The 140,665-nt window shown below is 36.1% G+C and overlaps 12 protein-coding genes and 4 pseudogenes across 19 annotated transcripts in view; 12 read left to right on the top strand and 4 right to left on the bottom strand.

The window, feature by feature from the left end:
* Positions 1 to 5,684, top strand: part of LOC132183064 (F-box/RNI-like superfamily protein) — an 11,391-nt gene extending 5,707 nt beyond the window's left edge. For both annotated transcript variants that reach the window (XM_059596469.2, XM_059596464.2), the window contains 4 exons: positions 2,538 to 2,730; positions 4,251 to 4,327; positions 4,515 to 4,665; positions 5,089 to 5,684. In XM_059596469.2, coding sequence (XP_059452452.1) covers positions 2,538 to 2,730; positions 4,251 to 4,327; positions 4,515 to 4,665; positions 5,089 to 5,385 — 718 coding nt within the window. In that variant the 3' untranslated portion in view covers positions 5,386 to 5,684. The remainder of the gene's footprint in view (positions 1 to 2,537; positions 2,731 to 4,250; positions 4,328 to 4,514; positions 4,666 to 5,088) is intronic.
* Positions 5,685 to 6,612: 928 nt separating this feature from the next.
* LOC132190147 (clathrin adaptor complexes medium subunit family protein) lies at positions 6,613 to 14,187 on the top strand. Its single transcript, XM_059605052.2, has 8 exons — positions 6,613 to 6,801; positions 7,281 to 7,427; positions 7,843 to 8,154; positions 9,547 to 9,839; positions 9,959 to 10,854; positions 12,230 to 12,286; positions 12,684 to 12,731; positions 13,663 to 14,187. Exons 1-8 carry the CDS (start codon positions 6,734 to 6,736, stop codon positions 13,732 to 13,734), a joined length of 1,893 nt encoding a protein of 630 aa, XP_059461035.1. The 5' UTR covers positions 6,613 to 6,733; the 3' UTR covers positions 13,735 to 14,187.
* Positions 14,188 to 23,037: 8,850 nt separating this feature from the next.
* BUD2 (Adenosylmethionine decarboxylase family protein) lies at positions 23,038 to 24,220 on the top strand. Its single transcript, XM_059577956.2, has one exon. It carries the CDS (start codon positions 23,186 to 23,188, stop codon positions 24,200 to 24,202), a length of 1,017 nt encoding a protein of 338 aa, XP_059433939.2. The 5' UTR covers positions 23,038 to 23,185; the 3' UTR covers positions 24,203 to 24,220.
* A 4,898-nt stretch (positions 24,221 to 29,118) lies between these two features.
* LOC132167389 (putative protein phosphatase 2C 35 pseudogene) lies at positions 29,119 to 30,407 on the top strand (annotated as a pseudogene).
* Positions 30,408 to 31,870: 1,463 nt separating this feature from the next.
* On the top strand, positions 31,871 to 37,175 carry LOC132162622 (putative protein phosphatase 2C 35). 2 transcript variants are annotated; one of them, XR_009438237.2, is made up of 5 exons: positions 31,871 to 33,419; positions 35,669 to 35,800; positions 36,243 to 36,425; positions 36,544 to 36,603; positions 36,794 to 37,175. XR_009438237.2 is itself a non-coding variant. In XM_059572903.2 (4 exons), exons 1-4 carry the CDS (start codon positions 32,502 to 32,504, stop codon positions 36,800 to 36,802), a joined length of 1,242 nt encoding a protein of 413 aa, XP_059428886.2. In that variant the 5' UTR covers positions 31,871 to 32,501; the 3' UTR covers positions 36,803 to 37,175. The 2 variants fall into 2 exon arrangements, 1 of the variants encoding a protein (XP_059428886.2); XM_059572903.2 differs by lacking the exon at positions 36,544 to 36,603.
* Positions 37,176 to 37,570: 395 nt separating this feature from the next.
* Positions 37,571 to 60,015, bottom strand: SAC3B (SAC3/GANP/Nin1/mts3/eIF-3 p25 family). Its single transcript, XM_059590221.2, has 16 exons — positions 59,753 to 60,015; positions 59,281 to 59,382; positions 53,271 to 53,504; positions 52,142 to 52,387; positions 51,339 to 51,440; positions 46,997 to 47,227; positions 46,660 to 46,895; positions 45,603 to 45,703; positions 45,241 to 45,456; positions 44,495 to 44,722; positions 44,331 to 44,422; positions 44,158 to 44,251; positions 43,261 to 43,353; positions 40,431 to 41,152; positions 40,231 to 40,345; positions 37,571 to 39,628 (listed from the first exon to the last, which is right to left on the bottom strand). The coding sequence occupies exons 1-16, from the start codon at positions 59,893 to 59,895 to the stop codon at positions 37,886 to 37,888; spliced, it is 4,698 nt and encodes a 1,565-aa protein (XP_059446204.2). The 5' UTR covers positions 59,896 to 60,015; the 3' UTR covers positions 37,571 to 37,885.
* Positions 60,016 to 65,230: 5,215 nt separating this feature from the next.
* Positions 65,231 to 66,873, bottom strand: LOC132180551 (uncharacterized). Its single transcript, XM_088512780.1, has 4 exons — positions 66,606 to 66,873; positions 66,196 to 66,485; positions 65,874 to 66,057; positions 65,231 to 65,721 (listed from the first exon to the last, which is right to left on the bottom strand). The coding sequence occupies exons 1-4, from the start codon at positions 66,871 to 66,873 to the stop codon at positions 65,231 to 65,233; spliced, it is 1,233 nt and encodes a 410-aa protein (XP_088368906.1).
* Positions 66,874 to 70,594: 3,721 nt separating this feature from the next.
* Positions 70,595 to 76,027, top strand: LOC132187594 (peptide methionine sulfoxide reductase B5). The gene is made up of 3 exons (XM_059601955.2): positions 70,595 to 70,950; positions 75,401 to 75,557; positions 75,646 to 76,027. The coding sequence occupies exons 1-3, from the start codon at positions 70,856 to 70,858 to the stop codon at positions 75,808 to 75,810; spliced, it is 417 nt and encodes a 138-aa protein (XP_059457938.2). The 5' UTR covers positions 70,595 to 70,855; the 3' UTR covers positions 75,811 to 76,027.
* Positions 76,028 to 77,529: 1,502 nt separating this feature from the next.
* LOC132167534 (Cox19-like CHCH family protein) lies at positions 77,530 to 78,794 on the bottom strand. Its single transcript, XM_059578540.2, has 3 exons — positions 78,571 to 78,794; positions 78,333 to 78,378; positions 77,530 to 78,047 (listed from the first exon to the last, which is right to left on the bottom strand). The coding sequence occupies exons 1-3, from the start codon at positions 78,730 to 78,732 to the stop codon at positions 77,989 to 77,991; spliced, it is 267 nt and encodes an 88-aa protein (XP_059434523.1). The 5' UTR covers positions 78,733 to 78,794; the 3' UTR covers positions 77,530 to 77,988.
* A 1,376-nt stretch (positions 78,795 to 80,170) lies between these two features.
* Positions 80,171 to 84,786, top strand: LOC132167090 (putative E3 ubiquitin-protein ligase RF298). Of its 2 annotated transcripts, none has more exons than XM_059577986.2 (3): positions 80,171 to 80,292; positions 80,877 to 83,036; positions 84,124 to 84,786. In XM_059577986.2, the coding sequence occupies exons 2-3, from the start codon at positions 80,880 to 80,882 to the stop codon at positions 84,661 to 84,663; spliced, it is 2,697 nt and encodes an 898-aa protein (XP_059433969.2). In that variant the 5' UTR covers positions 80,171 to 80,292; positions 80,877 to 80,879; the 3' UTR covers positions 84,664 to 84,786. The 2 variants fall into 2 exon arrangements, with proteins under 2 accessions (XP_059433969.2, XP_059433968.2); XM_059577985.2 differs by having other exon boundaries at positions 80,874 to 83,036.
* Positions 84,787 to 86,932: 2,146 nt separating this feature from the next.
* PPDK (pyruvate orthophosphate dikinase) lies at positions 86,933 to 97,838 on the top strand. Of its 3 annotated transcripts, XM_088513165.1 has the most exons (21): positions 86,933 to 87,257; positions 88,970 to 89,026; positions 89,745 to 89,978; positions 90,120 to 90,257; positions 90,528 to 90,690; positions 90,859 to 91,094; positions 91,219 to 91,347; positions 91,573 to 91,752; positions 92,083 to 92,220; positions 92,698 to 92,862; positions 92,990 to 93,151; positions 93,248 to 93,337; positions 93,758 to 93,896; positions 94,104 to 94,281; positions 95,490 to 95,619; positions 95,961 to 96,089; positions 96,259 to 96,396; positions 96,538 to 96,615; positions 97,097 to 97,188; positions 97,280 to 97,326; positions 97,747 to 97,838. In XM_088513165.1, the coding sequence occupies exons 1-20, from the start codon at positions 86,991 to 86,993 to the stop codon at positions 97,320 to 97,322; spliced, it is 2,886 nt and encodes a 961-aa protein (XP_088369291.1). In that variant the 5' UTR covers positions 86,933 to 86,990; the 3' UTR covers positions 97,323 to 97,326; positions 97,747 to 97,838. The 3 variants fall into 3 exon arrangements, with proteins under 3 accessions (XP_088369291.1, XP_088369290.1, XP_059448028.2); XM_088513164.1 differs by lacking the exon at positions 97,747 to 97,838 and having other exon boundaries at positions 97,280 to 97,642; XM_059592045.2 differs by lacking the exons at positions 86,933 to 87,257; positions 97,747 to 97,838 and adding an exon at positions 88,233 to 88,478 and having other exon boundaries at positions 97,280 to 97,642.
* Positions 97,839 to 99,081: 1,243 nt separating this feature from the next.
* LOC132161795 (tRNA/rRNA methyltransferase (SpoU) family protein) lies at positions 99,082 to 101,783 on the top strand. The gene is made up of 4 exons (XM_059571991.2): positions 99,082 to 99,431; positions 99,709 to 99,810; positions 100,461 to 100,587; positions 101,180 to 101,783. The coding sequence occupies exons 1-4, from the start codon at positions 99,225 to 99,227 to the stop codon at positions 101,410 to 101,412; spliced, it is 669 nt and encodes a 222-aa protein (XP_059427974.2). The 5' UTR covers positions 99,082 to 99,224; the 3' UTR covers positions 101,413 to 101,783.
* A 794-nt stretch (positions 101,784 to 102,577) lies between these two features.
* Positions 102,578 to 106,152, top strand: LOC132167272 (DNAse I-like superfamily protein). 3 transcript variants are annotated; one of them, XM_059578185.2, is made up of 4 exons: positions 102,578 to 103,481; positions 104,137 to 104,344; positions 104,448 to 104,577; positions 105,751 to 106,152. In XM_059578185.2, exons 1-4 carry the CDS (start codon positions 102,613 to 102,615, stop codon positions 106,011 to 106,013), a joined length of 1,470 nt encoding a protein of 489 aa, XP_059434168.2. In that variant the 5' UTR covers positions 102,578 to 102,612; the 3' UTR covers positions 106,014 to 106,152. The 3 variants fall into 3 exon arrangements, with proteins under 3 accessions (XP_059434168.2, XP_059434169.2, XP_059434170.2); XM_059578186.2 differs by having other exon boundaries at positions 105,746 to 105,940; XM_059578187.2 differs by having other exon boundaries at positions 105,717 to 105,800.
* A 2,716-nt stretch (positions 106,153 to 108,868) lies between these two features.
* LOC132180790 (protein DMP2 pseudogene) lies at positions 108,869 to 110,498 on the top strand (annotated as a pseudogene).
* A 13,797-nt stretch (positions 110,499 to 124,295) lies between these two features.
* LOC148587722 (peptidyl-prolyl cis-trans isomerase 2-like) lies at positions 124,296 to 124,664 on the bottom strand (annotated as a pseudogene).
* A 1,742-nt stretch (positions 124,665 to 126,406) lies between these two features.
* On the top strand, positions 126,407 to 127,054 carry LOC132181045 (protein DMP2 pseudogene; annotated as a pseudogene).
* The last annotated feature ends 13,611 nt before the right edge of the window (positions 127,055 to 140,665 follow it).

Here is a 140,665-nt window from a genome sequence, read left to right as displayed (position 1 = left end):
GGCTTTATTTTTTTAAGGCTGGTAGGTTGACGTTGATTAAAATCACTCTTTCCAATCTACCTACTTATTATTTGTCCCTTTTTCTCATCATCATATGTGCTGCTAACTGGATTGAGAAAATTTTGTGGGATTTTTCGTAGGGTGGAGTTGGTGACGAGTTCAAGTTTCATTTAGTCGGTCGAAAATTTGTTCTTCGATGTGCTATGGTGGTTTGAGAGTTAGAAATATAATTTGGTTTAACTGAGCTCTCTTAGGAAAATAGTTATGGTGTTCTACTATTGGAGAGGGAGGCTTTGTGGAGATAGGTGGTGGATACCAAATATGATAGCATGAGGGGAAGTTGGTGTTACAAGGACGTAGTGGGGCCCTTTGGGGTGGGCTGGATTGAGAAACTTCATATAGTTGTAGGTGTTGCTAACCGGATTGAGAAACTTCAGAGAGATTTTTTGTGAAGTGGAGTTTGTGACGAGTTAAAGTTCCATTTAGTCAGTTGGTCGAAGATTGGTTCTCCGATGTGCTTTGGTGGTATGGGGGCTGGAAATCTAATTTAGTTTAACCCAGTTCTCTTGGGAAATGGTTATAGTGTATGCTACGGAAAGAGAGGCTTTGTGAAGATCGTTGGTGGAAGCCAAATCTGATAGCATGAGGAGAGGTTAGTGGAAGTGGAGCCCTTTGAGTGGGAGTGTGGAAATTCATTAAGGGGGGTGGGGAGTTTTCTCTAGATTTGTTAGATTTGAGGTGGGAGAGGGGTCTAAGATCAAGTTCTGGCAATGATTTGTGGTGTGGGGACCATCCCTTGAAGGTATCTTTTCCAGAATTGTTCAATATTGCTCGTTGTAAGGAGGTTTGGGTGGCTGATTGTGTGCAGTTTTCTAATGAGATTCTTCAGTAGAATATATCATTTACGAGACTTGTGCATGATTGGGAGGTGGACTTGGCCGCTTCATTCTTTGATCTTTTGTATTCTCTTAGGTTGGGACAAGGCAACGAGGAAAAATTTGTCGGATCTCCTCCAATAGGCGGATGCTTGAAGTAAGATCGTTTTATCATGTGCTTTGTACTCTCGCTGGCTCTCCATTTCCTAGAAGAGCATTTGGAAATATAAGGCTTCTTTGAAAGTGGCGTTCTTTGTGTGGATGACAATGCTAGAGAAGATCCTAACTTTGGACAATTTGAGGAAGAGGACGTAATAATGGTGGATTGGTGCTTTATGTGCAAGAGGAGTAGGAAGTGCTTAGATCATCTTCTTCTACAATGTGAAGTAGAGAATTATCAGTCTCGATCTTTAGTCTTTTTGGTGTAGAGTGGGTCATACCTAGAAGGATGTGGGAGTTGTTGGCTAGCTGGAGAGGTCCGCTGGGAAGCCATAACATTTTAAACGTTTGGAGGATGGCCCTTTTAAGCTAAATGTGGTGCATCTGGAAATAGCAAAACATAAGGAGCTTTGAAGATTGCAAGGTTTCGGTGGTTATGTTCAAAATCACTTTATGCTTGGATGATGGCATACAATAGTCCTCCTTTAGTTTTATTGAATTTTTGGACTTGTGTTTGTTTTTTTTTCTCCCTAATTGAAGGTATCTCTTGTATATTTCGTGTGTACTGGGTTTGCGCCCTTTTGTGCTTTCTAATGACATTGATTTTCTTATAAATGAAAGTTATAATACAATATGCATAAAAGTATAATCCTTTCTTCTTAGTTTAGGAGTTGGATGGATTCAGTCACATCTTTCCTTGTGTTGGAGCATTTTCATGTCCAAGAATTTGCTACCCAGCAATTTTCTTGATGGTCAAGCTGTGAAATGACTCCTTGTACAGTAATAAGGTTCTTACAAAACAAAAACAAGGTCAGAGGTTCTTCGGTTGAGGTTGAAGATTCTCTGATGCTTAAGTTAACATCTTTATTTTTGGATAAGAAAGATAATAAAAATTTGTCCCTACAGTGTGTGTTAAGTGAGGTATGCGAGATATGAAAGGGAGCGAGGGTAGAGAGAGAGAGAGAGAGAGAGATGTGTGAGAGAGTGAGAGATGTGCAAGAGAGAGAGAGAGAGAGAGAGAGAGAGAGATGAGGGATGTAAGGCTGGAAGACTCAAGAGGGAGAGAGACATCTCTAGGTCTCTGCCAGAGAGATCTTGTTTGGAGGAATGAGAGAGAAATCCTCGGGGGAGAGAGGAGGCGTGAGAGAGAGAGAGACCTCAAGGAGGAGAAAAAAAGATCCCCTTCTTCTCCTTATTTCTCTTATTTAAAAGTGTGAATAGTGATGTGTACATGTGTCATTAGGTGAGTGGATGATGACATGTTTGTAAATAAGTGTAAAATAAAATGGGCCCACCAGGAGATATTTTCTCCCCGGCGCCTTGCATTTTGTAGTTAATTTCTGCTCACAAGCTGCTTAATAGAGTGTATTTCTTGCATTTTACATGGATCATAGAAAATCACTTTATTATGGCTTGTGGCTAAATATGTTAAGACATTTTTTCCGATACTGCCTGTTGATACATTTGTGATGAGTGTTAAAGTTAGCTCTTGAATATGTGCAGACAACTCACTGAGTTAGCGCTGTTGTTCTGCCAAAAGATAGGCAACAATGCCCTTCTTGAAGTTGGAATGGGCTGTAAGTTCTTGCAAGCTCTTCACTTGGTAGATTGCTCTAGTATAGGAGATGAAGGTATTTGTGGTATAGCTAGGGGCTGCCAAAAGTTGAAGAAACTTCACATTCGCCGGTGTTATGAGGTTCTCTCTCTCTCTCTCTCTCTCTCTCTCGTGCATGCACACACACAAGAACACACATTTAGTTCTTCTTTTACCAAACAAATTTATGGTTAATTTGCCAAATTTTCACTATTATGCAAATTGTTCCTTGCATTCATTTTACTTTCCAATATTTTCCTTCTGTTCATGATTCATTGGATAGTTGTTCTCACAGAAAATGGCTGTATTAAATGCTTCATGAAGGTATGAACTATGAGTTTTAGTCAGCCAATCTGGTGTGTAGGACAGTTCTGGACTACCAAAATATCTGTGACAAATGTCCTCTTTATTATCTAGGAAACTTATATCTACTGGTAGGGGCAAAATAATAATGTGTGCTTTGCTGGTTTTATATTTGGTGTGAACTTTGTGTCAACCTGTTTTTACACCATCTCTTGATTGAGTGTTTAGGATCACTTGTTTTGGCTTTCCACAAGTAAGAAATGTTATAAAGTAGGGAATAAGAGAATTATAACTATGAAGGTCAGATACTCCCAAACCCTTGGAGTATCATCACCCAACACGTATTGGACATGGATGTGGCTCGAACATGGTTGGATGCATGTTGTACATGTCCAGTCCAATAATTAAATAAATATTTTGAATTTAGGATGGTGGGGGGACACGAAAGGGACACATGGGGAAGCTTAAATTGAAAAAAAAAAAGAATACAAATCTCGAGTCAGGCTTAAATTTCTCTGTGAATATTAGGTGCTGAAACCCCCATAGAAGCCAATTGGAGTTTGACAACAGTGCCAACACTCCTTTCCCGCTCTCTCTGTCTCATCTGCTATCAATTGCTTCACTACTTTGCTTCATTGAGGCCCTAACTCACTGTATAGAAAACCTGTCTCTGTCACTGCAAATCCTCCTCTCTCTCATTGGAAATTTATGGATTTTCAAGTACAGCCCAGCTCTATCAAGAAACAACATCGTTTGAGTTAACAACATTAATGTGAGCTCAATTCGGTAAGCATAGCTTTGGTGACTTTTGAGGAATAATTGAACGTACATCTTTTGTTGGCTGTTGGGAAGAGAGTGATATCATTGGGAGATTTGTCATTCTGGGATGGGGAGGATCAGCCGGTGGGCAATGTCTTGGGTGTGGGAGGATAGGCATATCTGAGTTTTGATAGGAGTCTTTGGGTTTTGGGTTGATTGGTTGTGTTGAATAGAGATCTGGGAATATCCAATTGGCCGACAAGGGGACGAAACATGGAGATGATGCGGGAAGCCCATGACACATGGGTTTGTGAATTTATGTTTGTGACACCGAAAAAAAGAAAAAGAAAATGTTTTGCTTTGTCCTTCTTGTAGGAACCTATCCTTTTTTTTACTGAAAAATAAAAATTTCCTCAAATAAACTGTTTTAACTGATGCAATAGTTACATTTTTGTTGTTAATATCTGCATCTTTGCCAATTGCCAGTCACTCACATTTTTTGACGGTAATTACATCTTACCGCGTAGACTCATATATTTTTTGGTTTTTGACATTAATAGATTGGAAACAAGGGAATTTGTGCTATTGGTGAGCATTGTAAATCTCTCACAGATCTTAGCCTTCGGTTTTGTGATAGGTAAAGTACTCTCCACAGCTTTTTCTGTTCATCTTTATTTGTTAGCATTGCGAATTAGATGCTTTTTCCCTCTATAATAGACGTTTTGCATGTTGAAAGTGTCATATAGATTATGATCGTTATGTGGAACACAATAAATTCTACAAGACTTCTAATTGATTTCTTTTTTTCTTTTTTTAATCACTAGGGTTGGAGATGAGGCCCTTGTTGCCATTGGCCAGGGTTGCTCACTGTATCATCTAAATGTCAGCGGCTGCCACCAAATTGGAGATGCTGGAATAACAGCAATTGCAAGAGGTTGCCCTAAACTCATTTCCCTAGATGTTAGTGTACTTCAGGTGCTCTCTCTCTCTCTCTCTCTTGTTGGTTTATGTTTCTCCGTATGCATAAATTTGCATTAAACTCAGACTTATTACTCTAAATAGAAAATATAACTCTTGCTTTCTATGAGAATATCTGAAATTGAACTAATAGTATACTGTTATATTGATGTGCACAGTATCTAGTTGAAAGATGGGTTGTAAACTTTGAATGATAGGTTGAAAACGTACTGTAATAAGATTGCATACACGGGAAATCACAAAATTACTTGATTTTTGAATAGGTCATTGCCCATAGTGCATTAAATAGGAAGACTAAATTTTCATCTACATATTGATGTACATGTAATAGAGGCCATTGCTTGGTGCAATGAAAAACTGCACCCTTCTTGATACAATTTTTCTCATCTTGCAATTTCTTCGTCAATCCGACATCGGCAGAATTTGGGGGATATGGCGATGGTGGAGTTAGGAGAAGGCTGTCCATTACTGAAAGAAGTACTGCTGTCACACTGCCATCATATAACCGACGTTGGCATAACCCATCTTGTGAAAAACTGCGCCCTGCTTGAATCCTGCCACATGGTTTACTGCCCTGGTATAACTGCAGCTGGAGTTGCTACGGTGGTTTCCAGTTGCCCCAACATAAAGAAGGTTCTCGTTGAGAAGTGGAAGGTCAGCCAGCGAACCAAACGGAGAGCAGGCTCAGTCATCTCTTACCTCTGTATGGACCTGTAGATCCAACACCATTCTATATGTACATACCTGAGGGCTGAGCTTGTATATTTCCAATGCACGAACCGAAGGGCAAGACCAGATCTTGGCAGTTGGCTCTTTCAGAAATGTAAGCAATTTCCTTGGTGGTTGTGGTTCACTTTCGGTTTATCAGTTTTGTTGTTCCTTTTTTTTTTTTTTTTAATAATAATAAATGTTTAATTAGAGTTTAGGAAATTTATTCAGTTTTTACGATTAAATTATGTGCTCACTGTAGTTTTCACGTATAAAAAACTATTGCTGGGATGAAAAATGAAGTTTTTGCTTTCCAAAGATCCAAGCCTAATCCCATTTTCCTTCTCCCAAATTGTATGCGTTCCGACTTATATTATTTTTGGAGAAAACTTCACTTTAAACTCTTGAACTATTGTATGTTTTGAGAAGGCTTTTATAAAATTCAAAAACTTTCAATTTATACTCATGAACTTTTAATTTCAATTAATTTATCTCGTTCGGTTAGATTTAGCCTTTAACATCTAACAAAAATACCTAAAAAGACCAAAAAGATATCTATAAAAATAATAATAATAATTAAATAATAAAAAAAAAACTTAAAAAGGCTAAATTATTTTTCAATTTTTTTTTTTTTTTAATTTTTAATTTGAAATTAAGGATAAATAAAAAATTTTATAAAAAAGTTCGGAGTATAAATATTATTTTTAACGTTTAAAAGTGTCAATTAAAAAAAAAAAAGTGTCAGAACTAAAAACATTTTTTTTTTTAAAAAAAAAGGTAAATACAAAAAGGGTCCATTTTAAAACGGGAAAATGGGGGTCGTTTTCGATGTCCTATCAAATCGTGCCGTCACGAACAAATATTAAACAATATAAAATAAATACTCACTAAAAAAAGAAAGGATAAAATATAAATAACCACAGAAACGTGCCGCCACATGCATATGATATGACAAAAATAAATATAAAATAAAAAAGATTCGACAGAAAGAAGATGAAATAGAATTATAGAAGCGGGTAATTTATCTTCTTTATGATCAGGAGAAATTACAAACTACCTTACAGTTTTTTCGATTCTTTAATGGGATCCCGAGTTGATTATTTCTTGAATTTAAAAATGGATAGTTTTATTTCTGCTGCTGCGATCAATTAAACACATGCTTAGTGATTATTTGGAAAAAAATAATAATAATAAAAACTGGGTGTATTTTGTAATTACCCGACGAGAGCCAATTTTTGTCATGTGCCGAGGAAAAGAAACGGAAACACCAGGACGTTGTCGTTTACGTTGAAAATAAAAATCCAGCTTCTTCATCTCACTCGCCCTCTCCATTGTAGCCCAAATCGCAGAGGTAGCGATGCCCGGCGGTTGCAGCATTAGAGCCATCTGGGTCCTTAACAGCCTCGACGCCGTCGTTTTCTCCAGGTATACCTTAAATCCACCATCTGAATGCGCATATGCATACATACCAGCTAACTCCCAACCCTTTTTGTCTCGAGCTGTTTTGCCTCAGATTTTTCATCGAATTTAAAATTTGCATTCTGAAATTCGTCCTTCTCTTCCAGTAATCTTTCTCACCTACTTGATACGGCGTCGTATATGCAATTATCGAGAGAAGGCTCTTCTTCTTGCCTCGTCGATTTCTCATTTCCGTGCACATTAGGGTTTTCTTTTTTGCTTATTTCAAACCGATGTTTGCATCTGCAAAATCTGCTCTGTAATTTGTTTAAGAAATCAGAGTTTTTGCACCTTAAAAGCCCTTTCTTGGTAATCAAACGGGCTAGAAGAAATGAAAGCAAAATTTTGTATTCAAGTCCCAAAATTGGAAATTTTCTAAGGCATTCAAACGGGGCTCTAAGAAATTCATATATGTATATTAATTTGGTTGTTCTTTGTGATATTAGGAGGTTTCCGGTCGTAGAGAAGCGGTGGCGGGAAGCTTATAAGAGCGAGGATGAGAATGCTAGCGAGGATAGCTTTAGTTATACTGTATATTCAGTACTCCCTGCGGACTCAGAATTGGCGACTGCTTTTGTGGAGAGAAAGCAAAGGTTAGTTTAAAACAATTAGATTTTGTTTTCAGTTTTAGGGTGCACAATTGATATCAAGAATAGTAACTCAATAATTTACTAGTTTTAGACAGCTTGGTATTTAAGTTGTAGATTGCTTGTCAATCTTATGATGATGCTTTTCAACTTTTATTGCCTGAAGTAGATGTTTAAACAATAATGCTTGAACTTTTATTGCCTTAACTAGTTGTTTGAAAAATAATGAACTCAGGCAGTTTTATTGATTTGACAAAACTATGGGTTGAGAACATAAATAGTTGTTGTAATCGTTCATTGTCTTTCACAGCTGTCTTTCTGCATTTATGATTCTTCTGGGGTTTATTAACCTTATTGTAGTTCTTTCGTAATACCTTTTTGTCTTCTACTCATTCCTACTAAGTTTTCTGTTTCTGTGTAGGGAGGGATCTGCACGTGGGTTTGGCATACGTGTTAGCCAGTCATCTGAAGGATCAGATTCCTGGGTTGATGATCCAATTACACGTCACATTATAGGTGTTTACATAAACAAAGAAGAGGAAGGAGATAACAATCTGCTGTGGCCTTTAATATTGCACATAAAGGGTAATTATTGCATTCTTGTGTTGCCTTTAGTTGAGCCAAGGCATTTGAAGGCATATGCAAGGTTATGTAAAAGATCTGATTGTGGAAATGCCGTTGGAGGGGATGACAGTTTATCTTCCCTCTTGCTCGATCTTCCGTCCATCACAGGGTATGGTAAGTTACTTGCAATGTTGTTCAGGAAGTATATTATACCATAAGAAAATATCTGGCAACTTTTTCGGTCTTCCCCCTACCCCCCTTTTGGAGTTCATCATACATGTTTGCTAATTCTCCTCAGCTTCAAAGTTCTTCTGAATTTACTTTGAAAGTCTTACCCGTTACTGTTTTCTGTGAGTTTAACTTATGAAGCAGCATTGGAATGTACGATGAAATGAGTGCTTGCGAGAGGTCATTTAGCTTCTAGTTTTATTATTTCTAGTTACCTTGTTTATACTCTGGTATTTGATGACAGTCATGATCTATATAGCTCTGGCTCACTCTATGAGTATTAGTGCTGTTTTGGATAATTCTCTCTGAAATTAATCTGCAAGATGTCATGAAGGGCATAAATGATCTCTGCCCTACCTAGGTCAACTAGGCATCATTGAAATCTTAAATATATGAAGGCAATATCATGTGCTAATTCCCCGAATATAATAAAGATTCTGTTTGAAATGGAGTTGAAAGCACTGTCTATTGGTAAAGCAAGCACCCAGCACCATCTTACATGTTTTAATGGTCAAAGGAGATGGGGTCAATATCATTTATTGGGTTTAAGATGGTTGGGAAAGCCCTTGAACTTTTTGGCTTATTATGGAAGTAGTGGATATATCTAGAATGGTTGGATGTTTCTTTTGCATGGATTACTAAATCTGCACAAGCAGAGCTTTTCTGTTAGAAAACAATTTTGGCACCATTTTGCTCTATGCTTGGGTTTTGTCTTGCACAGTTTCTGTTGATTTTGCCCGTAGCTCCTCTCTTTGAGGAATTCTCTTCTGGTTTTAATATTGATGTAATCCCTTCTTTCAAAATAAATTTCATTTTGTAAAGAATGTTTTTGAGTTTAAAGGGTTGTTTTGTAGTGTACTTCTGCCAGTATGTTCATTGGTTACTTTTCCTGCAAAAGATGTTGTAAAATCTGTCTTAAGATTGATGCCTTTCTTATCCTTTAGAGCTATGACAGATTTATAATGGTCTGTAAAAACTCAAGGTCTTGGGGTAAATGGGACTAGGAAAGAGTTCCTTGATCATAGCTTTGTACTAGTGATCTATATTTTGTCATTCAAGTTGCCTACATATTAAATGCTCGCTTGATGTTTCTTGGCAGTAATATGGGCCTGACTTCTTTTTTTATTTGTTGTAATTCTTAAAATCTCTTTGAATGCATGCATTACTTTCCTTGGACTGTTCAACTGCATTTCTGGGTTCGCTGTTACTGCCTTTTACTAAAGATGATCTTTGTAGAAGAGCAAAAAGGCAGCTAACCTTACATGTTGATGTTACTTGATTCTCTCCACATCAAATGGTATATGTAAGCAGTTTCTTGTTACCAATTTTACAGGGCATTCATGGCCGCACATGCTATTGGTGACATAGTTGCTGCCGATGTAGTAGAACCTGAGGTGGTCGTAGGTGCGTCTCCCTCTGTAGGTGGCTTGTTGGATTCACTAACTGGCAGTATAGGTATATCAGGCATCTCCTCAAGGGCAAAACCCATAGCTGCACCAGTTGCATCTTCTGTCCCTTCAAGCACTGCTGTAACAGGACCTGTTGCAGCAGACGCTCCAAAGATTGGTTCAAGGCCTTTAGATAAAGATGCACTTCGAACTTTCATTAGTAGTTCAATGCCCTTTGGTTGGTACTCTTTATTATGGTATTTCTCATCTCAGATTTCTTAATTATAACTTTTGGTGTGTCAACTTGTGTTTACCTAATTCTGGTTAATTTTCATGGCCTTGTTTATCTCTTAATAGGTACACCTTTGGACCTTAGCTATTCCAATATATTTGCTGTAAAGGTTAATGGCTTTTCTTTATCGGATCTGCCTCCTGCTGATCTCAAGCAACCAGTGTGGAAGCCGTACCTTTACAAAGGAAAGCAGAGAATGCTGTTCACAATTCAAGAGACTGTTCATGCTGCTATGTATGATCGAGATGAGATTCCAGATATTTTATCAGTTTCTGGTCAAATAAACTGTCGAGCAGAATTAGAAGGATTGCCTGACGTCTCATTCCCCTTAACAGGGTTGAACACAGCTCATGTTGAGGTCTTATCATTTCATCCTTGTGCTCAAGTTCCCGAACAATGTTTTGATAAGCAGGCTGTGATGTTTTCACCACCATTAGGTAATTTTGTTTTAATGCGTTATCAGGCTAGTTGTAGCCTTGGACCTCCCATTAAGGGATTTTACCAATTGTCAATGGTCTCTGAGGATAAAGGTGCATTTTTATTCAAGTTGCGCCTGATGGAAGGTTATAAGGCTCCTCTGACGATGGAGTTCTGTACTGTGACTATGCCCTTCCCTAGGAGAAGGGTTGTATCCTTTGATGGGACTCCTTCAATTGGAACAGTTACAACTACAGAGCACTCTGTGGAATGGAAAATTATAACAGGTGGACGTGGCCTTTCTGGAAAAAGTATCGAGGCAACTTTCCCTGGAACAGTTAAGTTTGCACCATGGCAAACACAAAGATTGCCTTCCTCTAGGTCAGTTTATGGAACCATAGCTGATGAAGATAGTGATGTTGAGACAGAGCATTCTAATAATATGGTAAACATAGAGGAATTCCTAATGGAGAAAATGAGCAACGATCTTCCTCCAGTTGATCTAGAGGAGCCATTTTGCTGGCAGGCATACAGTTATGCTAAAGTATGTACTTCCTATTTTATTTTTCCTTTCTTTATTATCTATTCCAGATTTTTGTTGGAGATCTTGCTAATGTATTCTAAATCTTTTATGAACTTATAGACCATTTGCTTTTCCTCGGTTCATGTGAGGTCACCTTTATGCCTAAGCAGTTCCATTGTCATTCTTTAATGAGTTTAAGCAAATCACATATATTCATTCGCCCCATATGTTAAATATAGGGTTAAATTCACTTTACCCCCCAAAGTTTCAGGGGTTTTTCAATTCGAACTCCAATGTTTAAAAATTGGCAATGTACCCTCCCAATGTTTCAAAAATTTTCAATTCAGACCTTTCGTTACTAATTTCCGTATAATTGGATGGAAATCATTCCACGTACGTCTCACGTGGGATTTTGATGTCCTCTATTCTAATTTTGCCCTCATTAAAACCTATGAAAAAACTCCTGAAACTTCAAGGGGTAAAGTGAATTTTCCCCTTAAATATATTGATGTTACCATCATTTTCAACTCTCCCATATATAGCTGGGAACTCAAAAAACCTGCCCTTTCCAGAAGAATATTTTCCTGTTTGTTACTTCTTATTATTTTTTTTAAGAGAAAAAATATTTTCTCAGGTTGTCATGGCCTCATTTTATACACTTTTGGTATGTTACAGTCTTTGTCTCTTTTTCATACTTTCCTAAACACATTTAAAGAAGAAAAACATGTAGAAGTTCAGAATAACCAGATAAAAACTTGAGATTTGATTTTGCGATCCTTTTGGGTTCTCTGGTGCCATATGCATTAGTATATGCTGTCTAAGCATTTGGAAAATTTGGTGCATGTTCTAATTGTCCAGAAGTGGGAGTTGTTGGGCTCTTCCATTTTGTTGTCGTGTTCATAATGACTTTTTTTTTTTCTTTTTTTTTTTCGTTAAAAAAAATAAAATTGATCCTCTGAACTGGTGTGATAAATGATCTTTTTACCCTGTCAAAAATCGTTGCTTGGAAACTTAATTTTTTTAATGCTTTTAACAGTGTGATACATCATCAGTGATGTCACGTTCGCTAATGAGGTGTAATATCGTGCCCCTAAACAGGAACATATTGAATGAGAGTAGCTCTCATTAAGCTGCTGCTTTAGCAGGATCTGTCAAAAAAATGCAATTGAATCTGTGCTTTGCATGGCTATTATTTTTGTTTGTTATCCTATTGTAGTATGTTGCTTTTGTCTAGTTCATCATTTGCATCAGGAAAAATAATGTCTGCTAAAATTGGTGAAGCATGTAATTAGATTGATGGTATAGATCCATACTTTGCAGTGAGTTTAGTGCATTCTATGATATACTGAAGATTTGGCTTAATCCAGAACAGGCATTTACTAATGCATTGTAACAGGTATCTTTCAAGATTGTTGGGGCATCATTATCTGGGATGTCAATCGATCCTAAATCAGTAAGCTTGTGGCTCCTCTTTTTCTCCTCTCCTGGTCATGTGTACATTTTTTTTTTTCTGGCATTATGTGTTCTTCAATTTTATCTCTTTTTTTTAAAAAAAAAAAAAAAAAAAATGGGAAAGCTGTTTGCTATATCATATACTCAGAGTTATGCCTGTGATTTTACCATAAAAACGAAAACATCCTGGATTTTGAGATTGAATTCTGTTTTTCAAATGCACTTTGCTATATCATATTATCATTTATCACACACCTTTCATGTGCTAATTCAGTAGAAATCAAAATATCCTGGATTTTCATATTATCAGGCACCCTTACGTTTTGTTATTGCTCATTGAAACTACATAGAATTGGTTTTTCTGTGTGCTTTCTTGTAATTGTTTGTGCTGTATGCAGGTAAGCATCTATCCAGCTGTTAAAGCTCCCGTTGAATTTTCAACTCAGGTGGGTTTTTGTTCAGACTCCCCTCTTAAACCTTGATAGGAATTTTTTTCTTTTTTGGTTTAGGTAAGCGCTTGTTGGATATTTTCATATGGTTACAGCTGTCAAATTTAATCATAAAGATGCCCTCAATTTGGATAGAAGATCTAGCAGCTTCTAGTGTCGGTGGAACTGAATTAACTTGGATTTGTGGCCAAAAGTGGCAGATCTTACTTTCCATGATTTTCACCAAGGTTGGCTTGAGATAATGAGCTATGGGGCTCAAAGTCTGAAGAGAAATAAAAGAAAGAAATATCCAAAATCATACAATTTGTTTTTCAATAAAATTAAAATCTCCTTGAAACAATTGGTAAAACACATGCCTACAAATATGAATAATATATTCAGAAGACTTGATCTCCAATCTACTTGGTATATAGGTTGAAGAAATCTAATCCATGACTTAAATGGATCGATGGACCTACTCCTGACGGGAATGTAATATAATCCATGAATTAATACAGACAGCTGACCCTCTTCTATTTCTAGAAAGTTCCTGAGACCTAAATGAACCAGATCCAAACTATTTTTGCTTTTGCATCTAGAAGTCGCTTGTGAACTTTGGTTGCACCAATAGCTGTTAGCATAAATATTTATCAATAGGTGATGTTATTGGTTCATTGTGATTTGTCATGAATGGTGTCCTTGCTCATATGGTTGTGGATAGCAGCTTAGTTTCCTCTCTTCCCCCTTTCATCTATTGTTTTTGTTCAACTTGTACATAATACAGTATATTGCTTCAGTGTAAAAAAGAGATATCTGAGGCATTGGAATGATTTTTTTTCCCATGCGTCTTGTTGCTTATGCCAATTGCAAAGACATAGTTTAATTCTGCAATTCATTGTATACTTGTAGATCTTCTGTCTTTTTCTCTCATTTATTTGGTTGTAAATAGGTTACTTCTGGGGATTATATTTTGTGGAACACATTGGGGAAGTGCCCATTTGCTGCTGCAGAGAAAGTATAATTGACAGATGGCAACTCAGAGATGTATATCCTGTGATTTTGGTTGCAAGGATGCTTTCTTTTGCCTAATTAACTAAACCCTAATCTTGTGATTTGAAGTTCTATGCAAGCTGAGCAAGAGAGTACTTTGCATGTTCAGTCCTCAGATGGCTACGTTCTGAGCATAATGAGCCTTAATCATTGTGTTTTTTTTTTCTAACGGATTGAGATGAAGAGTTGGAATTGATGGGCAGTCAAGATTTTGGTGTGATATGTAATGACATGGATGGCTTCCTGACATTTTTGTATCTTATGACCTTTGTTTTAACGTTGGGATCGAGGCATAATTGATTCTAGTAGCTGAGAAAATATGGGGCAATATACTATGGACAAGCTGACAGGTGCTCCCATTTGTGTAACTCCCTCTCATGTTTGTTTGTTTATTGTATTGATATGATAGATTTTGTTTGTTGTATCCCATTCTTTTAAACGCTTGATATAACTTGTTGGAGCATGCTTTGTGAGTTGCCTGCATAATATGCGTTAAATAGGGTATTGTTTTGAGTGAAGAGGTAGGTTTTACAACATAAATCATCTTGCAAAGACGTACAAAGCGGAGATGCGAAGGTTTTTTTTTTTTTTTTTCCTATTCAAAGTTTGAATATCATATGTTAATTGCCCGAGTTGTAACCTATATAAGCAATCAAACTTCCCCATTGCAAAGCTAATTTTGTGCCAAGAGTAAGAACACCATGCCCCAACTCTTATTTCGTGCTAATCTATGTTTTTGAGTGTGTACTTTATATATTCCGTTCCCGTATTTTACATGGCGCTACTACTTTTACTTTGATTCATGCATATAGTAAAAGTAGTAGTGCCATGTAAAATAAACAGTACTCACTTCGATCTTTCTTTTTGTTTGAAACTACAAACTCACTTTTAAAATTAAACAGTACTCTAGAGCTCTAAACTAAATAAACATAACTTTTATATATAAACAATGCATTACATATTTCTATACTAACATTGTTTTATACAAATTCAAAAGATGCCATAGATGATGAGGGTTGCTACACTTACAAACACGTGTCAAGCAAGAAGACAAAATAAATATAATTGTTTTTTTTTGGGTGTTTTTTGTCCTTTTCCTTGCCACATGTGTTTGTAAGGATTTGTTTGTAAAAATCCTTTGTAAGTCTAGTATTTCTCTTAATGAAAATCGTAACTACGATTGATTTCAAAAGTCAGCTCACCTCAAAAGCTAAGGTTTTGGTCGGGCTGTAGGATCTAAGGTACCATTATTGCAGTCTGGCGAACGTTTGGGCTCAAGGTCGAATGTTTGGTCTTGCAAACCTCAAGGATAGTAATCTAAGCTCAAATATGGATTTTCTTCGCATTTTGCGAAAACTCAGCAAGTAAAGCTAACTGACTATTCTTTGTGTGTGACGTGAGTCCTTATTTAAAATTTCTCTCTCAATTTTATAAATGATAGTTCTCAAAATCAAAATGTTTTAAAAATATATAGTTTTTAATAAAACTTGCGTGTCAAAGTGCCTTAGCAGAAATGATAATGTAAAATCATTTAACTTAGGGAAAGACTTTTCATAATAAGATCCAAACTACAAATTTACTAAGCATTTTTCTTTCCAGAATTCAATACTGATAAATTCAATTGCTAACATATATAATAACGGAAAACAGTAGTTAAACCATAACAATAACATGCTAAAGTATATATCATACTCACAAGCAGATATATTTAACATAAGCATTTCTCCATATTATTCATTGATTTGTTAAGTGTATTGCCCCTGCTTAATTACTAGATTGTTAAGCATATCATCACCGCTTAACCAAGTTTGCTAGTTGTATTGCTCCCTCCTAGCACGGGGTTGTTAATCGTATTGCTCCCATTTAACCGCTAGATTTGTTAAGTGTATTGCTTCCACTTAACTACCGACTCCTAAGTTTATTAATCTTATTCCTCCACTTGACCATTGTGTTTGTTAAACGTATTGCCTCCACTAAAAAAATAAAAAAATTAACACCCTCCAATCACATGTTGACACGCATCAAAAAGTTGTAAAAGAATTGTAAACTGGTTGTACGTCTAGCAATACTCAAAATATTAACATGACAATCCAAAAAAAGTTGGCTTGCTTTGTTCATTTATTTAATGTTTCATTAGGAGAATTTATTTGGAGCTTTAAGACCCTGCCAATATACATGTATTATTCATGTCATGCTTACACACATAATTTACTCATAACACATCAACATTACAATCATTATGCTGCATGATGTAGTAGGATGCTCTCCTTTTTCTAATCTCATTTCCAATTCACAAAGAGAAGGTTTGAATAAATCTGTAATGGTAAAGAGTAATAGATTGTTCAAGCCTAGTTCAAGATTAGTAGATAAGTTGTTAAAGGACTGTTTGGTAGACTGGAATTATTATCTTTTAATGACAAATTAAAAACACATCGATCATGTCTCCACTTCTGTGCTTGAAAAAGTGGAGCCACATAATTTAGAACAAATTGATCAAATTTCACTAGTCTACAAAAGTTACTCTTTAAAAGTTTCCGATGTGGTATGCTTTAACCCACATCCTTATTTAAGCTTTTAAAATGGAAGGTAATCATAGGAGGAGTACAATTAGAATCTAATTCGTTGCTTTATGAAGATGTCGGCAATCCTATCTTATGGTCCACATTTACCAAAAAGCCTAATGACACTCATTGGAATAGGTGAAAAATAGTAAGGGCATTAAGCTTTCCAACATGTTATAGAGATTGTGTTGATGAAAATGGAAGATCGGTTTTTTAGTCAGTGATATATGTAGAAAGTTGGGTTCATAGATTAATTACTACAACTTTTTGGAGAGGACAGAGAGTTTGGAGCAGAGGGAACATAATGGCCTCCATGCTTACATATCCATGCCTGACATTATCAATGGCTTCAAAAAGAGCTACGAATCTCTTGAAACTCTCCCACACCTCTCTCTCTCTCTGGCATTTGGGGAATTTTTCAGAGTCCTAGTTGGCCTAACCTGAACTATATTGTGAATGACAGCATGTCTATGTCAGCAGCACTATTTCAGAAAACTGGTGAATTTTGAGTAAAGATTTTACCATTACTCAGTGGATTCACTCATCCTCAGCTCAGCTGGTGTCAGTCATTCATTGGTGTTGAGAGGATCAGATTGGATCCACCGCAATTATCCGTCCAAATAGTTAGTAATTTAAACAGGTAATGTGAGAGATGTCATATGAAATTTATTTGTCTGGATATGTAGTTTGACAGTTCAAAATTTATTTAGGCAAGTAAGTCTCATATGAAGTCTTTCACATTACCTGCTTAAATTGCTAGCAATTCAAACAAATAATTGCTTATTTGAGAAGATTTCCTACTAAGATGTTGGAAATTCATTACAAACTTTGAAAGAAACAAAAAAAGGGGGAAGAGGAAACTCTAAGTGGTGAATAAGGAGTAATAGTTCAATAAAATCTTCCATCATTTTGCTAAAGGACTAAGGTTAAACTTTTACTTGATCAAAGTTTGAGATTTATGAATAAAGGAAGGTGAATTAGCCCAATTTCAAGGAATGAATGGGGGGAAAAAGAAATATAACAATGTACAATGGTTTGGCTTCTAGTATGTCAATCTACTATAATTGAGGCAGCTCCCTACACCCTGAACCAATCCATCAAATGCTTAGTTTCATGATTTTGCTATGTTTTCCACCTCCACACTATTTAATTATGAAGACCTTATTTATATATATATATATATAATAGTTCACATGACATCAATATTGACACATCTTCCATCAAATGCTTAGCTTCATGATTTCGCTATGTTTTCCACCTCCACACTACTTAATTATGAAGACCTTATATCTATCTATATTTGCCCTAGCTAAGCCCAAACCCACTTTTAAATATATATATATATATATATATATATATATATAACAATTCACATTATATATGTCAATTGACACGTCTTTCAAAAAATTAAAATAATGTAACATTATGTACATCGTTAAATGTACCAATTTTCTCTCATTGAGGAAATTCTTGTCTACGAGAGAAATGTTGCTAAAATGGTATATATATTCCCATAAATAAGTATGCTATTGCCATGCCAAAGGCTCCACCGAAAATTTCCTCTGCTTTTCACCATCTATCAAAGGGTTGAGCCCTGGATAAGTCATTTAAGTGCAAAAAAACAAAGATCCCACATGATAGAATTGAAATTAAAAAAAAAAAAAAAATGGAAAAGGGTGAGAAAGATTTTGAAAAAGAGTAAAAACAAGAAAAAGAAAATGGAATATATTTCCATCCCAACAGTGTAGGTTGGAATAGGGCATGATTGGGTGGGATTCCCTGGACAGCAACTCGAAATATACGGCAAAAGGAAGTGAATAAGACAGTGAAGCACTGTTGAAGGGCCTTGAAGCAAAGTCACCCACGAAAATGATGCTTTGCGTGGTGCAATTGAGAGAGATTCGGATTTGAGAAGACAAAAAATAAATTAAACAAAGAGAAAATATTGGCTTGAAAGCACGAGAGAAATGATGTGGCGTGTATGGAGGGCTCTCTTTCTCTCTATCTCTCTCTCTCTCTCTCTCTCTCTCTCCTATATCTATCCATTTTGTTCGAGATAGATTTTGGGCTGGGCAGGGGAGGGCTCGAGGTGTGACATAAAGAATATCACCAGTATTATTTGGTCACCTGCACGGCCTGATAAGTTTGTTTGTGCCTCTGTGGGGACGTCTTCTTTGCCCACTTTATAACTCCCATAACATGTCTTGTTCGCTTCAAAAATCTAGTATGTGTTCATCATTCTTGTGGGAGCCATCTAAGTAGATTAGCAAATTAACCCTTATATATATATATTTTCTTTGAGGCCCCCTAGACCCTTTCACTCACATTATCACTATAAACTCTTCTTTCCCAAGTTGATGTTTCTTAATTAACCATGAAAATCATGTAAAAAAACAGGGTTGCTCTTGACCATACTATTTTTTTAACTATTTATATGGTTTCTTCAAGATTTGTCTCAGCATGCCTGCCTTTTCTCAAAGCACCTTATGTTTAAGTTTGTGTGACTGTAATCATCATCAAGATTCTTCTTACTTAATATTACATGCATAGATGGGGGAATTACATTACTGTCTCTCTCTTTTTCATTTTTATGTGTAGCAAGCACATGTATACGCATTCATTTGGATCTAGAGAAACACAAACATGAAGAAAAAAAAAACCCCCACTTACCCAAATAAGTTTTCGGCCGAGACTGTGACAAGTGAGTCTCATATGGAATCTTTGACATTATTTGTCCAAATCGGACAGGCACTTAATGCAGACTGTTGAGTCAAAGGGGGAGGAATGAGACAACTCAAGCATGACCTCAAAACACCCAAAAACCAAAAGGATTGAGAGTGATATGCTATCCCATGAAAATGAAACCAAAACCGACTTATAACAGTGGCTCTCATCCAAAACAAAATAGTGGTGGGGGCTCCAAGGGTTTTAGGGCAATTTTGTGCGCATGGTACAGTAGCACTCAGGAATGCTCATTAGTGCTCAAAAAAATTAAAAAAAAAATATATATGGCGACATTTTTGGTACATGTGTGGAAATGCGCGCGTGCAAGGATGTATGGCGGCTAAAGACGGGGATGTTCCTGCTCAACAAATGCAGTTGTCGCACAACCGAGGGGGCAGTGGGGACGACATGTCGCAGGAGTTCATTGGAGGCCTTGAACAAGGATGGACCTGATGTGCCAATGAGTGGGGACACATGGGTAAGATGATGTGTACCTGAGTGGGCCCGGCCACGGTGGCTGTCGGGGGGCGCATAGGGGGCTCATGAGTGGGACCAATCATGGGGTTAGCATGATTTGGGTGGTGGGGAGGAGAGAAGGAGAAAGACTGAGACATATATGGCCTATTAGAGGGCTTAAAAAAGTCACTTAAAAGTGGGACACCACTCTATTACATTAGGGGTTTCAAAATCAAAATCCTTTCCTTTGTCCCTTCAAATTACCCAAAAACAATTAATCTAAGACGGGGGGATGGGGCTCCAAACTTTTCATGTAAAAGGTGTATGTATACATGTAACTAAGATTTGGTTGACCATGTTTTTAGTGAAAGAGATGTTGTGTGTATGTGTTTTTTTTTTTCTTCTTTTCTTTCAAGTTTGGTATTGCGCGTGCAGCACAAAGAGATGGGATTTGGGTCATAATGGGGGCTGCCAGCCACACCCATAAGATCATTCATGACGCATACACTATGCATCATTCCCCTGCCCTTAAAACTTCAAAAAATTTTGATTCTAAACTCACAATTTTGCATCATTGCCTTCCCCTACTCCTGTATGTATATCTAGCTTAGCTATCCTCCACTGTCTTCCTACCTATACCTTTTTATATATATATTTATATATATGCCTTTGTCTAATACCTTTTATAGGAAGTTTCCATAGAGCTGATCATTTTGAATTATTGGTATAATCTTAGGCCTAACTCATAAGTCTTATATTAAAAGCCAAGAAGAGGGAAAATGTGATGGGGAAGGTAGTTTAGGCAGGTTGTGTAGCTTCCTACACAAGCCCACCCACCACTAATTGCTTCCTTTTCCTTCAATTTTACTGTACCTCTTCTTATGCGACATAGAGAAATGCTATTCCAACATCTCCCCGGCATTCTCGCATTCGTGTCCATTCATATTTTTCACATATAGATTTAATGGTGAATTTGAAAAAGAGATAGATGAGAAAATGTTGGGATAAAACCTAGATTTTGGCTCAAAACTTGAGAAAATTAAACTAACATGAGGAAAACAAAGAGGATTCATGGTGTAAAATGAAAATGAGAAATTGAGCCCGTAGGCATTCGATCTCTAGGGTATTGGACATTGAATGTTCATTTTTAATTAATTAAAATTGTTCTATGTAACTTTGATCGATCGAACTTGGTGTTAGATTGATAGGAACTTAACCTACACGTGGTTGAATCACACGCATTGATAGGTGAGAAATGACTAGTGTTAAACAGGTCAAACATCAAACAATTGAATATAGATTTGATTGATCAAACGGGGAAATTAGTGATTCACCACACTTAGGCCACACCTTAAAACTCACAAGTGGGTGGCCTGGCTGGGGAGGTAGCTCTTGCCACCCCTAAAAACGTCTTTAGGGGTGGCCGGATCCCCAGTACCCCCAAGCGGCGGGAAGGGAAGGCTCTCCACCATCTCACAAAGTTTAGAAGAAAAAAAATGCAATTCACCTTCAGAGCATTTTAAGGTAATTGGGAACGAAAATATCACGTGAAGTTAGTTTCGTCTAACAAGACAGAAAAAGAAAAACCAACGGAAGGTGCTAAGTATTACAGTTAGGTAGTTTTGTGGGATCCAAGTGTCACTATTTAAACTTTGAAGTAAAAGTACCAAAGTGATATACTTCAGGGGTAAAGTGTATTTGCCAATATTTTTTTCCCGCTTTTCATTTTTCGTTTGCAAACTAATTACTATTTTAAGCCAAAATATTGATTATATTTTGGGCAGGTCTAGCTTTTGTTGATGAACACCTACTCTCCCAAGTAGGAACAAATCGACAATGTTTTCATGTAGACAGTTCTTCATTAAAGTTGATCGCACGACAAATTCTTAATTGAGAGCTCTTGTTAAGCTCAAAGTGTCCTGTCGGGAGTTCAATAGAAATTTCAATACTGTAATTTTAACCTTCCCAATTTTTAATATTTTTTAATATCCATTAATATTACCATCATCAAATAATGGTGCTCATGTCACATCCTTGAGTTATAGAATTGAATTATGCTTTGTTGTCTTGATTCATTTATTTATTTTGGCAGTTGTGTTTGTCTTGTCTGGTTTTTAGCTACTTGAGAACACCTATTATCGGCAAATAAAGCTCAAGAACACTAATTCTAATAATTGTTGTCATGCATAGGAACAATATAGTTTGATCTAGTCTATAATTATGTTTATGTTTCATAGTAGCTAGAAGTCACGCAAATGAGTTTGAATATATACTAAGATTTTTGACCCCCTGTGATATCTCCTATTAATACGTTTTCCATTTTTTTCAAATGAGCAATTTTTATGAAAGCTGTAGCTAGATTGAAATTTGTTGGGTAATGGCGGAGCAAAGGGTATGATTTTGTCCCACCCAGCACATTAATGGTTGCACCTTTCCACCACCAGTTTAAACCTATTCCATTGACCATAATGATCCTTATGATCAAAAGTTTTTATCACTAATTAACGTTCTTCAGCTTATATATATATGTATGCAATGTATGTATGTAATGGATCCATAAAAATTAAGGTAAAGTAACTTTTTATATGGTAATTTTATCATATTGCACTATCTTTAATTTCTTTCATTTTTTTACAACAATTTTTTGTCTAGTAATTTGGATAGGTGATGTAAGTGAAAGAGACTGTATAAAATCTACCTATCCAAATAAATTTTAGGCGGTCCGATATGATCGATCACTTATTTAGATATGTTAAATTATCAGTTATCTCAAAAGTTTAAACTGATAGAAAGAGATAAATTTAATTATTTAAGCTGATAATAAAAAGTAAATTTAATTACTTAATCAATACTTTAACAGAATATATATATATAGTTAACAGTATTTTCTAAATCCTTATCCTTCTTTGAGACATGATTATTTATTTAATGCACTTTTTTTTTCCTGTATCTTTCTACAGGAACCTATCTATCTATCCACGTGTTCCATTAATCGTATTGGATTTCTCTGGGAAGACCTATATATATATATATATATATATATATATATATAATGAATAATGACAATGAGAATGACAATTAATTACGTTATATTATATCTGTTTGCAGATGCAAAAAGAAAAAATTGAACAGCATTTTCATGGATGAATGGTTGTGCAGCAGTAGTGCAGCAGCATCATATTATGGATTCCCAGAAGAAATATTTGATAGAAATTGAATTGAGAAGCTGGATGGATCCTGATGAATTAGGGTGACTGAGAAAGAAGAAAGATTGCGCGTGGGCATAAATTCCGTTCTCTCTGTTCCTGTCTGCTGAAAGATTTGGCACATAAAAATTTGGAGCACATATCATCATCTTATATACTTTATAATGCCTGCTGCAATTATTACTCTTGGTTGCATAGCTAGCCCGCATGCCCAACCCAAGCCAAACCCTTCACTTCTCTCCCTTCTTCTTCCCCCCCCCACTCTCTCTCTCTCTCTCTATCTCTCTCTCTCTCTCTCCATTTCTCACCCACCTATAAATTCCATCCAACCCCCTCTTCTCTCTCTCACCTGTAGTTCCACAATCCACAACTATATTCCCCATCTCTTTCTCCATCTCTTTCTCTTCCTCCACCACTACTATTCAGCTATAAAAGAAAAGAAAAGAAAAGAAAAAAATTCTTATATAAATTAATAATGGCTGTATCTGGTTTTGAAGGCTTTGAGAAGCGGCTGGAGCTCCACTTCTTTGGAGATGATCCGGCCGTGACGGAAATGGGTCTTCGGCAGCTGGACTTCGGGTCACTAGAACAAGTCCTGGATGCGGTGCAATGCACCGTGGTCTCGGCCGTAGGCAATTCCTATTTCGATGCCTACGTGTTGTCGGAGTCCAGCCTCTTCGTCTACCCCACAAAGATCATCATCAAGACGTGTGGGACCACCCAGCTACTCAAATCCATCCGTCCGTTGCTCCACTACGCACGCCACCTCGGCCTCACTCTATGCTCCTGCCGCTACACTAGGGGTAGCTTTATCTTCCCCAAGGCTCAGCCATTTCCGCACACCACCTTCAAAGAAGAAGTTATCTGCTTGGAAGAAAGCCTCCCTACCAATCTCTGCTGTAGAAAAGCCTCCGTTATGCCCTCCAAAACCCCCTCTCATTCTTGGCATGTTTTCACTGCTAGCGATGATGCGCATGTTCCCGGCGTGTTATACACGCTCGAAATCTGTATGACCGAGCTCGACCGCGTCCTCGCTCGCAAGTTCTTTAAGCGTCCCGGCGACGAGAAGACAGGCGACTCCGCCGGAAAAGAGATGACCCAGCTGACCGGTATCGGAGACATCAACCCCGGCGCTCTTATTTGCGACTTTGCGTTCGATCCCTGCGGGTACTCCATGAATGGGATTATCGACGGCGACCGCTACTCCACCATCCACGTAACCCCCGAGGACGGTTACAGCTACGCAAGCTTCGAGTGCGTGGGGTCCATCTACGACGACCATGACGACGTCGTCCAGATTTTGCAGAAGGCAGTGCAAGTTTTCCGGCCGGCGACGATGTCCGTATCGACTACATGCACTAGCCACGAGGTGTGGACGAGGGTGGCGGGTGCGCTCGAGCCGCTTGGATTGAAATGCCGGAGTTGCGCAATGGATGACTTCCCCGCCGCCGGGAGCGTCGTGTTTCAAACGTTTACTACTCGCCGGAAGTAATTAAGCCAAAAAAAAAAAAAAAAAAAAAAAAAACCCAGACAGCGGTGGTTGTGGTGGCGGTAGATATGGAAGGAGCGGAAGAGAGTTAGAGACGTAGATGAATTAGTTGAAAATTGTAGGGCGGGTGATGCGTGATGATAATGACGTGGAAGAAGGTGATTGGGTGATGAGGGTGATGAATGTGGGGTTGACTTGTGTAGAAAGATTAAAAAAAAAAAAAAAAAAAAAAGGATTAGAGATGAGGAGGGTGATGTGGTAAGTAGCTGAAAAGGTTGGTGGGATACTGGAATCATCATGATAAGGCACCCCACTTAGGCTTGCACGCCTAAGATTTTGAGGATGGTAGTGGGGAGAGTAAAAGTGCTCATGTTTGAGGTCATATTGAACTTTCTCAATCTCTATGTTCTATTCTTTTTCTTTTTCTTTTTTTATTTCCTTCAAAGAAATTATATCTTTTGTTTGTTTCTAGAGAAAATCAAGCTTCTTAATAATCCATCCCTTTTATTTATTTATTTTTTTGGCAAAGTTCATGGATCGAACCTCAAATATTGTGCATGCATCTTGCTTAATTTGCATGGCTAGCTGCACTTCCTAAAGTCATGATGCAACCCAACAAGCTCGTTTACAAAAATGATGAATTGAAGAATTTCATAAAAACCGTAAGCGTGCCTATATATATTCACACATCTTTATCCATTTGGTATTAATTATAAAATGTGGGCAAAAAAGTAATCATATATAAAAAAAAAATGTTGGCAAAAAGTGTATTGCCTCGTACTTAATTCACTTTCTTGTCGATGATGTGTTAATTCCGTGACACAAATGCTGGCCCATTTCAAGGGATTTGTTCCAAGTGCAAAAGCTAAAAGGTACCACCACCCAAATGGCATATATATATATATAGACATGTAAACGTCTCGTAGAAGATCCATGGACTTACTCATATTATATTACATTATATTATATGATATATGAATGAATGAACGCATTAAAAAAAAAAAATGAGATCATTCTGTTTTTCTGACAAGGCTACATTTTTGTCAATAAATTGTCTTGTTTTTTTGTCATTGCCATTAATTGGGGTTGGACACGACTGGCATGTAGCTTTCAGGCATGCAGCCCAAGTTGTTTTTGGAGTATTGGGATCTGGGTTGGGTTCAGAAGGGTATGATATTTTGGATTAGGCTCAACCCAAATGACTAATGGCCTACGACCCAATTCTTAATTGGTCGAAATATAACACCACATAGCCGAGATTGTGTGGCCCGACGGTTAATGCAGAGAACATATGAGGGAACGGGAGGCCCTCTAAATTACATTTTTGGAAAGACTGATTAATTAGGGCTTACACTGCGCCATGCGGGCGGATAATAGCGGTTTTTCAGTTGAGGGAGGATTTGATCTTAACCATCCACCTACCTAGGACGTACGGGTGGATTTCGCTCGTAACCACCCACTTGCAGGCTTTTTTTTTTTTATTATTATTATTATTTTTTTTTTGTTTTTTACTAACTACCAATAACATTTGCTAAGGTGGTACCGCCCCTACTGCCACCCATGCGGGGCTAGAGAATAGCTGTATAGGCCTAATTGTAATACAAAAGTAAATTACAATGGACACTCAGCAAAAGGGACATGTCTCTTGGACAGCTATTACACATCTATTATGGGGTGTCACCCTCGTTCTCGTTACAAATTATTGGCTAAAACCGCTAATCAGAATCGGACTACCTGGTTATTAAAATTTAGAAAATTGGAACTGGTTACCCGATTATGTAATAACCGCCCGATTACTAGTTGGTACTTGGTTATCTGGACCGGTAACTAGGTTTTTAAAATTTTGGGCCTATTTTAGGTATTGGGCTTACTTTTTGGGCTTAATTTAGCTATTTTTAGCCTTTTAAAAAAGGGGGGTGGGGGGGAGGGGGCTTTTTTGGCCTAATAAGCTAGGCTTTGTTGTGGTTGTTCAAAATCTTTCATAATACATTTTAAAAGTTCCCTAAAAATTCATATATATATATATATATATATATATATATAGGGTTCTCGTTCTTAATTATGAAATTAAACACTAGATATTTACTACTACAAACCCAAAGAAAACAATAAAAATGTATATATAAAATACATGTAAACGCTAAAGTAAAATACATTTAAGAGCGTTTACAACCTAAAGTAAAAATGTAAACACTCATTTTTAAAAATAATATATTACAAACTCACAGTATCACTTATCAGTTAATAGTTAATTATCATTAGATAATAGATATGATATATCAGATATCACTTACGTGTGTATATATATATATATATAACCGGTTATAACCGTGTGTGCGTGTGTGTATATATATATATATATATATACACACGGTTATAACCAGTAATCGGCTGGTGACCAGCCGGGTTGACACCGCTAACATCTGTGTCAATTACGAGATGAAAAATCAGAAAACACTACCCTCCAAAATCTCAAAAAATTAAGAATGACCATCGACGAGTACACCTCCAAATTTCTCTATGAAGGTTAAAAAAAAAAACTCAAATAAAGGGATGGTATGAAAAATCTCTAAAACTCTATTAAGGTTATTTCAGAAAAATTATCTGCCTTTATCATCAAAAGCTCCCTTATCGACTCCCACACCAGCATCACTCCAATAGTCTTTTTTTATTTTAGCATGTGCTCATCATTTAGTTCGACTGTGCAAAAATTGGTATCAAATTGATTAAAATCTTAAATGGAGTATGATGAAATTCATGTTGCATATAGGGAAGTTTTAAGAGAAAAAAATGCCACCCAAAAAAAAAAAAAAAATTTGTAGCGTGGACTTTAAGCTTGGAAATGTTTTACTAAAAGCTGACTCAAGTTTTTGTTACCAAAATCTGTTACTAAGGCACATGTTCAATTGTTGGGGCATCAAAGGTCGCCACAATAAGTCTCTATAGAATTCTTCAAAAAGATTCCATTTGAAGTGATTTTCTAATTAACATTCTTTTTTTAAATTTATAAGCTAGTAAAAGAAAAAAAATGATCAGCATAAGAAATTGCATAAAATGACTTATTTAGGAAATTTGATTTTTTTTTTTTTTTTTTTAGAGAAATGATGTGTCACCATCAAAAGAGATTTTAGGAAAATTCAAAACAGTTTAAAAAGATTATGAAAAATGGTAAAACCATATGCAGCAAGGGATTAGGGAACATTGTTTTATTATAATATATATGACTATTAATTTTTGAAAGAATATCATACGGTTAGAACATTAAGGGTCTGTTTGGCTTTACGATTTTAAGAAGTATGATTTAAAAATAAAAATTTTAAAATGTGCGATTTAAAAATGTAATTTTTTAAAACGCAGTTAAGGGTTTGAAAAAAAATCGTTATTTAACCTTTAAAATTACAGTTTAGCCTTTATAATTATGCGTTTTAAAAAAAACACATTTTTACTTGCGATTTAGCGCAGATTTACTGCATTTTGAAATCACAATTTTTTTAAAAATGCAATCTCAAACAATACCTTCTTTTTTCTTTTTCTTTTTTGCGATTTGATTTAAAATTGTACTTTTTATTTACAAAATCGCAATCTCAAATGCAACCTAAATTGTGATGAAAGAAATAAACACAGCTTTAACAATAGTAGTCTCTATTAATAAAATGTTATTATTGCCATAAAATATAAATTCAAGCTTCAAACAAAAAAAATATTGCATTAGTGGTCGCTTACTTAGACCAATTAACTTTTTGTGCGTTATTGTTAAAAGGTGAAGAGAAGAAGCAAGAAACACATCAAATTGAGCTAAAAATGAGAGAATCTTGGTGGGATTGTTTTCTTGATCAAGAATGTTATTCAATCCAAAGCTTTAACTTAAAGCATTTTTAGAAGAGGAATGCTAGGCTTACAAACATATTTTACAAAAAAAACTTTTACAAACTAATGTGGCACAAGATGATTGGATATGAAATAAATTCAAGTTTTGAGAAACCCAATCATGTTGTGCCACATCAGTTTGTAAAAGTTTTTTTTGTAAAATGTGTTTATAAGCCTAACATTTTCCTTTTTGGAATTTTGCTCAAGAGATACGTTGCTTCCATGATCTCACCATGTTACCACTTGAAGGTGACAATTTCTTCATGCTCTAAAGGAGAAACTTCCAAAAACAAATTAGTGGGCATGCTATAAGATATAAGAAAGGTACCTAATATATACTTGGAATAACCTCAAAGAAATTGAGGGAATAAAAACAGGAAGCTTATCAATTTGTTTCTTAAATAAATTATCAAAGTTACTAAATTATATTCATCAATATTTTGTATACTAATGATAAGATTATGTAGAACTAAAATATGACCATTTGCATTTAATGGGCTTCATCTCTTCTCTCATTTACTGATCAAGTATATAACATGAATATATTGCATCATAAAATAGTCCAAAATTGTATTGAAAAAGATTGAAGGAGTACAATTTTAACCATATGTATATAAGCATTTGGAAACTTTCTCCTTACGAACCAGTTTTTAATAATGAGTTTAACGCAAGGTCTGTATTATTCGGTATTAGTCTATCAGAGCTAACCACCACATCAAGTATATCGAGCGCAACTTATCAAGTATGGGAACGAAGGGGTTGTGGCTTTGTTGTTGAGTCATGAGTATAGGATCCAAGGTGTTTTAGTTTTGTGGTCAAGTCACATAGGATCAACTTATAGGCTAGATTAAAATGTCTTGGTACTACGTATGTGCATAGGTTTAAGCAATTGAATACTGATAAGTGAGTGAAACTGCTAAAAGAGAAAATGCTAACATCGGATCACTTTTGATAGAGTTAGACACCGTAGACGTTGGGTGCAAAGAGTAGTAGTATGACAATCTTAAGTATCCCACATAGATTGTATACGCTCTTGGATATTCTCTCTTTACAAGCCAATATTCAATGACGAGTTCTACCCAAACTTTGTATCAAATTCGTTTCTTCTTGATACACTTCTCCTTTCTTTGAGAGAAATAATTGTCGCTGATTACACATAATGTTTTGGTTGATTTGCTACTAGGTTTTATTCCTTGTTCCTCAAATTCCTCTTCTCAAGATGGGTTTTGCCCAATATTCCTGCATAAAGACCTACATTATAAATTGTTTGGATACCAATCTCACTATTTCCACCAAGAATCACACATTTGCAACCCTTTGGTACCAATTATTCTGTGTTTCTTTTAGGACTTTCCTCAAACACCTTGGCTGCACTTGAATTTCTTGGTTTTGGTCCTTAAAACTTCCCTCTTGAGCCATGGGCTGTGTCAACAGTAAGTACTGTAGCTGGAATCCATGGTCACTGAACGACGATTCCCAACAGTACCCAAAAGTGGATCCATGCAGTTTTCAAGGCAAACACATACTCACCAAGAGATCCCTGGAGTCTGTACCTGTTCCTTCACACAATTTCCATTTGGAGTACTCGGTTCTCACGCAGCGTGGTTACTACCCGGACTCGCCGGATAAAGAAAACCAAGACAGTTTCTGCATTAGGACGCAGATTCAAGGTAACCCAAGTATCCATTTCTTTGGTGTATTTGATGGGCATGGTGAATTTGGCACAGAGTGTTCGAATTTCGTTAAGGATAGGTTGGTAGATATACTAGCAAATGACCCTGCACTGTTGGATGACCCTGTTAAGGCTTTTAACTCTGCGTTTTTGGCGACAAATGATGAATTACGTAATAGCGAGGTTGATGATTCAGGTAGTGGTACTACGGCCATTACAGTACTCATTGTTGGGGATACCCTTTTCGTGGCGAATGTGGGTGATTCCAGGGCAGTGATTGCAGTGAAGGATGGGAATCAAATTGTTGCTGAGGACTTATCGTATGATCAAACGCCATTTAGGAGAGATGAGTGTGAGAGAGTGAAGCTTTGTGGGGCGAGGGTTTTGAGCGTTGATCAAGTAGAAGGGCTTAAGGATCCAAATATTCAGACGTGGGGCAATGAAGAGTCTGAAGGCGGCGATCCTCCGAGGTTGTGGGTTCAGGATGGGATGTATCCAGGGACTGCGTTTACGAGGAGCGTGGGAGATGATGATGCTGCGCAGATCGGCGTAATTGCTGATCCGGAGGTGTCAATTCTTCAACTTACGCCTCATCATCTTTTCTTTGCTGTCGCAAGCGATGGGGTCTTCGATTCCCTCTCAAGCCAAGATGTTGTTGATATGGTATGACACGTCACCAAATTCCATAATGCCTCTAATTACTTAGGGTCTGTTTTTGATTGTGTTTGATAGTTTAAAAACACTTTTAACATTTAAAAGATCCGTTTGAAAAATAAAAATAAAAATGCTTAAAAGTGTTTTTTTAGTGTTTAAAAAGCTTAAAAATGACCAAAATACATTTTTTGACTTAAAAGCTTTATTCCTCAAATGTAATATCAATCTGACCCTTCAGAGTGTGCGTTTGAAGGGTTTAAAAGTGCGTTTAATACTCAAAAAGTTTTTTTTTAAAAAAAAATACTCGTTTAGTAAAAAAGAAATTGAAAGCACTTTTAAAGATCTAAAAAAATTTAAAATGGTCAAAACACGCTTTTGACAATAATTCATTTTAATTTAAAAACTCTATTTGTCAAGTGGTCTGACTACCTTATGATAAATCACTTTGACTAAGCATGCATGTGAATTTCAAATGTTGGTTATTTTATATTTGGATTTGTTGACTTTACTTTCTTTTTGAATAATATGTAGACTCATCCTTGCTGGCTGTCGTTTCGTTAGTATGCTTGAATATCATGGCTGTCGTTTCGTTCAAAGAGTAATATCACTACTAGAGGTCCTTTTTTTTTTCTTTTTTTTTTTTGGTCAACCGGCCAAGTCGCCAGACTCGCCACCATAGGCCACGCTTTGACTTAAAAGCTTCAAATTCAAAGTCATGACATTATTAAAAAACAAAACCCATTTCCCACGGATCCGGATTCTCTATTTATTTATTTATTTATTCATGTTATAGTTCAGATTAAAATTTTGAATTTAAAATAATATTATGTTATTTTAAATTTAAAATATTAGGCAAAATTCACTTTAACTCATTCAAACTGTCACCTTCAATGATAATTTATCTCTCAAACTATCAATTACGACAATTTACCATCCAAACTACCAAAATAATAACAATGTACCCCTCAATGCTAGCAAAATAATAAAATTATCCCTATAAAAAATTTAATAAAACAAAAATACCCTTAAATTTTTTTTTTAAAAAAATTAAATTTTAGTTTTTAATTTTTATTTTAGTAAGAGTAATTTTGTCATTTTTTTAAAATTGGAGGTACATTGTCAATATTTTGATAGTTTGGAGAAAAATTATCACAATTAATAATTTAAAGAATAATTTATTATTAAAGTAATAGTTTAAAAAGGTTAAGTGGACTTTACCTTAAAATAATATATCATTATTGTTCCACTTAAAACGGAATCGGAGTGTTTGCATTTTACGTTAACTGAAGAAGAAAAAGTCTCCAAGTCTCCAACCCCAAATTCACAAGCACGCAGATTTTTGTTCTTTCTCTCTCTAATTCTTTGCAATACGAACATGCCACCTGTCGTGTTGTCAGGATTTCTTTTTTCTTTTTTTTTTTCTTTTTAAAAATATATATTGTTGTAGCCTTTCCCACTCACTGTGTTGTGGGTGTGTGTCTTCTTGGAAGATGGGCTTTTTGCAGACAAATCCACACATGCACACAAAATTTATCTTCTCTCTCTCTCTTGAAAGTTGAAAGAAACCCCATTTTGTTACGCCATCAGAGGCTTCCTACTGGAATTTTGAACTGTTCATAATCTATCTTCTTTTTGATGCTCTGTCTTGAGCCCTGATCTTGTGCCCAAGAAAAAAGTTTAGTATTTTTTTCCTGGGAAAACCCCCACTGCACGTTATCTCACGGCCAAAATGTCTCAACCTTTTCTTGCTTCTTGGTCGGGTTTTCTTGAGATGGGTTTCTCGGAATTCGTTTCTTCTTGACGCGGTCCTCCTTTCGGTGAGAGAAATAATTGTCGCTGATTACACGTAGCGTTTTGGTTGATTTGCTACTAGGTTTTGGTCCTTGTTACCGGAATTCCTTTTCTCAAGCATGGGTTTTGCCCAATATTACTGCGTCAAGACCCACAGTTTCAAATGTCTGGGGTACCCATTTCACCATTTCCACCAAGAATTACGCATCTGTAACCCTTTGGTACCAATCATTCTCTGTTTCTTTTAGGATTTTTCTCAAGCACCTTGGCTGCACTTGAATTTCTTGGTTTTGGTCCTTAAAGCTTGCCTCTTTAGCCATGGGCTGTGTCAACAGTAGGTGCTGTAGCCGGTACCCACTGTCATCGGACGGCGATTCCCGACAGTACCGCGAAGTGGGTCCGTACAGTCTGCAAGGCAAACACATACTCACCCAGAGATCCCTGGAGTCTGTACCCGTTCCTTCACACAATTTCCATTTGGAGTACTCGGTTCTCACGCAGCGTGGTTACTACCCGGATTCGCCGGATAAAGAAAACCAAGACAGTTTCTGCATTAGGACGCAGATTCAAGGTAACCCAAATATCCATTTCTTTGGTGTATTTGATGGGCATGGTCAATTTGGCACACAGTGTTCGAATTTCGTCAAGGATAGGTTAGTAGATATACTAGCTAATGACACTACACTGTTGGATGACCCTGTTAAAGCTTTTAACTCTGCGTTTTCGGCGACAAATTATGAGTTACGTAATAGTGAGATTGATGATTCAATGAGTGGTACTACGGCCATTACAGTACTCGTTGTTGGGGATACCCTTTTCGTGGCGAATGTGGGTGATTCCAGGGCAGTGATTGCAGTGAAGGATGGGAATCAAATTGTTGCTGAGGACTTATCGTATGATCAGACGCCATTTAGGAGAGATGAGTGTGAGAGAGTGAAGCTTTGTGGGGCGAGGGTTTTGAGTGTTGATCAAGTAGAAGGGCTTAAGGATCCGAATATTCAGACGTGGGGCAACGAAGAGTCTCAAGGCGGCGATCCTCCGAGGTTGTGGGTTCAGAATGGGATGTATCCAGGGACTGCGTTTACGAGGAGCGTGGGAGATAGTACAGCTGAGAAGATTGGTGTAATTGCTGTACCGGAGGTGTCGATGGTTCAGCTTACAGCTAATCATCTTTTCTTTGTTGTTGCAAGCGATGGGGTCTTCGAATTCCTCTCAAGCCAAGCAGTTGTTAATATGGTATGACACATGACCAAATTCTAGAATGGCTCAAATGACTACCCTTAAGTTTTCCACCCTTCGTTGCTGATATTCAGTCCATTGTTGATCATTGATATAGCACTTTGACTAAGTATGTGAATTTCAAATGTTGGTTATGTTTGTGTTTGACAATAGCATACAATTGGATTAGTAGACTAGACTTTCTTACTGCGTAATATGTATGGTTCATTGCATTAGTTCATGTTTGTGGAGCTACATGACATTATTAAGATTTCTTATTTCCCAAACTTCTGCATATATAAAGGCATACGTATACAATAAGCTACCTACATGTCAGGATATTTGATTTTACTACCATGGCCCATGTATGGTTGGCCCAGTGACATACTTCAAATTGTGAGCATTAGTATTTTTGAGTGAGATGCCATCTAGCAAGCAATGACAGTGTTCTATGAATCTTTTTATGATTTATCCTGCATTAAGTTTTTTAGATGGTTCACATAAGGGGGCATTGGATGCCCATGGTCCATGGAGATGACAGCCATTCCCGTTAAGGGGGCATTGGATGCTCATTTCTCATTATTACAATGAGAAATGCTATGGCTACAAAGAGAATTACAAAGGGAGCCTTACACACTGACGTGGTAGTCACGTGGCATTGCCATATCAGTTTTTTTAAAAAATCATCCATCTTGAGCGTGTGTCTACAACAAGAAATCGTCTGCAGACAAAAAAAGCATCCATCATTCCAGGATGTCTGGTGTTTCTTGTTGATGAATCCAGAAATCAAAAGGCAAAACTGAGGGACGATTTCAATGAGCAAAGAGAAGAACTTGAAGAAAACCGAGTCAAAGAGAGAAACAAAGCTCCAGTGATTGACGAACATAACTTAGCCAAAGAGAGGCCCACGGTGAGGGATGGAGAAAAGTGAGCTGGTTTTTGACGAAATGATGATTGAGTGCCGATCCCTCCTAATTCATCTCATCCTATTGAAAGACACACGAAGGGAAGGCAGTCTTTGACCAACGAAATACTGCACCGCACTCTGTAGTCTTATTTCTCTCTCCTTCTTTCTTCCATCTTCTTTGTTTACATTTACAATTTCCTCTCATTCATTTATGCCCTAGCATACTTCCACGGGATGATTGAGTCCTTGTGATTACTGACTTTAATTCCTCTACTTCCCCTGCATTTCAACTAAAGAACAAAGAATGCTTCTTCTTCTTCTTCTTCATTCAGATGTACGCACAAGATGAGATGATTTCTTGTTGCACACAATTTGTCTGCAAACAAATCAAGAAGCGTCACACACCCCTTTTTTTTTTTTTTTGTCGACGATTTCTTGTTGCAGACTCACACTCAAGATGGATGCTTTTTTTTTTTTTTTTTTAAACTGATGGCACTGCCACATCAGTGTGCAAGGCTCCATTTGTAATTCCCTTTGTACCCATAGCATTTCTCTATTACAATTGAAAAGTGAAGTGTCTTTATAGTTGGGGTCACCGACTTGGACAATTTAATTAGTTTCATTTCATATAAATAAACTAAAACATTATTACAGCTACTCTTGCTTTGTAAAAATCAGAATGGATTATGTAAAAGTTTTTGGAATCATGTCCTCGTCTCAACTGGACCATTGTAATTACTGTTGTATGTGTCATTTGTTTCCATTTTTTCCTTATTTATAATTTTATATATACCTGATGGATTCTTCCTTATTTATAATTTTATACATATACCTGATAGTTTTCTTTCTTATTTGTAATTTTTATATATACCTGATGGAGTAAATTGATCATCTAACTGTGCCATTAAAAAATGAAACTCTGAAAATCCTGAATTGTTTCAAATTATTTACTGTAAAATGGTTACTTACCTTCAATCATGGACCTCTCTGGTTATCAGATGTCTCTGCTACCCTTAGACATGACCTTTGCCTTAAACCTCTGGCAAGATCTCTTAAAATAGTGCAAGAGAAAAACGGTTTTCAACTTAATCATTTTCACATTGTAAATCCATCTCAATTTGGGAATTCTTTTCATTTTAGATGGAATGACAAAATGGAAGTTTGTTAACATTTCTCATTTTTTGGTGTCAAATATGCTTATTTTAGTTGACTGCTAGTAGTGTATTTTTTGGGCACATGATGCATACCTCAACAAACTTTGGTAACCCCTTTATCAGATTTATTATTTTTTTGGTTTCCATTACTTTCAGTCCTCCAATTCTTAATCTTAACTGATTTTCTGATGTTTTTCTTGATATAGGTGGCAAGTAATTCAGATCCCCGGGATGCGTGTGGTTCTATTGCTGGCGAATCATATAAAATATGGTTGGAACACGAAAACCGGACAGATGATATTACAATCATTATTGTCCACATCAAAGGTTTTTCTAATGTATGTTTAAATCTTCCTCTAGCTGCACGTTTTGCTACCCTTTTTTTCTTTTAGGCTGCATTTCCAGTTTTCATTGTGTTAGGGTTTGCAAGGCTAAAAGTGCATTTTTGAAGAAAATTGCGGTAAGTGTCTTGTTTGAAGTGCGTTTTGAGGAAATGGCAGTTTGAAAACATGGAAGAATCTATGTTTTCAAATCGCAAGCAATAAGGTGTGTTTTAAAAAATGCATGTTTTTAAAGGCCGAATCACAATTTTACCAAACGCTTAATTGTGTTTTAAAGAATTGTGTTTCAAATCACTAGTTTTTAAGGTGCATGTTTTGAAACAGCAAAACCAAATGGACCTTAAATTCTTTGTTGCAATAGTAATAGGTGTTGACAATGCTCAAGAGCTACTTACAATTGATTGTGTTGTTTATCTAATTTTTAATGTAATTACAATAGTCAGGTGGTGGTACTACAGATGGACCAAGTGGAACCAATGTTAGGCGAATGATATCCAGAAGAGGAACTTCTGAGGTATCCGTTACCCCTGGATCAGAACTTTACCTTTCAGCCAAGAGCGACTTCTCAGACCTACATTCTTGTCAGCATGTGGTTTCAATAAATCGAAGCCCATTGGAATTGGTGGGTCTCTCAAGCCCTGTTTTATATCATTTTATGACCTACACATACATACATATATATCTATTAATATTACCTCTCTCTCTCTCTCTCTCTCTCTCTCTCTCTCTCTCTACTGCAGTGATAAGATTCACAGGCCTTCAGGAAGCTGCCTAACGTCTCCCTGTATTTTTCTCTAGAGGTGTAAATGTACATCTTATTAGTTGAATTAATTTAAATTACACATTTAATTACTATCTGTCTGAATGAGGTCTTATGGTTTTATTTTGTTTCTACTATTTCCTTTTTTTGTCTCAAATTGATTGCATCAAAATCTACTTTTGAAGGAATTTCATTCAGTCAAGGATTAATGTCTTTTTGGCTTGTTGCAGGATATATAGGTTTAGGTGTGCATTCTACGGGGAGCAGAAGCAATCTGTTCTGCATATACAGGATATACTCTACTTGCTCACTAATCTCCAGGATGTTCGTTCAGGAGAACAAAATGCTCTCCCTCCGGTTGTTGTTTCACCTGCTAACCCTAAATTATGAAGCAAATGTTAATAAAATTTGAATAGATTCAAGTAGGTTCAGTCAGGAGGTTGGGATGTGATGATGGGAAAGTGCAAGGGAAGAAGAAGATATATTATGGGGGTGATTAGCTGATGAACTCCATTGACATCCTTTGTATCTTCAGTGTTTACTCGAATGGAAAATGTAACATTGTTAATTGCATTCTCTTTATGTATAAAATTTCAGTATTTACACGTTTTCTTTCCGGTTTTTACCCTAACTTTTGTGTGGTTAAGCTTAATCTAACCTTCGTGTGGTTAATCTAATTATTAAGAATTTGATAAGATTTTCGAGAATATGGAATACTTATATTTAGTTTATGCATAGATATTCTGTAGAGATTATTTGTGCTTTCAAAAACATTCCTATGTTTCTTTCTTCAAGCGCATAAGATTGTTTGACGCGTACATAATAATAGTCACTCTTGTATATGTGAGAACTTGAATCATATAGTTATATTTATAGTCATCAAGCAAAGTGAAAAAAGTAGTCCGGCTTATGTGTATTAATTAGGTTTTTAAGTAGTTCTCCTGCTTTGATTCTTTCCGGCCATGGGAGAGATTTTTTAAATGTTTGGGGATTGAAAAAACCTAAGAAATTCCAACATTTGTTTGTTCATAAAAAAATAAATAAATAAATACATAAATTCTCATAGGGAAATGTGAATTCTCACATCTTTACAAGGGAATCAACGTTCCCACGGGCATCTAGATTCTCTCGACTTAAATACAACCAAACGGAATAATCCTTTTAAGATTCTTACCCCAGCCAAACGCCTCATCAATGTTATCCTGGTGTTAATGGTATATTTTCATGCCACCTTCGAGGCCCTCGCTTTCGTCTGGTGCGTGCGCCCCCCGGTATCCTATTGTTAAAGATACTACATAAACTACAACACAACAATTAGCGACTCAAAAATATATAGACAGTTTCTCGTCTAAGCTGTTCTGCATCATATTACAGTGTCCCAACAAATTATTTAAATTATCCATTTCCTTGGTCGTTATGCCAGCCACCACTATTTCAGTACAGGAATTGCCTGCCACGTCAGTAGTGATGGCCAAGTCACCGTCGTGTTCGGTGGCTTCGTGAACTTGATCGTGTAAAGCCCTTCCTGAAAGAGGTTCAAAAGCATCTGGCCGTGACTGACCCCCACCCAATAAAAGGGAGCTGCTGCAAACAACTTCAATTACTTCATCCAGTGATGGACGATCCATATAATAAGGTGAACTTGAACTCCCCTCAAGCGCCAACATATCAATGTCTCCAGAAATTGGAGCAATATGACACTCCAAAATATATGCCTTGGAGAAGATCCCAACGGATAAATTTGCTAACCGCCAGTTGAAAATTCGTCGAAAAATCATTGTCCACCTTGGAACAATAGAGTAACATGTGTTATGGAGCTCCAGGCTAGCACCCTGTTGCAGCATTATGCTTGCCTCTTTCATTGCATCAGCAAATCTCATCATCTTACTTGCTTCTGTCAGGTATCTGACCAAGCAATTTTCAAGTTCTAATTTCTGGTTCTTAATCTCCTGGCCCGTATAAGAGCCTCTGCCCAACCAGGATATATCATCAGTAAAAGTGGGAAGTTTAGAGTCCCTCAGTGCACACATCAGTGGTTCAATCTTTTCCAGAAAGTTCCATCCTATGGTTGGCAAGTCCCACTTCACCACTCTATGTTCATCACTAGACTCCTCCAGCAAAGCAATCTCAGGACAAGGCCAGCCAGCAGGATTGGCTTTGGCAGTAGCAGCAATGTTTCCCAAAGACCTATCCAATGCTTCATTGAAGGCAGAGATACAGTCATTCGGACCTACTTCATAATCATTCTTCCTCTCAAGCAACTCTAATGAACAATTCAAGCGAGAAAGAACCAGTTCATGTGTTTTCACATTATGGAGGACAGGTTGCCGTGGTGATTCGCTTGCCAGCCACTTTAGCCCCTCCCTCAATTGCTCGTCACTGAAAAATCCATCTGGCTCTTCCATCCCGTGGTTCACAATGAGGGGAACAACCTGAAAGCTACTTATCCGTGACTTGTCAATATCATGAAGGCCCAATTCATTTACCATAATAGAGAGAGACTCTGGAGTCTCTTCCTTGTATGAGCAGCTTAAGATCAGAAGGGGCAAGCAAGAACCAGAAGGTATTGACATGAGAAGATTCTGGAGTTGGAATCTTTGATGCTTCCATTGAATGTTTTCAGATACAAGAAACAAAACTGCACTTGCACCAGATACCGTCTCACCTAGATTATCAAACTCTGCATCCTTAACTATAGACAAGCAGCAGGTAAGATACGAACCATACTGGCCAGGAACCCATTTCCTCCACATTGATAGGCCAGGAGATGAAATTATCAGATCATTCTCACTCTCACTTTTGCTGGAAGGCATGAGCTTTGAAAGTAACCACGCTGCATGCAAACAAGCAACTTGGCTCCTCTGCCCCAATTTAACTCCTTCCAGGTTGTTCATCTGAGAACATACAATAAGTTTCCAGCACAGGCATTTCGCTGCTGGATTTCTTCTGCTCAGAATACCAGCTATAACATCTGAAACATTAAGTCTTGACCATGATTCGACATGCTTCTTATATCTCTCCCCAATAGCATGATCAATGTCAAGCTCGCCAGAATTGCTTGGTTGCTACATAAAAGAAGAAATGAACAGCTTAAACAAATTAAGGGGAAGAAAAATCATCGACAAAAGTTTTAACACAGTAAATGAAGTATATTTTTGAACAATAATGTATTTAAGTAATTCTTTTTATATGTAACAAAAAAAAAAACTTATGCAGTATACCTATCTCATATGTGTAAGATGCAAAATTCATTGTTAGGTAAATCAAGCAGAAGACAAGTTACAATAATACGATAGGGGCAGGTGGTTACACTTAATTCAGTAAGCATAAACCAAGATGAAAAGAAAGTGGAGAAAAGGAACAGGTTGATATATATATATATATATATATATATATATATATATATATATATATATTAATTATCAGCTAGTTTTGTATAGTAAATTGCGAACATGGGAAGGTATTGACAACTCAATGAAACATTTTATGTACTTCCTTCAACAAGACGGGGAACAAGAATCTGGAACCCAAAAGGTGATGCGCTAAGAAAAACTTACAATGGAATTTTATTCTTCAAGTATGTTTTTGAAATAAAGCATGAAGAGGAATATAATCTGGAACCAAGATAAAATGAGTATACATATATTTTAAAATTTACAAGCCTTACATCATTTTTCTGTCGAATTGGTGGCCCCAATGACAATGAATCTAATGCAGCATTTGCTGCTACCTGCATTTGTTCACGAAATTCCCTTCGTTTTGTGCAACACCGCTTCCATAACCTGACACAAGAGAAATGAAAGAGTAAGGCATCTGAAGGAAGAACAACCTCAATATACAACCAAGGCAGTAGAAGAAGCTAGAAACCTTAAGATCAACTTCAGTTTTGCCTCGGCAGTTTCTTTATCATGATCATGAGGCAAAACTTGGCTGATTTTGTTTTCTTCATGAGTATCTGAAGGTCCTGCATCTTCCAAGCTATTTATAAGCACACTTGAGGATGCAGATTTTTCCACCGCATAATCACATATACCATCTGAAGATCTCTCTTGCAGAGTTGTTTCTGACACAATCTGAAGTGGCATTTCTTCCACGTGAATATGGACATCGTTTCTCTCAAGAGTTTTTCTGGAGAGATCATCACAATTTGGCTTCCATACAATTCCAACTTTAGCAAGCTGCGGTTTAGGGGAATAGGGGGACAACAGGAAACCCTGAGGTGAGATAGAGGCACCAGCTGCCGGATGGTCATTCTCTCTCTGTTTACTAACAGTAGGTAAAATGACAATTGGCTGCTGTTGTGGGTCATGAGTTGAGGATGAAAAAGCTTCACAATCAGCCATTTCTTCATTACTTGTGTTGATAATACTTTCACTTACAACAGATGGAATGGATACAACTTCAGCAGGAGTTAAAGGTGAAACATCCTCGTTTATCCTCCTTGACTTCTTCAATTGAACAAGTGCTGAACATTTTGTAGGATAGTCTTTATTACGATTGCAAAAAGGGCCTTCTTTCATCATATAAGGTTCTTCAAAGATCTTTATTGAGAACCCATGATACTGTAAAAGGCTTTCTATGTCCTCTTCCTAATTTCATCAACAAAGCATAAATGTAAGCAAAGTTTGAAACTGCAAAACCACCCTCCAGATTATAATCTAATATATGTATATAAAAGCAGAATCTTTCAGAAAAGTGACTAAAATTGCGAAAAGTGGCATCTTAAAATAATGACTAGTCTCCGATAAGTTAAAAAAATCAAACTTACGTCTGATACACACGCCTTCCCCTCCTAAAACGTCATTTTTGGACTCGGTTTAAGGCACCCTGTTTCACACTCACTCAAACACCACTTCCCCTCGCACTAAAAGTAAGTTTGTTTGTTTTGCTTTGTATTTTTTTTTTTTTTTTTTAACTGTTAAGAATTATGAGTTTTAATTGTATTGAAACATAATAGGTATCACACCAATAATACTGAAGATTCCTTCTAATTGCTATTAATGTGTTGCTAATCAGAATCCAGGTTTTCTTCTTTCTTATTTTTTTTTTCCTCTATACTTCCTTTCATTTTAAACTACTCCTATAGGAACAAAGATGTTAACATGTTTTAATTTATATGAATCAAACTAAAAATAATGGTCCAATGTTTTAATTCATTTAAATATTTTATGGGATTTTTTTACTAGTTTGTGTGATTTACTCGAATTTTAAAGCAATTTTTGGAAGTGCTTTTTTGCTTTTGAAAGCAAAAATTTATTTGATTGAGTGCATAAAAGGAACATAAACTCCTTCAAAACATTAAAGATACAATTAAGTATTGAACTTGATGTGAGATGATTTATTTGATTGCATTAAATGTTGAGTGAAAGGTTTTATTTTATTTTTTATTCATAAAAAAGATTTTGTTTATTTTGCTATGCATTTTTTTCAAATGTTCAGAATTATATGGGTTTTATTTGTATTAAAATATAATAGATATCATACCAACGAGTCTAATTTATAAATTGTTTTTTATTCAAATTGTTTTATTTTTCCTTTTGTAAATTTTACATTGAATTTAGGGAAATAATGGTGAGAAAGAGAATTCCCTATCGTTGGTTTATGACCTTATTTTTTGTTCTAATTTATATATTATTTTTTATTTATGTTCTAAAAGTAGTTTTGTTTACGATATATATGCAAAGTATGTTCGAAAAAAAATATCTATTTGACTAAACTTCTTCCTATACCTATGAATTTCATTGGAACCGAGAAAAGTGTATGTAAAAGATAGTTATTTTCTATTATATTAGTATTTTTCATTTTCCTTTTTTTGTCTTTATTTTTTGTGGTTCTATTCTTCCTATTCCTTTTTTGGTCCTTATTTCTATGTTCTTTATACATCATTTTTTATTCAAACTACCTTTTTTTTTTTTTCCTATTGTAAATTTTACACTGAATTTAGGAAAATGATGGAGAGAGAGAGAGAGTTTCCTATCGTAATTTTTGTTCTTTTGTTGTTATAATTTATGTATTTTTTTTTATTTATGTTCTAAAAGTAATTTCTTTTACGTTATATATGTGATGAATGGTCAAAACAAAAAATCTCTATTTGAATTGACTTCTTCCTAAACCTATATATTTCATTGGAACTGGGAAAAGTACACAAAAAAACAGAGTTCTTTTCTATTATAGTAGTATTTTTTTATTTTCTGTTTGTTGTCTTCATTTTTTGTGGTTCTGTTCTTCTGTTTCAGTTTATTTTTTTTCCTTATTTTCTATTTTCTATTTTATTTTTTATTTTTTATTCAAATTGAATATTTTTTTTCTTTTGTAAATTTTACAATGAATTCACGGAAATGATGGTGAGAAAGAGAGTTTCCTACATTGTTTTTGGTACAAAGTATCAACCACATTAAAATTATTGTTATTAATAGCATTAACATTCGAGAGAAAAAAGAATTTTGTAGTGGAGAGGAAGTGGTATTATTGTTGAAATATGATGGATCGATGTTGGTTTGGTTTTGTTTATGCTGTTGAGAAAAGAAGGAATATGGTTGAAAATGATCTTATGAACATTTTTTTGGTAGCCAATTAATTAATTGAATGAGGAGAAAGGAAACTGGTTACAGAAAAGACTTTTCAAATGAATTGTAATGAAAACAAGAAAGAAAGCAAATTCAATAGAATTTAATGCACACCAAGCCAAGAAAAGTACCTCCATTCCAAGCCACATGGCAACATGGGCGACAGGGATACCTTGATTAAGCTGTAGACCTGAGTGTAGAGAAGCAAGTGCCTGTGTCCGTAACTGGTGAAAATAGCATCGACAAGACAATGTTAACATTATGCGTGTATATCTACATTCACAAATGTTTTTGCGCCAGCAATTATATATGTATATGTAGCAACTGAAAGCAACAGAGAAAATGAACAACTCCAAGTAATCAACTACTATTTTTCGAAATCAAATTCACTTAGCCATCTGCAAAGGGAAAGGAGAAGATCCAAAAATATAGATGATGAATTGTGATTAACACCCAGTGGACATGTCTATCCATAACTACGAAACTTCTTAATCCATTATACATATATTTTTGCAAGCAACTATTGGAAAATGTGACAATACTGCATCAAACTGTGTTGTCTCAAAAATGTGGGTTGCTTTTGCGCATGAGGTGTGGCTCTCACCTGAAGGAGCCACCCCTTGATGCTCATGACCGTCTTGCTTCCCATTAAGATGTGCACGGTCAAATCAGTTATACTCAAGAATAGACTAGTATTTTAAGTGCAATGTACTGCCTCATGAAATAAAGTATCTGGAAAACCAGCATACATAGTTAAGCAAAAGAAAACGCGTCAACCTTAAGATATAAATGAAAATAATTTGTATATATTGTAGCTTAGATGATGAAGAAAGGAACTCTATTGTTAGTACAATGCCTTCCATCCAAAGCAATATGCCAGAAGCACATGCATGTGTTACATAGTCCACTAGTTTCTTCATTAGCAACTAAATACATTGTTTATACATGCTACATTGGCCAAAGATTCTGAAACTGATTCTGCAATTCAATACTAGAAGCACTAAATCAGAAGTAACGGTTACTCAGACCTTTGCAAAGTGGGCATGCATTAGGCATGCTTGAAGGTAGCTTGCTCTCCTTGCAAGCCGAAAGAAGGCAATGAAGTTACTTGTTCTGCAAGACCTGGAAGAACAAACCAAATAAACTATTAAATCGAGATCAATACTGTAACCTGGAAAAAAATTTGACGGGAAGCACCAACCTTGCTACATCACGGGCAAATAGCACTTCTGGAGTCTGTCTTATTTCTGGAGTCATCTTTGCAAGATCAAGTGAGAGCTCTGCAGCTTCAACCTAGCAGGAATAGCTTATTTTGACAGATAAAATGAAACCTGTACAATCAATGTGATTCTGCAGATGACTTACTCTATACCCAGGATGCTTGTCCAATTTGAGAAGTGCATAATAGCCCCGGAACTCTCTTTCTGTTGGCACATTTATTCCTTTCTTTCTGTGATCATCATAGATTTGGAACAACTCAACTGATGTTTTATTCATTTGTTCAATGTTGAGGTGTGCATCAAATCCCTCAGAAAAGCCCTCTCCTTTTGTGTGTTCACATAATTCATGCATTACAATTATGTGAAGTCTTATCTGAAATCCACAGCAATAAGCTAACTGATTAGTCTTGAAAATGAAGATGGAGCTTGTTTGTCAAGAAACAAATGTATATCCACCAACAAAACAAAGTACAATAAAATTATTTGCCTTTTCATTATTCAAAGATGAACACCAACTCATGGAATTAACAACTGTATATTACATGAGGATACTGGGTACAACTGTTATATACATACACAATTATGTAGAGTCACCAATAACTTCATATATTTAGAATGCATAGTAAATGTATCACCAGGAGGAAGAATCACTACTAAGTCAATTAGTTATCAATCCAGCAGATTCTTTTTGATAGAGGTCAGCCCACATGCTTGCATGTAAGCACACGTGCCCCACAATCGATACAAGAGTGTTCTTTTCTGGACCAAAAAGTAAATCTGATATTCCAAAGGTAATAAAAAAAGCACATACTGAAAAAATATGAAGCAAAAGAGCATTTGCTTAGTATAAAGTCAGACACAAATGTCGTATGGTGGTCTTGAGGATTATACCATCTGCTCCAGCATAACAATAGCCCCTTGGTTGAAAATGTGTTGCATCCTCAGGTCCATCCGGATTGCCCTCATCCTATCCCACAAGAAGTTATATATGCCAAGAAACCGGTCATCATAAGGCAGATCTAGCAAATTGAGCAGATAATCAATTGTCTTCTGCAGGACTGGCATGGGACGTATCAAACTCGCCTCCCTCTCAGCTGTCCTAGTATACTGTGTAACAATAGTACAAGAACATCTCATCAATGATGTATGGCCTAAAGTAATTTCCAAACAAATAACAACTTGCCAGATAAGAAAACTCCAAGATGATTTTTTTGATAAGTGATATGAAAACTCCAAGATGATACAAGGACTACCTTCTTAACAGCAAGGAATTTGCTGGTTTGATTTCTATCGCCATCTACTCGTTCATGTAAGTCTAGATCCCCTTTTCTCTCGCGTTCTGCCCTTTCTGACTCTGAAAAATAAAGTTATTAAATGTTAAAAATTGAAATTTCACAGCCACTTATAACGCAGGACTAGTACTCACTTTTTTTTTTTGATAAGTAAAAGTATTATAAAACAAGAGCGCAGAGGGGCGCAACCCATATACACGGGAAGTATAAAAAGAGAGCGCCTAGGAAGGAGAGAAATGAAAGAGGAAGTCAGAAAAACTAATTACTAAAGGAGCTAGCCAAGCGGCCGTCCAAGAGTAAAGAGTAAAGAAGAAAAAATGAGTCAGCTCCTCTATAGTCCTAGTAGAATTCTCAAAACATATAAGCATTTCTTTCAGTCCATATACACCACATAAGACATAGAGGAATCATCTTCCAAACTACCGCGCTTCGAGCACGGCCTCCCGACCACCAGCAATAAAATAAATCCCTCACATTGCCAGGCATAACCCAATGCAACCCAAACCAACTAAAGATAGCATGCCAAAGAGTTCTTGCGGTTTCGCAATGGAGAAGAAGATGATACTAGAAAATCCGATACAGCTCAAATTTAAAAGTATTGGTCATTTACGATGCAAAGAAATCCAATCCATACACAATTTCTCAAAAATCTTAGTTTCTTCTTTGCCCAACAATTAAAAGGAAATCCAAACCACAAAATGATTACAATTGAATCCGTCAGAATTACGGCTTTGCTCATAGATCAAGAAGTTGAGAGACATACCAGGACACATATCTGGGCATAACCCAGTAATAATATTAGATGGTCACTTTGAGATACTAGAAAATCCGATACAGCTCAAATTTAAAAGTATTGGTCATTTACAATGCAAAGAAATCCAATCCATACACAATTTCTCAAAAATCTTAGTTTCTTCTTTGCCCAACAATTAAAAGGAAATCCAAACCACAAAATGATTACAATTGAATCCGTCAGAATTACGGCTTTGCTCATAGATCAAGAAGTTGAGAGACATACCAGGACACATATCTGGGCATAACCCAGTAATAATATTAGATGGTTCAGAGCCATCATAATCAGATATAACATGGGCATTGGTGAAATCCCTCGGCAATTCTGGGGAGTGGTTCCCAATAGACTGCTCATTTCTAGTTGCAGAAACTTTTTGGTCTGTAAAATCAGGACTGTGTTGCACATTTTCACTTAATTCAACCTTGAAACGGGCCAATCGTTTTGCCTTGGCTTGCATTTCTCTGTAAATTACATGGGAAGAGTAGAAAAGATAATTTTATGGTTTATCTTAAAGCATGACTAATATGGGCAATAAATGCAATCAATACTCCCAATATTTTACCGTTCAGCAATACCATCTTGGGTGGAATAGGACTTTTCTGGAAAGAGTTGATCACTAGGAAGTAAAGAAGGTGATCTCGTTCTTTTGAGAGCTGGGGGGCTGGTGGGCTTGGTTGCTACAACTTCAGAAACAGGATTGACTGCAGATGTTGATAACTTTTGATGAATTTGAGAATCAGTCGCAGAAACAAAATTTGACCCAGTAGCCATCAAAGGAGGAGATATTGCAGGCCTGAAATCATGCACTAAGCCACTTAGATGTAAAGTTTTTAGCATTTTATTTTCTTGTAACTTGCTAAGAAATCCTGCAACCAGCCACTTAGATCTAAAGTTCTTTACTTTTTCTTTTCTTACTGGGTTTTGAGGCAATTGGAGGGGAACTAGAATTTATTCACTACAAAAATAATAATAAGAGAATAAATGGGGAAAATATACTTTAGCTCCCTGAATTATCACCACATTTTTATTTACACCTTCAAACTTTAAAAAGTGGCATCGGGGCCCCCTGGACTACCACCGCATGTCAAACTAGACATTTTGCATTTTTCTACCCAAAAAAACCCTTAAAATTTATTAAAAACTAAAATTTAGAAATAAATAAATAAATAACCGTTTGAAAAAAAAATTAAGGGAGCTAATGTGAAAAAGGCCACCCCTTTTGGTATTTTTAGTTTTCCCCCTGTTTGTTTAATTTTTTAATAATTTATTTTTTTCAAATGGTAATTTTTTAATAACTTCAAGGGCACTTTGAGGCAAAAAATGAAAATATGTCTAATTTGACATGCAGTGGTAGTTCAAGGGGCCCCAATGTCATTTTTTAAAATTTGGAGTTATAAATGAAAATGTGGTCAGAGTTTAAGAAGCTACAATATATTTTCCCAGAATAAATATCTCTGAGAGCATTTACGTTTGTGTCCACTCTCAACTCTGCTTATTCCAAAACAAAATTGTCAGTCAACACCATTTTACAAGAATTGCATGCTTGGTCAATTCTCCAATGTTACATCAAGAAATAGTCCTTTCATCAAGAAAATTTTAACGGACTTCTAACCTCCATTAGGCTCTCTATTGTTTCTCTCCCATCACCATCCCACTACTCTCTTACTTCAGAACTTGCTTCAAGTTCCTACTGTAAAATGGCTCTCTCTCATTAGCACGTTCCAGAACCTACTCCAACCTCTCTAACTAAACCAAGGTGAGGGTCGGTGTGCAGAGCGGAAGGATGGTCTGAGTTTGGGTTAAGATTAGGGCCAGAGAGGGAGGGTTGGTCTAGGTGAGGGAAAAGATAAGAGAAGGAAGGGTATTTATAATGAGGTGTCAATCAGGTTGGTATTGGTTGGATCCCCAACACCCATCACCGACACTCAAATTGATGGCATCAATTTCTAAAATCCAGAAACTGACACCAACCCGCAGATCGCTAGAAACTGACTCATGTCAGTTGATCTCCAGTCAGGTCAGTTGGGTTTCAGGAAATCCGGTCACCGCTAGTTTGGTCCAACAATTATAACCTGCTAACTACTTGGCAGAAAATACTGTAAATTTTGGATGGATGTGATATATTAGGTGGTTCTAAATGTCATGTTTTTTGCAGACATATGGTCCATGTTATGGTAGCAAAAGTAGCAAAAACAGATATTTGAGGGAATGGAGTTGAATTTGAATGTGATTGCAACACATATAAAGAATATGGCAGCTGTTTGCTTAATGGATGTATCTCATTTAAGTGGCCATCTTATCAACTGCCAAAATCCTTGGTTGTGTAATCAATAAAAAAATATAGGATGCCTTACATGAAATCCCAAGAGGATTTATGGAGTAGGAATGGCTAATAGTTTGTTTGTGTTCACCACTACCATAACAAAGCATAAAGCAACAATTTCATATTATGTACATATACACACATACATTATAACTTAAACACAATATCAGGCTAAAAGGATATATCTTAGCAAAAAGTATCAAATGATCTAGAAAATGTAACATTTTGCATGAATTGTAACCTATGAACTCTTGCAGATGAATAAGGATGACTTTAAAGACTTGCAGAAGAATGGGTGCTTTCAAAAGTAATGGATGTGAAGCAGAGTCCCCTTACCAAAAAAAAATCCACAAGTTTTTCTGAATTACAGAAATAAGAAGACAAGTGTAATATAAACACGCATGCAGCTTTACAGAAGAGAGGAGAGTCCAACCCTCAAAGTAGCACAATCCAAAATACTAAGACAAGCTGTATGATCTTTACAGCCAATTGTTTAAGTGTGCTAATATTTTCCTTCTATACCATATACCATATGGCAATATAAGCATATATACATGTTCCATAGCATTTCCAACAAGCAGTGGCGAAGACAGGGGGCTAGGAGGGCATGATCCAACCCAAGCCCCTAAAGAAAATAATTTTATAAGGCTGCCCCACCACCACCACCACCCCCTCCCCACCCCCCAAAAAAAAAAAATGAAAAAAGAAAAAAAGTGATTCAGTCCTCAAAAAAATGAAGTAAAAAATGTCTCTTACAACATAATTCTTTTTTTTTTTTTTTGATAAGTAATGAAATAAGAAAGTTTGGGCTTTTTTTTATTTTCGATTACTTGAAAATAAATAAATAAACAAAAAGTCCAAACCCAAAAGCTCCTACGCAAGCCACCAAAAAAAAAAATTCAGAGTGGCCCAGCCACCTGAAAAAAGTATCTTCTTAGTTAATCTCATTGTATTTTGTTATTTTAGTTGGGCTATAGATAGAGGTAACTATTTTAGTTGTTAGCCGGTAGCTGTTAGGCTCCCACACAGGCCGCACCCACTTTGACAAACAACACAAAATTGGCTAAATTATTATGCTACCTAGGAGCTTTATTGTTTGGTGTAAGCATGTGCAAATGTCAAATCCCATTCAGGTTGATTTTTTTTTCTTGTGGACAATATGATGTTGATTGGGATTTTTTTTTTTTTTCATATAAGCACATTAAGTTGACTGTTGATCCAATGGTTTTGTTGTTTTTCCTTCTCTTTTTTCGGTTACTTACTCATTCTTTATTTTTGGCAAAACAAAATAGAGAATCGATTACTTTTTTAGTTGTTTGTCAAAGAAAAAATTCTGTCATTTAAGTTCGTACTTTTTTCACTTAACTTGTGCACAAACCTCTGTCAAGTTACACGAAGATCTATATTAGTTGCATAAGATAAAACAATTTACTGGTAAAAAATATAATATTATTTTATTAATTCGGCCACCCAAGAGAAAAATCATGGCTTCGCCACTGCCAACAAGGTTATCTTACCATATTCTAATATCTTGTCCAACTAAAGATGCATATAAAGAAAGTTTTTAAGGTTTATTAGGAATGTATTTTTTTGATCATCCCATACGCATACCCATGTTCATGAAGTGTTTTCTCCATTATAGGCACTTAATTTTAGTTGAAAAAGGAGAACCAAAATTTTTTTCCTATGTGATTTGACAAAAAAATTAGCTTAAGAAAAGCAATTTTTCCATTTCCAATTTTGGGTGTAATTTCTCCATTATAGACACTTCATTTTAGATGAAAAAGGAGAACTAGAATTTGTTCCTATGTGATTTGGCAAAAACAGATTAGCTTAAAAAAAGCAATTTTTCCATTTTCAATTTTGGATTAAACCCCAAGGGGTTGACTCAAATGGTAAGGGTCGTGGTCTTGGTGGCATTCTCATTAGGTTTAAGGTTCAAATCCTCGATTGTAAACAATTCCTTGGGGTGACGCTCATCAACGAAGCCGGAGTCTTGGATCCGGGGTTTGCCCAACAAGGGCGAGTACACGAAGTGCCGTGCCTTGGAGGGGTTTCCCGTCATTAAAAAAAAAATTGGGTTACAAATAATGAGATATAATAAAATTTCAAAACATTAACTCTTTCCTTTCCCGAATTTTCTCAAGAATCCTTAAGTACTTTGGAAACAGCAAGAAGAAAATCAGTTACAAAATTATTGCCGTCAAGTGGGTTAAAAAAAAAAAAAAAAGAGAGAAAAGAAAAGAAGAAGAAGCTACATTGAAAGACACAATCAAGTTGGAGTTGACTCTAATGGTATTGTGACTTGGATTAGAAATCTGGCACTGGCAGCCTTTTGGTACTTTTGACGACCCCATTTTGGATTGCCCATCTTATCAATTTTCAAAGGCCTTGGCATGTTTGTCTTCAAAATTCAGTAGTCTAGAAAGCTTATGAATATATCTAATCCCCTTTATTTTCTTTTGCACAAGGCATATTGTAGGTTTACGGTTTTACCACAGATGTAGTTATTTCTATGCGTATTAATAATAGTAGTAGAGATGAATAACTCCAACATATGCATAAAGTTCAAAACATGTACCTATGAACTCCAGGAGATTTTTGGTAAACAGGAGTGACTGCAGGGCTGGTGCTCTCAAAAGCCAAAGGCGGCGAGAGCCTTCTCTCTTGAGCTCCTGGACCCCTGTAACCAAAAAGAAAATGGGTTAACTGTTCTCTGATCCACTACACGATAGTAAAAGGAGCTTCAAATTCATAACCAAACTGCTGAGTCATGGGTCTCGATTATTGACTTTAGAAATCAAAAGCATGCTCTATTTCATAGTTTTTGTCCTCTTCTTTTCGATCAACACCATGAAACCATCTTGAATTGAAACATGTCCTCTAGGGTTTTGTTTTGTATCTCATATAATTTTCTAGCAAAGATTTGAGTTCTTTCTTTAATCAGAGTGCGATTGCTGGTTTTCCAGTTTCAGTTTATCACAACATGTGAATGCTCGTTTTTCAGTTTCAGTTCTTTTTCTCCCCCTGAAACATATTGCCACCACATCATCCTCCAGGATTCAAAATTTAATGCATTCTTTTAGGTTGGAACAGAGCTAAGTGCTCCCTGACTTTCCAAAAGGGGATTGTTCAAAAACATCCTCTTTCATAATTTTGTCAAGATCAACTCAGGACAAATTTTTCTACACATTGATATTAGTGGCATTTTTTTGGTAAAAAAAGAAAAATACAAATGCATACATATACTTCCCACACATACTTCCCACACAAATTGTTTAGGGTTATCATCGTTAGACTATTGCACCAAGGAAGAAAACTATAATTGACCGTAAATTAAAAATAAGGACTATAGAACTCTAACAATATTTATGTAATACTTACCTTCTAGAGCCGTTTGGAACAAAATGTGAACCTTCCGGTAGAAGTTCCCTCTCAGATGGTAAAGATGGGGGGGACCTGTTTCTTTTCAAGACTTGAACACCATCATGATCAGTTGAAAATTTTCTTCCAGAAGCATAAGAACCTAAATAAGATGAGCCTGAGGACTGGTCTTGATGAGCCAGGAAGTTGGCATATGCGACTGGCGAATTGGGCTGATTATGCAATGGATTGGAAAATGAAGCAAGTCTGCACTACAAAAGTAGCTTGATCAATTGAAGATTGCCAGGCAGGATGGGAGGGGAGGAGGTGGGGAATCAACAAATAAATCTAAATTTAAGCAATGGAAGTACCAATGAAAAGCCACAACCACGCATGTCGCGTTTAAATGATTATTTTAAGTGTACAAAGAGCTGATCTTGATTGCAATGATTCTAAACCAAAAAGAAAAATAAATATAAACAGATGTTTGGTACAATTGGGATGCCTGACTATAGTGGACTTGGACAATGCCTGAATCTAGAGAATGGGTTCTCAAGCCCCATAAGTTTTACTTATCAAAAAAATGTTTGACACATCTTATCAAAAAAAAAATGTTTGACACATGGTAAAAGGCAACAATTAATGTTACAAAACAAGCAATAGAAAGTTCTCACTTGGCAAATTGGCAACCCCAAAAATCAACAAATAAGAGACTTGACCTTTTGAGTTAATGATTTCAAGCGTACACACACACATGCATGCAAGCGCACTCGCAAGCATACACATGGAGAATTGAACCTAACACTTATTTACCATTGAGCATCACCAAAAGGATGAAATCCTCAAGATTCAAGAGTTATTGAAAGCCAAAGTAGGTATGTGCACACGCTCACACACACACAAAGTGGATCCTATCTAAGGTGTATCCTTTCACAATTTTGTCAAGATCAACTCAGGACAATTTTTGTCTACACATAGATATAAGTGGAATTTCTTTGGTAAAAAAAAATACAAACGCATACACATACTTTCCACACAAATTGTTTAATGTTATCATCGTTAGACTGTTGCACCAAGGAAGAAAATTATAATAAACTGCAAATAAAAAATAAGAACTATAGAACTCTAACAAAATTTATGTAATATTTACCTTTTAGGGCCATTTGGAGCAAAATGTGAATCTTCCGGTAGAACTTCACTCCCACGTGGTACAGGTGGGGACCTGTTTCTTTTCAAGACTAGAACACCATCATGATCAGTTGATAAATTTCTTCCAGAAGTATAAGAACCTAAATAAGGTGAGACTGATGATTGGTCTTGATGAGCCAGGAAGTTGCCATAAGCGCCTGGCGAATTGGGCTGATTATGCAATGGAGAAGCAGGCCTGCACTACAAAAGTAGCTTGATCAAATGGTTGCCAGGCAGGACGGAAGGGGAGGAGGTGGGGAATCAACAAATAAATCTAAATTTAAGCAATGGAAGTATCAATGAAAAACCACAACCAACTTCACATTTAAATGATTATTTTAAGTGTACAAAGAGCAGATCTTGTTTGCAATGAACAAAAAGAAATATAGACAGATGTTTGGAATAATTAGGATGCCTGACTATAGTGGACTTGGAAAAGCCTTAATCTAGAGCATGGGTTCTCACATCCCATAAGTTTGACACATGGTAAAAGGAACCAACTTAATGTTACAAAACCAGTAGTAGAAGGTTCTCACTTGGCAAATCGGCAACTCCAAAAATCAACAAATAAGAGACTTGACATTTTGAGTTTATGATTTCAAGCATGCACACACACATGCGTGCAAGCACACTCGCACGCATACACACAGAGAATTTAACCTAAAACCTACCATTGAGTTTCACCAAAAGAAGGATTTAAATTCTCAACAGAATGAAGAATGATTGTTTTCAAAAGCCAGAGGGAGGTGAACATGATCTCAGAGGAAATGGCTTATACAATGCATAGTGGGAATGAGAAGGCTTAAATAAATTAGTCACGCAAGATACAAAAAGCCATGACTCCTTGTCAAAATAGTGAATAAACTACTAAAAATAAAGTGTGAGGAAGAGCACGTGTGTGCATAATATTTTGTTTTAAGGAAATGTAGCAACTTTCGTGACAATAAATAAAGCGTAGGGCCATACGCAGTTACATCCCATTAATAAGAGTTCCAATAAATCTCTAGAGAAAAAAGAAGGCCACGAATTATATGAACAGAATGCCTATGCTTCAAAATGTAGACCCTTAGAAAATTTCCTTAAAAACTCAATTAACACACAGAAATTGACAAGCAGAATGGGTATCAAGTCAGAATCCAGCCAATATGGCAACTAAATTATGTAGCTGTCAAAACCAAGGCAGAGCTAGTGTGACATAATGAAAAGCTTAAGAGGATAACAACCTGGAGCAAGTCCGAATAGTGGATACATAACATTAAAGAATGCTGAATAAGGCACAGAGAACTAGCTACCTGGCAATATCACTATTGGAATGACAATGAAGGAGGTGATCTGGTTCTTTTTTGGGTTTTGAGATCGAGCAACCTTGACCGTAATGCTAGTTAAAGAATTACATGAAGCAAGAAGTGACGCAGAAGACCTTTGATGAATTTGGAATTCATAATATTTAGAGAAAGATATTTGCCTGTCAACAACTAGGAGGAGACATGATGAATGTGGGAGAGAACTGAGCCATGAACCGGAAATTCTGTAATACAACAGGTTGTGACATTCTGATAAACGACAACACAATTTTGTATTACAAGTGGGAAAGGTTATATAAGCTAATGGATGATTGTATTGAAACGCAAAGCATAAAATGAGAATTCCCATGTCCGAATGACCCAAAACAAGTAAAACAACAACCAAAAGTAACCAGCCTTCACCTAGGCCTCGCATTGCTGGTCCAACAACTGCTTGTATCGGGTTCTAGGCAGGTTATGGTCGCCAAACAATAAATAGTTGACATCTCACACTGCTTAAGCTGGTAATATGCACTTGGATAACCACCTTGATGTATTAATATGTCACAGGGGTCCTTAACACATTAGTTCAGCACAGCATTTATAACCTGCTGACCACTTGGCAGACAATACATAAATATTTCAATTGATGTTATGTAACAGGTGAGTCTATTCATGTATGGTCCACGTTTCCCTGGAAAAGTATTTGGAAAGTTAAGGTTCTCCTATGAGTGGCCTTTCTTTGTGTGGACAACGACTCTAGGAAAAAGATTTAACTTCAGATAACTTACGTAAGAAGAATATTATTGTGCTAGAATGATGTTGTCCATGTAAGAATAGTGGAGAATCCATTGAGCACTTATCACTTCATTGTGAGGTTGCAACAAAGATGTGAAGTGTGATTCTTCAACTTTTTGGTGTTGCTTGGATTATGCCTCGCTGTGTGAGCGAGTGTTTGGGAAGTTGGAGGGGACAGTTTGGAAACCATAACGTTGCATTTATGGAGGATGGCCCCTTTGTGTTTGATATGGTGTCATTGACAAGAGAGGCATGCCCGAAGCTTTGACAAATTGTGAGACTGGTTTGCTCAATTTGAAGAAGTTGGTGCTACATACACTGTATACATGGAGAGTGGCATGGACTACTTCGCATGTTTCTACTTTTTCTAAGTTTTTAGATTTATATTCTTCTTTCTCTATGGGTTAGGGGTTCTCTTGTATACTTCCTGTATACTTGATTCACTTACGCTCCACCCATGTGCCCTTTATACTAGAGACCAATGTTACTTCCTCATAGAGAATATGAGGCACCATCTCTAACAATTTCCACCTTGACAAATATTCAACCCCTTAGGAGATGTCAAGTTCTCATGTCTGCACCTTGAAGCAATAGTTTGGGGAATGTCTCTTTTCTAGCACCAAGAAACATTGCTATAGTCCAACCAATGCTTGAACTTGGCTGCAGGCTTTGTCAATGTATCAGCCGCATTCTAGAAAATGTGAATTTTCTCAAATATCACTTCACCTATAACAATCAGGTCCCTTATCTTGTGAAACCTCACATCATGATGTTCTATTCTTACTTGATACACCTGGTGCTTTGCCAAGTAAATGGCACTCTGACTGTCACAATGCATTTGAACTCCACCTTGCTTTATACCAAGCTCTTTTACTAGCCCCTTTAACCACAGCACTTCTTTAGTAGCTTCAACCGCTACCATCTATTCAGCTTTTGTAGTAGCCATTGCTACCAAGGATTGTTGCATAGATCTCCAACAAACTGGCACTCCTGCTAGTGGGAAAACATAACCTACAGTGGACCTCCTATTATCCAAATCACCTGCATATGGAACATCCTACCGCACTAGAATATGGAACCTTTGACATATCTTCAATTTCTTCCTCTGTCTTTGGGCATTGACTAACATATAGCTTGAAGTGATTCGCCAACAGTGTACTTACTAATTTAGCATTTTCCATAATGAATTTCTCTAACACCTTCTTGACAATTTTTCTGAGACACCCATAATTTTACGGCCTCCTTGTCCCTATGAATCTCTATACCAAGAATCTTTCTAGCAATGCCCAAATCTTTCATATCAAACTCCTTAGAGCATCCCCATCAAGCTCTTCATATTTAACATTTTTCTAAATTTTTAACAAAATCCACAAAAAAAATCATTTATCAAACTCTTTATCCAAAGTTAAATTTAACATTTGTTTTAACTCCTCTCCAAACATAAAGACACCAAAAGCACAAGCCATTTATTTTTTTAATATTATTTTAATTGTTGAGGTACATTTTGGTAAATCTCTCACATGGAATCAAAGTGAGTGAGTTTCATGGTAGTTACATTTATTAATAAAAAATTATATTTAGTTAAAATACAGAAATATTTAGAGAGTTTGATATTTGGTAGCTTTGAAAAGTGGCTGATTAAATAAAAAAAACAAAGTTAAATATAGAGAAATTATAAAGAGCTTGGTGCTCCATCTCAGATTGTCTAAACCCTTCTGGATATTCCATGTAAATTTGCTCTCCCAAATCATCATGAAGAAAGTTTTCTTTACATACAACTGCTCCAATTCCACATTGAGATAAGCGCCTAAAGCCAACACTAGCCTAATAGAAGTGTGCTCGACAACCAGGGAGAAGACTTCATCATAATCAAACCCTTTCTTTCATGAGTATCCCTTCGCTATTAACCAATCCTTGATCTTTTCCCCTTCTTTTCTGATGCCGTTTCTTTTTCTTCTTTTTATGAATCCCCATTTCCCTTGGGAAGTTCCACCAACTCCCAAGTTTTGTTCTTGTGCAAGGATTCTATTTCCTCAACCATAGCCTCCATCCATTCACTCTTCTCAAGACTACTGAATGTTTCCCAAAATGTAGAAGGATCCCTGCTACTAGAAACCAATGCATAAGAAACAAAATCCTCGAAACCATACCTAACCGGTGGCCTTGTGTTGCGTCGGGGTCTGTCTTTAGCTATGTTGTAATGTTTCTGATCACTGGTGCTAGATTCTTTTACTCAATAATTTTTCATTCTCCTTTAGCACTACATGCACCACTGGTTTATTCTTGTCGCTTCCTTCTGATTCCTTCTTCTAGTCTTCCCTAAAAGCCTTCAGCGTAGACATTTCATCGAACACTACATCCTTGCTGATCACCACCTTTTGTGCCTCTGGATTCCAAAACTTGCCCCTTTCTCATTCCCGAGAAAAATATACCTTTTTGACTTTTGATCAAGCTTTGGCCTTTATACTAGAGACCAGTGTTATTTCTCATTCAAAATATGAGCCACCTCTAACAAAAATATACATAAACTATAACTTAAGTACTAAATAGCAGGCATTCTAAAAGGATATATCTTGGCAAAAGAAACAAATGATGTAGAAAACCTATCATTTTGAATGCATTGTTACTTATGGACTCCAGCAGATGAATAAGGAGGATTTGTGGCAGAGCAGGTGGTTTCACAAGCTAATGGACATGACTCTGCAGCTTTAGGTCCCCTTATCAAAAGAAAATCCATAAGTTTTTTCTAAACTACAGAACAATACGCAGACAAGCTTCCAGAACATGACAAGACCAGTGTTAAATTAACATGTATCCAGATGCCCTGACCAGAGGGGTTTCCAGCCCTCACAGTAATTCAATCCCAGATATAAAGGCAAATATATGATCTTTACCACAAATTATTTAAGTGTGCTAATATTTTCCTTCTACACCATAGGAAAATGTAGGTATATGTACATGTACCGTGACCTTTTCAACAAGGTTATCTCAACATATTCAAATATTTTGTGTGACAAAAATGCAAATGAAGAAAGTATTAAGGAAATTCATTACAATAAATAGTTTTATCTCTTGTTCTGTTGGAAATTGGATGATAGGTCTTAAACAGATATCCCACGCATTGTGTCCATTACAGACATTTTATTTGAAAGCGGAGGAACCAATTTTTTTCAGTGTGATTTTAAAAGATTTTGTCTTGGGGGGTTTAATTCGACCAAACTGAACTAAATAGCTGCAATTAGGTTAAATAAGGCAATTTTTCCTTTTGCAGCCTTCGATTTGAAGTAATGGGATATGGTAAAATTTCAAAACAGTAATTCCTTTTCTTTCCCATATTTTCTCGAGAACCCAACTGTACTTTTGAAACAGCAAGAAGAAAATCAGTAAACAAAAAAAAAATTAATTGAGGAAAGAAAAAAGCTATGCTGAAAGACAGCACTGAATTGGAGTTGACTCTAAATGGTATTGTAATTTGGAATAGGCATCTTGCAGCCTTTTGGTACTTTTGATGACCCCAATTTGGATTATTCATCTTATCAATTTCCAAAGGCCTTGGTCTGTTGGTCTTCAAACTTCAGTTGTATAGAGAAAACTCATGGATATATCATATATGTAATACCATTCATCTTCTTTTGTATAAAGCACATCCTAAAGCATACATTTACGATTATTGCCACATATATAGTTACATCCAGGTGCATCATCGATGATAGGTAATAGAAACAAATAACTCCGTCCCCAAGGGTAGTTCAATGGACCATGCATCATGAAGCGAAGGTCACTAGTTTGAATCCCCACCCCCCTCTTGTGCGAGGAAGTAAAAGAAATAAAAATAAAATAAAAAAGAATCGAATAACTCCAACACGTATGCATTTAGTTCAAAACGTGTACCTAAGAACTCTAGGAGATGCTTGGTAAGCGGGACTGACTGCACGGCCAGCGCGCTCAAAAGCCAAAGGCGGTGACTGCACTCTCTGTAGAGCTCCTGGGCCCCTGCAATCAAAAGAAACTGCATAAATTTTTTTCTGATTTAAGTCTCAATTATTGATTTTAGTTTGTGGTAACGCCTTTTAGGGGGGGAAATAATAATAGCATGCCCTATTTCACAGTTTTTGAACCACAAAGCCACATGGAATAGAAACACGTCTTCTAGGGTTTTGTTTCGTAGCTCACATATCCTGAAAACTAATCCTAAATAATTTTAAAAAATAAAAATTGATAAAAGTAAAGAACAGAAATCAAGGCCAAAAGAGCTGTGATATGGCGTAGATTAACCCATCCTAATTACTTTCTCGCCCTACACTCTTTCTATCAGCTAAAAGGAGCTCAGAGAAGTTCAACCTCTGAGAGAGAGAGAGAGTACCTGGGAGATCGCAGAGGGGCCGAAGCGGAAAACGGCGGCGTAGGTGGTGACCGGGAAGGAGGGCGAGGGTAAAGGCCGAAAGTAGGTGCGACTGATTGAGAAGGTTGCTTTGGGCCTGAATCCTTCCCAAATCCCATTTCCATTTGTCTTCTTCTTCCAACCCCTATTGCATTCCGGCATTCAGGAAAACCAGAGGGGTACTCTGGTTCACTTGTTAATAGCCCGGGACATTGCACGGAATGAAAATCAAAAGCAAAACGACGTCGGGTTCCAAAAACATTTGGCCCAAACTTTCCGGGTTTTGTTTTAGAACATTTTTTTCTTCTCTTTTTCTAGGGTTAATTACATTTTTATTACTTAGGTTTGTATTTTTTTTTTTACTTGAATTTCAAATTACTTACAAAAAAGAGCTCCTACTACGAGGTCTAGGCATAAAACTCATGTTTTGTGCATTCCATTCAAAGTTGACACCTCAAGTAATACACTTTAATAAAATAAAACTAAAACACAGGATAATAACCAAATCCTCTAAAAATTAAAAAATCAACCCACACATTCACCTTCACCCGCTTGACCTCATTACCAGCTAGTGCGGCCTGTAACATACCTGTTATTGATTTGAAATTTTCTATATGGATTAAGGATGGATGATTGAATGATTTGTAAAACAGTAGACTGAAAATAGAATTGAATGAAACGAATTATAGATAAGGATCAATTTGAGTTTGATCAGACTCCTATTACAAGACTAAGGTAAAACTAGGGCTGGCAATTTTGACACAACCCGACACGAACACGACACGAAATTAGCGGGTTTGGGTTTACCTTAAACGGGTTTGGGTCATAAACGGGTCGACCCGTTTATGAGTGCCTGGCGGGTCGTGTCGCGGGTCGACCCGCGGGTGACCCGCCAGACCCGTTTGTATTTTTTTTTTTTTTTTTTTTTTTACCTAAAGGCTAAAAGAAATTAAAGAATTAAAGAAAATTAGAAAAGACTCCTCCAGAAGACTAGAAGAGTCCAGGCGCGCCATTCCTCCATTCCAGAAAACGGAAACCCATTCGGCCCATTCCTCCCTCGAGCTCACCGGACCTCACGCCGCGCCACCGCCCACGGCCACGCCACTGCCGGTCTCTCTCTCGCCGCTCCTCCACTTGTCAGCATCAGACTCCTCACACAGCCTGCAGCCACGTCCCACTGAAACGGAAACCCATTCGGCCCATTCCTCCCTCGAGCTCACCGGACCTCACGCCGCGCCACCGCCCACAGCCACGCCACTGCCGGTCTCTCTCTCGCCGCTCCTCCACTTGTCAGCATCAGACTCCTCATGCAGCCTGCAGCCACGTCCCAACTCCCACAGACCCACGGACCCACGCCACACCACCGCCACTCCTCGCCTCCTCTACCGCCGCTCTCTCTCTTCTGCCGATGTTGCATCCGGTATGTATCTCTCTCTTCAGTCTCTTGCTCTCTCAAATCTGAATATTGATGCTCTGATTTTGTGGATTGTTGGGTTTTGCTTCATTTTAGGCTTTTGTGTTTGTTGTGAAAATTTTGAAGTGATTTTGTGGATTGTTGGGTTTTGCTTCATTTTAGGCTTTTGTGTTTGTTGTGGAAATTTTGAAGTGATTTTGTGTTTGTTTGTGAAAATTTTGAAGTGATTTTGTGTTTGTTGTGAAAATTTTGAAGTAAGCTGCTTTTGACCAAAGCCCGTGAACTGAATTGAACCAATTTCGGAATTTCCCATAAATATTATTCAAAGTAACATGAGCAGATGACTGAGATGAGCTTCACCCTTCTAGCCTTCTTCTTCGTTCAAGCTTGTTTGCCCATTCATTGAAAAAAAAAAAAAAAAAAAAAAACTTTTGATAATGGATTAATCAATCAGGACTTAGGAGCCAAACTTGTGTATGTATTGAAAGATGGATGTGGCTTAACTGATCAATTTGGTTGGGGTAGAAAAATATATTTTTGGTCTCATATAGGCTTAACTGATATTGTTGAGGCATTAATTTGTACTAGAGATTGGTTATATGGAGAGCAAGGTAATATTAGTTATTTGCATATTTAATTTTTTTCATTTACTTGTAATTTTTTTATCTTACTTTAATGACATTAATTTCTCCTCTTATTTTTTGATATAGAACAAACTTTAATGACGGTGGATAACGAAGAAGAGGATGTTCTGACATTGGATAGTATCAATTCCTGTGAGATTCCAAGTTCATCTGGAGCGTGTTAAAATGAGCATATTTGTTGATCATTCAACCATTCAAGAGTGGACAACAAGTGGCAAAAATGAGAACTCATTTTGTATTTGTAAATTTGTAATGATGTCGTTTTTTTTTTTTTTTTTGGGTTGTTTGATTGGACAATTAAGCATATTAACTTATAACTATTAAGTGATTTGGTGTGGCTAGCCTGCTAGGAGTTTAATTTTAAGAGATAATTGCTAAAAATATTATTATTTTATTTAAAAACAAAAAAAAAATCATTTTTTTTAAAAGTTAAATGGGTAAACGGGTCGTGTCGACCCGGCACGACCCATTATTTTAAACGGGTCTCACGGGTCGTGTCGTGCGACCCGTGAAAAACCCGGGTTCGAGTCGTGTTGGGGGGTCCGACCCGTTTAATAAACGGGTCATGTTTGGGTCTTTGTTAAACGGGTTGCGGGTCCCCGCGGGTCGTAAACGGGTCGACCCGCGGACCCGTTTTGACAGCTCTAGGCAAAACTATCAAGAACTACAAACTACAGGTTCCACAATACAAGATATTCGATATTCGATAATGGACCTCTACTAACTTTTGGTTTATACACCATTTGTCAAGCCCAAGCTGTTAAGCCTAATTGATTCTAGCTGTCAAGTCCAACTGACTAACTATCCAACCCAACTAACTAACAACTCAAACCCCAACTGACGAATAACTATCAAACCCAACGCACCATACCTGTTACAATACTCACCCCTTCAAGAGCACCTTGCCCACAAGGTGCAGCTTAAAAAGATATAGCCCATTTGTGCAACATATGACAAGCTGCTCTTCTCCATTCGAAATTGATGAATTTAAGAAAAATTTGAAAAGAAGACAAATAAACCCCTAATCCCAATAAAGTTGTAACTCTCCTCTCAGGATTGGGATCCCTAGCAATAGCTGGGGAATTACCCATCAATTTTTTTTGAAATTCTGATAATTGAATCTCATTTAAGGATCTACAAGTCGCCGCGTATCCCACTAATTAAAATATATATATATATATATATATATATATATATATATATATATATGTATATATATATTATTTAAATTTTAAAAATAAAATAAAAATATGGGGCCACCCCCAAGGGCCGGTTACAAGGACGAAACCAACATTCAATTTGGGAAGGGACCAAGGGCTAAATTTTTTTAGGGGAATGACTAATTGGCAAAAAAATACTTTATTTATTATTATTATTATTTTTTTGCCTAAATTTTTTTTTTCTTGTAATTTGGGGGGGACCAGGGCCACTCCCAGTCCCCCCCTAAATCTGTCCCTAGCCAGTTGGGGGTGGCCAAAGCCACCTCAGCCACCCCTAGGGCTAAAACTCAAAAATTAAAAAGATTGAAGTGGAACAAAAAACTTGCTCCTTTGAAATTTATGTTTAAGTACCACTAAGGTTGTGTTTTTTGCACATAAAATCGAATACTCAAAAAATAATAAATTCTTATGTAAAGTTGTTTAAAGCTAAACAAAGATATACTATTGCTTATTAAGACCTTTTATTTTATTTTTCTTCCTTTTGTTTTTTTTTAAAAAAAATTATCTAAAATATACACACCATAACAAACATTAACAAACTTCTTTTTTTTTTGTTAAGATCATCATGCTACCATATGGTTCCCGATATTATGACCATAATTTGACTTTAATAGAATGAAACAACATACTTATAGAAGGGCACATATTGGATTTTTTATATAGAGAGAAATATTGTATACACGTCTAACCATAGAATTTTAGTTTGTTAATGCACCAATAATAAGCTCCGAACACTTGATTACTATCTCTAAATTCTAACTTATTATTTTTTTAAATCAGAAAATAAAATAAAAAATGTTCATAGTCCCATAGGAAATACAAATTTAAATTGGGCCAGAAATTGTTTTTTTAAAAACTTTTTCCTCCATCAATATTGCCACTTTGCCCTCATAAATTGACAATCCGAAATCCTAAACAACCCTATTGTCCAACCCTATTAAACTACCATTTTGTGTCTAAAACCTCTATTTTGTCAGTCAAAGGCGTTAACTCAGACGGTCAATCTGTCATGTGCGCTTCACATGCCATCTTGAAATTGTCTATCCCCTATTTTCTCCTCATCAACTACACCGTATTGTCACTTTGCCCCCATGAACTGACAATCTTACTGTGGGCAAAAGTGGGATAGAAAATTTCAAGATAATATGTAGGACGCATGTGACAAGTTGATCATCTGAGTTAATGCTTTGATAGATTTTGGACGCAAAATAATGGTTTAACAGGGCAAAGTGAGACTAGTGAGTTCCGTTTAAAAAAACGTTTACAGTCCCAAAGGAAATACTTGTGGCTGTGTTTGCCCCCAGCCAGGGCCGGTACTGTAGCTGGAACAGTGCCATTCCAGCTACAGTACCAGCTGATTATTGGTTTCTGCAAGTCAAAAAAATCATCCCAACTTTCAAAAACAAGTCTTTTTCTATTCAGTTCCCAACCGATAATTCCAACTAATTTTTTTTTTTAAAAGAAAATGAAAAATATTATTAAAAAAAAAAAAATCGGAGAACCAACGGGGTGGCTCCTTGGCCAACATGGGGTGGCCGAACCACCCCATTTTTGGCCAAGGGGGTGGCTCCAGCCACCCCCATGGCCGGTATGGGGGTGGTTCGACCACCCCCGAGGCCAAGGGGGGGTCCGGCCACCCCCTTGGCCAAAAAAAAGGGGACCGGGTGCATTTGGGGGTGGCCGGACCACCCCCTTGGCCAAAAATGGGGTGGTCCGGCCACCCCATTTTGGCCAAGGGGTGGCTGGAACCACCCCAATGTTTCTCCTCTTTATTTATTTATTTATTAATATTTTGCTTTAAAAAAAATAAAAATAAAAATAAAATAATAATTTTAATGTGCAGCGTGCAGCAAAAAGTCTAACCAATGTGCAGAGTGCAGTACAAGCCTCACTAACTCTACTGTCTTTCAACAAAAAAGGAAAATTATCCTACAAACAATATGCGTGATATCAAACGTCGTATACAAATCCACTACATTTCAAATGTAATAAATGAAAGTGTCACTTTCACACATTCTACCAGTTATCCAAAATACGGATTACCAAAATGCACCATCGGTTACGTTACAAAACAATTACCAAATCTAACAAGTTAAAAATAGCCTAAATAACCGTCATAGCAGAAAATACGGCCCCATACAAACCACCAAAATGGCATGAATTTCATTGTCCATGCCCACTACTATTTGAAAATGCCATGTTCCCACATATGACGGGCCAATACATCTCGAATTTTTCCCATATATCTCGTGCTGTCACTTGATTGATTTGGCCGTAACCCACTTGATATATATGGGACTACTGCCCCTTGCTGGAGCACGGTAACATCAACCCATGGGTTCAAACCCTTTAGAACTTCCTTAAATAATTTGTCTTCCACTCCATAATGCTTTTGAATAAAGTTGTGAATTGTACAACAAGCGATTACAAACAATCGCTGATACCGGATTGGGTATGAAGGCATTTTCCTCATGATAGGAAAACGGTTCTTCAACACTCCGAATGCACGTTCCACAACTGACCTCAGCGACGCGTGTCTACGATTAAATCCTTCCCTTTGATTAATTGGCAAACCCCCGTCTTGCCACTCTTGAAGATGGTAGCGTTCCCTTCTAAAAGGTGTTAGGAATCCTCGGTATAAACCGTAACCCGAGTCCACCAAGTAGTAGGCATCTACAAATGAAGTATAATATATAATTAATCATTAGTTAATTTATTCAAATTATTGTCCATGAGAACAAATTTCTTTGTAATTTTTGGGAAGCTAGTATGGTACGATACCTCCTACTGGAGTCGGAAATTTTAACCTCGAATCGCTAACGCACATTGTGAAAATACGTGCATCATGCGTGCTCCCTTCCCATCTAGCATAAACATGAAGCAAAGATCCAGATCCACAACGCACATGACATTTTGAGTTGTGGTGCACTTCCTACCTCGGTAGTGAATATGCTTTTTATTTGATACATGCGCATCTATTTGTGTTCCATCAATTGCTCCAATACAATCCTGCTAGTAAGAGTGGTGTTAACAGTAATAACATAGTTGAAACATACAACACATAATTTCGCCTTTAAACAGTAACATCATGAAAACATCTATTTATCATTTTGGTAAAATGTAAAATACAGTATTTTGATATCTTACCGCAAACCATGGGTAGTACATAGCGTTATTGGCGACATTGGGATGTGGTAGAGGAACAGGATTGGGTTGTAAAATTGATTTCCCCAATTGACAAAGTGCTCTTGCCGATTTTCTAACATAAACGCTTACGAAGTATGTTGATCGTTGTAACCTGTCAGCCACGGATCGGCAAGACAAACCTTGTGACATGACCAAACAAAATGTAGCCAGTTGCTTTGTTACCTGAACAGTTCGGGTGTGGCGTAAAAGCCCATTTTGTTCTAATGTGTTACAGAGAGCAATGTAAGTGGCTGGCCACATTCTAAATCGCTCATAGCATGTATTCTGGTTAGGATTGTGCAACACCCAATGTACCCACATCGCTCATGTGAGACCAGAAGTCCTTTGAGGTACACCTCTCCTTTGCTTACCTTTTAACCTAGATTTCAATTCATGCAGTTCTAGTTGCAATCCCATGATTTTTAGCTCCATCTCATAAAGGGCCAAATCACTCATTACATCATCCGTGCCATCACCATCCATGCCATCATCATCGCTTACGTCACCCACATCGGCATCTGGATCGATGGTAGGATCATAAGACTGTTCCAGTGTATCGTACCAATGTTGATAAAAGTAATCTGGATTGTCAGGTCCCCACTCACCCATGTCTATGTCATTCATGGAATTCTCACTCATGTCTATGTCTCCTACGACATTCAAATCAAGTGAATTAGTTTTGTTTGGTCATATTGCAAATTGGTTTCCGTTCAAATCACACATTAAGTGAAGTATCATAAAGAGAATATACAAATAATTAAGGTTAATCTGAATAACATTTAAAAGACGAGCTAGTAAAGAGTAGGCCTAATTGCATGTATACATAACATAGGAGTGCATATAGGTCAAATTAAACATAAGAGTACATACATGTCAAATTAAACATAGGTGTGCATACATGTCAAATTAAAAGCACACGTCAACTTACACATAGATGTGCATAAATGTCAAATTAAAAGCACACGTTAAATTAAACATAGGAGTGCATACATGTCAAATTAAAAGCTAACAAATTGTCCCAAATATAGTTAAAAGCTAACTAGTCCTACACCCCCTACCAAACTATCCCGTACTTAACTATCAAATATGGTTAAGTAGCCACTTCTTCCTAAATGCATCATTCATTTTAATAACCGCCTTTGCTTTGTTTGGGTCAGTTATATAGTCTGTAGCACGGAAATATTTGTCATCAGATATGTCCATCTCTGTGCACATCCTGTTAAGTATGTCCATTGCAGCCTCAACAGGGTCCTCCTCCTTTGCGCTAGATGCATATGACCTTTTCGATACGCCTTCCCTGATACTATGAACCTCGTCCAACATATCATCCAGCCGGAGTTTGAAACCCTCAACTTGTTTGTCCTCTATGGACGCACGCTTACTAGCACGTGAGTCACGTGACCCACTATGTGATACTTTTCGCTTTCCTTTGGACTTGGACGAACCCTTTGGTGCCGATGCACCGCCACCATCTGACAGGTCAATGACTGGCGCTGGGGTATTAAGGTCGAACCCGGTATCCCCCTCTTCTGAACCATGTGTGGTGACTGCACTTGCATGGCCATACTCCCCAGTAGCAGTTGTTTTAACAAATATACTGCAAAGGAGATCATAGTATGGTGGTCCACCACCTCTAAAACGCCAGTACTTTTCATGGTATTCCTGCAAAATAATAATTCGATGGTCAGCTGCAAATAAGTTGTTGAGATTTTTAAAATTTGTAATGGAATGTGAGAAAGGAGATGAGAGGCATACATATTTCAGCCGTTCCCACTGTGCATCCGATGCAGATACCACGTTGGTCATTGGATCACAGCCAAAACCCGTGATAAAATCCCATTTCAAGAGTGTTGAGAAATCCGTGTAATTAGCCTTAAACTTTTTAATTTTATTCTTCACCTGCTCGGATGTGAATTCGTGTGGATGAATAAGGCCATTCAGCATGTTTGTGATCTCATTGACCAATGTTGAGGGGTATGGGGATTTTACGCCAATGTTTGCCTTGTCCAGCAGAATATATAGCAATTGATGTTCGTGGGCAGGAAACCATTTGACAACCTCTTTTGGTGCGTGCTTATTGCATGGGGCTGGGTGCTTACGGGGTGATTTGCGAGGCGTCTCATGCATGGACATCTATGGGATAGTGTGATAGGTGTAAATATATTGTAGACAGTACATGAGATGACACTATACGTTACTGTAGTGATACTAATTATTCATAACAGAATACGGTAACATGTACCTCAGCAAACGCAAGAAGTGTCATGATAATGCAATGTATAAGTAATGTATCTAATGGACTATTAAAAATCATACCTTTGAGATTGCTTTTTGTTGTCGTAACACAGTCAATTTAGTTGGTATAGAGGTAGCCGATTTGTCCTTCACCAATGATCGAAGGAAATACCCTACATGCTACAACATGACAAAAACCAGGACGATACCGTACATTAACAAACAAAAAACTTCAAAATACTAGTTCACATTAACGAACAAGAAACTAAAAAAATGCCAATTAACATTAACGTATGAAAAACTAAGAATACCAATGCTAATCAATGGAGCTCCACCCCTTAATATATAGATGCATATATATTACAAGACTTCCATGAGAATCAAGACCAAAGTGTTTTTATGTATGTAATTCAATTCAATTAAGCTCTAACCTTGGTTGATGATCTGGTCCGCGGGGGTGGTCTGCCCGGTTCTGTCGAGCCCCCTAGTCGTATACTACAAAAAATGAGGTAGTGCTATTGAGATAGTATGAGAGGAAGAATAAATTTTAATCGTGGATGGACTGACTGTAAGCAAGAATAATACACACAATGTTTTGTAAGATGAAAACTCACCGACGGTACAAAGGTTCTTAAATGAAACCCAGGGACCACGCCGATGCAGGAGGGCGTTGCAGATAATTGAATCTTGACATTGATGACAAAAAATATATAATATGAAGTTACGGTAAATCTTAGATTAATTAATTCAATCAAATAATAGACGTATAGAGATTCAAGGGCTTAAGTAGCACTAATATGATTTTTTTTTAATCAAATAAAAATATTCGGAGTAGTATAATTTATACCACAATATATATATAATAATGAACTATATATATATATATATATATATATATATATATATATATAGTTCATTATTAATAAAACAATTAACAATATATAATTAATAAGTCAATTACTAATTAATTAAAATTTTTACTTAATTGTTTTATTAATTATATTTCAGTAGTTATACTTGTAAAAAGAGCTTTCTTTTGTAGAAATGATAGCACGCCAAACAATACTAATTACACTATTATGAATAAGGCTTAAATAAGATTGTTTCAGAATTGTTCAAATTGGCAAATTCAGGAACAAAAATAGCCAAATACAGTATAATGAATGAACAATAACAGAGTTTGATGAGAAAAATGGGCATTGACTGACCTTGAAAACGGTGGATGGGAGAATTTGCACTGCACTGTACTGATACCCACTCACAGAGGAGAATAGAGAAATGCTTCGTGGGTGTGTGACAAACTAGAAAATGGAAGAGGTTTGGGAAAAAAAATATGATTTAAGATGTACCTCAGCAAACAGAGGAGATGAAGAAGAAATTTTGCTGAAAGAAAGTGGGAGAAGAGTGCTTTGCAGCAGAAAAGTTAATTTTTTTTTTTTCATTTTTTGTTGAAAGACAGTAGAATTAGTGAGGCTTGTACTGCACTCTGCACATTGGTTAGACTTTTTGCTGCACGCTGCACATTAAAATTATTATTTTTTTATTTTTATATTTTTTAAAGTAGAATATTAAAAAAAAAAAAAAGAAAAAAAGGAGAGGAGAAACATCGGGGTGGTTCCAGCCACCCCCTGGCCGATCTGGGGGTGGTCGAACCACCCCCGTGGCCAAGGGGGTGGCCGGCCCGTTGGCCAAAAAAAAAAGAAAAAAGAAAAGGGGACCGGGTGCATTTGGAGGTGGCCGGACCACCCCCAAGGGGCTGGAGTGGTTTCGGCCACCCCACATCGGCCGTATGGGGTGGCCGAAACCACCCCCAAATGCACCCGGTCCCCTTTTTTTTTTTTTTTGGCCAAGGGGGTGGCTGGACCACCCCCTTGGCCACGGGGGTGGTTCGGCCACCCTATGTTGGCCAAGGGGGTGGCTCGAACCACCCCATTTTTGGCCAAGGAGCCACCCCGATGGTTCTCCCATTTTTTTTTTTTTTAATAATATTTTTCATTTTCATTTTCTTAAAAAAAAAAAAAAAATTAGTTGGAATTATCGGTTGGGAACTGAATAGAAAAATAGTTGTTTTTGAAAGTTGGGATGATTTTTTTAACTTGCAGAAACCAATAATCAGCTGGTACTTTAGCTGGAACAATGTCGTTCCAGCTACAGTACCGGCTCTGCACACGGCCACAAATTTAAATTGGGCCACGTCGATCTTTAGCACTTCCTGTGACCTACTTCGCCTAGAGCCCCACGTCCCAATTTTCCGTCCACGTTCACTTTCCCAGGAAATTATTATTTTTCCTTGAATCAGTCTCCAGACGGGCTAGTTTGATTCATTTTTATAGTCTTGTTTGTGACCTTGAAGCTGTGATAGACAGTTAGTAGCAGAGTGGTGGGAATGGCTGCACCGGGTTCGGTTCAGAAAACAGAGGAGGATTGGAGGGCTATACTCTCTCCCGAGCAGTTTCGGATTCTTCGACAGAAAGGGACAGAGTAATTTCCTGTCTCTTTTTCATGTCTTAATGTCGTCAAAGAGAGGTTTGCTTTGATGGGTATTTTGCTATTTGGGTGTGTTATCGGTTTCTGAGGATAGGATCTGATGAATTAACTGATTTTGAATTTTTTTTTTGGTCTGATTTTGCCAGATCTGAAATTTCTTTAATTGAACATGGCGAAATTGAACAAATTTATGCTATTGAGTTGTTAATGTACGTATTCCATATATTTTGGGTTGTTGCTAAAATGTTATTTATTAGAAAAAAAGTGGATCTCCTGTTTCTTTTTTCATGTTTGAATGAGGTCAAAGAGAAGTTTATTTTAATAGGTATTTGGCATTTTGGGCATGTAATCGATTTCCGAGGACATCCTTCTGATGAATTTGCTGATTTTTTTATTTTTTTTATTTTTTTTTTATTTTTATTTTTTTATAATTTTGTTTTGGGGTTTAATTTTGCGTTTGGAGCTGAAATTTGTTTTGTTGAACATGGTTCATTGAGTAACTGTATGCTACGTCCATTGTTTATATTTTGCTAAAATGTTTTTTTTTTAATTGAAAAAAGGAATTGTAGAAGACTTTGTTCTAGGTTAAAACTATAAATATGCAGATTTGCATTGATTTCCCAAAAGGCCATTACAATATCATACCCTTTTATGGGAAAAAAATAAAAACAAGTTGAACGCGCCTAACTACTTCCCTTACATAACATCCACTGGAGCCGGAATTGTTTTGAATCCAAGTAAATATCAAACTTTTTTCTTTATGGAAACTACTAGATTTTTTTCTTCTTCTACTTTTATTATCTTAGGTGAGTGATTTTGGGAGATTCAGTTTGATTTTATTTGTTTCTGTAGCACGGTGTGATTAGGGATTATTGAGGTCCTGTAACCTAGGAAATCAATTCTTTTTCATCTTCTTCTTCTTCTGGGAGATTCAATTTGATTTTATTTGTTTATGTAGCAGGGTGTAATTAGGGATTATTGAGGTCCTGTAACCTGAGAGAGTGCTTTTTTTTTTTTGGTAGATTTAAGGGTCCTTATTTCTTTGTATATTTAAGGGTTCTTAAAATCTTTTGTAGATGTAGTGTCAATTTGGTTTAGCGGTTTTAAAACATGCAGTTTGAAAAAATAATGATTTCAAAATGCAGTTAAATGTTTGGTGGTTTAGCTTTTAAAATTGCATGTTTTAAAAAACACAATCCTCTCACCTATAGTTTGAAAACGTGCATTTTTTTTTCAAACATGCTTTGGCTTGCGAAATCGTGGGGTGAAATGCCCCACACCGTTAAGCCCTCAACAATCTTCTCATACTTAATGTACTTGTTTTTTGCTAATGATGATAAACATATGGGTGTGAGCTGCAACATGAATTGTTGTGGCTTTGAACAATTAATTTACCCTTTTGTTTCTGATGCAGAATGTTCAAAATATAGCAATTGCAACTATTAGATCCGAAGGGTTGGTGTTTCTCCTTAATCAACCTTTTTTGTTTTTTTTTTTGTCAATCTGTCTGTATTCCTTGTTTTAAGGGTCCTTGCTTTCTTTGTAGATTTAGTGGACAATTTTTAAAAATGCAATTAAGCGGTTTGTAAAATCGTGGTTCGGCCTTTAAAATCTAATGTTTTTTAAAATGCAACCCCCTTGCAAGTGCTTTGAAATCGTGATTTTTTTTTACATTTTCAACACACTTTGGCTTGCAAAATTGTTGGGTCAAACACACCTTAAGTTCGCAACAATCTTCTCATACTAAATGTACTTGTTGGTTGCTGATGATGATAAACATATGGGTGTGAGCTGCAACATGAATTGTTGTGGCTTTGAACAATTAATTTACCCTTTTGTTTCTGATGCAGAATGTTCAAAATATAGCAATTGGAACTATTAGATCCAACCCTTAATCAACTTTTTTTTTTTTTTTTTTTGTCAATCTGTCTTTATTCCTTGTTTTCAGTTGATCTCTTTTTTTTTTTTTTTTTTTTTTTTTTTTTTTTTTTTGGGATAAATAATGTATATTCAAGCAACACGTGCACAGAGAGTATACGAGAGACCCCTACTCCGTAGAGAAAGAAGAGCATAAATCTAGAAATTCAGAAAAAGTAGAAGTAGGTAATCTTCTTTTTTGGTCAAACTTCAGATGATGTTCTCCTTGTTTCTTTGTAGATGCAAGGGTCCTTTGTTTTATTGAGTTGTAAGTTTGCAAAAGTCTTCTCATATGAATTGTTGTGGCTTTGAAGAATTAATTTATCCTTTTGTTTCTGATGTTTGTACAAAGTTCAAAATGTAGTATTCAGAACTAATGGTTGCTATTGCTCTTTACTGAACCTTTTTTTTTTGTCAATCTTTCTTTATTTCTTGTTGTTTGTTTATATTTTTTCAGAACTAATTGTTTTTTTGTTCTTCTTCTTCTTCTTCTTCTTCTTCTTCTTCATTCTTTGTAAATTTAGTGTCCATTTGGTTTAGCAGTTTCAAAATGGGGGGTTTGAAAGAATAACGATTTCAAAATGTTGTTAATGAAAAATTTAGTGTCCATTTGGCTTAGCAGTTTCAAAACGGGGGGTTTGAAAGAATAACGATTTCAAAATGTTGTTAATGAAAACACAATTTTTAAAAACACAATTAAGCGATCGGTAAAATCGTGGTTCGGCCTTTAAAATTGTGCATTTTTAAAAATCCAATCCCCTTGCTTGTGGTTTGAAAACTTGGTTTTTTTCACGTTTTCAACCTGCCATTTTTTTCAAATGCACTTTCGCTTGCAAAATTGTGGGGTGAAACTCACACTTAAGTCTGCAACAATCTTTTCATCCTGATGATGATAAACATATGGGTGTGAGCTGCAACATGAATTGTTGTGGCTTTGAACAATTAATTTACCCTTTTGTTTCTGATGCTGAATATCAAAATATAGCAATTGGAACTATTAGATCTGCTATTTCTCCTTAATCATCTTTTTTTTTTTTTTTTTTGTCAATGTATTTATTCCTTGTTTTCAGTTAATCTTCTTTTTTTGTCAAACTTCAGATAGAATTTTCTCCTCGTTTCTTTGTAGCTCTAAGGGTCCTTAGTTTTACTGTGTTTTAACTTTTCATATGATGGGCATATGGTTGTGAGCCACAACATGAATTGTTGTGTATTTGAAGAATTAATTTATTCTTTTGTTTCTGATGTAGAATGTTCTAAATATAGTATTTAGAACTGTTGGTTATGAACGGTTGCTATTTTGTCAATCTTTCTTTATTTTTATTATTTCTTTTGTCAATTTTATAGTGAGAATTTTTTCCTTTGTTTTTTTTGGTTAGATTTGAGGGTCCTTATTTCTTTGTATATTTAAGGGTTCTTAGATTCTTTGTAGATTTAGTGTCCATTTGGTTTAACGGTTTCAAAACGTGTAGTTTGAAAAAATAACGATTTCAAAACACAGTTAAAGGTTTTGGTAAAATTGTGGTTTTACCTTTTGAATCGCACATTTTTAAACGTGCAACCACTTTGCCCCACACGAGGCCATTTTTTTCAAATGTGTTTTGGGGTCAAACGCACCTGATAGTCCACGACATTCTTCTCATACTAAATGTACTTGTTGTTTGCTGATGATGATAAACATATGGGTGTGAGCTGCAACATGAATTGTTGTTGCTTTGAACAATTAATTTACCCTTTTGTTTCTGATGCAGAATGCTGAAAATATTAAATATTCTGAACTATTATTTCCAAATGGGTGTTATTGCTCCTTAGGCAGCCTTCCTTTTTTTGGGGATTCAATATTTCGTTATTACTTGTTTTCTGCCAACCTTTTATTTTTGGATAGTTTTCTTTGCAGATTTAATGGTCTTTAGGTTTGTTGGGTTGTATAATTAAGTTTGTAACAAGCTTCTCATACTAGATGTAATTGTTGTCTAAGGATGCTAAATACTTTCGTGTGAGTTGCAACATGAACTGTTGTGGCTTTGAAGAATTAATTTACCCTTTAGTTTCTGATATAGAATTTTTTTTTTTTTTTTTTTTTTTTTTTTTTAAATAAAAAGTAACTATGCTTCCCGATGGTTTGCTATTGCTCCTTAGTCAACCTTTTTTTTTGGTGAATCAGTTTTTTTTCCTTGGCAAATTTGTGTTATGTTTTAGTCTGTTATCCAAGGTCGCAACCCTCAATCTTGCATGTGATACTTTGATCGAGCCAATGTGACTATGTGCTCGAGCAGGTGCTAGGCTCTTGGTTTTGATTCACCTGAGCATTTCATAATTGTTCTGAGACATGGCTGACTTAATAAACAAATTGAAAATTTAGACCTGTGGTTCCTGTAGTACTCATAAACACCCTCACATTGCCTTTGAGTCGTGTAGTTTTAGATGAGTTTGTTCTTTTGTTATACTAACATACCAAATTACCCAATAAAGTCTTATATAGTTTAGATGAGTTTGGGCTGTTGCTATACTAACATTTCATAATTTACAGGCTGAAAGGCACCGGGGAATATAATAAGTTTTATGAAGAAGGGATTTACAACTGTGCTGGTTGTGGAACACCACTTTATAAATCCACAACCAAATTTGACTCTGGCTGTGGTTGGCCTGCCTTCTTTGAGGGTTTCCCTGAAGCCATAACTCGCACTGTGAGTCTATTCCTCAGTTATTGTTGTTGTTTTCATTGCTATGAAACATTTTTAAGTGGAATTGATGATTGATAGAACAATTTTGCAGCCGGACCCAGATGGGAGGAGAACTGAAATTACATGCACAGCTTGCGGTGGGCACTTGGGTCATGTTTTTAAGGGGGAGGGGTTCAAAACTCCTACAGATGAACGCCACTGTGTTAACAGTGTTTCCATTAAGTTTGCTCCCGCAAATTCTGCTCCTTCACTGTGAAGTATTTGGAGGTTCTGATTTCCCAGGAACATGCATCTTGTGTACAATCTTTTGTTTAGTGTAATTTGTAAAGCCTCCCAGAAAGATCCACATGGTGGCAGGGTGATGAACGATGACTTAAGTGTGACATTTATGTGAACAAAACCTTTTGTTTGTCTTATCACATGGCTTTGTTAATAGTTTTAATAAAGGGCCTGCACCATGAAATTCTTCTCAATCTCTTTGTGGAACGGCAATTTTCCTTTCATTCATGTCCAAGCTTTTACACAGAAATCGTGGCAATATGTTTGCCTTCATCTCTCCAGGCCTTTCAACCATCTTTGTGAAAGAAAAGAAATGTCCACGAAACAGAAAAAGAACAGCAGGAATTAAAGAAAACGAATAGCTGAATGGGAACAAACAAGTCCTCGCAAGATCACCCAAAAAATAAATCGGTCAAAACTCAGTTTACCCGTGTTGAAGGAGGAGACGTTGATCATTTTCAAGTAAAGAGAATAACGTTGGCACACAAGATAACTTTCCCAGTTCTCAATTTGGTCTGCTTCATTCAAGCAATGGTTGCTTTGTTGGCCTGGAGTTGAAAGAAGTGATCCCATAATTAAGGGTTTGTTTGGGATTGCGTTTGAGAGGCCTAAAAGTGCTTTAACACTCAAAAAGTTCGTTTGAGAAAAAAAGTATTCGTTTAGTAAAAACAATTAAAAATGCTTTTAAAGGTTTAAAAAGTTTAAAAATGGTCAAAACACACTTTTAACAAAAGCTTAAAAATGAAGTTTTTACCCAAAAGCTCTTTTTGACTTAAACGCTCTAATTTTCAAACCCAATCCCAAATAGGCTCTAAGCAACCCAATTTTGAGCGATTGACTCTTTGGTTTTAAGAATGAGTGATTGCTATTCTCCAATCCTTATTGCCCAAATTTATAATGGACACTTGGAGCTTGTTTAGGATAGCATTTGAAAAATAGAGTTTTTAAGTCAAAAAACATTTTTTTGACAAAAGCTTAAAAATCCAAATGTGCGTTTTGACAATTTTTAGGTTTTTTATGCCTTTAAAAGCGTTTTCAATTTTTTTTTCCAAATGAATACCTTTTTTTTATTATTATTTTTTTTAAACGGACTTTTTTAGTGTTGAACGCATTTTTAGACTCCTCAAACACACTCCCAAATAGACCCTTAACGTGTTTCACTTATTGAACATCGTTCTTTGATCAGTTCGCTACTTTGGATGCTGAAGGCGTCCATTTGGCATCCTTGGAGCGATGTCGTAGTTTCTATGAGATGGGGTTGGTCCAGCATTTGCCGCATTTCGCTCTAAGAGTTGAAGGGAGATAATACATCTACATGACTACTAACCTTCTACACAATGACTACATGGCACATCGGTAGTGACAACCTGAAGGCTGAAATATACACCATGGAAGTTGTCTTCCTTTGTGTCAGTTGAATTTTGCAGCAACATATTCTCCTTAATGATACATACACTCAAAACCTACCATTCCTTTTGAGGACCTCCTTTCTCTATTTTTATGCATCAACTAGCTTTATTGTCTTCTTCCTTATCATATTAGATTCAACTACACAGCATAACCACTCTGAAGTAAACTAAAATCAGAATCCTAATCCTCAAGATCCCTGTTGCATATGTATCTAACCGAAAGCAATCCCTCAGCCATAAACATCATAATGCAAAACAATCAAGTCCTACAAAGCCCATTCATGAAATTTTTAATCCTTACCAATTGCAATAGAAATTAGGATTCCTGTCATGAAAAAGTTAAAAAGCAAAACTGGTGAACTTCTTTTATTCCCACAAGCTCTATTTTCTCAGATCTCATTGAAATGATCAAGTGCCAACTGGTATACTTTCACAACAAATAAAAGCAAAAATAATTAACCATGAATACTCAAGTATGTCAAGTTGAATCCCACAAGCTCTATTTCATTGCTCCTTTAAATTTCCTTTAGAAATGAATTACAATCTAGCAAATTGTCGGTAATTCTGAGAAAACAAAGTGGTTAGAGCAATCTATCACCAGATGATATTATTGAAGAATCATCAACAAAAAATTTTAACTCATAGAACATAGGAGATGCTCCTGTTCAATCAACTACAGAAACCAAAACTTCATACATATGGTCAGGATAGTAATCTGCAGAGTTTAGCCCCTTCTAAGCAAAACCCTAATTTCCCTTTGTCACTTTCTTCCTTCTTTCATTGCATGCCTTCAAAGCTTGAACTTCTGCCAAATATTTCAGCAACATAGAATTACAAAAGAAATTCAAGTATTGATCATATTCAAAAGGTACTCTTCATTAAAATTCATGGATATACAGCAAAGAGATCCAACAAAATGCCCAGATTTTCATATGGGAATTCACGACAATATTCACCCAAAAGACTAAAAATTTCAACATTAAATTTTCGTTCTTTTTCAACAATAAAATTTAAGAAAAAAATGCCACCGAACACAAAAAACCAAACCAAATAAAATTTTAGAGAATGAGATAGAGACTAAAGTGCATACCCATCTGGCAAGATTTCCAATTCCTGTCAGTTTTAACAAGACAGTCCTGCAAATTATATGATCAAATGGGTTATTCGAATCAGTCTTATTGCTAATATATATATATCTTTTTTTTTTTTTTTTTTTTTTTTTTTAATGGGGTTGCAATTGGCATATGATCAAATGGGTTATTCGAATCAGCCATATTGCTAAAATATATATTTATTTTAAATTTTTTATGGGGTTGGCATTGGATTACCTGCAAGGACAAGTAGAGAGAGGAACACTCATTGAGCTGCTTCACGTTCTCATCGTCTTCGTCCGCGTCGCTCTGATGAAGAGCTGGCTGCTGCTGTGCTTGTGGTTCAACCAGAGACTGCTTTCGCTCGCTTGGATTCGGTCGCCGTGGCTGCTCCTCCATTTTCCGGCTTCCGCTAGTTTTCGCCCTTGCCTTCGCCTTTTCCTTCAAGACCTCCTACAATTCTGAAATGATTTTTTTTTTTTTTTTTTTTTTTTTTTTAATTTTCAAAACCAAAATACATTTTCCCCAAAATTATTTAATAATTAAAAACATAAAATACTTTTTAAAATAAAAAAAATCACTTTTATAACATATTAAAACATTTTTTTGGGACAAAAAAGTACTTTTCAAAATCATTATAAAACATGTCAATTTTTTTTCTGACATGCTTGTTTGGTGTTTGTATTGAGTTAATAATCAATTTATTATTCAATTATTAATTACCTATTTTTTGAAAAAAAAACAAAAACAAAAAACAAAAATCAACAAAGAGAGAACGTTGCTTGTATCCATTGCAACATAACTATTAACATTAGTGTTCTACCCAACATATATGTTATTTTATTAGGTAGGTTAATTAGGGTAGGTGTAAATAATTTGGTTTAAAAAAAGGAAAAAAAAAATTAATGATTTATTTAGCATCATTCAACCGTGACATAATAGGTATTATATATATATATATATATATTCAATTCCCATATGTTTGTTGCGATTCTATTGATGTCTTCTAAATCTATAATTTTATTATTTTAATAAACTATTTTTATCAAAATAATAATAGAGATTTAAACCATACAAGTGTAAAGACATTTTTTATTTTATGTTTTATAGACTTTTATTTAGAATGATCCAACGACAATATGAAGGATCTTATGGACGTTAAATAATAAAAAAAAAAATTACAGTCAGTTTGATAATGATCGAATGACATTGTTTATTATGTCTGAATGATGATATCAACATAATTTTAGTATTTAAATATTTCTCTTAGTATTTAGAGTTAAAAGACAACATGTTAATTATAAACAAATTCAACTTGGACCTTTGATTATTATTGTGTTGAATAGTTGTTTAGCCAAACAATTGGTTGAAGATTTGCTATAAGAGTATGGAATGTTTGTTAATGCATTCTTGATAGCGCCTTTCGTTTTTTTCTGTGAAAAAATGTTTTGATGTGGTATAAAGGCAAAAAATCGTGTTTGTAAAATTATTACGTGTTTTGATTTGTTTAATGATGGATTTATCTTAAAAAACAAAAAAAAAAAAACAAATAAATATGACATGATATATATCATAAATGACTTTTTGAAAAAGAAAACCATCTCATTTTCATTTCTTTTTTGAAATTAAAAAAAAAAAAAAAAAAAAACAGCATTAATCATCACAAACGAAAAAAAAAAAGAAAGAAAAAAAAAGTGAGTAGGTGACTCATTTTTACTAACTATAGTTAGTTAGGGGGAAAGCATATTTGACCAACTATGGTTAGTTGGTCTGGTTAATACAAAAGGTTGAAAATAAAAACACCCATTAACCCAAAAATACAAGCGAGACACTTTCAATTCTCTAAGCATAAAATAAAAAGGAAAATAAAGGAAAAAAGAGCTATAATTCTTCTGTCTGATAATCCGATGTTCTGAGATTGTTGGTAACTTTGATTTCCCGAACATTAGTTCCAATCTGGTACGTCTCGATCGTCGCTGTTCTGATTATAAATCTCAAATTCTGGAACTTCTGTTGGGGATCTTTTAATAATTCCGTCACTGGCTATATGAATTCTTGGAACTTTAATTGATGCTTTATTGATCTATGGGCTGGTTTCGAATTTAGATTTGTATTGGAATTTATGTAGATTCTGTGAATTTGAATCTTTTGTCAACTGGGTATGTTGTGAACGCATTGATTGATTGAATTTTCGTTTATCGGTAGTAAATTTGGAAGACTGTTTTGGTTCTCTTTCGGCTACGGAAACTTGATTATCGTTTTGTTGATACTGGAATTTGTAGGTATGTTTTCTAGTCCTTGTTGCATGCAATGGCTAGCAATCTGTTTTAGTCGTCTCATTTGTATTTGTTACAAGTTGCTGATCTTAGAAGCTGGGATAATGAATCTCTGTTATCAATTTTGATTTTAATATTATTTTTGTTTCCAATAGGTTTGATGGTATTGGTTAATCGGTAATTTAGTGTTGCATTGTGGATTGATAGATTGAAAGATAGATGATAGATAGACTTGATGAATGTATTAGATATTGTTTTGTGCAGCAGAAAATGGCATCAATGGTTGCTAAGCCTTGCAGTAGTAGTAGCTGTCAATTATCCCCATCAGTTTCTGTTCAAGAAAAGGGTAGTAGGAATAAGAGGAAATTTCGGGCTGATCCGCCTGTAGGTGACCAAAGTAAGATTATCTTGTCGACTCAAATTGAATGCCCAAGTTATGAATTTTCAGCGGAGAAATTTGAAATCACCCCAGGTCATGGACAACCTAGTGCCTGTGACCTATGCAGTGTTAACCAGGATCACACTGATGGGTTGAAACTTGGTCTTGGATTGTCTAGTGCTATAGACTCATCTGAGGTCGGGCCTAGCCGGCCTAGAGAAGAATTAGAGGCAGATGAATTCCGAGATGCTGATTGGAGTGATCTTACAGAAGCTCAGCTTGAAGAACTTGTGTTAAGCAATTTGGATGCCATTTTCAAAAGTGCAATTAAAAAAATTGTTGTTTGTGGTTACACTGAAGAAGTTGCTACCAAGGCTATCTTAAGGTCTGGCCTTTGTTATGGGTGTAAAGACACAGTGTCAAACATAGTGGATAATGCTTTAGCATTTCTTAGAAGTGGCCAAGAGATTGATCCTTCAAGGGAGCACTATTTTGAGGATTTAAAGCAGCTGGAGAAGTATGTACTGGCAGAATTGGTTTGTGTTCTTCGAGAAGTTAGGCCTTTCTTCAGCACTGGGGATGCAATGTGGTGCTTGTTAATTTGTGATATGAATGTGTCACATGCTTGTGCAATGGAAGGAGACCCCTTGAGCAGTTTTGTGTGTGATGGGGCTGCAAGTGGGAGTTCCTACCTTTCCACCCAACCCCAGTTAAAGACAGAAACCAAAAGTTTGGAATTGAATCTTCCAAATCCTTCTAAATCATTTATTTGTTCTCATAGTACTCAGTCTGAGGCTTCCACTGTGGCAGGGGCTTCCAACACTACGAAACCAAAGAGTTCCCTTGTTCTCAACGGACTAGTATCAGAGAAAGAGGGCACAAATACATCAGATACCATTGATAAATCCATAAATGTTGCAGGAACCTGTCAATCTCCTGCAGTGGAAGAAAAGTTAGGGGGAAGTAGAAAGGTACATTCTGGTAGTACCAAAAGAGAATACATGCTCCGACAGAAGTCACTTCATGTGGAGAAACATTACCGGACATATGGATCTAAAGGATCTTCGAGAGGAGGGAAGCTGAGTGGTTTTAGTAGTTTAATCTTGGATAAAAAATTAAAATCTGTGTCTGACTCTACCGCTGTCAATCTAAAAAATGCTGCCTTAAAATTAAGTAAGCCAATGGGAGTTGATGTGCCCCAAGACAATGGGAACCATAGTCTTTCAACCAACTCTGGACCCTCTTCTTCTTCTGCAGCTTCTAACCTGGAAAGTGTTAATACCACTTCTACATTGTCAAAGACCAGTACCTCAACCACATTACACGCAGTTAGTCCTCCACCTGCATTGCCTGCAGTTAATACATCACCTCCATTATCAGCTGCCGATACTGAGCTTTCTCTTTCACTTCCTACAAAGAGCAACTCTGCTTTGGTGCCCGGCAGCTTCAATGTTGAGCCACCTAATTGTAGTTATGCTGGGATACCATATGATAAATCTCTCGGGCAGTGGGTTCCCCAGGACAAGAAGGATGACATGATTTTGAAACTGGTTCCAAGGGTTCGGGAACTGCAAAATCAGCTCCAGGAGTGGACAGAATGGGCAAATCAGAAAGTTATGCAGGCTGCTCGTAGGCTGGGTAAGGACAAGGCTGAACTTAAGACACTGAGGCAAGAGAAAGAAGAAGTTGAACGGCTCAAGAAAGAGAAGCAGACTCTGGAGGAAAACACTATGAAGAAGCTATCTGAGATGGAGAATGCTTTGGGCAAGGCTAGTGGGCAGGTTGAGCGAGCCAATTCTGCTGTCAAAAAGCTTCAGTTGGAGAATGCTGGACTGAGGAAAGAGATGGAAGCTGCTAAATTACGTGCGGCTGAGTCAGCTGCAAGCTGTCAGGAGGTATCAAAGAGGGAGAAGAAGACACTCATGAAATTTCAGTCATGGGAGAAGCAAAAATCCTTCTTCCAAGAAGAACTCATGACAGAAATACGCAAAGTAACACAACTGCTCCAGGAATTGGAGCAAGCCAAAGATCTCGAGGAGCAATTTGAGGTATGTTTTAAAAGTTTTTCCAATTTCCAACCCAACCCACCCCCCCCCAAACACGCACAAAACACCAAAATGAAATAATAATAATAATTTGATAAATGATACCCCACTTGGTATATTGTAATAATGGCTTCTTGTTGCCTTTAGTTGTATAGAGTGGAGGCCAACCAATATGTGAATGTGAACAGTGAGAGGTTTCTCATTGCCAACATTTTAAAAGATGCAACAGATAATGCACATCCAACCAGGGCATCCAATTAGGTTGCTACCTGCCATAGGAGTTTAACAAGTTTGACTTTAAATTCTTTGCCATAACATCTCTACAAGCCATGTCCTATGTGCAGTTAATGTGCAATTCGCAGTTCCATTGAGTGCAATGGACACCACTGGCCTACTGCTTTGGGAAGACAGATTACATTAGGTTCACGTATAGGTGCATGTGATGATAAAAAAGGGGAATAGATGCAAAGAGGTATACATATAGTAGGATTATTCTTATTAAGGCCTGCCTTAGGTATCCTTTAAGGCAAATGAGGTTTAGGTTATTCCATTTCCTGATCAAGGATTGGATTGACTAGCATTATTCTTTATATTATGAGTGGGTGTATTTCTTATTATTTATTACTTTGGATGAAAAATCTTGTGAAATCTTTTTGAAGTTTATTATCTCTTTATTTGTCATCTTGGTAGGTGGATTTACCTTCAGCACATCTGATTCACTTTTCTTTTAGGGCTTTTCTTTACCTTAAGTAGGCACATGTTTATGGGCCTGTGCACAGGCACACATGCGCCATTTTTATGCGTTTTGAAACTCCTGAGATTTTGTTCATTTCATTTTCTTTATTATTATTAGAAACATTTCCCTTTTTCAAAACACATATCAGAAGTGTGAAAGCATGATATTGGTAGTATGGTATGAGCCGTCAAACAAAAGGGCATGTTCATGTGGGGTTTTAGAGACTACTTATATTAAAGCTCTGAAAGTATACTGCTTTCTTGTTCCCCAAAGGTGCCATCCCTAGTTTTTCTTGGTGCTTGTGATTATGGTTTACCACTGGGTCCTTTCTCATCAAAAAGAAATATATCACAGGCTAGAGTCAACCAGGAGGAGAAAGCAAAGGAAGAACTACTTATGCAAGCCAATTCCATAAGAAAAGAAAGAGAACAAATTGAAACTTCAGCAAAATCGAAGGAAAATATGATTAAATCCAAAGCGGAAAAAAATCTGCAGAAATACAAAGATGACATTCAGAAGCTTGAAAAAGAAATTTCCCAATTGAGACTGAAAAGTGATTCTTCAAAAATTGCTGCACTCAGAAGGGGCATTGATGGAAGTTATGCCAACAGACTTATGGACATCAGAAATGGCCCAGATCACAAGGAGTCCCGGACCCCTTATATCTCAAAAGTAGTGAGAGATTTTCAGGACTACTCTGGGACAGGTGTGAAACGGGAACGGGAGTGTGTGATGTGCCTTTCAGAGGAGATGTCTGTTGTTTTTCTCCCATGTGCTCATCAGGTGGTGTGTACAACATGCAATGAGCTCCATGAGAAACAGGGGATGAAAGATTGCCCTTCTTGTAGGAGCACCATACAGCGGCGAATTCCTGTTCGTTATGCTCGTTCGTAATTGTTTTCAGAATTGAGTTGAGTGTTCTGAATAATGATTTTGGGACTCCTTTGAAATGAATCGAATGACCCATTTTTAATAGTTGAGATAATCAAGTTGCCTTACTTTGCAAATGGCAGGGTTTATGCTTGTGTTCAGCCTCCCCCTCCCCCTCCCCCTCCCCCTCTTCCATTATTTGATCATTTTTTTTCTTAATTTGGCCCCCTATAAGTAGAGCAGTTGGTAAGAGCCGATGGCCCGATGTCATGCCTCCTTTGAGTGAAGGCCTCAGCATTGTGCCACTAAAAATCTGGCTGGAAATGTTGTTATGGCCTTAAAATGTAAGGGATTATGCAATTGTTGATTAAAGTGCCTCAAGCTGGATCCAAAATCATAGGGTCAGGCTTAACTTTAAGACATGTCAATTTCCATATTATTATGGCTCAAGGTTCAGCCAAAAACCTTTTTCAAAAGAAGCTTTTCCGTCAAAACAAACAGAATCTAAGCGAGTGATGAGACGTAGTCAAGATTATTGTGATTGCAGTGTATGTGTAATTTGGGATAAGGAAGGAGAGAGCAGGATTGCATATGCCTCTTTTGTGTCCATGAGTGAACCACGTGGCACCATTTCTTTGGATTCAAACTATATTCTCAGCAAAGAGTGACGGGCCCTCCATGTAACGCTTTTGGGTTCATCGGAAGCCTCGACCACATACGAATGGGCCACTTTATTTGTTACTTTCCCTAATAGTAATATCATTATACATATGAATCTAAAATCCCCCGAAATTTCCTCCTATCAATGTCAAAGGCTCTAGAATCATATTCTACTCCTAACGTTTCCTTCTCGTTGGAATCATTTCTACAAGTATATCTCTATTTTTTATTTATTTATGTATTTATTATTATTTTATTATTTATTTTTATAATATTAGTCTGATATTTTTTTAAAGGTTAATTTAAGAAGAAGAATAAGACAAAGGTCATAATAAGTTAGGGCATTTCCAGCTAGTGTAGTCAAAATAACTACTAAAAAAGTATAAATTTTTACTTTAATTACTCGCTTTTCTATACGCAGTTCAACAAATTCTCTATTATTACTTTAAACAGTAAATATGCTCTTTTGCCTATTAATAGTCGTCGTGATTTGCACTTTTATGAAATGGTTACTTCGATTTTAAAAATTATTACAATAGGTACTTGCAATTTTTCCTTTGTCTTTTTAAGTCCCCTTAATTCTGTCTATATCCTGTCCAAAAATTTAACGGCGTACCATGTAAAAGCCTTTTAGCGACCTATGTGTCCCTCATGCCACGTCATTGATCAATTCTTGCCACATTGGTATCACGTCATTGATCAATTCATGTCACCATGGAAGACATGGTGGCGCTTAAAAGTTTTGATGTAACGGACCATTACAATTTTTTGATAGACTATAGTTATGGTAGTTTTAAAACTGAGAGAGCCATTCGATAAGAGAAATGTCACGGTTCTTTCAGTATTCTTTTAATTTTACATGAATATTGTTTTTTTTTTGTAAAAAAATGAGACACTAGTAGAGTAAGTTTTTTTCCGCTTATTTTAGAAAACAATATTCACGAACACCGGAATGAATCCTAACATTTATCAAATGATAAAAGGTGCAAATCAAAGAACCAAATTTGTATTTAACCTCTCTATCCTCTCATAGTATCATAAAAGTTTGAAGGGTATGAAAAATTTGTAGTAGTGGGAAGAGCTAGAGCCTAGCGATCAATCGTCTTTGAATTCTTGATATTAACATCGAAGCTGCATGAGACTCGATACTTCCTCAGTGGTTGTTAAATTGCGTGCCAAGATGAGCCTATCGGCAAGAAGAATTGACCCAATCAACTTGAAAGTACGCAAAACCCCCCCAATGACGCCACGTGTCGTCGTCTTTTTCACTCACCCATGCACTTCTTTCCAAGGTAAAGGCCATGGCAGATATTCAATCAACTGAAGGGCAGAGTGGGAACTTGCATATAATTCCAAGGATGGCATCAAACTAGCTATAACCGTAATTTCGTCCACTCACGTCGCCTCTCACGCCTCTGCTGTGAGATTTATTATAAAAAAAAAAAGAAAAAAACTACTAACTGCCAATTTTTGAATGAACATCTCTGTTTGCTAGAGTTCTGTCTGCAACTTCAGGAAGGTAAACATATATATATGATTGCTATTTCAACAATTTCACGATCAAATTAATAAGCTTGAGCCTGTTTCTTTCTAAATCATGAATTAAATTATACTTTGATTTAAGCAACAGAGAGTAGTGATTGATCATAAGCAGAGCAAAGGTGTGATCAAGATCAACAGTGAAAGAAGCTATGCTGGTGAGGACTACACCAGACGCTTGCAGCGAAAGAGTGTTGAAGAAGGGGAAGCATGTGGATCGCAATATTCATCTTCTCAAAGAAAACCTCCGCATCAGCCAAGCCGTGAACACGCGCTGCCGCAGCTCACAGTTTGCCGTCGTGAATGGGATAAAGAGCGCAAAGCCCAAGAGATTTGAGCCGCTACTCCGCGGCCTGCCCCGAGCGCAAGCCATCCTCACGCCATTGTCGCAGTCGGACCCTACGCCAACTACTAAAAAGGTACGGGTTAATTTTGTTGCACATACATGCCACAGCCCACATGGTGTAGGCCCTCGGTTCACCAGTGGTTGCCTCCATGGGACCGTGGTGGTTGAGGGATCAGGTTAGGCTAGCCCAAAAGTCCACTTGTTTAACCCGCAGCTCGGCCCGCCCAATGCAATCTTTTACATGAATTTTTTTTTTCTTTTTTTTTGAATAAGAAGAAAGTTGAGATGGACTTGGGATTGTCATTGAGGCCAAAAAATGAGTTTTGAGCTCTTGAGCCCAAAATTTTAAATAGAAAAATTAGGCAAAAATATAGGTACCTCACTCCGTCTACACTCAATTTATAGCATCTCTAGCATATGCTTTAAAGTGCTAATATTATTTATATTTAACTAAGAGAAATGCTAGAATTTAATAAAAAAATTATATTTTGCCCATAAAAGTTCACATGGCAAGATGTCACATCATTTTTTTTAAGAAAAAGAACAAAACAAAAAGAAGATAACGTGACATCTTGGTACACAGACTTTTATGGACAAAATATAGAGTTTTTATTAGATTATAAGATATCTCTTTAACGAATTTGAGTCATTTTGACTATCTAGCATATGCATTAAAGAAAATGTTTACTACAGTGATTTTTCACTTGTAAAAGTTGACCGTAACACATTGAGCGAATACAATAGTGTTTGATAATATAACTCGATGAAACAAGACAACAAAAAAGAGCTACATATGCTGAGCATGCACACTCTCAAAGAACCCTCACGAGGACACTTGGATTATTCAAACACTCACAACTACGTACACCTCAGTGACCTCACTTACGTGACTGCTCAAGAGGAGGCCTCGTGCCTCTAGCTTGTATGATCTTCAGCATGCAGATCATACGTGGCGGTGACAGAACGTTGGATCTATCCAAGGGAGAACAAAGTGTGGGGTGACGTGTAAATATAGGATAGAGAGACGTGTGGGAGGGAGAAAAAAAAGAGATGATTATTGGGGAAGAGGGCCGGGTGGCAAGAAATAGAATGTGGCGGTGGGCAGCTGGAAAGAGAGGGAGAAAGAAAGAAGGAAATGTTGCCTTTTTTAACACTTTTTACCTGCTCTTTTAGGGAGGTTAATTGTGATGGGTATTAGGTTGTTGTGGTAAAACGTGCGAGAGTTCTGTTGAAAGATTGAGTTGTTTGTGGAGGTGGGCTTATAGATAATAGATCGATATCCATGGAGGAACAGGTGGGTTATGAACTTTTGATGACGAAAGAAATGGTTTATGGCTCACCCGCAACTAGCTAGAATCGAACGTTCTTTAGAACCGGCAAATATTCTTTAATAATCCTTGTTTCTTGATGGCTAAACGAGACTAAAATATTTGAAAATTTAATTTTCTCCCCTTGCTTGCCTTCCACTGGAGGAGATATCTTTATAATAGTTTGAGATTATAAAAGTTTAAATTTGAATGTACATTCATCAAAATTTAGATACAAGTCAGTTTGATTTTGAATTTTATATTGTTGGTATTATCATTATCTCTCTCTTGGTCTTCATGGTTGAGTTGGTTTTTGAGTCACTGGCGTTTCTTTAATTACTTTTTGTACTTTCACAGCGTATCCTCTATCAAATGTGTATGCAGATAGGTTGCTAATTGTCTTAGTACAAGCCTTTCTTCGTGTTATATATACTAGTGTAGCATGCCTGAAATTTGTCTTTTCATTGGGTTTACACAGCGAGTATTTACTTTTGGCAAAGGAAGGAGTGAAGGCAACAAGGGCATGAAGTCTTTGGTAAGGCTTTATTTATCTTTCTACATGCACATGAATCGCGACCTTTTAATTGTGTCTGTAGAATCTGTTTGATCATATAATTGATGGTGTATTTGGACGTCTAGAATAAGTTAATAGATCACTGCGCAGGGCTACTGCACTGAAAAAAAAACGGTAATCCTTAGAGAAAAATAGTTTCACTACTCCTCACTAAGGGTGGCTATGAAGTCTCACCATAAACCAGAGTATTGGAATCTCTCCTCATGAGTGGAATAATTCTTTATTAAAACCTCATGATATTTGCATTTGGTTACAGCATTTATAAACCTAGAGGCTTAATCAAAATTAATCAGGTGAAATACAGAGGATTTATTTTATGCTCGAAATTAGATTTCATAGGTTAGGTTTAATAGTGTATATGTTGCAACCTTATTCTCATTTAAAATTTTAAATGAGGTGACACCATTGGATGCAACAAAACAAAAACAAAATTTTGATTGTAAAATGGATCATCTCCATTTCACTTGAAATGTGAAATGAAAAGGATTCTATTCCACAACTAATTTTTGAATGACAACTAATACTGAAGACACTACCCAAAGGACTTCTCCTAAGCAGAACAAACATCATATTATTACTGTAGAAATTTATAATAAATTGAAATATGTGAGAGAAGAGGGAAAGCAAGAGAGAGACAAAAGTTTGAATTTGATGGCTTTGTATGTGTGTCTTATTGAAGTTGGGAGGGAAGGGAGCAAACCTTGCAGAAATGGCGAGCATTGGGTTATCTGTACCACCAGGACTTACCATATCAACGGAAGCATGCCAAGAGTATCAGCAAAATGTAAAGAAGTTGCCTGAAGGTTTATGGGAGGAGATATTGGAAGGCTTGGAGACTGTGGAGAAGGACATGGGAGCTTCTCTTGGTGACCCTTCTAAGCCCCTCCTCCTCTCAGTCCGCTCTGGTGCTGCAGTAAGCCTTTTCCCACATAAGTATAGACTATAGAGTAGCTAGATATTATTTATTTATGTATTATGTACCCTAAACTCATTTGCGTCCATTCCAGCCAAAAAAAAAAAAAAAAAAAATGATCTGCCTCCTATTTATATGTAGATTTCCATGCCTGGCATGATGGACACTGTTCTCAACCTTGGACTCAATGATGAGGTAGTTACTGGTTTGGCATCAAAAAGTGGAGAGCGCTTTGCTTATGACTCGTACAGACGTTTTCTAGACATGTTTGGAGATGTTGTAAGTGCTTCTTCTAGATGTTGCTCGTTATGCTAACTTGTGCTCAGTTTGCAGTGCTTCTCAAGTCTCTGCTTAGTTTCCTGTCTTCTACAATTTGTTGGGCAATGCAAAGTCAGTGACACATTAAAACTACCAAAGTGAAATGTAATGCAAAGTGTTGATAATTGTGTGTGCACTTAAAATATTCATTTTGTATTTAAATGGAGTAAATTGTACAGTCGCCTTTTCTTGTTACTAAAATTATTAAAACATCGTCACCTTTAATTGGAGGTATTGGGAATTCCGCACTCTCTATTTGAGGAGAAGTTAGAAAAGTTGAAGAATGCAAAAGGAGTTAAACTTGACACTGAGCTAACGGCCTTTGATCTCAAAGAGCTGGTGGAACAGTACAAGAATGTTTATCTTGAAACTAAGGGTGAAAATTTTCCATCAGGTACCAAGTTCAACACTGGCTTCTTTACGTTTCCATCTTTTCATAGAAAAATCATTAAGTTGATAAAAGTGCACAGGGCAATCTGGATAAGACTGTTCATATATTTCCATTCTAGGATGTGCATAACCTACTTTAAACTCATCTCCTTTTGCCTGTATCTATATGCAGATCCGAAACAGCAATTACAGTTGTCTGTTAAAGCAGTTTTTGAATCTTGGGATAGCCCAAGGGCCATTAAGTACCGGGGCATCAATCAGATAACTGGATTGAAGGGCACTGCAGTAAACATTCAATGCATGGTATTCGGAAACATGGGAAACACTTCAGGGACGGGTGTTCTGTTTACTAGGAATCCTAGCACTGGTGAGAAGAAGCTCTATGGGGAGTTTCTGATCAATGCTCAGGTTTTATGTGCTGCTCCCATCTTGAGCTTACTTTAAGCCTCTATCTTCTCTTTTTTATGTAAATAGCAGTAGTTTCATCTTTGTAATGATTTTGTAAGTGTAGCTGAAGAATGGATTTGAATAGGGAGAAGATGTAGTTGCTGGAATTAGGACACCAGAAGACTTGGACACCATGAAAAGTTGCATGCCTGAAGCTTACAAAGAGCTTGTGGAGAACTGTGAAATTTTAGAGCAACATTACAAAGATATGATGGTAAAAGTTTACATCTCCTTGTAAAGATGATTTTTTTTCATCCCTATACTATTCTTGACCTTGATTTCTGAGATTATAATGGCCGTTATGTTCTCAAAGTCTGAAATACAAGTCAGTAATATTTTGCCAACATTTTGCTTGCTGATATTATTTTTTCAAACATTATGACGATCTCTATTGTACTTCAATAACATACTAATATGTGGTCCTCTCTGATAAATACAGGACATCGAATTCACAGTCCAAGAAAATAGGTTATGGATGTTGCAGTGCCGCTCTGGAAAGCGTACTGGTAAAGGTGCAGTAAAGATAGCTGTAGACATGGTTAACGAAGGGCTTGTTGATATGCGCTCTGCAATTAAGATGGTGGAGCCACAGCATCTTGACCAACTTCTTCATCCCCAGGTTTATATATGTCAAGAGTGCTCTGATAGCAAATAGATCTGCCGATAAATTGACTTTTTGAACCTAAGCACAAACAAAATTTGGTATTGGTTAACTGTCTTTGAAGGAGCTTAAAACACCGACTTCGATAGAAAACTATAAGCTATGGCTGTACACAACACTGTTCTGGTAATCATTTCTAGTTTGCTCAATGGTGAAGATCCCCATAGCTTTCTAATTGTTCACTGTGCACATATGTAATGTATGCATTTGTGAATTTCTCTACATATGAGCACATTGACAGTATAATGTAAAGGTCTTCCTAACTTCATTGAAATATTGTTGGACTAGTTTGAGGCTCCAGCTGCTTACAAAGACAAAGTGGTTGCCAAGGGCTTGCCAGCATCACCAGGAGCTGCAGTGGGGCAGGTTGTATTTGGAGCTGATGAAGCTGAAGCATGGCATGCACAAGGAAAGAGTGCCATCTTGGTATGTTCATATTAATGTCCATTTTCATCATTCTTTTGCTTTCTTGGAACTGTTAGTTTGTTTTGAGCTGAACAGAGAGGAATTCCCCATGTCTTAGATAAATCCAGCCTTTGTGATGACTGATGCATAAGCTTACTGATCGACTAGATGGAAAAATTAATCCAGGAATGATTCAGTTACGGTTCTAATGGAATTGCAGTCCTGTTCACTGAAGCCTTTCATTGTAATATGACTGAAACAAACTCTCTACAACAAAACCTGGATGCTTCGTCAGGATATGACTATTTGTTAGATTATTGAACATTAATGATGTTAGGTTGAACAGATTATGTTCTACAGGAAAGATATCGTTATGTCTTTGGTTGCTCTTTTCACAATTCTGTTAGCATTCACAATACCTTATGTTGTATATGCATTTGAACTTGAGTTTCCCAAATCATTTAGAACTGAAGTTTTACATGATTTGTGTAATTGAAGGTGAGGACAGAGACCAGCCCAGAGGACATTGGTGGTATGCATGCAGCTGTTGGAATCTTGACAGCAAGGGGTGGAATGACATCTCACGCGGCTGTTGTAGCACGTGGATGGGGAAAGTGTTGTGTTTCTGGCTGTTCTGAAATCCGTGTAAATGACAATGAGAAGGTGGACTTTTAAATTTTGTTCTCCTATACGTAATAGCTGTTACAGTACAAGAGGGAATACTTTCAATTTTTTCGGTTAAGTAATATAAGAGGGAATAAACAAAAAGGTTGCTTTATCAACGTTGCAGGTGGTTGTGATTGGAGACAGGGTGATTGAGGAAGGAGCGTGGCTCTCGCTCAATGGGTCAACAGGTGAAGTGATATTGGGGAAACAGCCACTCTCTCCTCCGGCTTTAAGTGGTGACTTGGAGATCTTTATGTCTTGGGCTGATAAAATAAGGCGTCTCAAGGTGCTACACTTCCTGTAACTGTTATTAAGTGCTACTGCTGTATCAGTACTTGTTGAATATTTTATAATCTAATTTAGTGGCACGATGCTGGAATAGGTTATGGCAAATGCTGACACACCTGAAGATGCACAAACGGCAAGAAATAATGGTGCCCAAGGGATTGGCCTCTGCAGGACAGAGCACATGGTAACTATTTTTCTTATACCATGGTCTTCCTCCTCATCGTACATGTAAAAGACACTGTATATCTTTGCCAGATATATAGACTTATTTATCCTTGGGGTGATTGGAAGTGCCATATAAATTGCATGGTTCATTGTTTTCCAGACAGGATACACACATATATATGTAAGTCCTATAGAAATTGTATGGTTCATGTTCATTGTTTTCCACTTATGAGAACTTGTTGAGTTTTTTTTTTGGACACCTAAACAATTTCTCATTTCTATATTTTGGCATTTTTTTCCATGCATATTTCATATGCAATAAGGGAAATGCTCACTGGTATTGACTAAAAACAAAATCTTAGCTTTACTTGGTATGTCACCTTTTATAGAGTAGAGTAAGGTTACAAATTTTCAGTTATCCTGTTTTGGTATGTTTCAGTTCTTTGCTTCAGATGAGAGGCTAAAGGCTGTGAGGAAGATGATAATGGCAGTTACAACAGAACAGAGGAAGGCTGCACTGGATTCGTTATTACCTTATCAAAGATCTGACTTTGAAGGAATTTTCCGTGCAATGGATGGTACTATTCTCTTATGTTGATTTAAATTTTTGAAGGATAAGAAATTTCTAACTTTTGGAACAACAAATTTGTAACCTGCAATCACAAAACCAATGGTGCAACGTACAACTTCATCAGTATTTTGGGCACTCATTCTACATTTGAAAATTTATTGTACATTTTTTTTATTGAGCTTTTACTTGCTCAAGATTAGTTATCAAATTTCAGGCCTTCCAGTAACAATCCGACTATTAGACCCTCCACTTCATGAGTTTCTTCCAGAAGGTGACGTACAAGATATTGTAAGTGAACTAACTGCAGAGACTGGCATGAATGAGGATGAAGTTTTTTCGAGAATTGAGAAGTTAGCAGAAGTAAATCCCATGCTTGGTTTTCGAGGCTGCAGGTTCAGTGGCTTCCTTATGAGCTTTTGATCTAAAATTGCTCAACAAATTTTATTTTTGGATAGCAACTATTATAATTTTTGCTTGTGTTGGTCGTTTGTCATATTATAACCAAAGGTTTTCTGAATAAACAATGGAGATAGATTCTTAGTTAAAAACCAATAGAGACGTTATTTAACAGACATCACATACTTGGTCCCTCTTGCATCATGTTGGGCTCTAAATCTTGTGATGCTAAACTAAGAAAAAGATGAGATAGATTGAACACCAGCTGCATCTCATCTTGACCACGCTTCAAAATAATGATCAATCCACAAGCAACCAACAATAGCCCGATTGTGTGCGCAGATTGCAAATTCAGAACACTATTCCAAACAAGAAATGTGTAACACTAGAAGAGAGGAAGAAGAGAAAAGAGAAGTATTAGTTAGAATTTCTGAAATCATCATTTTATATCAGCTTTTTCATTGTTGAACACAACAGTTACTGACTGTTAAAAAATGACTATTGGAAAGCGGTTATTAATGTCAAAATTCGAACAAAAATATGACTGTTAGAATTGCAGTTGTACAGGTTCCAAAAAAAGCATCAGATTGGCTTGTGGCTCGTGCAATGATGTGTACGTGCAAAGTGTGTGTAAAGCGCCAATGTGACGCGCACACGAGCGCAGCCAATGCTTCACACTGGGTGACACCACAAGGAAAAGTTGAAAATTTAAGAAAAGGAGGGAACAACTTATTTTATTGAAATAATCTAACAAGTTACAATCTAATTTCAAGTGGTAGCAAGGAATTTTTCTAGTAATTTTAAGATTTCTTTATAGGGTGGAATTTGTAGCCTATGTAAAGGTTTGTCTTGAACATTATTTCATCATTGAGATTATTAAGTTTACTGTCGAGTTGTTTTTAATAAAAAAGAGAGTGTGTTTACTGTTCTTTTCTTCTTTTATATCGGTTCCATTATGTTACTACCCATCCCTTTTCTGACCATGTAATTAATTGATGATATAGTTAATCAATCAACTATCCTCTTGAGTCCATATTAAACTGTTCCAGAAAAAGGGATGGGTATGGAATAAATCTCAACACTGTAGTTGCTGCTAGCATTTTATATATTCCAATGGTTCATGAACTTCAAGTAAAAGTTACAAGAAATGCACAAAAAACATCTCATTGTTGTTCACAAATGGGTTTTGCTTGTTTCTCAACAGGCTAGGGATATCATATCCGGAACTCACTGAAATGCAGGCACGCGCAATCTTTCAGGCTGCTGTCTCAATGAGCAACCAGGGTGTCAAAGTTCTTCCAGAAATAATGGTTCCCCTTGTTGGAACCCCTCAGGCATGATATCTGTCCCTTCCTTAATCTTCTACAATGTTAGGTTCGTTCACTGTGCCTACAGGCCCTACAGTGAGGGAAAGATGCTACTCTATGTACATTGCTTATTCCAAAGTCTATTTTGTCTTTTTATTTCTTTTTCTTTGTAGAATATCTGTATGTCACTTGAAACAAGAAAACTGAGTCTGTGTGATTAAACTTCATGCATTTCTAGATATGCTTCTCTACCAAAAATTGATCTCATAGTCATAACATCAAAATTGATCCGACTTTTTATATTTTTAAGGGATAAAAACCCGAAAAATTCCTTCTTCTGAGAAAAAAAATGACATCTTTCATGGCAGGAACTAGGACATCAAGTGAGTCTAATACGAAGTGTTGCAAAGAAGGTGTTATCTGAGATGGGTTCCTCCTTGAGCTATAAGGTGGGGACAATGATTGAAATCCCTAGAGCTGCTCTGGTTGCAGATGAGGTATGGCAAGTTGAATTGTTCCTTCCATGTTTTATGAATACTATTTATATTTTGAAGCCATCTTCCCCCTCCCCCCCCTCTCTTCTCTCTCTCTTGGTTGTGTACAACTTTGAATGTAGCATTCATTATTGCTTATTAATGCCCTGCATCCTTTAATCATTGCTTATAGATTGCAAAGGAAGCAGAGTTCTTCTCCTTTGGGACCAATGATCTTACACAGATGACCTTTGGTTACAGTAGAGATGATGTTGGCAAGTTTCTCCCTATTTACCTAGCCCAAGGCATTCTGCAAAATGATCCGTTTGAGGTTATCTTATTTTCATGCTTCCTTGGGGTTCATTAGAAGATAGCTTATACTTATAGAAACAAAAGTTTCCCTATTTAAGGGAATGGAGAAAAATTGTAACTGATTTCCTGACACTCAATAGTCCAATTTTGTTGCTCGCAGGTTCTTGATCAAAGAGGTGTCGGTCAGCTCATCAAGATTGCCACTGAAAGGGGTCGTGCAGCTAGGCCTAGCTTAAAGGTATATGGTAACCTTGTATTATGAGCTGCTTGTGCCGTTGAAGTATGTACAAATGTTCTATGGAGTGCTGATAGGATGTTTGGGTTTATCTGAGAAAGATATTATGTCATGATTGTGGCAAAAATAATGCTCCAATCATGTTTATGCAACCATGCCAAGCAATGCATAGCTTCAATTAGCCGTTTATGACTACTTTGGAGTTGCCAGAGGATTTGACTTCATCCGTTTTAAGATGGTATGTCAACCTGTCAAGGATGATGGGGCTGCATCTTGCAGCATCCATCTTCACTTCAGAAAGATGAAATGTTTCTGTGGTGCCCTATCATCTATCATCTATCATCAATTGAACCTGATATCAATTCTCAAATCCTTTGAATATCCCATGCAAACTGCTGTGCTAGCAGCTTATTGTCATGGAGAAGCATATAGTTTTGTCTATGGTTTATTTTTCTAGACTTAAAAATATGATGTTGACAAACAGGTTGGAATATGTGGAGAGCATGGTGGGGAACCTTCTTCCGTTGCCTTCTTTGCAGAGGCTGGACTGGACTATGTTTCATGTTCTCCATTCAGGTTGGCTTGACATGGCACTTAATTTGAAATTTTCTATACTGCTTTCACAATACCAAAACATAAAAAATCCTGATTTGTATTTTATCTACAGGGTTCCAATTGCTAGGCTTGCAGCTGCTCAAGTTGCCGTTTGAGAGGGTAAACTACTTCAACACATGACTTGACTGTGTGCAGTAACTGCAGTGTATATACATATCTCATTTACAGGAACTCACAATAATTACATTGGTGTACAATAAGAAGGCAAAGAAAAAAGGAATGTTATATGAACATTATATAAGTGAAAAAGAGGGGACAAATCCTCCTATGGGAAAGAGAGGATCAGAATAGATGATTCAAAGGAAAAAAAGCTCTGTGAATTAAATAATATCTTCTGTTTAGTATTCTTAAAATAAATATGTAACTGTAAACAAGTCGTGATTTGGTACAAGTTAGATGTAGATGGTTTTGCTGCTCTGTAGCATGTACATGTAATATTTGGGTCTCCTGTAAATCCACTAAATATGTAAGATTGCTTTCTTTAGATTATTAATTAAAGAAACAATTTGTCTTTTGTAGGTTGGAAAAATGATATGGTTGGTTTGTAAATGAGAAGAGTGAAGAAAGGGGAGAGGGACGAAAATATATATAAATTTTTGTTCCGAGTTTGAAATTATTAGTGTTTTCTTTTTGCCTTCTCCACACAATAAAACATAGGAAAGCAAAAGAAGTCAATTTTATTAATCTTATAGGAAATATGTAAGCATTATCTTGGTATATGAAAAGATTATCTCAATCAATATGCTTTACAAGACATTTTTTTGTTTTTAACATTGATAAAACAATGATGAAACTGGGGCCACTTGCTCGTTGATTACAATATCATAGATGCAGTTGAGAATTTTTTTTAACCCAAATTTTATCTATGACACATTCAATAGCTAATATGAGCGGCTGAATTTGCGTCTTTGAGTCTTCACATGATCAATTCTCCAAGACTTCAAATGACACATAATCACTTTCGTACCATCCATTATATGACCAAATTTACTCAAATTTTTACTCTCCATCGCATTGACAAGATAATTAAAACAAAAGAAGAAAGAAATTGCATTAAACATATCATTAAGTGTAAAGCAATACCTTTAAAAGCTTTGAGGCTTTCTTTTATATTTTTTAAATGGTGATTGGGATTCCAATTATTACACCATTTGAATTTTTAACAGAAGTGGTTGTCAAGTTTATTTAGACAAGTGAATTCTGTATCCTAGATTGTTTGGGAGGTAAGTAGGCCTTGGCAATCTCTTTAGTTAGAAATTCAGGCAACTGAATGACACGAATTCTTATCCATCATGTGAATAACAAAATGCAAATTATATGTCCCTAAGAGTTAGCTCAATCGGTTGAGACCACGCCTAATGAGATGGATTCACTAGTTCGAATCCTCCGAATTCTCATCCCCTCTCTTGTGCGGACATATGTAAAAAAAAAAAAAAAAAAAAAAAATGCAAATTATATTTTTCAAGGCTAGGGTTTCTTAAATTACTTTACACTTTCACAACTCGTCTTGGGCAGTAATTTTTAGGATTTGGGCTTAAAAAGTGCGGTAAAAACAAATTACAAAATTTATGCTATTGTTTTTTCAATAATCTAAATTGAATTTCCCTTTCTCTCTATTTATTTATTTATAAAAGATTTGAAATTAAGCCAGATCCTAATTTTTGTATCGACTTTGTAATACAGCATTACAAGTTTACAACAGAACAAAGAAGGCGTCTTGGTAAAGAGTAATCGTATTGCGTCGAGTTCGACATTCTCGAAGCAAGATATATAATTTTCGTTAATTTCATTACAATAAATATATTAAGTCGACCTTTGTTCGACGGCACAAACGTAAGACTTGCCCTTCCAGTTGGGTCATGGTGGGCGGCCAGACCTGAACTCTCTTTTCCCGACTCCATAGAGCGTCAAAAGCATAATAATAAAAAAAAACCTACAAGTCTCAGCTTTCTCCTTCACTCTCACAAAGTTACTGCTGGATCATTCTACCAAGAAAAATGACCGTTGAGTGCTACGTGGTGGTGCACAACATAGCGAAACGGCACAACGTGGGCACACTGGCCCGGAGCGCCACGGCCTTCGGCGTCTCCGAACTGATATTAGTCGGCCGCCGGGATTTAAACACCTTTGGAAGCCACGGTTCCACCTCCCACCTCCGCTTCCGCCACTTCCACTCCCTCTCTGACGCTCGCCTATTCCTCAAGGTCCGATTAATTCCAAAATGTCTTTTGTTTTGGTTCTTTTGGGTTTGGAATGTAAAATCTTGAACTGGGTGTCTGTGTTTCACGAGAAAGATTGTGATATCTTTGGGTTCTTAGATTAAAAAGTCGGTTCTTTTCGGTTTGGAATGTAAAATCTTTAACTGGGGTTTTGTGTTTCAGAAGAATGATTGTGATATTGTGGGGTCCTATTTAAAAAGCCTTTGTTTTGGTTCTTTTGGGTCTGGAATGCAAATGCGTTAACTCGGTGCTTCTGTTTCAGGATAAAGATTGTGATATTTGTGGGGTGGAGATCACGGACACTGCTATGGCTGTCAATCAGCATCCTTTCAAGAAAAGCACCGCTTTTCTACTCGGAAACGAGGTATGACATTACTATAATTCATGCATACTGATCGAACTACTTCTATTTGAGCACCCATATTTGGGGTTTTGATAGTTATACGTGTTAGTATGAATTTTCTTGTTCTACTGGTAATTTAGGAATTTGGGAGATTTTCAATTAATTTTCTGTTTCTTGATGGAATTTCCATTCAAGTATGAATTCCTGAATCGTATGCTTTATTATTTCAATGACAATGTGCTGAGTCAATTCAATTGTTTAGTAATCATGTTGTTGAGGTGAGGATAATTTTACAACATCTGTTTGCAATCTGTGCATTAATTCCTTGATATCTTTCTTTTGCTGCAAAACACTTGATAGTTTATCGCTGTAGGTTTTTAGCATCACATTAGAGTTGATATATGCAATATAGTGGATAGAAGCTTTCCTTTTGAATATTTGGATGAATCAAATTAAAACCTTATAAGTTTGGGTTGGGCTTGTGTATTCAATCAGTTACCCACGGTACCAACTTGGTGATAAGTTAGAAGTGCCACTGAGGGTTGCGTTGGCATTTTTCTATATTGCACTAAAGCTCAGCAGAAGAAGAAACTGCAATATTGTAGTTTGTGATCGTTTGGGTAGACCTATTGTTAGGGTATGTTATTTGATGCTTTGTCTTTACTTTGTAGGGAACCGGCCTTTCTGCTAAAGAATGTGAGATATGCGATTTTTTTGTTTATATCCCACAGTATGGGTGTGGTACTGCTTCGCTGAATGTTACAGTAGCGGCTTCTATTGTATTGCATCATTTTGGAGGTAATTTGCTTGAACATCATCGAAGTGCTCATTGAATAAGTTTGCACCTTTTAGGGTTTCTACTTGCATGCAGTTCATTGTATAAGCATCATAGATAACCAATGAGATTTAACTCAAATGGCACCTCCTCCTCCCGTAATTACAGGGTAGAAGGTGTTGTTGACATGAATTACCATATATTGTTTACAGGTAAATTTAAGTAGAGAATTGAATCTTATCTCATGTAAAGAAGGAAGAGACAAATTACTTTGCATTTAAATGAGCAGGTGCAGAACCACGATAGAGCTTGGGGGCTATTCTCATAATTTTTTTTTTTTTAAAAAAAATCTATACAAATTCTTCTAAAAAAAATAAACTTTTAACCGCTCCCCCCCAAGTATTTTTTTTTAGTTTTGTCCCCTCGAACCTGAAATTCTAGTTCTGCCCTAGAGAGGAGGGCATCACATTTCAATCAAGTGGAGCCAATTTGCACTGCATACAAGTGCTCTTGAGACATCGATTTCAGTCTCATTTACTTTTGATTGAAAACAAAAAAACTTAGTATATCATTATTGTAGAACTTGACCAACTTCTCACTGGTGGTTATCTTCAGTTTGGGCAGGCTTCCCCGAGAGAAGCCGTGATGGGAGCAAGTTTGTTGTGGCTGAGAGACCTGTAAGACAGATGAGACGAAATTACTGTTCAGAAACAGCTGATGCCATAATTGAAGAGCGCAAATCTAGGAGGGAAAATGCTTCTAATGGTTTCTTTGATGAGAGCGGAAGTAGCAATTCAGCCTCTAACTCATCCTCTAACCTTCTGGATGCATTGTTTGGCAATGATTGATTGATTGATTGAAGGGAGATAACTATTTGATATGATTTGCATCATAAAGCATTGAGAACAGTGGGTTGTGGGTCTGCATTGGCTCGAGTGTTGTGAAGAGAAACAAACAGCTCGTACATAAGCAGTGCCTTGAGACGCCCATTACTAGAGAAAATTGTTGTTGTAAGTTAACCGATTGAGAGAAGCTTCTTGATAAAAGGGTTGTGTTGCAAGTTATGGTGAGAATTTGATGCAATTCCCATGAGTGACTGAGAAGATATTAAATGAGCTTTGATCAATTTTGCTTGGATCATCTCTCTATGTAATTGCATTAGTAAGGATCATATTATTCTTTTCATTTTCTTTCTGATAATTGTGAGAAATTATTTGATTATTCAATCCTCTTCTCTCTCTCTCTCCACCTACCTGTTGACTTATTTTACGTTACATGCACAAGCATCCAAGCCGATGGAAAAGTTAGCTTTATGCTGAGACCCAAAAATCAACTCTGAGATGTCATTACTTTCCTGACGACGGCAATTAACGTCAAAGTCTGCAACCAACTCACCAGATGACACCAAATATCTATCAACTTACCAAAACAGAGGAGGCAGTCAAACATTTAAAGAACTATATATGGAACAGTATTCTTTTCGTCAAAGTTGTAATGAAATGTTTTAGGATTCTATTAGACCTACTTCAGAAAGGTTCATTAAAGCTACATTTTTTTTGTCTTAGGTGTTTATTTTTTTCTAACTAAAAAGGTCGGAAGTGGACGATCAACTGTGATCACTTTACCAAGATAGATAATAGTAATCAAGCTTGTGTGACTGATTCTCTATTGCGGAGAGTCGAACTCACTCCTTAATACTTTATCTAATCTCTTTAAAAATTTTCTTCGGACCGCTAACCACTGCCCGTAATTGTCTGAGATTGCTTTCAGAACTATTGTCCTATATGGTTTCACTGATATTGATGGTGGTAGTTGGCTGTGTTAGAAAAAGAAGCTCAACAACACAAGCCATTTTCAACGACCACATCACTTGGAGCAGTTGGAATCTTTCTTTGTCCATTTCGTTTTTCTCTCTCCACCAACATTTGGCTTTTTCACCAAGAACATAGTATTTCATGCTAACTCTATCCTTTATGTTTTCACATGACTTCCCTTGGTCTCAAGTTATTAGAGTGATGGACTGCTAGACCTTCATTATTAAACCAATAATGGTGCCTGAGAATTTTTGCAATGACCAATCATCTTACTTGTTAAGCCTCTTTAGAAGGAAATTCAGGCGCTTCTGCTCGAGGATCCGCCGGCTGATATGGAAGCGCCCCCGGCCAAAAGTTATCATCAAGAGGCTTGGAAAATTGAACTCTAAACTTCAGCCTCAACGGAAACCGGGCATCAATAAATCTACAATTCGTGTAAATGGCCAATTGGGTCATTCCGAAAGGCCGATTCGCGCTGCCACATTCAACGTTGCCATGTTTTCCCTGGCACCTGCTGTTCCAAAGGCTGAAAAACGAGCTACTGTTAATCATGAAGAGGAAGATTATATGAATACTCGTCCCAGGAGTATATTGAAGCAATCTCCCATACGCACAACACTGAGTAGTGCTGACAATGTCTCTAGGCAAAAGGCACTTGCAAGATTGAAGTTAAAGGTTTCCATCAATCTTCCTGATAATGAGATCTCATTGGCAAACACTAAGCTGCTTAGTTCTATGGAAGATGATGAGGAAGAGGAATCATCAAACATGACTTCTAGAAAAGTCCATAGAAGTGGGGTTCCAGTGAGGTCTCCTGTGTGCTTTCCTTCTAGTATGATTATCAGTCAGAGTGATGATTACTTGGGAAGCGGCAGAACCATCCTGGAAGTACTCAGAGAGGTGGATGCTGATATATTGGCCTTGCAAGATGTGAAGGCAGAGGAGGGGAAAGGCATGGGGCCTCTATCTGATTTGGCAGCTGCCTTGGGGATGAAATATGTCTTCGCTGAGAGCTGGGCACCAGAATATGGTAATGCTGTCCTCTCAAAATGGCCAATTAAGAGGTGGCAAGTCCAGAAGATTGCAAATGATGATGATTTCAGGTATTTTTCCTTCTGCAGACTGACTTTATTTGGAAGCATAATCACCCTAGTTATATTATTATTACTGTTTTTATTATAATTATGACAATCTGTACTTGGTTTTCCTAGAACAGAAAGCCATAAAAATCATGAATCTAAAAGTTGTCCTAAAACTATTGGCATATCTGAGAAACAAGGGTATTGCCAAGACAGTCTTGTAATATCAAAATATGATCTTCCTATGAAAATATTTTTTGGCATTTGACTTGTATGAAAAATCAGTGAAGACGACAACCTCCATATATAAGTGGTGGATTCCGGTAAACTCCGGCTGCGGATTTCAGCAACTTCCGGCGGTGACTGCGACTTTCGACAACGGCGGAGAATGAACTTCGATAAAGAGTTCGTGCAAGAAGAAGAAGCTCAAACTCGGAAATGGTTTATGGTTTTAAAATAGAAAAACTATTTGATGAAATTAAAGAAGATTTTCTAAGTCAAACGAAAATGTTTTCGGTTTGACCACAATTTTTTATCGTGCCAAACACAAAAAATTAAGAAAAACATTTTTCAAAAACCATTTTACATCGAAACAAAAACTAGTAATTTATAACTGGAAAGTCGTTGGCACAATAGCTGCGAACCCTCTTAACTCTTTTATGTATAATGTTGAATTCAGGAACTTACTAAAGGTGACAATTGAAGTGCCATGGACTGGAGAAGTTGACTTCTACTGCACTCAACTTGATCATTTGGATGAGAACTGGAGGATTAAGCAGATGAACGCAATAATTCAATCAACTGATCGCCCCCACATACTGGCAGGGGGTCTTAATTCTCTCGATGTATCAGATTACTCATCAGAGAGATGGACAGACATTGTCAAGGTAACACATTGCTACATTAAATGTCTTATATTCTAAGACAATCTACATAAGTTGCAGCGTGTCATTGTCGTGTGATACTAATCCAATATAATATGTAAAGCAGTATTATGAGAAGATAGGAAAGCCTACGCCAAAGGTAGAGGGGATGAAGTTTTTGAAGGGGAAAGGCTATAAAGATGCAAAGGACTTTGCAGGGGAATGTGAGCCGGTGGTCATCCTTGCCAAAGGCCAAAGTAAGTGACCTTTGTCTCGGTTTCTTTTGGCACGTGAAAAGCACATATTTTTGTTGTAGCGTTAAAAGAGTTGGAAAAAATTCTATTAAAAAATATGTACTTTTCACGCAGTGGCGGACCCAGGAAATTCGTCCATGAGGGGCATGGTTTTTTTTATTTTTTATTTTTTTTTTAAATGAATACAAAAAATAAAGTTTAACAAAAATATAACAAGCCGAATAAGTGAATAATTCAACAAAAAATTTAATTATGTTCTAAAACATGTAAATATAACTTACAATTTGTTTTGTCACGACTAGCACTAAGGCAATTGTCCTCGACGAGTCTTCATACCTTGGAATCGCTTCATGATTTCTTCATTATTGATAGTCTTGAATATATCTTTCTCAATGTAAGTAACCTAGGCATTAAATGGTAGCTTTTGTTTTACCGAGGTTTAAATGATTTTATAGACCATTAGATTTAAAATGAAGGGCTACGATTAACAATTGGAGAATTTCCAATTTTTTTTTCAATTGAAAATTTTTTAATTTTTCCCTAATTAAAAGAGATCCGGATCCGAATTTGCAGCCTGGCAGGCCTAACGCCTGGCCTGCCCCCTTGGCCCATGGCCTTGGACTTGTCTTACACGTATCCCCTGGAGGCATAATTTTTTTTTGTCTTGTGTGTTGTGTCAATGACAACATATTATAATTTTATTAATTTACAATATTATTTTTTCCACTCCAAAGTCCAAAGCAGGCTGCACCTGTACAAAATTGTCAAATGAAAAACAGTGCATTTGAAAACTGAACTGTTCATCATCTTCAAGCTTTCAACATTTCATTTTTCTGCAAGACTGCAACATTCAAATTCTTAAAAATTTTCAAATTTCAACGGAGCATAATATGGCCAGAGCTTGAGGAAGGGGGCATAATCATGAGTAAGAAGGGCATAATCAGGACATAAAATTTTTTTTACCATACTAGGGGGGATTTTTGGGAGTTGAGGGTGGGCGGATGCCCCCCCTCGACCCCCCCTGGATCCGCCCCTGTTTTCACGTGCTATTAGAAAACATGACAACGTTATAGAATGTTCCTTCAACTAATTTTTTTTTTTTAGAAAAACCTCTGTTGATATTCTTTTTTTTTTTTTGAAAGAATTTTCCGTGATTGTGGATTGTTGGTAGAACAGATGTTCAGGGGACATGCAAGTATGGAACCCGAGTGGATTACATATTGGCATCATCAGATTCATCGTACAAGTATGTTCCAGGTTCATACTCTGTGATTTCATCAAAAGGAACTTCTGATCACCACATTGTAAAGGTTGAAATGAAGAAAGTAGGGGAGAGTGCTCAAGAGATTGCCTTTAGACAACCCAGGAAGATTAAACAAAAGGTTGTAAGAGTCACAAACCAGTGTTATTCAAGAGGTATTTGGCTGCTAAAGCCCTAGCTTAATTGCTAAGTAAAATTGTAATATTTGATGGTAATTAACTAATTAGGGTTAAATAGTAATCTGGTCAACGTGGTTTACCACTTTATGGAAAAGCCGATTTGGTTTTCAAAAGTGACAAATAGTTGGTGTGCTTTTCATGTTTATTAGAACTTTTTGTCAAAAAGAGAAATAATTTGAATCAATATTTTGTACATATTTTTCTCATATCATCTTACAAATCAACCATACATATATGTCAATGTAATATTTTGCACATATTTCTATCATATCTTACAAATTAATTATTAAATTGGTGGACTTATGTGGACCCTAAAAAATTTAATGATTGATCTCTTGAATTTGCAAAAGAATATGAGAAAAATATGAACAAATTATTGACATCAATCATCTCTTTAAAAAAAAAAAAAAAAGTTTTCAAAATTGACTGCTTCTCACAATACTTTTGGTCTTTTGCCTTGTCCTGATCCCTTGTAATTTCCCTCGATCTTTTTGACTCTCTGTCTTCCTGCTTTGCTCCCCTCCCCTTCTTTCATGTATGTCTTAGAATATATATATAGCATACAAATATCCTTTCTTTTTCTTTTCTTTTTTCATGTGAAACTCCCTTTTCCTAAAGCTCTTTAAAAAAAAATTATTTCAAAATACTCTCAAACCATATATATATGTATATATATATATATAGGAAAAGGGAGTTCCACTTGAAAAAAAGAAAAAAGAAAAAAAAGGATATTTGTATGCTATATATAAGGTCCACTTACATCAAGGATATTTGTAAAATGCCACGAAACTCACTGAGTCTCTCTCTTGGTATAACCCAATACATATTAATTCATTAGAATTGGTGAGGGCAAATAAATTTTTAAAGAAAATGACTTAACAACGCTATGCCCAAAACCCCCCGGCCAGGTGAGGAAAAATCCATTATGTGGGTGATGGTGGGGAACCCACCCCCACTCTCACGCTCTCCCATGATTCACCCTAGCACTAGAAAGGCTGGGTCGTCAAGCAACCCCACTGGCCATTACCACCCACCCGAGGGAATCACTCCACAGTCCACTATATTATATATGAGTGTATTTTCTGTGTGGTTTTTTGTGCCACCAATAAGGAGGTGACACCTCAGCCCATTATACTAAGCTTACACTTAAAAAAAAAAAAAAAGACAACTAATTTTTGTTGGCAGCCACCCCAAGTGGGGGAGGGGGTGGCCAACTAACCACTCCTTTAATTTTTGTTTTTTGTTTTTAAACAAATTAATTAATTTTTGTCATATTTGGTATAATATGGTGTGGTTGCATTTTTTTTCTTATTATGTTTCATGTTGATGTGTCAGGTTATAAATGATGGGCACAAAAGAGAGGTTTTGTGCACCATCCACATAGAAGTTATTTAATGTACGTAGGACGATATTTAACTATATTTTCGGTAAAAACGAAAATAAGGAAAGTATTAAAAATAATATTAGAGTAGTTCCGCTTCATTAAAATTTTACCAAATCTCAGACAATGAAAGTACAAAAAAAAAAGATTATCACGATTGCTGATTGTCAATTTTATATTAGAATTTTATTTATTTTATTAGGACTTTAGTTCATTTCGTTAATAGAGTTAGATTTGCTTTAATTATTTTCCTTAATTTCCTTATTAGGATTAAGTTTACTATTACTACTAGGATTATTTTTCTTTCTCTATAAGTATTTATCTTCTATAAATAGGTTAGCTTGTTATATAAAACTCAATCCATTAAATTACTATCAAATCAGAAAAGATTTTCTTCAATACTTTGCGGAGTTTTATTTTTCTTTTAGCCTGAAAACACTTCTCTCCTTGCAGAAGAATCAAAAACGCTGCTCTTTGATTAGTTTTTGATTAGTTATCTTAGTCTTCTGCTACGTCATTATTCTCACTATATATATATAGGAAAGGTTGGGGTTCCTAGCTAGGATCGTCTGGCTATCAACAGGTGGCTAGGCTCAGTGTGAGAGATTGAGATCCCCTAAAATTTTCTTTAAATTTGAGATTCAATTTTCAAATTTATAAATCTTATCTCTTCATTTTATATAAACGTAAAAAATAAGATATGTTTAAGTATTTAATAAAGCAATCGATAATATCTCCTCATCAAAAAGAAACAAAAGAGAATTTTGTGTTGGAGCAACGTGGGGCTCATCAATATCTCGTTAAGCATTAATCCCTCGTCAGTGCGGTTTACTGTTCAAAGAAAGAGAGCGCTCAAGGTTTCTACGCATTTGTGGCGAAGGTCTCACAGAGGAAAGTCGGCCATTATTGCCAAGTTGGTTAAACCAGCCAGTCAATACTTGCACAAGGAAGAAAACAAACCATATTAACGGATCCGCGTGAGTGACTTGAGAGGTGGAGGATTGAAACCAAATCACCACATCCAATACTTTTCATATTTCCCTTATTTCATATTTTTCGTCAAAAAAAAAAAAGGCTATAAATAATAATAAGACTACAGAGTAACCACAAGGGTGGTAGTTGAGTTGGTAGAAGAATTCCTTTCATCTTAGTGGTCGCGTGTTCGAATCCGCTTGCGGTAGTAGATGCGTGAACCAGATGCTATTTTGAAGGGGCTCTACTGGCTCACACCTTTGTGGGGTTTTGGTGACGGGCTCGCCTTCGATTCCAGGCAGTAGCTATGGCTCAAACCGGATATTTCACAGCGGGTGGGAACCCCAATGGTAACACCCAAGGGAAGAAACTACACTGGTCGCCCCTTCTCACATTTTTAATTAGAAAAAAAAAAAAAAGAAAGAAAAGACTACAGAGTACTATAAATTATACCCAAATGCATGGTAGGTTGCATTGCATAATTGGAAAACAATATTCTTCATGGCTGCAGCATTGCCGGCGGCGCTTGGTGACGTCATCAAACTCCTTCCCACTGGCACAGTGTTCCTGTTCCAGTTCTGCAGCCCCATTCTGTACAACTATCGGCAGTGCCAATGCTACAACAAGTATCTCACCGCCTTTCTTGTTGGCTGCTGCGTTTGTTCTTTAGAAATGATCAGAGTAAATAACAAAAATAAAGTTCAAACTCAGAATATTTGCTTCAATGAAATGTTAAATAATTAATATTTTAACATATCAAACACAAAACTATTGATTATTTGGCCAAGGAAATTAAGAAATCCTCATGATCAGGTTGCCCGTAAAAGAGAAATGCTAAATTGAAACGTGCTTAATTTTTTTAAGCAATCCTTTAAATAGAAGTAGAACTTTAGCTTAATTGATGTATAATATGGTAATAATGTCAAGCACTACCACCACAATAATTTAAACTAATATTAATGTTACGTGCCAAGTATATATATGGGAAAGAGATATATATCTACCTTATTTTTTACTTTTTAACAAGAAATATGAGTTTTCCCACACGCTTCATGTTTAGACTAAAATTTGGACTGTTTAAAGACAAAAATACAAAGCCAAGTATTTCATTGAAGATATTGGTTAAGACATCTAACTCACATTTTCAATTACCATGCCTCAAAGGTGGGGCGGGTTTAGACTTTGACATGTTAATTAAATAAGTCATGTATCAAAGTAGGGGTTGCAATTCGATTGTGTTCATGTGTAGGATGTTCATGTTGTATTAGGTTAGGTTACTTTAGTTAAATGGGTCAAATCTTTTAACCTTAACTCCTTAATTTTGTATTGGGTTCATAACAAATTGACGGCTTGTGTCAAAACATGACTATATATAAGACTATTAGGTTAATGCTAATTCCACCAATTTAATTAAACGGGTCAAATTCTTTAACCGTAATCGCTAATTTCAAAATGAGCTAAGTGTTAAAAATTGTTAGTTAGCCTTGCCTCAAAGCATGGATTAGAAATGAAGCCCACATTTTTGAAAAGTAGCTAGAAATAGTATATTAATGAGATAAATGTGTAAACAGTGTCCATTACATGTAGTATTGGGCACATGTAACGGGCAGTTGTGCTGTTCATTTCTACATTTACCGACAGTTGTGTCGTTCAAAACAAAATCTACTATGGGTTTGTAACACCCAAGGGTGGTCTTTGGCCCTCTCTCCCGACAGAGCCTCCGTCTGGGATGGTGAATTGGGTGCCGGAAAAAATTGGATTTACAGACTTTATCGATGCTATTTTGGCGGTGATAGTGTTCGGAGCAGTGGTGCTTTTGGACACAAATACTATGAAGTGCTTCTATCCGGTGACTGAGTCAACTAAAAAGACTCTACTCTCGATCGTGCCGGCAGTTGTTGGTGCCGTTTGTAGCGTGCTTATACCCTTGTACCCTTGCAAGCGACAGGGAATTAGATACCCTTCAGCTATATCCTCATCACAGAAATCCAACGTCTCCGGTTCAGAAATGCCTTTGACAGGAGAACCTAAGGAAGGGGGGCTGTTGATCATACACAGGTTTTGTAACAAGTGGATCAGCAATCAGCTTGTTGTTCAATCAGGGCCGGCTCAATATATTTGGGGGCCTTAGGCGAAATTTTGAAGTTGGACATTTTTTTTATTTTTTTAATATTCAAATATTAATTAAATAATATTTATTTTAATAATATTATTATATTTTTATAATATTATTATTATTTTCATTCTCATTGTTGTTTCATGACTTTTAAGTTTAACTTTTAACTAGTTACCAAAAAAAATTAATGTGGCATATTTGTTTTTTTGGGGTTAATTGGCCTTATTTTACAATAGGCTTATTATGTTGGGGCCTTATTTTAGAGGCCTTAAATTTTTATAGGAAAAAATTTTAGGCCTTATTTTTTTTTTTAAAAAATTAGGCCTTATGTTAAAATAAAATTAAAAATTTTTTTAGGCCTTATTAAATTTTTTTTTGCCTTATTAAAAATTTTTTTGGGCCTTACTAACTGGGGGCCCTAGGCAACCGCCTCAATGGCCTAGCCATTGAGCCGGCCCTGTGTTCAATTCATCACAACCAGGAATCTACGAACAACAATAAATATATGTATAATTAAAAACAAAATAAAAGGGTTTTGACATATGTGTGTTCTTTTGTCTCTTTTCTATATATTTTCTACCAAAACACGAAGATCATGAAAGTGACGCTACAAAAATTTCCTGAAGTTTGAAATGTTTCTCCAAAAAATTATAGTTTACCCTCCGTACTTTTTTAGTTGCACCAAGGCTAGCTCAGGCCCTAGGTAGGCCCTCGCCTAGGGCCCCCAATTTAATAAGGCTTAAAAAAAAAATTTTGAGTTAAAAAATTTTTTTTTTTTAAAAAATTTTTTTTTGACCAAAAAAAATTGAAGGCCCAAATGTTATTTAATAGGGCCTAAAAATTTTTTTTATTCAAATTTAATGCCTCAATTTAATAAGACACCAATTAATAAGCTCACTATAAATTTTAAAAATAATTCAAAAAATAAATTAAAAAAGGACAAAGCATTAAAGCCTTATACATCGATCATTACGCCAATTCCCTAAAGCTCCTGATGCTACAGTACACATCTACATCATTCATTCATCCTCTTGCCCTCTTTATAGAAATTTTTTTGTCTTTGATGAGAAAATATAAACGTTAGAAATAAAATATTACCATTTATTTTCTATTTATTATTTAGTCATCTAGGGAAAGTCAAGAGCCAAAAATATAAACTGCTGTCAATTATGGGCATTTTAAATATCAGTCTCTATATTTTCCACTTTACCTCTCCTCTTTGCTTGCTCTTTTCTGACTTTTTCTTCTCTTCCTATCTCATCATTTTCTCTTCCTCTCCGACTCCGAGTGACTAAGTCTCTTGTCCTATCTCCAAGAACTGCTTCATAATTCCTTTGCCAAATCAGGTTTTATTGTTCTATTTTTGTCATTTATTTTATTATAGTCATAATTTTTTTTTGATAAATCATGTTTGTTTAATTTGTTAGTATTTTTAATTAAACATGTCTACTAGAAAATATGCATCTGGATATGAAAAACTTAAAAAAAAAAAAGACAAATTGATTGAATCTTAAAAAGGAGCTCTAAATAAATTTGTTATTAGCAATAAACAAAATATTGAGGATAATTTAGGTGAAAAACTCATAAATGAACAAGAAACTCATCTAAAAGAATTAGAAGATAATGAAAATGTTATTGATGTATCTAAATCTATTGCTATATATATATATGTGTGTGTGTGTGTGTGTGTTACTTTAAAAAAGAAAAAATTGAATTAAAAAAAAAAAATTTGTTACTTAAAAAAAAAATAAAAAATTTAGGCCTAATTTCAAAGTTTTGCTTAAGACTCCAAAATATGTTGAGCCGGCCCAGCAAGGCTCCAAGCCCCTCAATAGTAAATAGAGAAAAGCACTAATTAGATTTATATAGTTCAGAACAGAAGCATTGTTATTGGATAGATATAACATGCTCCTATTTATAGGAGAATCATGTTAAATACAAATAGACTTTTACTCTAACTAGGTTAGCTTGGTAATATTCTTTTAACTATTCACCATGATAATCTTTAAGTATGACTCAATGATATTCTTTAACTATAAGGTCTCGTTTGGTTCGTAGAATGTCTAGTCCATTGAAAAAGGATTAGCTACTATTGGGAATAAAAAAGTGTGAAATAGATTAGCTATTTCTATTCATTTGTTTGGTTGTAACGCTGGAATAGACTAGCTAATCTTATTCATTCGTTTGATACAATACAATATGTTGGTGAATTGAATCATATTGTGATCAAATTTCATAAAATACCCTTATAATACAAATATAATTTATATTATTAAGAACTTTCATTCCTTTTTTTTTTAATTTTATTTTTTATAAATATAAACAACTTTACTATAATTTTTTTTTTCTTTTTGCAATTATGCTACAAAATTATTTATATATATAAAAAAAAATATTTGGAGAAAACAGAATCAAACCCAATCTTGAAATCAAAAAAATATAGTTGGAGAATGTAAAGAGAATCAAAAGAAATCAGAAAACATATTATATATTTGTATTTTATAAAAACCTTTCAGATTTTGTTTCTCCGTCAAAGAAAAAAAAACTGAGAAAAAAGAAATTCGGAGAAACAGAATAAAAAAAAAGAAGAAGAAGAAGTATGTACATAAAAAAACAGAGAGAAGAAAATCATAGAGAAACAGTACAGAGAATCAAAAGAAATCAAAAAACATAATTAAAAAAAGAAACTGAGAAACGGTATAGAGAAGGGAGACAACATAGAGAAAAAAAAAAAAAAATCCGTTTGCACTTGCAGAAAAACTATACCAGAAGAATTAGAGAGAAAATAGAAAGAGAAAACGAAATATAAAGATGGAGAAAAGAGAAACGGAGATATATATATATATATATATATATATATATATATAGAGAGAGAGAGAGAGAGAGAGAGAGAGAGAGAGATATAAAAGAATCAGAAAGAGAACGAAATTTAATCCTACAAGTGGGGTTTTTTGTGGCAATTTACACAATTAATTTAATCTCACATGAAAGGATTAACTAAACCACTCATTTTTGAGTGGCTTAGCTAATCCTGTGTGTATGAGATTAGTAGTTCCATGAAAATAGACTATTCTCAGTAATAGAGTGTTACCAAATAAATGACTAGCTATACCTAGTGTTTACTAGTCCAATCCAAAGGTCTATTCCGAAAACCAAATAGGGCCTAATTTAGTCTTCACGTACGCATACACAAAGAAAAAGGAAAGAAAAAAACAAAGAGACCGGACAAGCTCGGCTGGATTTTGATTTTCATCTTGTGATCTTGAGCCAGCAACATCACGGGCTGTTCGATCAGATCAATCATCACTTCGATTTGAAGGGAATGACCCTGATCACAACCTGGAGGTACAGAGCTGCAAGTGCTGCCCCAATGAATGGTCCCACCCAGAAAATCCACTGCATCCACAGTAAATGAAAACAAAAAAGTTGCAGGAAATAGGAACATAAAATAACGTAAGCAATGAATGGTCCTATTTACAATTTTTAAATAGGACAATTTAAAGAAATAGTCTTTTAAATTTATATTTAAAATATTATAATTTTACAATTTTTTCCAAAAAAAAAAAAAAAAAATGAAGAAACTAGAAAAAACCCAAATTTAGCTTCCCCCACCCACAACGTAATTTAAAATAATTTTTTTAAAAGCTTTCCAAATTATCTCCAGAAACACAATTAATTAGATAATTTCCTATAAATAATAATTTTTTTCAATTTGTTCAAATAGATTGGGAACTTCTCCTCTGCTCCCCCCACCCCCCCTTTATTTCTTTGCAAAAAAAAAAACCGTTTCATAGAAAGAGGAAAAAAGATAAAGTGTTGCGGGTGACGTGTGCTATATATAAATATAAAATATAAGAATATTTTCAATGGAAGAGTCAAATTTTTATGCAAAATGGCTTCTCAAAACGTACTTTATCTAGTTTAGCTAGTGAATTTTTAAAGGTCTCCTACATCCGATTAGCTATATTTTTATTTATATCATTTAAATATTATTAAAAGTGAGAAAAGATTTAGGAAAAAAAGAACATGTGAGAGGAAAAATGGGAAAAGTTTTGGGAAAAAGAGAACATGCGAGAAAAAAAGTAGGAAAAGATTTGGGAAAAAGAGAAAACATGTGAGAGAAATAATAAAAAATAAAATGACTCTCTTGAAAAATGCTGTTACATTTAGCTTCTTTTTTTTTAGCTATTCCAATCAAATATGTATTTTACATTTTTTTTTGGATAATCCAATGTAAGAGTTTTTTAAAACATTTGAAGAGCCATTTTAGATAAAAGTAACATTTGGCTCTTCCATAGGGAATGCTCTAAGAGGGTTTTATTCATTATTGCTAGCACGACTGCGGTGGCTAGGGTTTCCCCCAGAGAGAGAGCGAGAGATGGGTAAGGTGGTGGAGAGAAGGGAGGAGGAGGAGGAGGAGGAGGAGAAGAAGAAGAAAAAAGGTCAGCCGTCTCTTTCAGATGTCCGAAAACGCACTCTCAAAGGAAAACAACAACAAAAGCGAATTCATTCCGCTTCTACTTGCCTTAACCCCGACGCCAACGAGATGGATAGCGACGACAGAGTCAGCGACGAGAGCGAGATCGAGGCCGACGGGAGCATTAGGAGAGTTGGAGGTCTGACCGACGAAGAATCATGAATCTAAAAGTTCTCCTAAAACTATATTGGCATATCTGAGAAACAAGGGTATTGCCAAGACAATCTTGTAATATCAAAATATATATGAGCTTCCTATGAAAATATTTTTTGGCATTTGACTTGTATGAAATCAGCGATGATGACAACTTGCGACAACCTCCATCAGTGGTGGATTCTAGTAAACTCCGGCTGCGGATTTCAACAACCTCCGGCGGTTGCTGGTGACCTCTGGTAACGACGATAGAAAATGCATGCGAGAAAGAGAAGCTCAAACTCGAAAAATAGTTTACGGTTTTAAAAAAGGAGAAACTATTTTATGAAAACTAAAGAAGGTTTTTCAAATATACTGAAAATGTTTTCAGTTTGACCACAATTTTTTATCATACCAAACACAGAAAATAGGAAAAATATTTTTCAAAAACTATTTTACGTCGAAACAAAAACAAGTAATTTCTAATTGGAAAGTTGTTGGCACAATAGCTGCGAACCGTCTAACTCTTTTTTTTTTTTTTTAAGCAAATAAGGGAAATGATTACAGGGGTATATCCTTACCATTCTTGATCCAAAAAGAAGAGAGAGCAAGGGATCCAATGAAAATGGGTAGGCAACCCAAACAAACACCCAGAACCAATCAGAAAACGGCACCACCATAAGAGAACCGAGAAACTGTCGGGAATGGATCAAATGAATGACCCAGCCTATCAAGAGAACAAAGGTGGCCACTGAGGGCTGCTAACAAAGGCAAAACAAGAAAACCTTCCGATACACTTGCAGAGAGAACCACCATAGAACCGGCACCGAGAAAGGTTGGGTCAATAACGCTGATAAGCACCCAAACTCTATTATGTATAATGTTGAATTCAGGAACTTACTAAAGGTGACAATTGAAGTGCCATGAACTGGAGAAGTTGACTTCTACTGCACTCAACTTGATCATTTGGATGAGAACTGGAGGATGAAGTAGATGAACGCAATAATTCAATCAACTGATCGCCCCCACATACTGGCTGGGGGTCTTAATTCTCTTGATGTATCAGATTACTCATCTGAGAAATGGACAGACATTGTCAAGGTAACACATTGCTAAATTTACTGGCTCTTCCTTAAATGTCTTATATTCTAAGACAATCTACATAAGTTGCAGTGTGTCATTGTCGTGTGATACTAATCCAATATAATATGTAAAGCAGTATTATGAGAAGATAGGAAAGCCTACGCCAAAGGTAGAGGGGGTGAAGTTTTTGAAGGGGAAAGGCTATAAAGATGCAAAGGACTTTGCAGGGGAATGTGAACCGGTGGTCATCCTTGCCGGCCAAAGGCCTAAGTAAGTGACCTTTGTCTCGGTTTCTTTCGGCATGTGAAAAGCACATATTTTTGTTGTAGCATTAAAAGAGTAGGAAAAAATTCTATTACTTTTCATGTGCTATTAAAAAACATGACAACGCTATAGACTATTCCTTCAACTAAATTAAAAAAAAAAAATAAAAAAATAAAAAAACCTCTGTTGATATTCTCTTTTTTTTTTTTTGAAAGAATTTTTTGTGATTGTGGATTCTTAATTGGTAGAACAGATGTTCAGGGGACATGCAAGTATGGAACCCGAGTGGATTACATATTGGCATCATTAGATTCATCGTACAAGTATGTTCCAGGTTCGTACTCTGTGATTTCATAGTATGTTCCAGGTTCGTACTCTGTGATTTCATCAAAAGGAACTTCTGATCACCACATTCTAAAGGTTGAAATGAAGAAAGTAGGGGAGAGTGCTCAAGAGATTGCCTTTAGACAACCCAGGAAGATTAAACAAAAGGTTGTAAGAATCACAACCAGTGTTGTTCAAGAAGTATTTCGCTGCTAAAGCCCTAGCTTGTCTTTAATTATCATGAGTGTATATATATAATACATTTTGCTTCACAAACTACTTTATTATTGGGGAAACTTCATTTACCCCCACAAATTTTTGCGCTTTTTGCAGACACCCATCATTGTTCAAAAACTTTCACTTTGATGTATCCAACCTTCGTTTCCTTCCACTTTGCCCCTTCCGTTAGGATTTCACAGAAAATCCTAACGGAGGGATGTGAAATTCCAACCTTGCCCTTATTTTTTTTTAATATAATAATTATAATATTTGGAGAAACTTCACTTACCCCTCATGAACTTACGTACCTTTTGCAAACACCCCCCAATCTTTAAAGTCTTTCACTTTGGTGTATCGAACTTTTGTTTCGTTTCAGTTACCACATTCTGTTAGGATTAGAAAATCCTAACGGAGGGTGTGAAATTCCTAAAATGCCCTTATTTTTATTAAAAAAAACTCTTGACCCGTGGGTTCATCGGTGTTCTATCTACTCCTTACACTTTCACGAATTAGACCTCGGAGGGTCACCAAGGTGACCCACGAAGGGTCAAAACTTGTGACCCGCCGTGGGTCACCAAGTGACCCATCGGAGGGTCACAAGGGTGGGTCTCCTTTTTTTTTTTTTTTTCAAATATAATAATAATTTTTTATTTATAAATAAAGGTAAATTTGAAATTTTTAAAAATTTTAGGGGTATAAAGATCTTTTACTCATTCTACCGTTTGATTTAACTCATATCTAATGGTAGGGGGTATTTGGAACGAAACGAAAGTTTGATACACCAAAATGAGAGACTTTGAAGACTGGGGGGGGGGGGGGGTGTCCGCAAAAGACGCCTAAGTTAAGGGGGATGAGTGAAGTTTTCTCTAATTTTTTATTTATCAATAAGGGTAAATTTGGAATTTTAAAAAACTTTAAGGGTATAAAGGTCTTTTACTCATTTGACTGTTTGATTTAACTGCAAAATCCTAATGGAAGGGGGAAAATGAAAGGAAATCAAAATTGAATACATCAAAGTGAGAGTTTTTGAACAAATGGGGGGGTGTTTGCAAAAAGCTCGAAAGTTTGGGAGGGATAAGTGAAGTTTCCTCTTTATTATTTGTAGGATATATGAAATTATTAATAAGAGTTGATGGTAATGAATTGTAATATGAAGCTTAATTGCTAAGTAAAATTGTAATATTTGATGGTAATTAACTAATTAGGGTTAAATACTAATCTGGTCAACGTTGTTTACCACTTTATCAAAAAGCCGATCTGGTTTTCAAAAGTGACAAATAGTTGGTTTGCTTTTCATGTTTATTAGAACTTTTTGCCAAAAAGAGAAATGATTTGTATCAATATTTTGCACGTATTTTTCTTGTATCATCTTACAAATCAACTATACATATATAAGTCAATGGAATATTTTGCACATATTTCTATCATATCATCTTACAAATTAATTATTAAATTGGTGGACTTATATAGACCTCCAAATAAGTGAATGATGGACTCCACAAATTTAATAGTTGATCTATTGAATTTGTAAGAGAATATGAGAAAAATATGAACAAATTATTGACACCAATCATCTCTTAAAAAAAAAAAAAAAAAAAAAGGTTTTCAAAATTGACTGCTTCTCACAATACTTTTGGTCTTTTGCCTTGTCTTGATCCCTTGTAATTTCCCTCGATCTTTTTGACTCTCTGTCTTCCTGCTTGATCCCCGCCCCTTCTTTCATGCATGGCTTAGAAAATATATATATATATATACTAGTGGAGGTGGCATGTGCAATACACGTGCTTGGTTTTCTGTGTTATGTATCACTATAATTGTTAACATTATATATATATATAATATTTCTAAATTATTGAACAAATATTTATTAAATTTTCTAAACAAATAAAATAAAATTATAAATTAAGTAAATATGATATTAAAAAAGAGTTAATTTACATAGTAGACATATGTTATTACTTCAAATTAAAGGGTATTAAAATATATATATATAGCACATTCATGTTCATGGTTTTTATCTCAACTAACTTATAGGTACATAAAATTGTAATTTAATCAAATGTTTCCTTATTATAATGCATCATAGGCCTTGAAAAGCTATAAAGTTTAAAATAATTCATGTTACCATGAATAGCAAAAATTTAAAAGCATGCATGTATGAATTATCACCATAATAGTATATCTACTTTTATATTTTCCTTTCAACAATCCTAATAACTTGTACATAAATATTACCAAAAGCATGCCACCATCAAAGCATGCAACCAACTTAATCCAACCAAACTATTAGCTACTACAATTAGTTTGTCATGAGTTTCAAAATACATAATGAGTTTCAAAAATGCATTTGTTTGTCTTTATCTTGCACACTACTTGATACTAAAATTTGTTTCAAAATATATCACTTTGCAATTTAGTTGGTCAAATGAGTAGATGATGCTACCAATTATTGAGTTGTGGAAATTGATTCATCTTCGTTTGATGGCTCTTGAACGATAGTAATGTTGAATCTTTGGCGTGGTCCTCCACGTCCATCAATCAATGTAGCTCTTAGCCGAGTAATGAATTCTTGCTCCGAAGAAAGCCTTGCAAGGCTTTGTATATTAGTAATGCCCTCCTATTTACAACAAAATAAAAATAAGATAAGTTTGATGAATCATAAAAATAAGAAGAAAAAAAAAATGAAACAAAGATAAGATTGTTTAACTTTTTTTGTTTAGCTTATATTTAGCTTACATTCATGGTATATTGAAGAAGATACTACAAAAGTGTAAAATATACTGATTCTAGAGGTTTGGAAAGCAATGCTGCATTTGTTTTAACAAATGTATTTACAATGCAATTTCATTTTCATGGAGAGTTGAGATTTCTCTTATTATTCTTTTAATATAATTGTGCTATGTTTTCATGACTCTTACTCTCTTTCAAATTTTAGCATTTTAATTGATACAAGGGTACTCTTGGTGTGAAAAATAGTGCTGATATTAGTTTAGAATGTTTGACTTGCACAACAAAGTAAAGTTCCAAAGGTTCCATGAGAAGTGGAAGCTATTTGTCGGAACCATAAAAATAGTAAAGAAAAAAAAAAAAAAGAAAAAAAAAAAGAAGAAGAAGAAGAAGTACCATTTATGTTTAAATGCCATATTTCACATTTGACCTATTGGATAGTTTGATTTCAATAATGATTGATAATGTCATGAAGACAAACAAAAAGATAGACTTCAATTACAACATTTGAAACAACTAAATCATATAAGTCAATTTAGCCAAATTATGCATATATTTATATAGTTAGATGGAGTTTCATTATTCAAATATTCTAAACTTAATTTAATTCATCAATTGCATGGAGTAAATACAGGGCCAACCCAATATATTTTTATATAATTTAATATGTCAATTGGAGCACTTTTTTCTATTTGTAAAATTTCTTTTAAATTTTTAATTCTAAAAATAAATCTAAACCATCAATATCATAGTAGATATCATGTTTTAGGAAACCTTCTAGATTAAGACATTTGTTTTACAAACTATCATCATCTAGTGATTTTAATTTCTTAAAATTTTTTGGTTTTTTTATTTAATTTCTTAAAATTAAATAAAAAACCAAAAATGTTTTTGTTGTTCTTAATTGTAAAAATATTTTCAAAAATCAAATAAAAAATAATAATGAAAGTCATTGATTGAGTTTTTGGTAACTAACCTTTTTTATCGCTGATCAACTACAGAAGGATTTTAATAACTTAAAGACTGAGTAGGTGGCAAACAGCGAAATTATGGAGAAGAAGAGAATAATTCAAATTTGAATAAGGCTTGAAAAGGGAGAAAATGAAAAATTATAAAGAAAGGAGTTTGTAATTGAATAAAATATTTTAAAAACTTTCCATCTTCTAGCATTTATTTATTTATTTTTCCCATTTGATTTTAAACATTAAACACAATCTTCTTGATTTTTTTTTTTTTATTTATTTTTATTTTTTTCCGGTTAGACATGTGCAACATAATTAGGGTTGGATATTTGATTCCCTTATTTATTGTTATTGGTTTTTTAAGCCTTATTTATTTGGGAATGTTGGAAATATTAATGCATTTTTTAAAAAAAATTAAGTATAGGTCTTAATTAAAGCGTATATATTGACAGCAAATATATATTTAACTTTTTTTTATGAAAATTGTTTTATTAGGATTCATTAATTGAACCTTATTAAATTGAGGACCTTTTTAAAATTATTTATTTACCATGATTAGGGGCCTTAATTAAAGATTATGAACGATAATAATGGCTTAACATTTTTTTATTGATTTTTTTTTAATTTTTTTTTAATTAGGGGCCCTAGGCGGGGCCCTAACCCGCCTAAGGCTTGGGTCGACCCTGAGTAAATATGAACTCCAAACTTATTACTATCTTTTGTTATACATACATGTGATATAATTATATTAAATTCTAAATATATTCTAAATAAAAATTAAAAAAATTCTAAATTTATGATATATTTGTAATTTTAAGTAATTGAGTCATGTGGTACATATAGTTGAACTTTCCTAACAAATCCAATCATATCTTCGGAATCTAAAACTATTTTGTGTTGTGTTGTTAAATCTCCCAACGGTTAGGATTAAATAGAAAACAAACAAAGGTTAAATCGTTAGGATTAAATAGAAAACAAACAAAGGTTGAGATTTAACCAAGAACATTTCCAACCAAACACAACCATCAAATTTTACCTAGGAAAAATTGAAAATTTATCTATAAAAGTCATAGAAAGGATCCTAAATCAATTTCCCACAAAAAAACTCAGCAATACCCAATCACTAACCTGTGCTGGACAAAGAGAGGAAGAAACAATTAAAGAAAACCCATCAAATTTCAGCCAGGAAAAATCATACCCAAACTTGTTAAAAATCATAGAAAGAAACCAATAATCCAAAGGTCAATACTTTACCACTAAATCAACTTCCCATACGCACACAAAAAAAAAAAAAAAAAAAAAAAAAACCAGCAATAGGATTACCCAATCACTAACGTGGGGAAGCAATATCTAGTAATAGTTATCTTTAGTTTGTTTCTCAGCTTCTCCCTCTATCTCATCATCTCACTCTCCGCTCGTCTCTCTCGATCTTTCTCTTTGTTCTTGACAAAGAGGGGAAGAAATTAACAAAGAAATAGGAGGGGAAGTGGGAGTAAATTGATGGATTTTTGGGCAGATTTTTTTTTTCTACTCTTGTACTCTTTCTTTGTAGGAACAAAGAGGTTGATAAGAAATAATAAAAAATAAAAAATAAAAAAATTCTCCACCTTTTCTCCTCAATTTCTTCTCTGAATCCAAATAGTTCTAGGTAGATTTTTTTTTTTTTTTTTTAGTCTTTTCTCCTCCATTCCTTCTTTGAATACAAAATCGGTTTAAGTAGATTTTGTTTTTGACTTCTGTACACTTCTGCAATTGAAAAAAAAAAAAAAAAAAAAATTGCCTTTCTTTCTTGCCCATTCCTTCTGAATCGCCATTAATTCCTTCTAAATCTCACCCATTCAAGAAGCTTCCTTCATAAAGGACCAAAAAATCTCTCTCAAAAAGTTTAACTCTTTACCTACTTAGAGGGCAAAATGGTAATTTAAATATAAAAGACAAAAATATCCAAACAATTTGTTAAATTCATTAGATTCAGGAAGGGCAAATTAGTAGTTTCACAATCTAAAGAAATGTCAAAAGACAAAAATAACCTTATCTAACTAAATCATGATAAACAAAGAGTAAGGATAAAATAGTAAATTTAAATAAAAGACAAAAATATTCAAACAACTTTTTAAATTCATTAGATTCAGGAATGGCAAATTAGTAGTTTCGCAATCTAAAGAAATGTCAAAAGACAAAATAACCTTAGCTAACTTAATCATGATGAACAAAGAGTAAGGATAAAATAGTAAATTTAAAGTGCAAAAGAAAAAACACTATTTGGCTTGCATTCCCACTTTTTATATATCTTTAAGTATATATATATCCTCTTTTTTTTTTTTTTTTTTTTTTTTTTTTTTTTTTTTCATGTGGAACTCTCTCTTTTCATAAAGCTTTTTTTTTAAAAAAATTATTTCAAAATACTCTCAAACCACATATATATATATATATATATATATATATATAGGAAAAGAGAAAACTTTTTATCAGGACCATCTTAATAACACCCATTTTACAGCCTCCAATCAATAACCGACACATAAGAAAAAACATAAAAAGTGCACAAAAATAAGTTGGAACAAAATACACTAGATTTTAGGGTGATAAAATCCCTAAATGGTTAACCTTCTACCTCAAGGTTTTAGTTTTGAATCCAAAAATGAGTTTTGAGGCATTAGAAACGGGTTTTGAAGTATTAGAAATGGGTTTTGAGGCGGGTCACGGCCGGCGAGGTTTGAGGCGTTCACCGCCGGCCAGACCTGTGGGTCCGGCGAGACCCACAGCGGCTACTGGTCTTTTTTTTTTTTTTTTTTTTTTTTTTTTTTTTTTTTTTTCTTCTGATTTAGTGTGATTGTTCTCACTTTTATTTTGATGATATGTCATATAATAATTGGATACTACAAAAAAAAATGTTATTAGGATGGACTTGATAGTAGGGGCTAACTCTCATAGGAAAAGGGAGCTCCACATTAAAAAAAGAAAAAAGAAAAAAAAAGGGATATTTGTATGCATTTATAAGGTCCACTTACATCAAGGATATTTGTAAAATGCCACGAAACTCACTGAGTCTCTCTCTTGGTAAAAGGGTGTTTCGGTTTGGTTTTGTTTTGTCACAGATTTTTCTGACGTTTATTATGCTGTAACCCAATACATATTAATTCATTAGAATTGGTGAGGGCAAATAATTTTTTAAAGAAAATGACTCAACAACGCTATGCCCAAAACCCCCGGCCAGGTGAGGAAAAATCCGTTACGTGGGTGATGGTGGGGAACCCTCCCCCCACCCCTCACGTTCTTCCATGACTCACCCTAGCACTGGAAAGGCTGGGCCGTCAAGCAACCCCACTCGCCACTACTACCAACCCGAGGTAACCACTCCACAGTCCACTATATTATATATGAGTGCATTTTTTGTGTGATCATGGCACAAAAAGTGACTTTTGTGTCATCAATAAGGAGGTGACACCTCAGTCCATTATATTAAGCTTACACTTAAAAAGAAAAGAGACAACCATACTTGATTATACTAAATATAAACAAACAAAATTTAAAAAACTAATTAATTTCTTTTATTTAAAAAAAAAAAAAAACGTAAATACTTGGGGTGGCCAACAACCACCCCAAAGAAAGTGGGGCGGCGGCTCATGGGGGTGGCCGGCGAGCCACTCCATGGACTGGGGTGGCCCGCGCGAGCCATCCCATCCAAGCCATGGGGTGGCTGGCAATGACTACGGGCTTGGCGATCCTGCCGTAGCTGGATCCGACCTTCTCGATCGCCCTCACGATGTCCAGGCCCACGTGCTTGCCATTGAGCCACTCGATCTTGGCGGTACAGATGAAGAACTGAGATCCGTTTGTGCCGGAGCAACCGGATCTCTTCTCACTAGTGCAGAGGGCACAAAAGTTCTCTATTGTTCAGAGAGTGGTGTTGGCGTAGAGCTCCATCACGATCTAGCCAATGGGCTAGGAGTCGATCTCCATGTTGAAGAAAACCTTAGAGTTTGACACCATTGAAGTAGAGATGGCCATGAGGTGGCTCGCTAGCCACCCCATAGCCTGGGGGTGACCTGTGTGGCCACCTAGGGCACCTCCCTTTGGGGTGGCCAGCGACCACCCCAAGTGGGGGAGGGGGTGGCCAGCCAACCACCCCTTCAATATATATATTGCTTTTTTTTTTTTTTTTTTTTTTTTAAAAAAACAAATTAATTAATTTTTTAATTTTTTTTTTCTCATATTTGATATAAGCGGGTGTGGTTGCATTTTTTTTCTTATTATGTTTCATGCTGATGCATGTGTTAGATTATGAATGGTGGGCATAAAAGAGGGGTTTTGTGCACCATTCACATAGAAGTTATTTGATGTAGGACGATATTTAACTATATTTTCGGTAAAAACAAAAATTAGGAAAACATCAAAAATAATATTGGAGCAGTTCCGCTTAATTAGAATTTTATGTGTTCTCAGACAATGAAAGTACAAAAGGAAAGATTGTCACGATTCCAACTAATTGTCAATTTTATATTAAGATTTTATTTTATTTGATTAAGACTTTAATTCATTTCCTTAATAGAGTTAGATTTGCTGTAATTAGTTTCCTTAATTTCCTTATTAGGATTAGGTTTACTATTACAACTAGGATTATGTTTACTTTCTCTATAAGTATTTATCTTTTATAAATAGGTTAGCTTGTTATGTAAAACTCAATCCATTGAATTATTATCAAATTAGAGAAGTTTTTCTCAAATACTCTGCGGAGTTTTATTTTTCTTTTAGCCCGTGAGCTTGTTTTTATCTGTTGGGTAGAAAAGCTTGTTAATTTTTATCTGTTCTACCAAGATGAAGACACTTTTCTTTGCAGAATCAAAGACGCTACTCTTTGGTTAGTTATCTTAGTCTTCTGCTACGTCATTATTCTTACTATATATATATATATATATATATATATTGAGAATAATTATAGGAGAGGTTGTGGTTCGTAGCTAGGATGGTCTCGCTATCAACATGTGGCTAGATTGTTTGGTCTAGGCTTAGAGTGAGGAATTGAGATCCCTAAAATTCTCTTTAAATTTGAGATTCTCAAATTTTATAAATTTCATCAATTCATAAATTTCATCCATTCATTTTATATATATATATATATATAGAGGAGAGGTTGGAGTTGGTAGCAAGGATGGTCTGGCTATCAACATGTGGCTAGATTGTTTGGTCTAGGCTTAATGTGAGGGATTGAGATCCCTAAAATTCTCTTTAAGTTTGAGATTCTTAAATTCATAAATCCCATCTATTCATTTTATCAAAGATATGTTTAAATGTTTAACAAAGCAATCAATAATATCTCCTCATGAAAAAGAAACAAAAGAGAATTCTCTGTTGGAGCGACGTGGGGCTCATCAATATCTGGTTAAGTATTCCCTCGTCAGTGCGGTTTACAATTCAAAGAAAGAGAGCGCTCAAGGTTTCTACGCATTTGTGGCGAAGGTCGCACAGAGGAAAAGTCAGCCATTATTGCCAAGTTGGTTGAACCAGCCAGTCAATACTTGCACAAGGAAGAAAACAAACCATATTAGCGGATCTGCGTGAGTGACTTGAGAGGTGGGGGATTGAAACCAAATCACCACATCCAATACTTCATTTCTCTTATTTCATATTTTTCGTCAAAAAAAAAAAGAGGCTATAAATAATAATAAGAGTACTATAAATTATACCCAAATGCAAGGTAGGTTGCATTGCATAATTGGAAAACAATATTCTTGATGGCTGCAGCATTTCCGGCGGGGCTTGGCGACATCATCAAGCTCCTTCCCACTGGCACAGTGTTCCTGTTCCAGTTCTGCAGCCCCATCCTGTCCAACTATGGGCAGTGCCACTACTACAACAAGTATCTCACCGCCTTTCTTGTCGGCTGCTGCGGTTTGTCTTGCTTCTTTTCTACATTTACTGACAGTTGTGTCGTTCAAAACAAAATCTACTGTGGGTTTGTAACACGCAAGGGTGGTCTTTGGCCCTCGCCCCCGCCAGAGCCTCCGCCAGAGCCAGAGCATGGCATCACAAAACCGCCTGGGAAGGTGAACCTGCGGGTGCCGGAAAAGATTGGGTTTGCAGACTTTGTCCATGCTATTTTGGCTGTGATAGTGTTCGGAGCAGTGGTGCTTTTGGACACAAATACTGTAAAGTGCTTCTATCCGGTGACTGAGTCAACTCATAAGACTCTGCTCTCGGTCGTGCCGGCAGTTGTCGGTGCCGTTTGTAGCGTGCTAATACCCTTGTACCCTTGCAAGCGAAATGGAATTGGATACCGTTCAACTATGTCTTTATCACAGAATTCCAACGTCTCCGGTTCAGAAATACCGTTGACCGGGGAACCTAAGGAAGGGAGGCCTGTTGATCATACACAGGTTTGACATATCTATATAGTTGTTGCTGTTCAAATTGTAACTTTTAATCTAATTTATCCCTTGTAACAAGTGGATCAGCTTGTTGTTCAATTCATCACAACCAGGAATCTACGAACAACAATAAATATGTTGAAATAATGATAATGTGGGAATATTAAGCAGAAGAAAGAGAGGGAGAATGAACACAAAGAACTTACGGGTGGTTCGGTGTTAGACACCTACGTCCACTATTCGGAATACTCCTAAGGGCTACATTGTGCTTATTAACTTTTTTTTGTCTACATTACAGAAGTTTCTATTTATAGGGCAATGTCTAAATACAAGTATAGTAATCAAATCTCATTGATTTGATTACATTCCTAATATTTGATTACAATCAACCCATAAATATAGAATATTTGATATCAGCATAATTATGAAATATACAAAAAATATTATATCTTTTCCATATATTTTAACATCCCCTCAAATTCAAGGTGAAATATTCTGGAACCTTAAGTTTGAAATCAGAAACAATGATGACGGCGGTGGTGGAGGTGGGGAATATGCCGTAGATGATGACGACTGCTGGAGGAGATAGAGGCTGGCGGGTTGCCAGCGACGGCGATGGGCCAAAATCCAAAAGGGGCCGACAACGGGCCAGGGCTAACAATGAGCCAAACTTCAAAAAGGGTCGGCAAAGGGCCAAAACATAAAAATGGGCGACTTGGGCCAAAAATAAAAAGGGCTGACTAGGGCCAAAAATAAAAAGAAAATGAGCTCACTTGGGCAATTATCAGATCAGTGCACCGAATCTGACTAGTGCGTGGCGCACATGATGTGGTCACTTGGACCCTTTTATTTATTTTTATTTTTTCGGATCTGAATCTGGTGTGGATAGCTCCACTATAGGCTTATGAGCTTGGTTGAAAGGGCATGATCTGCTGTGGCTGAGCAGGCAGAGAGCTTGGGTGGCGCGTGTAGACTCCATTTTGGCAGATCTCAGCGGCTATGAACTTTGCAGCGTCTAATCTATGGAATTGTGTGAATGCCGAGGTGATTGGTGGAATGCAATGGCATGTGGCAGAACCGGCAAAGCTTTTGGACGGAGCATGGTGGTGGACTTGAGCATCGAGATTGTCGGACGGAATGTGAGGAAACGTCAATGACGTTGAAGGCCACAAGAAAGTGGTTTTGATACCATGTTGAAATAATGATGATGTGAGAATATTGAGCAGAAGCAAGAGAGAGAGAATGAGTATAAAGAACTTATGGGTGGTTTGGTGTTAGACACCTACGTCCATCACTCAAAATACCCCTAAGGGCTACATTGTGCTCATTAACTTTTTTTTGTCTACAATACAAAAGTTCTTATTTATAGGGCAATGTCTAAATACAAGTATAATAATAAAATCTCATTGATTTGATTACATTCCCAATATTTGATTACAATCAACCCATAAATAGAGAATATTTGATATTAGTATAATTATGGAATATACGAAAAATATTATATATTTTCCATGAGGTTTGATACGGACACAACACAAACCCAACTCATGCCCAACTTCTCTCCTATGTGTAAAAAAAAATTGCATTTTAAACCAAACAAATTGTCTTTTTTCCCAAATTTTTAGAATCCCAAAATACTCTCTATCAATTTTTATTTTTTATTTTTTTAAATGACACGTAAAAGAGAAGTTGGCCATAAGTTGGATTTATGTTGTGACCTTAACATTTTCCATTTTCCATATATTCTAACAATGTTGGAATATTTTATATTTTCTAAATTAGATTTATTAATATTTTCCTTAATAAGTTATTTCTCTTTATGTTAGAATATTTTTATTCTCCGTTATTATATTTCTTGTAAGGTTTATTCTCTTTCTTAATTAGTTTAGGTCTTTAGGGTTCCTTGGTCACTACTCATTGTCTCTCTATAAGTAGAAAGTTGTGTAATATTGTTTGATATAGTGAATATACAAGATGTAGCCCATACGTCTCTTTTCACTTCTGTGCTCTCTTTTCTTTCTCTTTTATATATAGATATTTTAACATGGTATCAGTGCCTATATATTTCAACATGGTATCAAAGCCACGTTTATGTTTATGTGGTTTTCAATAAAAGTCTTATTATGTTTCTATGATGTTTTTTAGCATTCTCTTATGACGAACTTCCAATTTTGTTGTGATCCACGGTTTTATTCATTGGCGAATCTTCGCACAATGTGGTTTGGCCCTTCACGGGATTTTTAACGGCTAGTTTCCAATCTCTGGCCTCATTGTTAGTTGCAGCTTGGCCCTTCACCGAATTCTTTTAGCGGTTTGTCTCCATTTTTCGGCATTTCTCTGGCCGTCACTTTCAACCTTTCTCGTCTTTCTTATTGGCGAACCTTGGCACAATGTGGTTTGGTCCTTCATGGGATTAAACAGCTAGTTTTCGTTCTCCGACCGTCATTGTTAGTTGTGTGTTGGCCCTTAACCAGATTCTTTTAATTGCTTGTCTCTATTCTCCGGTATTTCTCCGGCCGTCACTTTCAACCTTTCTCGCTGGCATTGCCTTGATCCAACCATCAACTTCAGATGCCTTTAGTTTCTTCTTTTTGGAATATTTTATATTTTCTAAATTAGGTTTATTAATATTTTCCTTAATAAGTTATTACTCTTTATGTTAGAATATTTTTATTATCCGTTATTATATTTCCTTGTAAGGTTTATTCTCTTCCTTAATTAGTTTAGGTCTACTTTAGAATTTCTTGATCACTATTCATTGTCTCTCTATAAGTAGAGATTAAAAACGAAATAGAAGGGTTTTGACATATGCGTGTTCTTTTGTCTCTTTTCTTCTCTGTTTTCTATATATTTTCTACCAAAACACAAACATCATAAAAGTGACGCTACAAAAATATTTCCTGAAGTTTGAAATGTTTCTCCAAAAAATAATAGTTTACCCTCCACTTTTTTAGTTGCACCGAGCCCTTCAATAGTAAATAGAGAAAAGCACTAATTCGATTTATATAGTTCAGAACAGAAGCATTGTTATTAGATAGACAATACAAGCTGACAGAAGCATACAAAGCCCACCCACTAGAAATGGGGCCCATGAACAAACCTCAGTTTGAACAAAAAGACAATAGGGAAGAAAGCATGGTTCGGTCTATAACCTACATTTACAAGATCAAGCTCTAAGGCTGCATTAATCTCTTATTTCTCTAAGTAATATTTACAATATAACATGCTTCTATTTATAGGAGAACTGTGTTGAATACAAATAGACTTCTACCCTAGCTAGGTTAGTTTGATGATAATCTTTAACTATTCATTAATAACTATAGTGATAGTACAATTAAGTTGAGAGTGCCCTAAAGTTTTCTCACTTTCTCTCTTGCGTCGCAGCCTCAGGTAAGCCCCCTCCCCCATGGTGAGGGGAGGAGGGATGGCCGCTTGCTGCCTCCCTCCTTCCCCTCGCCTGCCCTTGCACCGGGTGCCAGTAGTTTACTTGATGTACCTAGCCCAGGTTGCCTCCTCCCTAGCCTTTCTCTACCGCCCCTTCCTCTTTGTTCCGCTTTTGTCCTTGACGGGGCTCTCTGGTTGTTTTCTGCTCATTTCCTTTCTTTTTTTTTACTGTGTTTTTGGTGTGATGTTCTTGTAGCCTTGCTTGTGTGCCACTCGGTGTGGGTGCTAATTTTGGGGGTTTCTTTCAAACTCCCCCCAGTTTTGTTTTGTGTTTGCCGCTGATCTCCTCCGCCCGCTCTGCCGCCCACCATCCGATGTTGGGTCTTTCCTCATGCCCCTCCAGCGATGAGCTTTAATGTCCCCTGCTACGATGGTTTTTCGGCTAGCTAGCGAATCGGTTTCGCCACCCTCCATCCACTGTTTTGGGCTTTTTCTGCGTCCCCACCGCGTCGAGCTTCCATCGTTCCTTTCTGGCGTCGGTTTCCGGCGAGTGCACAATCGGCATCCACGCAGCGTGTGCCTGTTCCCGTTTGTTTTATTTTCCTTGTATTGTCTTTGTTCATGTTTTTTTCCCTGTATGCATTTCATTCTTGTTATTTGCTTGTAATAAGGCCCTGCCTCTTTGGTTCGCCCACGTTTTATTTCGGTTTTCTTGCTTCTGTTTTGTAATAAGGCTTGGCCACTCGATATGCCTGCTTGGATATGAACTGAACTTTGGTCCAGATCTTTTAGGTCATGGATGTGAATTTTAGTCCAAACCTTCGAGTTGTGGACGTGAACTTCATCCTGGCTTTTGGGTCGAGAGGAATTTGCGCTACCTATGCATTGGATTAAGTCTGTTTTATGCAGATCTGTTATTTCAACTAAAAACTAGTCATAGGTTAGCGGAGGTTTTAGGTGATGTTATATCCTTATAGCTTCGGCTATAATTTGCATTTTCAGGGCTTTGTGCTCCTGCAATGTAAGAACTTTATGCTTGTGATTATTATCAATGAAATTGGAATGTATTTCTTTAAAAAAAAAGAACTATAGTGATAGTCTTCAAGTGTGACTAAATGATATTTTTCAACTGTAAGTCAGTAATAGTCTTATACTGTGACTATTATTCTTGAAATACATGATATACTCTAACATAATACACAAGTTAGGTACACATACACAAAGAAAAAACAAAGAGACTGGACAAGCTCGGCTTGATTTTGATTTTCATCTTGTGATCTTGAGCCAGCAACATCATGAGCTGTTTGATCAGATCAATCATCACTTCGATTTGAAGGGAATGGCCCTGATCACAACCTGGTGATACAGAGCTGCAAGTGCTGCCCCAATGTATGGTCCCACCCAGAAAATTCACTGCACCTAGGGATGTTAAACGAGCAAGCCTTTTGCGAGCGAGCTCGAGATCAGCTTATATAAGCTCGGTTTGTACTTAACTCGATTATTAAATGAGACATTTCGTGAACACAAATACTGGCTTGAATATTAAACGAAGCAAGTTAGGCTTGACTCGGTTAGGCTCACGAGCAGATCGTATAAGGCTCGAATTGATAGTTGTTTACATAGTTACTCATATTAATGTTAAAAATTGATGATTTTTTTTTTTCCTAATAGCATCCTTTTATTATAAAAGGATGCATATCTTCTCTCTCTTCGTAACTAAGTGTCTTGTTGTTTTGACTCAGGCTCCATACTCAGTAGTCAAACTAAGCAAATACTCATATACAAGTTGACTTCTTGAACCATTTAAGAGTACTTAAAGTTTAAATTTATAATAAAAAAATAAATTAAATAAAAGAGCTAGCTCGCGTTGGCTCGACTTATTATGAGCTCGAGCTCGAACTCGATTTTTTGACTCGTCCTTAAGCTCAGTTCGAACAAAGTTTAAACGAACTGACCCCAAATAAAAAAGTTTGGCTCAAATTTGACTAGTTTACACCCCTTAACTGTACCCACAATAAATGAAAACAAAAAAGTTGTAAGAAGTAGGAACATAAAAAAATCATGATTCTTATAGCACACGTCACCGCCATTAAACAATCCAGAAATGTTTATTTATTTGTTAAAATTCTAGTAGATTCTCAAAATTTTGGCAGCTTTCACCTCATTGTCATTTTAAATAATTTTTTCTAGTCTTTTAAATTTATATTTAAAATATTATAATTTTACAAATTTTTCCAAAAAAAAAAAAAATGAAGAAAATAGAAAAAAGAGTTACAGGACCTTCTATGAAGCCCAAATTTAGATGCCCCCACCCACAGCGTAATTTAAAATCATTTTTTTAAAAGCTTTCCAAACTATCTCCTGAAACACAATTAATTAGCTAATTTCCTATAAATAATAATTTTTTCAATTTGTTCAAAGAGATTGGGAACGTCTCCTTTGCTCCCCTTTGTATTTCTTTGCAAAAGAAAAAAAAACTTTTCATAGAAAGAAGAAAAAAGAAAAAGGGTTGCCGGTGACGTGTGCTATAAATACAAAATATAAGAAGGTTTTATTCATTACTACTAGCGTAATTGCGGTTGCTAGGGTTTCCGGGGGAGAGAGAGAGAGGGAGAGATGGATAAGGTGGTGGAGAGGAGGGAGGAGGAAGAGGAGAAGAAAAAAGGTTAGCCGTCTCTTTCAGATGTCTGAAAACGCACTCTCAAAGGAAAACAACAACAAAAGCAAACTCATTCTGCTTCTACTTTATTGCCCAAACCCTAAGGCCGACGAGATGGATAGTCATGACAGCGTCAACGACGAGAGCGAGATCGAGGCCGACAGGAGCAACAGGAGAGCTGGAGGTTTGACCGACGAAGAATTATGAATCTAAAAGTTGTCCTAAAACTATATTGGCATATCTGAGAAACAAAGGTATTGCCAAGACAGTCTTGTAATATCAAAATATGAGCTTCCAATGAAAATATTTTTTGGCATTTGACTTGTACGAAATCAGCGACGACGACAACCTGCGACAACCTCCATCAGTGGTGGATCCCCGTGAACTTCGGCTGCGGATTTCAACAACTTCTGGTGGTTGCTAGCAACCTCCGGTAACAGCAAAAAGTGAACTGCGATAGAAAATGCATGCGAGAAAGAAAAGCTCAAACTCGGTTTTTTTTTTTTTTTTTTTTTTAAAAAAAAACTATTTTATGAAATTAAAGAAGATTTTCTATGTCAAACGAAAATGTTTTCGGTTTGACCACAATTTTTTATCTTGCCAAACACAGAAAAATAAGAAAAACATTTTTCAAAAACCATTTTACGTCGAAACAAAAACTAGTAATTTATAACTGGAAAGTTGTTGGCACAATAGTTGTGAACCTTCTTAACTCTATTATGTATAATGTTGAACAGGAACTTACTAAAGGTGACAATTGAAGTGCCATGGACTGGAGAAGTTGACTTCTACTGCACCCAACTTGATCATTTGGATGAGAATTGGAGGATGAAGCAGATGAACGCAATAATTCAATCAACTGATCGCCCCCCACATACTGGCCGGGGGTCTTAATTCTCTCGATGTATCAGATTACTCATTAGAGAGATGGACAGACATTGTCAAGGTAACTGTTGGAACTGGTGACTCATATTAATACTAGTGGAAGGCCAAGTAAACGGGAGTATTGAGCAGGAATCATTAAGAGTATGATGTAACCATGAATCATTAAGAGTATGATGTAACCCTGAATCATTAAGAGTATGATGTAACCCTTAATAAGTCCGTACAAGTAGGGTTTAGGGTTTTTCTATATATATGTATGATGTAACCCTGGATCATTAAGAGTAAAAATACAACCACCTCTCTGTGAATTTAGGCAAATTGCCAAACCATGTTAAATTTGTGTTTCGACTCTCTGTCTTTTTGATTCTATATTGTTCATCAATTAATGTGCACGGTAACAACAGTAACACATTGCTACATTAAATGTCTTATATTCTAAGACAATCTACATAAGTTGCAGTGTGTCATTGTCGTGTGATACTAATCCAATATAATATGTAAAGCTATTATGAGAAGATAGGAAAGCCTACGCCAAAGGTAGAGGGGATGAAGTTTTTGAAGGGGAAGGCTATAAAGATTCTATATTAAATAACGACACAGCTAAAGGATTAACTAATGTAAATAAAGGGGTCCAAATATGCAATATTTAGCACTTATCAAACACCCCCAAACTTACATTTTGCTAGTTCCTTAGCAAAACAAAACGACAAATAAAATGAATGCAAGAAACATAAATCCTCTTTCGTGGGAGAGACGAGTGCATTTAGCATATGTAACAAGCCTTTTAAACCCCTAGGCATCCCTAGTGGACGAGTGAAGTCTCGTGAGGGCTTAACAGGAATGATACCCACAAACATTGTGCACTATGTTGTTAACAAGAAAGAAGTTTCACATAAACTATGGTTCTGATTCATGAGCAAACTTAAAAAGACAAACACCATCATAATAGTCAAAAGGAAATCCAAAATCAAATTACTCATAAATGGACAATTGAGACCTTATATGTTCTGAAATGTGTAAAGTGTAATTAACACATAATCATGAAGCTTTCAGTTTAAACTCAACATAAGTTCCATAAAATTTGAAAGAATCCCTAACAAATGAAACAACCAAGGCAAGATATGCATTTTTTTTTTCTTTTTTTTTTTTTTTAAACAGGCTCTGCAATGTCTAACTCCCTTAAGCTTTCTAATTAACTCATGTAACAAGTGTTAGGCTAATGACTCCCAAGCCAGGTAGCTTTAGGGCACTAGATGTAGAACATCCCTAAGGGCTTATTAACTTAAGTCAAAAAGGCTACGAAGCCAGACTAGCCATATCATAAATCAACACTGAACTTCACACCTTTTGACGCGAACACTCAATGCTTAATGAGGCAAGAGGTCCGGTTACTCAATGAAAAACTCAACATGATCTGTCTTTTCTTTTTCCTTCTCTTTATTTATTTATTTTTCTTCTTTTATATATATATATATATATATATATATATATATATATATATATATATATATATATATATATATATATATATATATATATATATATATATATCTTGCAAGCCAATGATTATTCATCAATAGGACATCCCACAAATCTCAAAGAGAACAAGCTTAAGCTCAAACATCATACCTCACAGAAAACATGCTAATGTGCTCATGAAAATTTATCTCAAAACAAGTGAAATCTCTTTTACCCAAAAATAAGTCAAGGGACTTAGGCTTCAAATGACATAATGATGTTGTTCAACCCTTTAAGCAAGCTAATGAAATGCAAACCACAGTCACAGTTTAACTCAAACTTGACTAAAACATAGCATAATTAATTTTTTTTTTTTTTTCAAATTTTTTAACACAAAAAGACAAATAAACAAATAAGAACAAAAATAAATAGACAAAGTGTTTTTCCATACCCCCAAACTTGAATTACACATTGCCCTCAATGTGTAGTATATAAATACATTACCGGAAGTAAGGAAATCTGAGTGTGAACAAGGCCTGGGCATCCCCCAAACTTAAACACCAAAACACCTGTCAACAAAAACTAACAACAATATATTTTTTTTCACAGAAACAAAACATCAAAAGATTAATTGCTGTTAGAAACAAAAACAAATAAAAAGAAATGCAATATAATGAAAAAGGAAAGAAAGAATTTGTGGAGTGAAGTGCAGAAAATAAACTGGAGTAGAAAACTTTACAGTGCTTTCCTCGATCATACGGATGTCCAACCAATCCCTTCCACCCCTTCTTCTTCAAAACTTCATACCCCTCTGGAAGGAGATTTCGCCATCTTTTGTAGATTAGCTTGCTTCAAAGGATTTTCTTAGGAAAGTGGTTCCTAGATTTGTGTGCTTGTGTGCACAATTCTTTGAGTATCTTGACATAAGATGGCTCTTTGAGACATTTAGGCGATGAAGCTTTGGGCTCTTGATATGTCTTAAGAGGGACAGTGATGCAGGCAAGAGCTTCAGTACTCACTTCCATGTCACTGGGTAGATCAGGATCTGTTGGTGGCTCACTGTTCTCATGGTGCTCAACTTGCTCAAGGTGTTCAACTTGCTCCTCTTTCTTTTCCTCCTCTTTGTTATCCACAATTTTCCCACTCTTTAGTGTGATGGTGACTTGGCATGCTCATGATAAGAATTTTCGGAATCATCCTCATCAATCATGTAATACCTTTCAGCCATCAGCTGACTTTGAAGCTCTTCTTCCTCTATTATGTTGAAGTCAGCAACTAGATGACCAATCTGTCCTTCTATCTTGGACATGGCCTGCTTAAGTTCTTGTATGTCTTTGCCATTAGCCATGTTGGAATTCCTCAGCTCCTGTACAGCTTGATTGGTAAAACCTTTTAGCTCTTGTATAGCTTGGGAGTTGGAATTCTTTAGCTCTTATATAGCTTGGGAGTTGGACTGGTCGACTTTTTCTATTAATGTTTTCATCATGTCTTCCAGTAATGACTGTGGTGCAGACTGTGGCTCTTGAGTGGTAGACTGATAAATAGGAGGTTGAGCTTGATGATCGAACTGCGGATATTCTGAATGGTGCAATTCATCAAATTGCTGAGCATAATTTCCTGTAGCTTGAGCTGACCATGAGAAATTAGATTGGTTGCTCCAGTCCGAGTTATAACAATTAAAATTTGAATCAAACCCCGGGCTGGAGAAACTGGTGTTCATTTGTTCATATGAAAAGTTAGATCTAGCTGCTCTGATTTGGTCTAATTTGTCCTATAAGTCATCGAGCTCAGCTCGCAGATCTGGACAATTGTTTTCCTCATGATAAGGATTGAAACAATATGAACATGGTTTATGTGGGTAAAAATTTTGAGGGTAGTTGGTAGGAGCTAGTGTCCTATAACTAGGAGAGACATTAAAATCATTAAAATGAAAATTCATACTTCCCCCTCACATTTTAACATGCAAATATCCCACATAAAACAGTAACCATTTTTATTTTTTATTTTTAAATAATAATAAAAAACAACTAACTAAGTAAAAAAATAAAACTAAAATTTAAAAACTCACAAAAATGACTAAAAATAAATTTTTGGCAAAAATCTACAGAACTGCTGCAGTTGCTGCCTTTGCTGTAGGGCTGCGCGGAAGGTGCTGCGGCAAAACTGAAAAACAAACCAAAACAAAACAAAAAAACAACAAGAAAAATATTTTTTTATTTTTTTATTAGTAACACAAATAAAACAAAACAAATTGCAGAAAAATAAAATCCTAATTATAACTAGTAGAAGAATAAAACTAATTTAGAAATAAATTGGTTTCAAAAATTGAACAATTCCCCGGCAACGGCGCCAAAAACTTGTTGTGCAAATTTATTTAACTTGCAAGTGCACGAATCAATTGTAGTTTAATGGATTGCAAGTGCGACGTCGATCCCACAGAGAATTGTATTTTTTGAAAGAGCAATTTATATCTAAACTAATTAAATCTTAATCTAGTTCCAAAAGGGTTTTGATTTTTGAGTTTTGAAAATTAAAGGATAAACATAAACTAAATAAAATAAGTAAATATAAGGATAAAGGTACTAAGGTTTGGGAATCCACACTCACAGAATCATAACAACATACTTTGTGTTTATCAATATTAATCCGAAGTTCTCACAAATTCAATTATAGATATGTTTTACTATACTTCAAAAAATTAATCAAAACCATCCCATGTATCCATTCATTGACCAAATCACAAAAGGAATCCAAATTCAATTGAAACACCAAATGTATCCGTAGAACAAATCACAAGGGATATCCAATTTTTATGAGTTAAAATCCAAGCAATCAATCATATGAAATTATCTCAAATCATCACATGTATCCTTGAATCACAAGAGATATCCAAGAATCACTCCATACAATTGATTAGAAGTAAAACAATTGAAATATAAAACCCAATAAAATCAGAATAATAAAAACTTACATAAAAGTGATGTTGTTCTTCATCGGTGAGGCTTCATCCCCAACCTTAGTTGGGAATTTAGCTCCACTTAAAAATAAAATCTAAACCTAAACCTAAACCTAAAAAAAAACTAAACAAAAGAATTTTGCTCTCTAGGATTGTGTCTCTTTTCTTGAATGCAAAGAAGTCTATTTATAGGCTTAGGGAAGTTCTAGAAGCCCAAGTAAACCTAGATAATTCGAAGGTCTATCTCCCAGTCAAAATAGAAGTCTGAAATTGGAATAGGAATCGTCCAGATTTGTGTCCTTTAATTATGGGGCGATTTTGGCATAGAAACCGTCCGAGTTACGAAAATCCTATTTCACAACAAATTGTATTATTTTGAGCTAGCTTTCCAATGTCGTTTGAATCACTTCAATCCGATATTTGAGCGGAGAGTTATGGTCAAAATACTAAGACGTGTGTAGAATCTGAATTTGAATCCGATCCGAAATCTTATCCAATCTGAACTTTAATCTGATTTACCTTTTTCTTGGATTTGGTTAGACTTAACCACACAATCTAGGTCTTCTCAAAGTATTCTTTCTTCCAAACTTTGCATTTTTCCCTTTAAAACTGCAGTTTTTCTTCAATGACCTACAAAATACTAAAAACACAAAACTAACACAAAATATTAAATAACGACACAGCTAAAGGATTAACTAATGTAAATAAAGGGGTCCAAATATGTAATATTTAGCACTTATCAGTGGTCATCCTTGCTAAAGGCCGAAGTAAGTGACCTTTGTCTCGGTTTCTTTCGACATGTGAAAAGAACATACTTTTGTCGTAACTTTAAAAGAGTTGGAAAAAATTTTATGTCCTAATGTGCGATGCCAGAGATGGGGGGTGGATATTGCCACCTGGCACCGAGCAGCTTCCAACTTGGTGAATTTGTATAAGCCATCTTGCTCAGTTCCCATCCCAATGATCTTCATCGAGCGAAGGTCTTTGAAAAACGCTATGCCGACTCCAAAAACTTGTTTATTACAATTTATGCGGAATTAATATTATTAAGTAATAAACAATTCAATCACCCAAAATATATAAATCAATAAAGAGGCAGACATAGATATTTTAGTTACGAAGAGGAAACTTTTTATAAACCGATCTAAAAGTAAAACCTCTCCGGCGCAGCCAAACCCAGGAAATCACTATCAAAAGATTATCCAGAGATTACAGACACTAGGAACACTTACAACCCTTTGCAAGACCTTGGCTCTGTAAGATCGACAAGCCTACAACTCGTCTCCTTACTCACAATCTTCTTCAACGTGATTCTCCTTTACCGGACCCTTCCAATAGACTTCTCAACCGTAGATTTATCAAAGGAATAACTAAAACCCTAAGAGATTCAATTTAACGCTCACCACATATGATCTCTCTTAGCACAACCTCCGACGAACTCTTTGGGGGTGAAAATTCGTGTCTCTCTCTTCTATAATGATGTATATATATCAGTACATCAAACCCTAGACCTGTGCCCACTAAAAACATGTTTTTGGGCATAATAGGTACGAGGTGTCCGGACAGGTTAATGGGCTGTCCGGACACAGCCTTACGGAGGAAAAATGGAGTTTCTGGAATTGTGGTCCGGACCCGGGGAATGGCGGTCCGGACCCGGCCTGTCCAGTCTTGATCAACAGCTCTGATCGAAAGGTGTTTGTGGTCCGATTGAGCTGAAATTTTGCAGGGACGTTCAGTGTTTGAGCCTGTAAACAATAGCCTCTGCATTTTGGAACTGAATTAAGCCAACACAAAAACTAACAAAGTTCTTGAATGATACAAAATTCAGAAGAAAAAATGATTATGCAATGGAGGGTTTTGCATAACTGACACACAAAAATTAAATTAAGATGGAAGGTTGGTATACAAAAGACATTGGTTAAAACTAATGATGATGAAAAGTGAACAGTTCCAATTAGTGTAACGGATGCATGAGAACCATCAGGTAATTGAACCGTGTGATTATGAACAGGGATAGCATGGGTCAAAATAGTTGGGTCATTGACCATGTGGTCAGTGGCGCCACTATCAAGAACCCAAGATTGGGAAGAAAGAGATTTACTTGACAGAGATGATTCTGTACAACCTACTTGATTGGCCATGGGTTGTGGTCTGGCACTATTGAGGATTGTGCCATTCTGTATAACCTACTTGGTGGTCTATCATTAGTGCAGGATGCTTGGTGGGCACGAGGTGGGGGCTTGGTACCAGGCTTTGTGTAGCGAGAGCTTGGAGGGAAACCGTG

The sequence above is a fragment of the Corylus avellana genome, chromosome 2 (genome assembly GCF_965113065.1).
Source record: "Corylus avellana chromosome 2, dhCorAvel1.hap1.2, whole genome shotgun sequence".
In the NCBI taxonomy this organism is placed as follows: domain Eukaryota; kingdom Viridiplantae; phylum Streptophyta; class Magnoliopsida; order Fagales; family Betulaceae; genus Corylus; species Corylus avellana.
This window is presented reverse-complemented; position numbering and strand designations above follow the sequence as displayed.

What these genes read in the sequence shown, in the direction of transcription:
- LOC132167534 (XM_059578540.2), bottom strand. Translation starts at nt 78,732, where the DNA reads ATGGAGGAGCAGCCACGGCGACCGAATCCAAGCGAGCGAAAGCAGTCT. An exon ending in CTCTCTACTTGTCCTTGCAG is followed by an intron (nt 78,379 to 78,570) that starts GTAATCCAATGC and finishes TATAATTTGCAG; the next exon opens with GACTGTCTTGTTAAAACTGA. An exon ending in TTGGAAATCTTGCCAGATGG is followed by an intron (nt 78,048 to 78,332) that starts GTATGCACTTTA and finishes AATATTTGGCAG; the next exon opens with AAGTTCAAGCTTTGAAGGCA.
- LOC132187594 (XM_059601955.2), top strand. Translation starts at nt 70,856, where the DNA reads ATGGCTGCACCGGGTTCGGTTCAGAAAACAGAGGAGGATTGGAGGGCT. An exon ending in CTTCGACAGAAAGGGACAGA is followed by an intron (nt 70,951 to 75,400) that starts GTAATTTCCTGT and finishes CATAATTTACAG; the next exon opens with GCTGAAAGGCACCGGGGAAT. An exon ending in CTGAAGCCATAACTCGCACT is followed by an intron (nt 75,558 to 75,645) that starts GTGAGTCTATTC and finishes ACAATTTTGCAG; the next exon opens with CCGGACCCAGATGGGAGGAG.
- LOC132180551 (XM_088512780.1), bottom strand. Translation starts at nt 66,873, where the DNA reads ATGAGTGAGAATTCCATGAATGACATAGACATGGGTGAGTGGGGACCT. An exon ending in ATTGAAATCTAGGTTAAAAG is followed by an intron (nt 66,486 to 66,605) that starts GTAAGCAAAGGA and finishes GAATGTGGCCAG; the next exon opens with CCACTTACATTGCTCTCTGT. An exon ending in TGTACTACCCATGGTTTGCG is followed by an intron (nt 66,058 to 66,195) that starts GTAAGATATCAA and finishes TCTTACTAGCAG; the next exon opens with GATTGTATTGGAGCAATTGA.
- LOC132167272 (XM_059578185.2), top strand. Translation starts at nt 102,613, where the DNA reads ATGGTGCCTGAGAATTTTTGCAATGACCAATCATCTTACTTGTTAAGC. An exon ending in GATGGACAGACATTGTCAAG is followed by an intron (nt 104,345 to 104,447) that starts GTAACACATTGC and finishes TATGTAAAGCAG; the next exon opens with TATTATGAGAAGATAGGAAA. An exon ending in CATCCTTGCCAAAGGCCAAA is followed by an intron (nt 104,578 to 105,750) that starts GTAAGTGACCTT and finishes TTGGTAGAACAG; the next exon opens with ATGTTCAGGGGACATGCAAG.
- LOC132167090 (XM_059577986.2), top strand. Translation starts at nt 80,880, where the DNA reads ATGGCATCAATGGTTGCTAAGCCTTGCAGTAGTAGTAGCTGTCAATTA. An exon ending in ATCTCGAGGAGCAATTTGAG is followed by an intron (nt 83,037 to 84,123) that starts GTATGTTTTAAA and finishes AATATATCACAG; the next exon opens with GCTAGAGTCAACCAGGAGGA.
- PPDK (XM_088513165.1), top strand. Translation starts at nt 86,991, where the DNA reads ATGCTGGTGAGGACTACACCAGACGCTTGCAGCGAAAGAGTGTTGAAG. An exon ending in GGGTGAAAATTTTCCATCAG is followed by an intron (nt 90,691 to 90,858) that starts GTACCAAGTTCA and finishes ATCTATATGCAG; the next exon opens with ATCCGAAACAGCAATTACAG. An exon ending in CAGCTAGGCCTAGCTTAAAG is followed by an intron (nt 96,616 to 97,096) that starts GTATATGGTAAC and finishes GTTGACAAACAG; the next exon opens with GTTGGAATATGTGGAGAGCA.
- LOC132162622 (XM_059572903.2), top strand. Translation starts at nt 32,502, where the DNA reads ATGGGCTGTGTCAACAGTAGGTGCTGTAGCCGGTACCCACTGTCATCG. An exon ending in GCCAAGCAGTTGTTAATATG is followed by an intron (nt 33,420 to 35,668) that starts GTATGACACATG and finishes TTCTTGATATAG; the next exon opens with GTGGCAAGTAATTCAGATCC. An exon ending in ACATCAAAGGTTTTTCTAAT is followed by an intron (nt 35,801 to 36,242) that starts GTATGTTTAAAT and finishes TAATTACAATAG; the next exon opens with TCAGGTGGTGGTACTACAGA.
- LOC132161795 (XM_059571991.2), top strand. Translation starts at nt 99,225, where the DNA reads ATGACCGTTGAGTGCTACGTGGTGGTGCACAACATAGCGAAACGGCAC. An exon ending in CTTTTCTACTCGGAAACGAG is followed by an intron (nt 99,811 to 100,460) that starts GTATGACATTAC and finishes TTTACTTTGTAG; the next exon opens with GGAACCGGCCTTTCTGCTAA. An exon ending in TGTATTGCATCATTTTGGAG is followed by an intron (nt 100,588 to 101,179) that starts GTAATTTGCTTG and finishes GGTTATCTTCAG; the next exon opens with TTTGGGCAGGCTTCCCCGAG.
- SAC3B (XM_059590221.2), bottom strand. Translation starts at nt 59,895, where the DNA reads ATGGAAATGGGATTTGGGAAGGATTCAGGCCCAAAGCAACCTTCTCAA. An exon ending in GTTCCAAACGGCTCTAGAAG is followed by an intron (nt 51,441 to 52,141) that starts GTAAGTATTACA and finishes TTTTGGTTACAG; the next exon opens with GGGTCCAGGAGCTCAAGAGA. An exon ending in CCATGTGGCTTGGAATGGAG is followed by an intron (nt 41,153 to 43,260) that starts GTACTTTTCTTG and finishes TGATGAAATTAG; the next exon opens with GAAGAGGACATAGAAAGCCT.
- LOC132190147 (XM_059605052.2), top strand. Translation starts at nt 6,734, where the DNA reads ATGCCCGGCGGTTGCAGCATTAGAGCCATCTGGGTCCTTAACAGCCTC. An exon ending in TTTGTGGAGAGAAAGCAAAG is followed by an intron (nt 7,428 to 7,842) that starts GTTAGTTTAAAA and finishes GTTTCTGTGTAG; the next exon opens with GGAGGGATCTGCACGTGGGT. An exon ending in GATCTTCCGTCCATCACAGG is followed by an intron (nt 8,155 to 9,546) that starts GTATGGTAAGTT and finishes CCAATTTTACAG; the next exon opens with GGCATTCATGGCCGCACATG.
- BUD2 (XM_059577956.2), top strand. Translation starts at nt 23,186, where the DNA reads ATGGCTGTATCTGGTTTTGAAGGCTTTGAGAAGCGGCTGGAGCTCCAC.